The sequence below is a fragment of the Copadichromis virginalis genome, linkage group LG1, assembly GCF_057382275.1.
Source record: "Copadichromis virginalis isolate Kocher_CV1m ecotype Utaka linkage group LG1, C_Virginalis_male_GT1.1, whole genome shotgun sequence".
In the NCBI taxonomy this organism is placed as follows: domain Eukaryota; kingdom Metazoa; phylum Chordata; class Actinopteri; order Cichliformes; family Cichlidae; genus Copadichromis; species Copadichromis virginalis.
This window is the reverse complement of record NC_140618.1, coordinates 42,131,245-42,275,100: the sequence shown is the minus strand read 5'-3', so window position 1 is coordinate 42,275,100 and position 143,856 is coordinate 42,131,245. Positions and strand designations below refer to the sequence as shown.

General features: G+C 41.0%; 7 protein-coding genes across 10 annotated transcripts; 5 read left to right on the top strand and 2 right to left on the bottom strand.

Annotated features, from left to right (window-relative positions):
* The first annotated feature begins 1,712 nt into the window (after positions 1 to 1,712).
* fgf3 (fibroblast growth factor 3) lies at positions 1,713 to 5,592 on the top strand. The gene is made up of 3 exons (XM_085456627.1): positions 1,713 to 2,485; positions 2,974 to 3,077; positions 3,431 to 5,592. The coding sequence occupies exons 1-3, from the start codon at positions 2,242 to 2,244 to the stop codon at positions 3,797 to 3,799; spliced, it is 717 nt and encodes a 238-aa protein (XP_085312753.1). The 5' UTR covers positions 1,713 to 2,241; the 3' UTR covers positions 3,800 to 5,592.
* Positions 5,593 to 9,266: 3,674 nt separating this feature from the next.
* Positions 9,267 to 12,882, top strand: fgf4 (fibroblast growth factor 4). The gene is made up of 3 exons (XM_085456505.1): positions 9,267 to 9,567; positions 10,574 to 10,677; positions 12,612 to 12,882. Exons 1-3 carry the CDS (start codon positions 9,282 to 9,284, stop codon positions 12,801 to 12,803), a joined length of 582 nt encoding a protein of 193 aa, XP_085312631.1. The 5' UTR covers positions 9,267 to 9,281; the 3' UTR covers positions 12,804 to 12,882.
* A 22,802-nt stretch (positions 12,883 to 35,684) lies between these two features.
* On the top strand, positions 35,685 to 40,985 carry fgf19 (fibroblast growth factor 19). The gene is made up of 3 exons (XM_085463828.1): positions 35,685 to 35,916; positions 36,017 to 36,120; positions 38,798 to 40,985. The coding sequence occupies exons 1-3, from the start codon at positions 35,700 to 35,702 to the stop codon at positions 39,110 to 39,112; spliced, it is 636 nt and encodes a 211-aa protein (XP_085319954.1). The 5' UTR covers positions 35,685 to 35,699; the 3' UTR covers positions 39,113 to 40,985.
* Positions 40,986 to 43,428: 2,443 nt separating this feature from the next.
* LOC146719349 (apoptosis regulator BAX) lies at positions 43,429 to 53,100 on the bottom strand. 2 transcript variants are annotated; one of them, XM_085463812.1, is made up of 7 exons: positions 52,740 to 53,100; positions 52,577 to 52,650; positions 51,736 to 51,784; positions 45,762 to 45,923; positions 44,513 to 44,645; positions 43,979 to 44,083; positions 43,429 to 43,882 (listed from the first exon to the last, which is right to left on the bottom strand). In XM_085463812.1, the coding sequence occupies exons 1-7, from the start codon at positions 53,033 to 53,035 to the stop codon at positions 43,784 to 43,786; spliced, it is 918 nt and encodes a 305-aa protein (XP_085319938.1). In that variant the 5' UTR covers positions 53,036 to 53,100; the 3' UTR covers positions 43,429 to 43,783. The 2 variants fall into 2 exon arrangements, with proteins under 2 accessions (XP_085319938.1, XP_085319929.1); XM_085463803.1 differs by lacking the exon at positions 52,740 to 53,100 and having other exon boundaries at positions 52,577 to 52,738.
* A 24,419-nt stretch (positions 53,101 to 77,519) lies between these two features.
* On the top strand, positions 77,520 to 131,078 carry ano1a (anoctamin 1, calcium activated chloride channel a). 3 transcript variants are annotated; one of them, XM_085463794.1, is made up of 25 exons: positions 77,520 to 77,601; positions 82,957 to 83,105; positions 91,485 to 91,814; positions 102,046 to 102,144; positions 102,690 to 102,841; positions 107,983 to 108,037; positions 108,298 to 108,349; positions 109,087 to 109,142; positions 109,741 to 109,782; positions 111,977 to 112,041; positions 112,286 to 112,420; positions 113,008 to 113,168; positions 113,802 to 113,887; positions 117,315 to 117,386; positions 118,178 to 118,252; positions 121,393 to 121,594; positions 122,844 to 122,955; positions 123,180 to 123,237; positions 123,509 to 123,609; positions 124,289 to 124,431; positions 124,864 to 125,016; positions 125,994 to 126,046; positions 127,523 to 127,707; positions 127,888 to 127,993; positions 129,419 to 131,078. In XM_085463794.1, the coding sequence occupies exons 2-25, from the start codon at positions 83,019 to 83,021 to the stop codon at positions 129,653 to 129,655; spliced, it is 2,817 nt and encodes a 938-aa protein (XP_085319920.1). In that variant the 5' UTR covers positions 77,520 to 77,601; positions 82,957 to 83,018; the 3' UTR covers positions 129,656 to 131,078. The 3 variants fall into 3 exon arrangements, with proteins under 3 accessions (XP_085319920.1, XP_085319901.1, XP_085319911.1); XM_085463775.1 differs by lacking the exon at positions 77,520 to 77,601 and adding an exon at positions 79,003 to 79,446; XM_085463785.1 differs by lacking the exon at positions 77,520 to 77,601 and adding an exon at positions 80,024 to 80,072.
* Positions 131,079 to 131,829: 751 nt separating this feature from the next.
* Positions 131,830 to 135,123, top strand: fadd (Fas (tnfrsf6)-associated via death domain). The gene is made up of 2 exons (XM_085463751.1): positions 131,830 to 132,417; positions 134,416 to 135,123. Exons 1-2 carry the CDS (start codon positions 132,120 to 132,122, stop codon positions 134,676 to 134,678), a joined length of 561 nt encoding a protein of 186 aa, XP_085319877.1. The 5' UTR covers positions 131,830 to 132,119; the 3' UTR covers positions 134,679 to 135,123.
* LOC146719346 (hatching enzyme 1.2-like) lies at positions 135,022 to 142,169 on the bottom strand. The gene is made up of 9 exons (XM_085463764.1): positions 142,098 to 142,169; positions 141,804 to 141,807; positions 141,510 to 141,587; positions 140,534 to 140,689; positions 138,933 to 139,053; positions 137,959 to 138,137; positions 136,982 to 137,063; positions 136,551 to 136,675; positions 135,022 to 135,181 (listed from the first exon to the last, which is right to left on the bottom strand). Coding segments are annotated over exons 1-9 (807 nt in total). The 5' UTR covers positions 142,158 to 142,169; the 3' UTR covers positions 135,022 to 135,179.
* Between the last annotated feature and the right edge of the window lie 1,687 nt (positions 142,170 to 143,856).

Sequence of the window (143,856 nt, the reverse complement as noted above, 5' to 3'; positions counted from 1 at the left end):
AAAGTTGGATCTGTAGTTTATGCTTCATCCTCGTTTTCCTTTCTCTCCCATACCTTTCTGCAGGTATGTACGGATTCATCAGCTGCTGCTGGCTCCATCAGCCTGCCAGGCATTTACTGCTCTATTGTTTGCTTCTTTTTTTCACTTCTTTCTTGTCATCCCAGCTGCTGGACTCTGGGCCTTTCTGTTTCTCTTCCCCACTGTCACTGTGGAGGATTTACTGGAGTTCTCTTGGGATGTAAAGCACCTCTGTATGGGTTTTGCTGTGACAGGCAGCACACCAACATCTCACAGCAAAAAGATTTGGCCCTGTAGTCAGCGGACTCCTGTCTTTGTAAGAATGGGCAAAACGTATGACCTCCTTTTATTTATTTTGCACTGATGTATTTCACTTTGAGCTCAATATGAGGGCTTCATATGTATATTTGATTTACTGAAATAGGTTTTGAGTAACTTTGTGAATCAACTTGCTGATGGACATATACAAGTTTTGGCCTGCTTTTTGACAAAATGATGGTATTCAAACTAGAGCACCGATGTCCCAGGTACTAACTCTGCTCGAATGCATGTGTACACAAAATCTAACTGAAGAATACAGCTCAGATTTAGCTGAATCATAACTGACACTTTAACCTAAAAACAACAACACACACTTCTTTAAATGTGAAGAAGAAATTGTGTATGTGGCTCACAAATTGCAAGCATTTGCCCTGCTTATTGCTGAGATGCTTTGTGGGCGGTGTGCAGGGGAGCATAATTAAAATAGTTTCTGAGAGAAACAGCACACCACATCTAAGGTTCCACCCTCTTCCAGCATTTAACCACATCAAGAGCGTCTCACTTAGAAACGGCCACCAGAACAACCTCTGATACACACGGCCTGGCTGATGTTTTGGTGTGTTGTCTGACTCCTGAGGGGTCTTTGGAGGCATAAATTGCACACATTTGTAATTAAAAGAGTTAGCTTTTCTGATCATCAGAGTAAATAAAGTGACACGGGCAGCTAGCTGGGTGATGTATGGGAGGGGAAGACAAATTAACGTCTGCTCTCTGGGGGATTCTCAGCAGAGGCCTTCATAGCAGCAGTGGAGCAGTGCCAAAGGGCAGAGAGATTTGTAGATGATGGTGCTAATTACCAGAATGAAAACCATAATGTGACCAAGATGGAAGCAATTTAGGCAGTAGTCATTTAGCCTGCTGCTCTTCCGCCCACCGGCTGCTGCCTAGCCAGGGCTGGGGCATTAGGATGGGAAAAGTCTGGGCCAATCCACTGCCTGGGTAAACAATGAAAAACTAACGCACAGCAGAGAGCTTCTGTGGTGTAAAGAGCAAATGGAGAGAGGCCCGTGACACAATGTCCATTTGTCTTTCTTAATCTATGCTTCCAGGTCAAGAGGAGTGTATAAATGCTGAGCGCATAGTCGACTGGAAATGTTTAATTCCCCGTCATCCTACTCGGGAGTGTCTTTGTGGGATGTCTGAAGGTGCTGGTTCAAGCTGAACACGCTTGAGATTCACCTCAGCTTGCCATGATACATGCTTGGCAAGCACCTGTTAAACCGGGAAGAACAAGGACACGCAGATGTGGACCACCCAAAAGCTGAAAAGGCTAACATTTCTTTTGCTTCAGAATGCGGCTGATAAAGTCGTTTCTGGGGGGACCCAACTGAATCTTACAGCGTGAGAAATTAGATGAAGCCTGTGGTTGTTCAGGATGTCAGAATTCAAAAGCTGAATGCTTTCCGCTTTTGTTTTTAAGGTGAGGACCGGGTTTAGCGGCAGTCTTATTCCTCACCTGTTGCGGTGGCTGGCCGAGCATATCTATATAATTTGGGATGTCTAATTGCTCTTTTAGGACGTTTATGCTCTTGCCACTGTGTAATTTTATCCACGCCGCTGTCTCTCACTTCACACAGGGCCGATACCTTTTTGTCTGCCCTTTTCCTTTGTATCAATTGGTTGGAGTTCAGCCTATTGTCGCCACAAGCTTCTTTTATATCTGCGCTCACTCTGAGCAGAGGCGCTCAGTCGGGTCCACGGGAGGGCTTTTCAGCTGCAGAGGCGAGGATTCCACCTCGGAGGCGGGTGTGCTGTCAGAGCTGCCTGTGGTGCTCGGATGCGCGCAGGGCTGAAGCTCTTCGGCTGTGTTAAGACCCCTTAAATCACTTTAATGGGACCCCGAGTGTTGGGCAGGAATTCTGCTGTTTTTTGCTACAGTTGTCGCTTCCCGGCCATGCCACAATGCTGGTGATAGCTCTGCTGCTGTTGCTGAGCCTGTGGGACCCGGTTAGTCCACGGCCCCGCTGCGCTTCGGGTCCGGCTTGCGACCCCCGGCATCGGAGAGACGCCGGGGGGCGCGGAGGAGTGTATGAACACCTCGGAGGAGCGCCGAGACACAGGAAACTTTACTGCGCTACCAAATATCATCTGCAGATCCATCCTAACGGCAAAATAGATGGCTCGCTGGATGAAAACAACCCGCTCAGTGAGTACTGAAGTTTGAAAGGAAGAGAGGTGTAAGCGGAGAGCTGTGACACTTTGTGTGTGCGTGAGAGAAAGAAAGAACCCATGTCATTACAGCCAGCCATGTGTGTGTATAATGTATATATATGCACCGATTGCGTGTAATATATACACGCAATCGGTGCAGTGATTCCAGGAACAGCGTCCGAGATCTCGCGCGCGCGCACACACACACACACACACATATATATATATGTGTGTGTGCGTGTGCGTGGGGAGCGGTGAACTGAATGAGCAAGTTAAGCAAGAAAAAACTAGTTTGTTCATATGTTTGAGAGTAAAATGAAACTTTTTTCATTTTAATTCGTTTTTTTCTAAATAACGGAGAATATAAATGAATACATTTACACACATTTATACAGAAATATGGTGACATTTAAGAGAGAGAAATGTTCTATTAAACATGTCCAACACAGAAATACAAAAATGTTACTGTTGTGTGTATCACAGGCATCATGGAAATCACAGCAGTGGACGTTGGTGTTGTGGCCATAAAGGGGCTCTTCTCTGGGAGATATCTGGCCATGAATGATAAAGGACGGCTGTATGCATCGGTGTGTTCAGCACACACACACGCACTCACGCATCTGACATGTTGGGAATGGGTCACAGCTAGTGGAGAACACATAACACAACAAAACATGCCTTAATTATGCCATTAATTCAGCTCAATTCATTTTTATTTCTATAGCACTAAATCACTGCAACAATCAGGCAGACAGCACAGGGCCTGACACATGAGCAGCCTCTGTCCTTTGCCCTGCTTTAGTGTCACATTGTCATGTTTAGCTACTGAAAAGTAAGTGACCGTAAACTTAGTCTGCGCCACCAAAGAGGAGTGAATTTCACCGCTCCTGTTTCCAGAAAGACTAACGTGCTTCGTTCTCACATCCATTCTCCTCTCTAGGAAGTGTTCAACAAAGAGTGTGAGTTTGTGGAGCGAATCCACGAGCTGGGGTACAACACCTACGCCTCCCGCCACCACTCCACGGAGCACCCTGCTGCACCGGGAGGCGGCGGCAGCAGCAAGCGCCGGGCCAGCGCCAAGAGACAGTGGTACGTTTCCATCAACGGCAAAGGGCGGCCACGGCGAGGCTTTAAAACCCGAAGCACGGACAAAGCCTCGCTCTTTCTGCCTAGGGTGCTTGGTAACAAAGACCATGAAATGGTGAAGCGGCTGAGGGAGAGTCCGGGGCCGCATCACCATGCCCATCACCACAGCCGCCGCGCTGAGCGCCGGAGACGCCGGCATCGCGCTGGGAAAGGCTGGGCCTGACAGCCACACGTGTCGGCAGACAGTTGGAGGACAGTCTGTGATTTGCCCAAACACGGACCTTAATCCTGCCACATACTGTAGCTTGACAGCAATGGAGGATGTGGATGAATGATTTGGGTTCTTCCTCTGGATCAGTGGAAGTTTTTGTTCACAGAAGACTTGAAGTGCTGTGGCTCAGACTAAATGCTCCAGCTTGAGGAGACTCGCACACCGCCAGCCTTAGAATTAGCTGTTTACTGACTCCATGCGTCTTCAAACTTGTAAGCAAAGGTGTTCGTAAGTTCACCATCAACTTCACACAGAAGAAAAACCTTTGAAACGTGGTTGTGTTTTTGTAAATACTATTGGCATGTACAGCAGCTTTAGAGCTTTCATTTATCAAAAGCTGAGATAACAAAGACAAAGTCGTATTTTGCTGAAGCGCTACCAAACAAAAAGGACACTGAAGAGCAGACATCACAGAGAGGGGCACTTTTCACAGTATGACGCAAAGATCAAATCAGACTAACTGTGCTCACTAGCTGTATGACGTTCTTACAATGTGATGGTCTACTGTTTAGAAAGTGAAATATTTTACTAAATCTATGGATATTTATTTGGTTCCTGTGTTGTAAGTTATTGATATAACTATTTCTGCATTATAGCCATTGTGCTGTTGTTTCTTAGTGTCCACTGATTCCAACATAAAACACAAGGTACCGATCCAGCAGTTCTATCATCTGTTCATCAGAAATGTGTTTGTGCCTGAATCTGATGCAGCTGATGCAGCTGTGGACACCATGCAAATGTTTTGGGATTTATTTTAGTTTTTTATTGCTTCAAAAATTTTATTTATATAAGATGTCCTATTTTTATATGTGGAAAACCTAAAAAGCAAAATGTTTGGTTTTATTGGCCACAGATCTTTGAAGGCAGCAATGTCTGAAATGCACAGTAGGAACTTCTGACAGGTGGTGTAAAACAGCAGGATATTAGCCCAGACCCAAGCTAACGTTGTTTTGGAGGATTCTCTTTGAAATTAAAGCTCAGATTTGTATTTCATTTTTAGCTGTACACACGGCAGTCTGTCCGTCCCTCTCTCCCCGCTGCAGTATCCGCACGCTACCATAACAGGAACAAGTACAGCAAACTTTTATTTCAAGGATTATTTCAGATTTTCAGGTTTTATCACACTTGACTCACATCTGTCGGTAGCTACCTATAAAGCCTTGTCATTCTATACCTGTAGGCACGGAAGGTTTCCTGGCCAGGACAATACCTCCTCCCAGGGGGGCTTGGAAGCAATGCCGCCTGAGACATTTGGCCTTTTTTAAGACCAAAAGCTGCATAGCTGATAAGCAAGGCTGGCCCTTCTCAGAGCAGAAACTGTGTCATAGAAAGTGCAACACCTTGCTGTGGTTTGTCATAAACTCTAACATTACTCATCAGGAATGTTGGGCTTCAGTGAGGTCAGGGCCTATTGTGGCCCCTGCCCCTCCCTGAATACTTTTAACAAACGTTATCTCCTCAGCCTCCTCTGATGTGTCCTTTCCATCCATGTAAATCTGTGTTCTCCTACTAAACTTTATCAGACAGCCTACAGCAGTTGTGTTTATTTGCAACGTCTACGGGCATGATGGGGGGAATGGATAAGTATTTACACAATAGCTAGATGATTTTAAGCCCATCTTTTTAGATGGGCATGTTCACTAAATCTGGAAATTATGGGACACAGTTCCTCCTTCTAGGTGTAAATAATGTGTTTCGTTCAGAAATGATATATGATTAGTTATTACAGTAAAAACAACAAAAATAAACACTGTTTAAGATGATTACTCTGCCCACTGCCAATGCACACACTTTTTATGAGAATGATGGAAAATTGTTATCCCATCATCATAATGATCCGCTCACTAAGATGTGATTCTGATTTTGCCTTTAAGTCAGATAATGGCTTTGAGCAATCAGTCCCTTTTTATTAATAACAACACATTTTATAATAATAATAATAATGATGGATTGGATTTATATAGCGCTTTTCAAGGCACCCAAAGCGCTTTACAATGCCACTATTCATTCACTCTCACATTCACACACTGGTGGAGGCAGCTACAGTTGTAGCCACAGCTGCTCTGGGGCAGACTGACAGAAGCCAGGCTGCCATATCGCGCCATCGGCCCCTCTGGCCATCACCAGTAGGCATTTTAGTTTATTTTTGTATTTATTTTGGAGCATTTCAAAACACCCAGGGACACAAAAGAAACCCCGAGTCAAGTAAAAACTAGAAGACAATGGCTACTTCACACAAGTGCTGAATCTTGTCTTAAAGAGTATTCTGGTGGCCAGAAAGGCGTGTATTGGTAAAACCGCACTATAAACGTATGTTAAGCATGGCCCTCTGCCCATTAAAGGAACATTTGCTAAAAGCCGAGCTTCAGACATGTGAGCTTGCATCCAATGCTCTTACTTTGGAAAGGCAGTTGGATGCCCTCTATAGGCAGCTCACTGTCCAGTCAGTTTGGAATTTTTACAAAGCACATGCTGGTCAAAGGATTATTATCTTAAAAACTACAAGATTTACAAAATAATATTTTTCCTTCATTTACCTCATTTATCATTCATGAAAGGAATGTAAAGTTCACAACGCACCACTTAATAGATCCAGGCCAACATCCAGCTGTACTGCTCCAACAACATCAGAAGAAATACCTCCTTCCCAGTCTGGATACACACAACAAGACGCTGGATACACAACCATTTTTCACCTTTTCACATGCTGTACATATGACATGATTCCAGGTTCATATCTGGATGGTTTTTATACACTAGTTTTTTGATTCTTTACATCTGTTTTAAACTTGGCGATACAAGCTGATAACTATGAACGCAGACTGAGGATGAAGGAAACAAGATAGGTCACATGGATTCAGGTTTTCAGGGTAAAACAACATTTAGAAGATGAACTCGCTTTGTACAGTTTTAGAAATGATTTGTTACCAAGTTATCGAGGGTGCTCTCAGATCACTAGAAACATACTTTCATACTTTTTTTCTGGATCATAAAGATGCTATGCACGGGCTGCTACGTGGTAAATAAACAAGAGAGCAAATGAATCATGTTGGATGCTGAGACATTTTAAGCTCTGAACTGCAGCTGTCACCCAGTGAAATCTAAAACGTGTTTCACGTAGTATAATTCACTGCATACATGTAACCAAAAACCACAATAATGTCAGTACAGCATAAACAGAAAATATAGTCAAGCATAACTTACAAACTGCAACATGGCTGAAAAGAAACATGTCAGCCTGCTTTTATTTTAGTCTGATAAAAGGACATTACAGAACCATGGACAGCGACAGCAAGAGACCTGCTGTGTGAACGCTTCACATGAATGTCTTCATTCAAAAGCCGATGCTGAGGTCCATCACATCTCAGCCCACGTAGGTGCTATCGGTGCACCAGCTACCTGAAAGGCTCAGTGCCTTGGTGTAATTTGTTTGTTGAATAATTATAACGATAGCCAAATGTCTCATCTTATTGCCTTACATGCATTTCTCTACAGTCCAGCAGCTTTAAAGAAGGTTTGTAATATTTTCATTTTCCATATTTTCAAAAGAAGAAAAAATGAATAAAAAAGGTCCAAAATCCATACTGATATTGTGGAATTCCATCTGTTGTCCTATAAGCCTGTCAGCCTATGAACCTCCAATGTCCTAAAGGACAGACACTCTTATGAGTTTGTTGGAGGTCGGTACAGGATCAGGAAGCTTTCCTATAGGTTCTGCAGCTCATCAGTCAATGTTTTTAGCAGCCTACTTGTGCATCACCAGCTAATCAGCTGAATGACTTTAGGACAAGTCCACCAGTTGCTCTGAAGGTAGCTTTGGTGGTCCAGCAGTCTAAACCTTGACCTGCTTTCCTGAAGCACTGAAATAAGCCCATGACTGCTGATACTTGAGGATTCATCCCAGCATTCCATCAGTTGTGTATGCTGGCCTTCATGCTTTTCAACTAACCAAAGGTTTTATGGACTACTTGCTATTCTTGCATAATTTTGGGTCAGTGGAAAGTGAATTTTTCTGCCAGGCAGGGCGAAAAGGGGAAGACCACACAGAAGGTTTATGAATGTAGTGAAGGAAGACATGCAGAGGGTTGGTGTGACAGAGGAGGGTCCACAGGAATGAGGTGAGATGGAGGCAGATGATCCACTGCGGTGATCCCGGAAGGGAGCGGTAAAAAATGAAAAGAGGAAGAAAAATTGCATTGGAGATCGATACCCAACCGAGTGCCTAAGATCTGCCTGCATTCATGGAGCGATTTTGCTGCACACAAAGAAACAAGGCTGGTCCAGAGATCAAAGGGCTCTGGGCCGAAAGATGTGGAAGATCTTCAAGTACTCCAACAGAGTACCATAATGAGATCCGTAATGGGACACAGCAGAGCGTGGAAATGTTAACACTCTGCATAAATGTAACAAGAATCATCACACTTATGAAATACTGAAACAAAAGAAGAGCAATGCACTGAAAGAGTGTCAAGGATGTCAGATCAGAGAAATTGTGCCATGATGTCAGCTGGTGAGTTCTAAAAAGAAGTGAAACAAAAGCAAAAATCGACTCTTTAAGGTTGGCGGTTTGAACTCAACGAACAGAGCTGAATAAAATCCTTACACACAGCCTCAAGGCTTTTTAGGAAAACTGTAAACTTCTTGGAAGTATTTCCTGACCTTTCCTTATCCAATTCAGGGACAACACTCCACACAGTCCATCACAAGGCTGCTCATGCTCACGTGAACAGTCCATCCAGTCCAACTTCACTGACGTTTTCATAATATCCATTTAATTCTGAACACAGACGCTGTGGTGCATGGATTAATAACGAACCACACAGGCGCTTCCAGTCAAATAAAGACTTGGTCAACAATGACAGCATACTTATCATACTACAGACTGTATTTATTCGTACCATTGTTTTCTATAAGGGTCCGGGACATGATTTCCTAGTAGCAGTCTTAAGTTGGCGCTCTTTTTTCCACTCGGTTGAACTGGACCTGTGTTGTTTTCCTGTTATTGTTCATTTATAGAACTGTCTCCTGTGTGTTAACTTGGCGGTTTCCTATTTTACATCCTCCCATACATAAATTATGATATTCTGCTGCTGATAATGAAAGGCTCGCACAAAGAGGTTTTTTGGTCATTATTGAGCTTTTATTGCTTTATTTTCCAAAGATTGTGCGCGGAGATAACGAGGCCATTATTGGAAGTGAATAAAGCCCTGCTTTCGGTGCGGCTGACTGTGAAGAAGTACTTTGTGGATTTTTACTAAGTGTGGAGCAGTGATGTAATGTGTATGCAGGTATAAATATAGAGGTCTGGCTTTGCCGAGTCCATGCAGATCAATGTCGCTCCCGGGCGCTGCTGCCTGCTTCGCTCTGCTTCTCGCTCTTCTCTCTTCACTGGAGAGTCGAACACTGGGAAGCTGCTCTCACAGACGGAGCCGGGATGGGCTCTCTGACCGCCCTGCGGACCGTCCTGGTGCTTGGCCTGGTTGGCAGACTGGCAGGATGCGCTCCCGGCCTGAACGGCACGGCGGACCGCTGGGAAGCCCTTTACTCCCGGTCCCTCGCTCGAATCCAGGGGGAGAAGCGGGAGGAGAGCGGCCGGGACAGCGACTACCTCCTGGGCATTAAGAGGTTGAGGCGGCTCTATTGCAACGTGGGGATCGGTTTTCACATCCAGGTGTTACCAGATGGCAGAATAACGGGAGTACACAACGAACATCGTTACAGTAAGTTTGCGATTGATACTTTATTTCCTCACTGCTCTGACTCTGTGTTTGAACACGAAAAGCAAAGACAACTCCAGAGAAACGACTGAAGAAGTTCTTAGAACAGGAAGCAGTCACCTCAGCTGACTTATGATTGATCGCATTTTCTCTAACTGCGAATAAAACGGGGCCACACACCTGATCCGTCAGACCCGCGCACGTGTATAGTCTGACCCACGCCACAGTACCAACATCTGGAGCGTAGGATTGTGCTGCTGTGACCTAAAGGCTGGAACTAAAGTTAGGTCCAGCCTGCGGGCCGTTGCTCGTGCAACTTAAAATCATTTGCAGACACGAAGAATGACTAACTTCTGTTTACTCGCGGGGACAAGACAGTGAAAGCTTGTTTTTATGTGTGTGACTATTCTAAGACGAGGCGTAAAACCTCAGGGATATACATTACATGTACACTGCATATATTTACAGAAAACCCAAGCGAGGACTGGAAACCTCTGACACACTCTTTAAAATGATACATGGAACTAAAAGACGCAGTCGGTCAGCAGCCTGTCAAGGCCTGCTGAGGAAACGCATCAGCTGGCGTCCGATTAGCCTTCGCGTGTTTCTGATACCTTTTCAGATATGAGCTGTTCAGCGCTGGGTGTTCCAGGGTAGTGAGCCAAGCTCCAAACACTTCTTGCCTCACTGTCATTTCTCAAGGTGAAAATATTCAGTTATGTTCAAAAATGTCAGAGCTGGATTTCATTCAGCCTGACATGACATCACATATATTTAAAGGGAGTGTATTTGTTAGTGTTTTAACTTATATTAAGATCAGGGGCGCCACAATGTGCCAGGTGTTTTCTCTGGAATTCAAACATGTGTTTACCGAAATTTCAAATGTCAGTCTGACCATCCAGCTCACTTCCTTACACAAGCAGTAATGTCGGTGTGAGCGCGCGCGCGGGGTAGCACGCGGGGTATCACACCGGCGTGTTGTAGTAAGTGTGCTGCTTTTTGTCTTCAGGTCTCCTGCAGATCTCTCCGGTGGAGAGAGGAGTGGTGACCTTGCTGGGCATTCGCAGCGGACTCTTTGTGGCCATGAACCGACGGGGAAAGCTGTACGGATCTGTGAGTGCACAACGAAAACTCTGATTATATCTCTCACACACACACACACACACACACACACACACACACACACACACACACACACACACACACACACACACACACACACACACACACACACACACAATCATGCAGCTCTGATGTCCGGCTTTATGAAGCGATTCTGAAGTCATGAATCCAAGCTGCTGTATACACGTACCCAGTTCATTCTGGCCAGGATTAAAAAGTCTAATAATTGTTTAATTGAAAAATTGTATTGAAATCAGTGTCAGATAAGCAATAAAATATAATTTATTCAAATAATCAATTAATAACAATGTAATTGGTTAAAATATTGGAATCGGCACACATGCAGTTAACAGCCTTTCTTCAAGTCGCCTGCACTGGAGGGATGGAGGCATTGTTATTTTCAAAAAGCTCTATCCATCCATCCATCCATCCATCCATCCATCCATCCATCCATCCATCTATTAAGTAGATGCAGGACAAGTAGACCCAGATTATGCCAATGCAATGCATGACAGAGCCACGGGGTACCTTAACTGTAGGATTCATAGGCTAAGGTGGGTTTTTTTTATCTTTTAATTTGTCATATTTATCCTACAACATCACTTGCTTAGTTTGGTGAGACAGAAGTAGTATGAAATATGTTGATAAAGAAAAGATTAAAATAAAACCTGGCTTACTGTTTACTGGTACAGTCACTGTTTACAGACTGTTCACATACAACAGGGAATAAGTATAAAAGGGGTGATGCTCAAGGTTTACAGTAACCCAATAAATACACCTTGGGTGCAGAGATGGTTTTTATAGCTTTAAATAAAAATAAATTATAATTATTTGTTAACATTTATAATTAGCAACGTGCAGCATAGCTGCTCTTAAAAACCCATTTTAATGCCAAATATTAAAAAACTGTATTCTAGATACATTTTCATGAAAACATTTATCGTATTAGTGTAAAAGTCCAATGAACTGTTTGATTCTGACTTTTATCCAACACACACAGCTCACCCAGCTCCGGCTTCTATTGCTGATGGTGCTTTCTCAATAAAAGCCATGACCAGTTCCAGTTAATGTTTTCAATATTGTTCCAAAAGGAGGTACCAGACTGTCAGCTGATAGTATTTCTGATGATTTTGTTGGATGCTTTGCAGCTGATGAAGGTGCATTCACGGTCAGCATAAACGGTGTTTGGATGGTGTGTTTACCTGTGGGACTAGCTAAATGTTTAAATGCACCAATTCATCAAAAAAAAAAAAAGTCATTGTTTTGTCTTGATACTGTAGGAACTTGAAAGAGACATAAATTTTGAGTATAAAGGTAACAAACCATCCGGACTAAGGATGGTTCCTTTACCAAGCCAGCTGTTGTTAAAAAACGTCTTATTTTGTTTTTTATTATCATTGTTGTTCCAGGTAAAATATTTAGATAGTAAAATGATGGGTTTGTACAATGACCAGCCCAATAACGTTTGTGAGGGGAATGTAAGATATAGTGAAATAAAAGCTAGTCCTCCACCTGAGTTAAATAGATGAAGTGTTATAGCATTTCAAAGTGGTTTTTTAACATATAAGTTTAAATAAGAATTGAAAAACTCAATGGCATGATTAAAACTAACTCTCCACTGCAGAGGTTATGTAGCGCCTTATCATTCTCAATCCAGTGAGCAAAAATGAACCAATCAGACCCTGGCGTCCCGAGTCCTGTAGCACTCACATCATTCATCATTTCACAATGTTTTTTTTTTGTCTAAAATCTGCCTGAGATAGCTCCTGCACAATAACAGCCTTGCAGTCAGAAAGAAATCAATTGTTTGATAATGATCAGAATGAACAATGCAAACTGAAACACCCTCAGAAATGTCCCCACATCTTTGTTTTGTGTCTGCCTTCAAACAATCAGCATTTCCAATAATCTCTCTTCTTTTTCAGTTACATTACAACAACGAGTGTAAGTTCAGAGAGACGCTCCTTGCCAACAACTACAATGCTTACGAGTCAGTTGCCTACCCAAGGATGTTCATCGGCCTGAGTAAGAACGGCAAAACAAAACGAGGAAACAGAGTGTCACCCGCCATGACAGTGACACATTTCTTGCCAAGAATCTACTGGCCTCATAAATAGACTTCACCTCAATTTTGAGATTCGGGAAGAACTCCAACATGAGATGCACTTTCACTCCAAGTTTTATGCAAGTGTATCATATTTGATTTTCTGCTATGTATATATTCATTTTTTATATATCTGTGCCTGAAAGCTATTTTCTATTTAGGAAGTCTTTTTCACTGTTGGTAGGAGATGTAAAATGTGTTATTTATGCTGCTCTTGTCATTGGAAGATTTGCTTTTAATTAATTTATTAATTTATTTATTTTTCTGACACAGGAAAAGGGAACAGCAAAATACAACATTTAGAGCTTTAATATGTTCTTTTTTCTGTCTAAGCTTGAAAAAAAAAACGAGTTTCTTTGGTGTGAGAAACAGCACTGATTGCTTAATGCTCCAACTCTTTGTGTGAGGCACTGGACCCTAATTGAAACAGTATCATATTACTAAAGGAAGAGAGAGGATGGAAAGAGGGGAGAGTCTAAGACCCTATCAACCACTTCTGGTCTGTTTATAGCTCTGCCAGCGGGATGAACTCTGAACTTTTGTGCTGTCAGTCTCAGTGAGATCTATAAGTCGCAAAGAGAGAGAGGGATCCTCTTTGATGTCATGTTAGTAGATAATATGGAGGTTTAAAGGCAAAGTGAAAAAGCTGAAATTGAAGTGGGATTCATGATACTGCATTTGTGTCTGTTTGGGCATCTGGTTACGCAGAGTGAAGGATTTTGGGTATGCAACCAAAGCATGCATGCACATAGACCAAAGGGGATGACACTGTGCATAGGTTGAAAGCTAACTGGTTGAGTAGTGTGCCTGAACAGCAAAGGAAGCAGCAGTGAAGTTCACCACATAGTTGCCTGAAAAGCAAGGGCAGTGCCTGAATAAACTCTTTTCAACACCAAGGTCCTTTACTGCATTTTTATGCAGACTTGCCGATCTTCTTTTAAGCACATGCGTTTGCTCTTGCCCTGGTGCGTAACAGCACCAATGCAAAAGAACACTTTAAGGTCTCTTCACCACTCTGGGAACTCTGAGAAGAGGTCACAGTAGGACTATTGTTTATCTGATGTAGTTGTCTGATAGATATGTAAAAGGGAAGTAAGGAGTGGCTCTGATAGGTTTAGGACAGTGAAGGACAGTGTCAGTCTCTTGTCTCCACTAATACTGTATGTCAAGACTATCCTACTTTTATAAATGAAAAATAACTCAGGTAAAAAAAAAAAAAAGTACTTTCCAGTAATTGTCACTTACAGTTACTGTGTAAAAGTATTTCTTTAAAATCATTTTTCTTCCACATTTATTTTATGTATGATGATGTAAAACTTTACAGTCTTTTTTAAAGTTTGATAGTAATATTGATGCCAATCTACTGTTAGTAAATACACCACTTAAAAAATGAAAGGAACACTTCAGCTGTCAATAGGAAAAAAAAGCATGCTGATATGGACTGGGTAATGTGTTAGGAATGAAAGGATGCCCGATTGTTTGATAAAAATGAAAATTATGAACATACAGAGGTCTGCATTCCCTAAAAATCAAAGTGAAAAACAAAAGATCCAGCACGCTAGTCCGTTTTGACGAAATGTTATTGCAGCAACCTAAAACGGTACTCAGTAGTTTGCATGGCTCCCATGTGCGTGTATGCATGCCTGACAATGTGCTACTAATAACAGATTAAAGATCTCCACCGAGATCTGGATCAGGACATCACTGAGCTCATGGGCAGCCTGAGGTGCAACCTGGTGACATTGGATGGACTGAAACAAAACGTCCTAGAGGAGTTCTATTGGATTTAGGTCAGGCGAGCGTGGGAACCAGTCGGTGGCATCAATTCCTTCATCCTCCATGAACTGCCTGCATACTCTCACCACATACAGCCGTGCTGTCATACACCAGGAGGAACCCAGACCCACTGCACCAGTGTAGGGTCTGACAATGTGTCCAAAGATTTCCTTCTGATACCTAATGGCAGTCAGGCCTGTTCTTTGCTCCATGGATATGCCTCCCCAAACCATCCATGGTCCTGGACAGTGAGCATGGGGCCTACCAGTAGATTTCTCATTGTGTGTCAAAGACATTCACACCAGTGGCCTGCTGAAAGGTCAATTTGTAGCCTTGGCAGTGCTCATCCTGTTCCTCCTTGCACAAAGGAGCAGATACCGGTACTGCTAACGGGATAAACCTTCCAGTCATTCTTGTTTTGGGGGTTGTCTCATTGTTGCCCCTCTAGTGCACCTGTCGTTAATTTTATTAACACCAAAGCAGCTGAATCTGATTAACACCTCCCTCTGCTACTTGACTGGCCAGATCAACGTCCCAGATGTTTAATTAACTTGATGTTATACTTGGATTAAAAAGTGCTCCTTTCATTTTTTTAAGCAGAACTAAACTAGCTGCACTAAGTGAGCTAGTTCAGCTTAGTCAGTGACAGTCAGTCGCGGGCCTACTAGCTAGCTAGCTAGCTTAGTGCAACAACTGAACTAGCTGCACTAAGCTAGCTAGTTCAGCTTACTGCAGCTAGCTAGCTAGCTTAGTGGAGCAATTGAACTAGCTAGTTCAGCTTAGCTTAAAGTCAGCAAATTTCATCAACCAGCACGCCTGATGCTCCCTGACCAACATATGTGCTGTTGGTTTAATTTATGTTATCCTGGGATAATGGCATCAGGTGAACCACAAATAGGCCAACAATGTTGTACACCTTAGCTTATTAAAGTAATCTAAACAAAGATACAAGAGTACAAGTGAGATTAAGAGGTAGTGAGGTTGGTTTTCTGGTGCATTTCACCAGCTGTTATTTCCACATGCAGTGCTAATAAAAGAAAAAAAAATTCTCTCCATCCATCCATTTTGGAGAAAATGCTCTGAAAAACTCCGTCGCTATTCTGGAACAATCTCTACTTCCTTTAAGTGAATTTGTCTTTTATTTTCCTCTGTATCAACGACCACTTTCAGGTGTTGATTTAATTTCCTGTAGCATTAGCTGTCCCGCCTGGCTCAGTTTTGTGTCTATTTTTGCCAAACCCTGTCCTTCTTGCATTTGTCTCTGTCTCTCTATGTCCCTGTAGTTGACTGCAGCTCAGCACTGTTGGTCATGTTGTCCTAGTTGCTCCTTGTCACGTTCCAGCTATCTTTACCCTGTGATTTACTTTTAGAAAGGATAATCATGGAAGAAATATTTACAGACAGCTGTTGGACTGTACTATATGCTAGGGCCAGTAACCCTATATTTTTCTTTATATATTTTGTAAATATAACCTCTGAGTAACTGAAGGTGCTGGTATTCCTTTCAGGGGGGAGGGTCAGATTTAGAGCAACTGAGTGGTGTGGTGGATACTGCCTGAAGCCAAAAGGTGCTTTTAATTTGTTCACTTTTATGCAGTCATTGAACAACGTCACCAAACATCATTAACCAAGTTTAACAAACACAGAGGAGAAAGGCGAAAGGCGACCTCTTCTTACTTGCTTTAGTTTTTCTTCTCTTGCCTGTTTTCTCATTCAGCCTCTTTGTTGAGAGCTTTGAAATCTCAGTTTCAACATTCCACATACGATGGCGCATACTGTAGCCAACTGATTGCTGTTTCAGATTGAACCATTTTCATCACTGGGTTACGGAGCCTTCAGTAGAAGTTACGCTTGATTAGCACATGGTAGAGTCACACTGAATGCACACGCTAACTACTGCAAATAGTTCAGGCAAATATTATGCAAACTGTGTCTGTTGTGGCTTTATGTCCTGATCTCTGGAAACAGGCATTAATCCCAAGACTGACCGAAGCACTGCAGCATCGCTGTGATTTACACTTCAAAAGAAGTGTATAGAAACTACCAAGCCACTCTCTGCTTGTCCTCAAACATATGTTACAGTGTGATGTTTGGACATCCATTTGGATGTCAAAGTTGGACAGCAGTGATTTAAACAAGTATACTGCTGTGCCTGTTGCTCTCAGCTAGGTTAAGTATTCTCCAGTATCACTGATTTGCATGGCAGGCATTATATGTACAGTAAAATACCTTTCTGCCTTGTGTCTCTAACCTAGGGCCATCCCTCTGTCCCACCTGCTCATTTGATTATCCAAGCAACAGCAGTGCAGCCTGCAGCTAGTACAAAGTGAGCAAATACTTTTTCACAGCACTGTAAACTCTGGTTAAAGTAAGCAAATTGCTCACAGCAGGTTGAATATAAATGCGGACATGTGGCCTGTCTCAGACTGAGGCATTACAGAAAGATGCATTGATTTTATTTATGGTCGAAAGCAACCGAACCCCCACATTTCTTTGCACGTTACTGTTAAAGTAGCTTTTATTTTTATTCTTATTTTATCAATGTGGCTCAATCCATTCAGATGTAACTAATTATGCTTTTGGGACTGGATTTCTTTGTTCAAACTGGTTTATCATGAAGTACAAAACTGGTGATCTGTGATTGTGTGCTGCTTCTGGGCCACTGTTCAGAAAAAAATGATGACATGATCCTGTACTACGTTTGATTCTGAGTCAACCTACTTTTATCCGATGTCCTGTGGTTTTATACAGGACTTAATAAAGTATACTACAGTATGTGCTGTACACATGGTTAAAGTCCACCGTAAGGGGAAACCCGATCCCCTAAATGTAAAGTTTATGATTGTCTGTACTGTATAATAAGCTTTGATCAATCTGACATTCACATATAAAAATGCAGTATGTATATATGACATGGCATTACACGCGTGTGTGGGGCAAGTACATAAAACATAACATTTTGTCTCCTCTCTGCAGTAGTTTGTGGCTCATCTTGTTTAATTTTCATGGCCTCTGTGCTCATTTGTTTTGGTTTCTCTTTCCCCTCACACACCCTAACTGCTCACAGCAGATAACCACCACTAGCCCAGTTCTCCTGAAATTGTCTTCCTGTTAAAAAGGAGTTCATTTTCTCCCGCACTGCCATGTTCTAGGTCAGGGATGATCAACAGATCGTTGTAGCTCCATCAATAATAACACAGTACCTTTATCACACAATGTAAAGGAAGTGGAGATATGATTGGGTGGTAACGCTGAATTAAACTGCAGACCTCGGTAAAATACAGGAATTAATTTCTACTTTCCAGGCAATTTCTGCCTTTTTGTTAATATTATCGAAATCCTATTTGTTTCTAGAGGTGTTAAAAGCTCTACACCAGGGTGTCAAACTGATTTTAAATCGCAGACCCACAGCCCACTTTGATCTTAAGCAGGCGGGAGCAGTGAAACTCTCCTTTCTGTCAGTGTAAAGAAGTTACATATTTAACTGTGACAAAGGAAGAAATCTGTCAGCACGACCCTTTGGACGTAAATTGTAAGAAATAAATGTGTAAAATTACAGAAAAAGTCCTGGTAGCTCATTATCCATACTGTCCAGTTTGTTTGTTTTTCTTAGTCATAAAAAACAGACATTTCTATAGCAGAAAGTGAAAAACAGAAACGTTTCGGTTTTTCATAATGTTACAGAGGGTCGTTTTGTAATTTGGGGTAAATGTTTGACAGTTGATATTTCTTCGGTATTGCATAGCTGAAATTAGGCTTTCTTGTCAGAGGTCATTTTGGGGAAAAAAATTAAAAAATGAAAATAAAGAAACAGGCCGACAACAGTAGACTGGTGTGTAATAAGTTGAGTTTTGGTCCAAGAGTAACGAAACCCGCAGTTTCACAATCTGTAAGATGTCGGCTTTCAGCGTTTGACAGTATGTCCGTGTACGTGCCCTCAGGTGAACGATCCATGCTTCGTGGAATTTTTTTTACCTGCTCTTTAATCATTTGTAGTTTTAGCCGTTAGTGGTTCTTGAAATTGTTTTGTGGTCTTATAAGAGTTTTGGACGTTTCTGTGGATACCACACAATTCTATGTTTTTACTAACAGATCTGGCGGTACATTACGTAAACCACATGTTCTCCCTTTCAGGCATTGGGGATCAACAGGATAACTGTTTATTACCGTGAGGTTTTTATGAGTAGGAAAAACTGTAAAACTTGTGAAAATACAGGTAAAAGTCCAACATTTCTGCTTGTGCCTGTTTGTGGTGAGCACCAGATCAAACAAGTTAAGAACTATAAATGGGTTCAAGTGCACATTCAGGCCTGTGAGACTCACTCACACTGAGCCATGGTTCTGTGCTACATGTAGACATTTCTGTATCTCTGCCAGTCAAAGACACTTTGGATATAGTTTATTGTATGTAATATTCAATACTGAACTTACATACATCGGGTTTAAGGCCTGGACAAGTTTTGAAACCTTTTGTCCTCCACAATGGCAAATGGCTGAAAAATAAAACTGTGATTGGCTGCATGGTGTGCCACACCTGCCTGCATGGATTCTCAGAAGGGCTGAAGATTCGGCTCCCACATACCGATGGGCCATTAACAACTGACATATGAAACTACCCCGGATGTTTGACACCCCTGCTCTACACTATATGGCCCTACTGAAATATAGAAACTCACTTTTTCCAGTGATCATCTAAAAAAGGCCAGTTGAGATTAGAGATGGACCGATCCGATATTACGTATCGGTATCGGTCCGATACTGACCTAAATTACTGGATCGGATATCAGAGAGAAATAAAAAATGTAATCCGATCCATTAAATATCACGAAAGCACCTCACAAAACTTGCGACACGGCGTAATTCGCCTCATAACCATAGCACATCGAAGCAGTATGCATCACGTGATAGAGCGGCTGTGACGTGCCAGGTCTGGATAGCATTTGGAGCTTCGCTACCAACCCGGCATTTCATCTCTGACAGAGTTATCCCGAGAGAAGTAAAGCAAGTGTGTAAGTCCATCTCTGAATGTTTGTAAAGCATTCCCATGTTAAGCTTAACAAGCGATATATGGAGCGACTGCCTCTCTCTCTGTCCTGCTGCTACTTCAATCATGAAACTGATCAATGATCAGCTGATCGTCTCTCTGGTTTGTTTTTGGCCCACTTTGCACCAGAAAGAGGAAACCAGCAGCTGAACAACAGCAGCACGTTTAAGCTTGATCAGCTGTTGTTAGAATTTATTTAATATTACTTTCTACTCGAGGATCTTTTTCTACGTAGCTGACGCTGGTAACTGTGCAGGGGCGGAGCTAGCAAAGTTTAGCCAGGGGGGCCGATAGGGCATTAACAGGGAAAAGGGGGCACAAAGACATACTTTTCTTTCTTATTCTCATTTAAAATGTCTAGCTTTTAATAAATAATTATCTGAATCTTACACCCAAAGTTTTAATCTTATGTAAAATGTATAGAAGTCAATTACTGTATATAGTAACTGTTAAGTCTAATATACCCTAGTAAGCTATAGTACTTTTTCCTTTGGGAAGGTACCATCTGTGCAGTCTGCAGCTCTGTTGAAGAAAGATGTTGAATCTATTTAATATTTCTTGAAAAATAATTGATTTCTGTGCATTTTTTTTCACACTGCATCAAATTAAGGTTGATTACGTCGATTAAGCATCATGAGGTGGAGCGTGAGGGGTGGTTCCCTATTTTTTATTTATTTATTTTTGTTGTTGCTGGGAGTTGGAACCTTATTAGTTAGGTTGCTTAATATTTACTCTTTAAAATACCAGAATAGGGAGGATGGAGCAGGTTTAAGTTTATTAGATTGATCAGTATTGCTGAACTATGAAATTATTTTTTTTTTGTATACAGGTATAACAGAATAGCTTTAGTGTTGTTGTTGTTTTAAACTTGAGTATGAACTTATACAAAATGCAGAACAGTTTTGTTGATTAAAAAACACTATATCGGATTCATATCGGTATCGGCAGATATCCAAATTTATGATATCGGTATCGGACATAAAAAAGTGGTATCGGTCCATCTCTAGTTGAGATCTAAGAAGTGATGGAGACAGTCTCAGTCACGCTCCTTACACACATTTAATATAGACCAATCAGGCATAGCATTAAGGCCTCTAACAGGCTTCATCATAGCATCTATATTAGTAGGTGGGATTCATTAGGGAGCAAGTGAGCATTTTGTCCTCAAAGTTGATGTATTATAAACAAAAAAAATGGGCAAGCGTAAAGATTTGAGCAAGTTTGACAAAAGGCCAAACTGTGATGTCTAGACCAGCGGTCCCCAACCTTTTTTGCACCACAGACCGGTTTAATGTCAGACAATATTTTCACAGACCAGCCTTTAACGTGTCACAGATAAATACAACAAAATAAAATGATACGACCAAGACAAAAACTGTGGTATTTTGTAAATATAATAATAAACGTGAATTCACTGTGTAATTGTGTAACTTTATTAGCAGCGTCCTCCTGAAATGCACCCACAACATTCAGCGTAACGTCCTCCTCTCTGCCCCACAATGCTCTCTGGTCGCTATGGTAACATGTAAATATTTCTTTCAAAATAAGACACACAACTGTAACACGGGAAAAGACCCAGGGAAACCGAGTTAATAATAAAAACCCTGAAAACCATAAATTTCACACCCGAGCCTCAACTCTCGCGGCCCGGTACCAATGGCTCAGGGGTTGGGGACCGCTGGTCTAGACTACTGGATCCCGCAACTGCAGTCTGCAGTGGTTAGTATCTATCAAAAGTGGTCCAAGGATGGAACGGTGGTCAACCAGGAACAGGGTCACGGATGGCCAAGGCTCGATAATGCACGTGGGCAATGAAGACTGGCCCTTGTGGTCCGATCCAATAGATGAGCTAGTATAGCTAGCTCCTGTGTTTCTAGTGTAGCTCAAATTGCTGAAAACAGTTCATTTCGGTTCTGACAGAAAGGTGTCAGAATACACAGTGTATCACAGTCTATTGCAATTGGGGCTAAAGAGCTGCAGACCAGTCAGGGTGTTCATGCTAACCTCTGTCAGACCTCTATCCAAGGTGGCCCTGTCGGATAAAGCACATTTTCTTTTACATCACATGGATGGCCAGGGTGGGTGTGTGCCTGGCACCATGATACACTATGGTAAAATATAGTGTGTGCAGTGTGATACAGTGTGAGTGGTACTAGCTGGGCAATTGGAGGGAAATTGATGGCCCTATTTAAAGCCAGTCTCTACCAGATGCAGCAGAGAGGAGAGGTGAGCTGCGTTACCAGATCCATGGTCTGTTGAGTTTTGTTAATTGAGTTGATTTGGGGGAAAGTTCTGTTAAGTTACACATTAAATTAAGTTCACTGTAAATAAATTGCTCACCTCTGGAAATCTGAAATGTCTGTGTAGTCTGCTTCCCTACCACCTTCCTTGACGTTCGAGTCTGACTACTTCACAAATGGTGGCAGCAGTGGCTCCAGGCCAGTAGGTAGCAGCAATGCAGAAAGGAGCTAGACCAAAAAAGCACCAAGTGCCAATGGACTCTGCAAGTGAGGAGCCTCCAGTGTTCAATCAGCTAGAGGAAGTAGAGCAAGGTATTGAACCGCATAACCTTGCTGAACTTTCTAACCTCCTGCGTGGTTTTATGAGGCAACAAAGTGACAGAGAGGCCCGATGGGAACTGGAGAAGCAGCGGCAGGAAGATCGCTGGTGGAAAATTCAGCACCAGTTCACTCAGCTCCAAGTGCAATCAGAACGTCGAGAGCACCAGCTGCTGTTGGAAGGTGCAACAGCTGACACAGAGACGCATTTGAGGCCTACTGCGGAGCATCCAACAATGCCTCAGCTACAATCTAGCGTCATGGAGGCCACAACAGCAACTCAGTCTGCCTCCTTAACAAGACCACCAGCTTGGAAAGGGCCTAAAATGCAGCCTTATAACGAGGACAAAGACATTGAGCATTACCTAACAACTTTTGAGAGGATTGCAAGCGGGTGCCAGTGGCCACACGAGGATTGGGCACTACATCTTGCTCCACTTCTCACTGGTAAGGCACGAGCTGCTTTTGTAGCCATGGACATTGATGAGATTATGGACAATGTAAAGGTGAAGAAAGCTGTTCTTGAAAAGTTTGAAATATGTGCAGAGACTTACAGACTCAGATTTCCCTCCACTACGTTGGGCGATGGCGAGACACCTAAAGAGTTAAGGACACGCTTGAAAGAACTGTATGATAAGTGGATAGTTCCAAAAGACAAGTCCAAAGATGAAATTGGTGGTGTCATTGTTTTAGAGCAGTTCCTGAGAGTTCTCAATCCTGAACTGCGCACGTGGATAAAGGAGCATAACCCAACCACGTCTAAGCAAGCAGCAGAGCTGGCTGACGCTTTTCTTGCAGCCCGTCGGCCACTAAAGAGCTATGCAAGTCCCAAACAATTAGCCCCAGTAATAGTAGGTAGGACGGAGAGTGGGAACAGTCAAAAAACTAGGAATTTCAGGCAGGGCTCCCATAATTCCACTAGTAGTCGGGCTAGGGAAACCAAGCAACGTGGGCCTTTAGTGTGTCACTCTTGTGGTCAAACAGGTCACTTTAGGGCAGATTGTCCAAGTCAGACTGTTAGTAAAACATATATGTGTTTTTCTTCAAGGGGTGTCGAAGGTCAGGAAGATGAAGTTGAGTCTTTAGCGCCCTCTTCTCAGCATGAGCGCACCACATGCGTTTTTATTGAGGAAAAGCCATGTGTGGCTCTTCTGGATTCAGGAAGTAGCCGTACCTTGGTTAGGCAGGAATGTCTTCCCAGGGATGCTACGTTTTGCGGCAAGGTAAAAGTTTGGTGTGTTCACGGTAATGATGTGGATTACCCAATTGCCAACATTAATATTCAGATTGACGGCAAGCTGTATTTAGTTTCAGTGGGAGTTATGAGTAAACTGCCATATCAGGTTTGTTGGACCGTGATCTTCCCATTTTGCGAGGTCTGATAGTCAGGGGAGAGGAAATCAACCCAAGTGTTGCAGCTGAGTCCATGGTAGAAGTCACCAGGTCAAAACATAAGCATCACGCAGAAGAAGGTTTAGGTTGGGGTGAATTTCCATTCGCTAACAGTGATGTTCCTGATTTTGAAGGATCAAGTCAGGGTCACATAAGAAAGAGCAGAGCCCAGAGGCGACAGGGTAAGGTGAGGGGGACAAAGTTCACTGAACCAGTTCCAGTGACACAATGTGACGAATTACCAGTCGTACCTGGTGAAATAGCTCAGCTTCAAAGAGAGGATCCATCTTTAGCTCCCCTGTTTCAAAAAGTGTCACAAACGCAACAGAGGTCACTGAGAGAGGCAGAGAGCTATTTTTCCTAAAGGGTGAGCTATTATATCGCCGCAGTAGGGTTGGAGACCAGTTGGTTGTGCCTAAGAGTTTAAGATCCACAGTAGTGCAGTTGGCCCACTCAGTCCCTTGGGCAGGACACCTGGGTCAAGCCAAAACCTTCTCTCGTATGTCAACTAGATTTTACTGGCCACAGCAGTTTACAGACACTGTGCAAGTCTTGTCCCGAGTGTCAGTTAACAACACCAGGAAGGAAAGGTGAGAGGGCTCCCCTGATCCCTATGCCAGTTGTAGACATCCCATTCTCCCGTGTTGCGATGGACATCATAGGCCCATTAGAGAGGAGCAGCGCAGGGCACAGGTGTATTTTGGTAGTGTGTGAATACGCTACAAGATATCCTGAGGCTTTCCCCTTATTTAAGGTTAAAGCTCGTCAGATTGCCAACTGCTTAATACAAATGTTCTTGAGGGTAGGCCTCCCAAAAAAAATCATTACTGACCAAGGGTCCAACTTTACATCTAACTTCATGAGAGAAGTCTATAGATTGCTGGTGATCAAAGGTATCAAGACAACTCCCTACCACCCACAAACAGATGGCCTTGTTGAACGTTTCACAAAATCCCTTAAAGCTATGTTGAGGAAGTTTGTGAAAGATACAGGAGCGGATTGGGACCAGTGTCTTCCTTTCTTGCTCTTTGCCTATAGAGAGGTACCTCAAGCTTCAACAGGGTTTTCTCCTTTCCAGCTCTTGTATGGCCACGCTGTCCGGGGTCCCATTGATGTGTTGAAAGAGGCTTGGGAGGCTCCAAATCCCAGAAAACAATGCAATGTTCTTTCATATGTACTGAAAATGAGAGATAAGCTTGAGGAGCTCCAAGAGCTGGCCAATCCGGTTGTTCAGGCTGACGTCACTAGCCGTGTCTGGACCTAAACTCCGCTGCAGGTCCATATATCAAACGATCACTATGGCATTACTGAGAGTTGAAAAACTGTCTAAAGTCTTTCATCTTTAATAAAATGATCAGCGTTCTGCTCTACCAGGTGTAACAATTGAGTTTAACATCCAGGCATCCATGAAAACGGAATTTATGACATTTAACGGAGTTAGAAGTTAGCAGGGAGTTAGCTCGCTAGCTTCTATCTAAATACAATATAGCATGTCCTGACTGCGGGGTTTTGGAAACAAATTAAAATGTACAGCTCTGTTATCACTTCCAGCATAAATGAAGACAGAAAACTAAACAGCAGGGACGTTTGTAGGGTTACTGAAGTTTGGCTAGCTGGTATATAATGATGTGCTACGTGACCGCTAGCGACACAGCTATGTTAGCATAATATAAACAAGCTAACTTTTTTTCCACTCGATAAAAGTTAACGTGAGTGTTCTCGGTGGTCAGGAACAAATGTAATTGCATGGCAGGATGCTGTAAAAGGACCAAACTTCAGCCAGGAGAACAACTGAGATAATCCATCCACAATACGAGGTTAGTCATTCATATACTGCTGCATGGGCTGGGCTGTAGTTACATCCTAAGGTTTTAAAAACTGAGCTTAAATAAATGATTAGCGGTAATAAAAGCCGAGGGAGGTCAACAGGGATCACTGACTGTTTTAGGAGCTTTTTGAGATCAAATAGAAGAAAATACAAAACATTAAACATGTTAACAACACAAAAGCCATATTAAACGCAGACTACTTTAGGCCCGGAAGTAGGATTCGTCATGTCATCACTGAACAACCGGATACTCATCTGGTTGGTGTCCAACAACGTCAGAAGCAGAGTTATGACAAAGCAGCTCGTAGGAGGATTTTTCAAGAGGGACAAAAGGTTTTGCTGCTTCTTCCATCATCTGAGAACAGTCTCCTTGCCAAGTGGCAGGGACCGTATATGATCAGTAGGAAAGTGGGTCCAGTTACCTATGAACTGTACATGCCTGAGCGTCGCAAGAAGCATCAAATATTTCATGTAAATTTGTTGAAAGAATGGTTTGATTGGCCAGCGCCTTCGCTAGAGTGTTGGGCTCGTGCCGTGGTCGAAGAGGAGGAACCACGGGAGCTGTTCTTTCCTTCTTTAGCAGGTCAACAGCCAGTTCCTGATTTGAGTCATCTTATTTCAAAAAAAACAGAAAGAGTTGAAAGCAATTATGCCTGCTGATCTTTTTTAGCACCAAACCAGGTTGCACCAATCTCATCCAACATGAGATACGACACTGTCCCAATCAAAAACCTATTAGAGGCACCACCTCATGGGTTCCTGCAAAGCTGATGCCAGCATTAAAACAAGAGGTGGAAGACATGCTTGACATGGGAGTCATTGAGCCATCTAGAGGTGAGTGGTGTAGTCCAGTGGTGCTAGTGCCAAAGAAAAATGACTCTAAACAGAGATTTTGTGTGGATTTCTCTAAACTCAATGCTGTTTCTGCTTTTGATGCTTATCCGATGCCAAGAGTAGAAGAACTGATTGAGCCTACTCACCTCCTACAACCAAACGGAAAGTGAAATCGTTTTTGGGTCTGGCGGGGTGGTATCGCCGCTTCATTCCCAACTTCTCTGCCAGAGCTGCGGTCCTTAGTGACCTTACTCGTAAATCCAGCCCCACAAAAGTTAAACGGACTGCCAAGTGTGATGCTGCTTTTGTTGATCTTAAACACTGTTTGTGTAGTGAACCTGTTTTGCAGTGCCCGGATTTTACCCAGCCATTCACTTTGCAGACGGATGCTTCCGGAGAAGGACTTGGAGCAGTGTTGCTGCAGGGTGAGGGTGAGGATAAACGACCAGTGGTGTATATAAGCCGTAAGCTCTTTCCTAGGGAAATGAAATATTCCACTATTGAGAAAGAGGCACTGGCAATAAAATGGGCTCTGGATACATTGAAGTACTATCTCATGGGTGATGAGTTTGTTTTGGAAACTGACCATCGTGCATTACAATGATGAACAGAATGAAAGACTCTAATGCCAGAATCACTAGACGGTATCTGTCCCTACAGCCATTTCGCTTTAGGATCCAGTATAGACCAGGGCACAAGAATGTGGTGGCCGATTTTCTGTCGCGTTCCATGGAGAAGTGAGTGCCTTGGGGGGGGGGTGACAAAGCAGAGGAGCAGTTGCAATGCTCTCCATTTGTCCCATATGTGTTTACCTTTTTTTGCACATTGTACACATTATTCTGTTTCTATGTATTTGCTATGATTTGCTATTTGTCAAGTAACATTGCTTCACTCACTGTCCCGGGTTTGTTTGTGTAAGCGTTTTGTTGCCAGCAAATCAAACATTCTGCAAATTGAGCTAAATACTCAGTTACATGTTTCTTTATATTTTATTATGTTACACATTAAGTCATTTGTTCATACTTACTTTGTTTGTCTTTTCAGTCTTCATGAGGGTCAGGTGTGGGGAACCGCCCAGCCTGCATTTCCTCATTTTAAAGTCCTGCTGATGTCATATGTGACATCAGCAGGTCAAACCAAGTGGAGGGGTTTCTTTTTCCATAGAGATGCTTCCTTTTGTTTGTGTTAAGTTTTAGAGAGATTTGTTGAATGTTTTTCCTTTCATTAATACTGCCATTTAGTTGTGTAAATGTGCATATTAGAAGTGTGTAGAGCATAGGTGTCAAACTATGGCCCGCGGGCCAAATTTGGCCCGCAGCCTACTTACAGCCATACCAAATTACTATTAGAGCTGGCCTACTGGTATTATACAGCTAATATATATATATTGTTTAGTATTAAGCTTTGTTTGTTCCATATTCAGTTTTTCAGCAAAACTTGTTTGAGTCCATAAGAAAAGATTCATTCTTATATCTGGAGGAATAAATATATTTCAATAAATATTAATGTTAGCCCGCGACTTTGTTCCAGTTTTGAATTTTGGCCCACTGTGTATTTGAGTTTGACACCCCTGGTGTAGAGGTTTTGTGTTTTTAGATCATCTGTGTAGAGTTTTAGATCCCTCAGTTTGAGTGAGTGGTACTAGCTGGGCAATTGGAGAGAAATTGATGGCCCTATTTAAAGCCAGTCTCTCTGACCCAGTCACTCTATGACCCAAACAAAGAATTAAAACTGTCTGCAGATGCTTCCTCCTATGGCCTGGGAGCAGTCCTATTTCAAAAAGAAGGAGAGCAATGGAGACCTGTTGCATATGCATCTCGTTCTTTAACGGAAACAGAACAGAGGTATGCACAGGTGGAGAAGGAGGCGCTTGGACTAACATGGGGTTGTGAAAGATTCAAAGATTTTCTCATCGGGAGACACTTCTCCTTAGAGACTGACCACAAGCCACTCGTCAGCCTGCTAGGACAGCAAGCTCTAACCGAGCTTCCACCCAGAATCCAACGGTTCCGCCTAAGGCTCATGAGGTACAGTTACACCATCTCACACACTCCAGGCAAAGCACTCCTCACAGCAGATGCGCTGTCACGTGCACCCGTTAACCAAGACCCCGATTCTAAGGGTACAGCTGAACTACTGGATGACACGAATATATATGTGGATGAAATAGTCAAATGCATGCCTGCTACCTCGACATACGTCACACAGTTAAAGGAACAGCTTAAAACCGACAGCATATGCTCAGATGTCATGGCTTTTTGTCAGAGCAGCTGGCCAGAATACAGCCATCTCATAGGCCCAATTAAAGCATATTGGCCACACAGACACACCTTAACGGTACACGACAATCTGCTACTGAAAGGCACCAGACTAGTGATCCCTACTGCTATGCGCCACTCTGTCCTCATTGCCCTACACGAGGGACATCAGGGAATGTCGAGATGCAGAGGGAGAGCCAGGGAGACAGTATGGTGGCCTGGTCTGAGTGGGCAAATAAATGAACTTGTGAAAAGCTGCACCATATGCATCAAAGAGCGTACCAACCCAGTGCAACCTTTAATGCCAAGCCAACTCCCTGAGAGACCATGGCAAAAAGTTGGAGCAGACCTTTTTACGTTTAACAACAGCAACTATGTGCTTCTGGTGGACTACTACTCTAAATTTGTGGAAATAGCCAAACTTACTCCCACAAGATCGGAGGATGTTATAGTGCATCTAAAATCAATCTTTTCCAGACATGGGATTCCAGAGTTTCTCTGCAGTGACAATGGACCTCAGTTTTCAAGCCAACAGTTCAAAGACTTTGCAGCAGCTTATAGGTTCAGACATGTAACAAGCAGTCCAAGATTTGCACAAAGCAATGGTGAGGCTGAACGTCATGTCCAAACTGTGCAAAGTCTGCTAAAGAAAGCAAAAGACCCATATCTTGCACTTCTAGCTTACAGAGCAACCCCATTGGCTAATGGATATAGCCCTGCGCAACTACTAATGGGACGAAGACTGCGCACGTCAGTTCCCCAGCTTCCTTCTTTGCTCAATCCCAGCCTGCCCAGCAAGGCTACAGTGTTGACAAAAGCGAGAGAGAGAGTGATGAAGGACAGTGTTGCGTACAACAGGAGACATCGTGTGACAGAACTTCCTCCACTCTCACCGGGACAACCAGTGTGGATTACAGACGCTAGGCGTGAAGGGACTGTCATCTCCTCTCACTCCACACCCCGCTCATACATTGTTGAGACCCCTTCAGGAGCCATCAGGAGAAATAGGCATCACCTCCAGCCATTGCCAGATGCCACACCAAAGTTACAAACCCCAATTACGCCTCTCAGTCCAACAGAGAACGCCCTGCCTGCTTCAAACCTATCGGCGACTACAACTCTGACTCCTAAGACAGAAGACCCAGGTCCTGTCAGAACTAGGGCTGGCAGGGTTGTCAAAAAACCACAAAGACTGGACTTGTGAAAATAAAAAAAACAAAGAAGAAAAACATGGGTTTAAAAGTAAAGGAAAAAAAGGTTGAAGAGAAAGAAAAGTTTCTATGAAAGGTTCTAAGAAAAAAAAAGTACAGTTTTCATATATGCAGTAAATGTTCTTGTAAGTTTGATGTTTTCAGCGAAAGGAGGATGTGGTGTAATCTGTTTGAGCATAACCTGTTTTATTGTGAAAGGGGGTTCTGAAACAGGAAGTAGACAATAAAGGTCGGAGTTTGAGTGCTCTACAAGGGGTCGCTTGAATCCTTGCCTAAAACCACGACACCAGATGCAGCAGAGAGGAGAGGTGAGCTGCGTTACCAGATCCATGGTCTGTTGAGGTTTGTTAATTGAGTTGATTTGGGGGGAAGTTTGTTAAGTTACACATTAAATTAACTGTAAATAAATTGCTCACCTCTGGAAATCTGAAATGTCTGTGTAGTCTGCTTCCCTACCACCTTCCTTGACGTTCGAGTCTGACTACTTCACGAGGCCAAAGTTTAATAGTAAAAACACAAACTATGCGCTCAAGTGCATAAAACGATACATTTTATTGCAAGAGTGCTTGGTACTGTAAACTTTACACTCGTAACTCTGGAAGCTACCATCCAAATGCAAAGGCAGAGATGGGTTCAGTTGTAGGAAATCCTGCAAGACAAAGTTTACAACTTTTCTATCGCATTTTCTCGTCAAGAGAAATACACACGGGAAATTGGCTTCAAGACCTCTAAATGATCTGAAGCAGAGAATCAGCATCATAGAAAAACAGACAACACATGAATGAACAGAAAAGACAAACTGATGTCAGTAACTGATGAGGGTTGGGGTGTCATTGTATAATGTCATATTTTGGAGAATTCAGTGTTCTCGTGTGCATTGAAATGAAAACCTGCATTAGCCTGGATGTATTCCACCATAATCCTCAATCCCAGTGCTATAGTATGTGTTTAATACGGCATCCTAATATATGTATAGCAGCGTATTTTGTGCTCTGCAGCTATATAAAGGGTGAGTTTTACAGCCTGTAAGAAAAGATTAAGGAGCCTTCAATTAATTTATTAGATTCAAACTTGAGAGGCTACAATTCTTACCAACAAGGTGGTCCATGCTGAACCTGAAGTGTTAAAGTACAGCTGAGCCACTACTGATAAATTCAAACCACACATGCTCAGATGACAGACTCATTGTCACGGTTCTGGGTCCGTTGGACCCAGTATTTTGAGTTCATTATGTTTTGGTACTTTTGCATCATGGATTTTCCTTTATGTTTCTCTGGTACTTGGTGTTTCAGTTATCTTGGTGTTTTTCTATATTATGATTTATGATCTGATACTGTTGTGATTATGATTATCATTTAGTAGCCTTTGGTCAGTGTCAAGTCTCTCTCTGTCTAGTCTGTGTCTTAGTAAAGTGTGTTTTGTTTCCTGTTTTACTTTGAAGGTTCTTGTTCCTGTCTGATGTTAGTATGTGCAGCTTTGTTCCCCCTGTCTCGTTAGCCCTGATCTCTCCCAGCTGTGTCTCCCTCCTGTTGCCGATTCCCCCGTTACTACCCTGTGTATATAAGCCCTGTGTTTTCCCATGCTCGGTGTCGCGTCGTACCATCAGATTGTGCCTGTGTGTCCTTGGTCTCAGTGTTCCATCATCACTTCATGTTTGTTTTCCTGCCAGCAATAAAGCTGAGGTTTTTGAGTTTCAATTCTGTGTTCGAGTCCTGCATTTGGATCCTCATCTCTGCCTGCCCGCACACAGAGCCCTGACACTCATACTCCATGTGGTTAATTTAAAACACCCACCACAAACATGAGGCTTCTTTCGGAGTGCAAAACCATTCTTGTCCAGCTGTGTCCCATACGGCGAGCTTAGCTTTATTTCCATCGATTGCAAGTCCACACCTATCGTGGCAGACTGCTCTGGGTCGAAAGTATCGTTTGTGAAACTCAGGAGCAGACTGGACTTTCCAAAGCCAGTTTTAGGGTTTTCAATATGTCTTCATCCGTATTTGTTTTGAAGTTAGTTTAACTCTGACTCTGAACTGAAAAAGCGTTTAGAGATATTTTTTACGTGTTTTAGGGCAACACGCCACCCAAAGAGTGAGGCCTCTGCCCAAAGGCCTCCAAGGTCTCAATCCAACTGAACATCTGTGCGATATGCTGGACAAACAAGTCTGATCTATGGAGGCCCCACATCGCAACTTACTTGACTTGTAGAATCTGTTGCTAACATCTTGGTGCCGGATACCACAGCATATCTTCAAGGGTCTAATGGAGGCCGTGTCTCGACAGGTTAGGGGTGTTTTGGCAGCAAGAGGAGGACCAACACAATATTAGGCAGGTCTGATTGCCAAATTTGTGATACATGAAGGAAATAAAGACACTTAACAGGGTTAATTACAGCTTTTAATTATCCACTAGTAAGCTTAGTAGTAAGCCTTACATGCAGCTTTTGCTCTGGATTAAAATGTTGTCTTCAGCTGAGCTCTTTTTTTTTTCTTTTCTTTTTTTCTTTTGGAACATCCAAAAATACGATATGTCAAGCCTTACAGTGTCAGTGTTACATATGTGGTGATAATGGATAATGCAGCTAATCAGTTAGTTACAGTTGTTAGTCTCCAGTTGTTACAAGGAGAGTGCACAGCTGACTGGATATTAGTCTTTTTCTCCAATTGATCTTTTAAGTTAACTTCAGTCACAGTAACATTCAGTCTTAAATATGATCAACCTCTCTCTAATAATCAGCTATCTACCACAGGCCTTCAAGCTGGCTGTAGTTGAGCCACACTGTTTAAAAAAACATCTTAAAAAACCGTCTGACTGGAAAATCGGCTGCTGTGTGTGTTGAGCCAGGAGAAAAATATAACTGTGCATGCAATAAAAGCAAAACGGAAACACGGTGTGTTGGGTCCTTTACACAGCTGTTGATGGTTTAGCTTTGATTCAAGAGTTCGATGCATTTCTTACAGGTAATAAAATGTACTTTTTGTAAAGCAGATTAAGATCCAATCCTGTTCCACTCATGTAGCAGTGTAAGTGAAAAGGCACTAAAACATTTTTACTGACTCAGCGCTACTTTGAATACATGTATGAGAAGATACAAGATTATGACTGCACATGTTGCTTGTGCATGTATTCAAAGTCATAATCTAATCAACTTCACTTCCAGTTTTGAATGAGATGAGTAGAATTGTCTATTATGCATTTTCTCTCTGAAGAGGATTTTCTGTCCCTTTCTATTTTGAAAGTGTGGATGTGTTTGGCCAGAGCTCCTTGGGGTGCAGACATGGCTTATCGTCCTGAGGTTTCTTTCAGCAAAACAAGCAGCACCATCAGTAGCCATACTTCTCCAATGTCCCCCAGTCAACCCACTACATTACTCTGTAATGTAAAGCCGCTTTCCATTGCCTGTTAACAAGCAAACCAATATTCACCAACAATTTTTTCCTTTAAAAGCTAACATTCTAGGGAACATTTAGGGAACTTAGTGGATCCGTTGAATGGGTTTTTCTTTTCTTTTCTTTTTTATGCCACAGAAATACACACAGATTTATGCCAGGACAGTAATCAGAATACTGCTGAGAACCTTTTCAGGCCTGGGAGCACTGCAAATCTGTTCGAATTAGTTCACTTTAAACCAGTTTAATTTATTTAAATCACAGAAATACTCATCAGAAGAAGATTTATATAGCAAAAGACGTTTATTTAAAGAAAAAGGAAGATGATTCCCTAAGAACCAGATCGGGTTACCAACTGTTTGACAGGAATGATCAGGGCTGAGGTGGAAAAGACAAAAGAAAAGTATAAAGAGACGACAAATGCACACAAAAAGTAGAAACTGAAGGAGAAGGAAGACACTCATTTACATGCAGCAATGGCATATAAATGCACTGAGAGAGAAAGGTACTGATACTGTCGAGCATATCGTTATACTTTGGTGCATTTTGGCACTTTGCTTTGATAGATGCTTTCTTATAAACAGTTTTTCTATTTAGACTTTTGTTGTTGTTTTCATTTCACTTAGCACAGTTTATTTATTTCATAACTCAATTGACCATAAATAACCCTGTGATGCTAAATCGAATAAGTGATGTAGTAAATGGCAGTTAATCATGATGATAAATTGTTTATGGTTTTAATGGAATACTTGCCCATATCAGCAATGAAGGCACATCTTGAAAAACAGCAGCATAAATCACACGTTTGTTTTCACTGACAAAATTTAAAGGCCTCGCACCACCCACACAATCACAAGGTCTGTACTCAGACACTCCATAATGTTAAAATTGGAATGATAACAATGCAAACGTTTTTGTGACTTCCTGAGTGCATAAATCCCAGTGTCCCCTGCATGCTTTAAAGAGAAGAGTTCATATTCTAGTCTGCCATCTAGTGACAGAAGCTGTGTAGACAGATTCAGTGATAGAGATAGAGCCTGCCTGCATAGATGTGCAGTTCATGTTATGTTATCTTATTAACTAGGCAACAAATAGACAGGAAATAGATGGTATTTGGATAAATGAGGATGTAATATTGTTATTGTAATGATATTTAAAATTCAGCAATCATTGGCTCATGAAGTAAGCTTGATAACATTTCAGACTCTTCAGGCCTGTCTTCAGTAATGCTCAAAGCTTCTGAAAAATGTTGATGTTAAAAATGATTTCTTTATCCACAATCATCAAAGTGTTTACCTTTCCTGTTTTTTATATGGCAACCAGAGCAAGTGGAAATACTGCATAATCAGAAGTAAGAAGAGACTCCATGAAAAAATAAATTCTTGTTGCAAATGTCAAACAGCAAGTTAAGAATATGAAAGAGAGAAGAGCTTCTACAGGACAATGATCCCAGTAAAACCTTAAAATGCAGCAACTATTCCTACAAACACAAATTAAAATCTTTAGAGTTACTGGAAATCTGCAGGGATCTTAAAAATGGTGCAAGACTGAGACTCTGCAGGCCAAGGAGGTCACTGAACACTAACAGAGGCTGAAACTTTTGCATACCTTTACATTTTAAATGAATTTTACATTTTTGATCAGCTGGAAAAACTGCCATAGCCCAAACGGACATTAACACAATCTGCAGTCAGAAGGAATTAATTTGCAAAGGTTATGGAGGTTTGTCAGATCTGGGCCTCGGGTTTCATTTTAGTGAATGGTGATATTTACTCTGATTACAGTTTAACTTTTATGTAAATGCAACACAGAACAGCGGAAGCACCGGCCAGAATGTGATAAGAGCGGAAAGAAGTCTGTTATTTTAGTGTAGAGTGACCCAGTCTCACAACTTTGCATGGATTCTGACCAATGTGTAGACTTTACCCTATCCTCAAATAATGTGCAATATGACAGTTTATGTAATGTAATTATGCAACACATCATTAATATAATAGATACCGAGGCTATAGGTGTGAGCCGAGATTTCCTTGGATTATGATGGCTTATGGTATTTATGATATTGTGTATATTACTGCGGAGGTTTTTATAGTAAAAGTAAGAAAAGAGTTTTTTTTCCTGATTTTTTTGTTTAAAAAATGAAATGCAGTCTTAATCCACAGTGCTGTGTTGCATTTGTATATGTCCTTCACATTTTGAGTGTGAAATACTTCGTATTCATTCAGCAGCGACTGTGAACGACAATATTGGCGATTAATTTACAACATGCAACAGCTAAACCTGAAGTCTCCTACAGTGTTTTTCTCTTACTACAGTGATCTCCTTTTACGTGCTGTTCTTAACATCATATATTGTTCATAAAGAAAAACCTATATGACTGTATTTACAGTCTGCACGACAGTCCGTATATGACGGCACATTCAGCTGATCTTTGACTCTAACATGACTTGGGCTCGGCTGGGGCCAGCGGCGAGCCATGATTCAGTTGGATGTTGTGCAGGGGTGTGTTGTGGTTTGTTTCTGGGAAAAGGGGTTATCTGCAGCTGATAAGAGCCACGTTTAAAAGGCTGCGCAGGAAGAGGTCCACTTACTTCACTACCAGCTGGAGGGAGCCACAACATGCGAATCATGCTGCTGCTCCTCATCGTATCCACGGTCAATGTGCTGTTTGGTGTTGGAATGGTTTGCATGCCCCTGTCAGACAACGGGCCCCACATCGCCCACGGCTGGGCCCAGGTGGTGCGGCTCAGGCACCTTTACGCCACCAGGCCAGGAATGCACCTGCTGATCAGTGAGGGTGGACAGATCCGTGGTTCTGCTGTCCAGACTCTGCACAGTAAGTGGAACACTTTGAAGCGCAGAGTCAAAAGGCTGCAAACTGCAGTGTTTGTTACTAACTGCAGTGTGCTTCGCCGTGGGGAACATTTCCATTTTAGGCCTAATGGAGATTCGTCCAGTGGGTCCAGGCCGTGTTGCCATCAGAGGGGTGGCAACCGCAAGGTTTCTCTGCATAGAAGACGACGGCACACTGTACTCATCGGTGAGCATAATAATAATACTAACAAAAGGAGAAGAATACATGTTTTTATTTATATCACTTATCAAAACGAGATACAAAATTCTTTCCAAAATCACACAAAAAAGACTAAAATACAATGTAGAAGGACAAGAAATAACTTTAGCATATCTAATTAAGTGACACATGCAGTTCATTAAAAACACGACAAATGTCACACACTTGTGTTGTGTGCAGATTGAGTGATGCTGATATCAAACAGTAAAGCATACATGTGTAGTAAAAGTGACACATGCAATGTTTAAGCTCAGAGTGTAAATAGAACAAACAAAATAGAAAAATGGCAACATAAACAAATGAAAAAACTAATTATTACTGAATATTATTACTAATATCTGTCAGTTATTACATGTTTTTACAGTTAAGAATACAATTTTTAAAAAATGTTATCAATTAATTCAGTCATTGTTTCAGTTCCAAATGATAAAAGTTGTGAGGGAGGGGGGTGTTTTCGTGGTAGCTAACATTTTTTCTAAATGTTACATCTCACGATGGAGTCATGAGCAGCTTCTTCCTCCTCACCTTTCAGCGAGTCCTAGAGCCCAAACAGATTCAGAAAGCAGCTCCAAGCAAAAGTAAATGCTCGTTTTGGAAATGTCTGTGAAATCCCAGCACTGTATTACCAAGCAAACTACCCAACATGAAAGTAAGAATATGTGACCCCACACATAGACCAAGTTTATATTCATGCTGCTTGTGTACTTTCCTGTGAAACATAACATTTTCACTCTGTGCAGTCCTGTACGACTTTAAGTGCATGCCCTGATTGTAGAGCCACCTTCAGCAGCAATGTTCATCAGGAGGACTTTATTCCCTCACATTACTGTGGAGGAATTTTGGACCACAATGATGTGCAAGTCGCTTTGGTTCATTTGTTTATGCACAGCTCTCTTAAACCTACACCACAGCAGGTTGGTTGGGTGGAGTTCTGCACTTTGGCTGGGCCACTGCAACATCTTAATTCATTTTTTTCAGCCATTCTGTTGTAAATGTATTGCTATGATGGGGATCATTGTTCTGCTGAATGACCCATTTTCAGCCAATCGTTCGGCTCAGCTTACTTTGGTGTACAGAAGAATACACGGTTGACTCAGTGACTGTAAGGTGCCCAATGATCAGCGCTCCAGCACAGTGCTCACAGTTGCTTTGAGATATTTGTGTTCATATACTGTGCTCGGTTTTCTCCAAACTCGTGCTGTACATCATGGCCAGACATCTCTACATGGACTGTGTTCCAGATGTTTTGTGGTTTGTTTGTTGTTGCCGTCATGTTCTTTTCAGAGAGAAGAAGCAACTTGTTCAGTCTTTTTCTAAATTTGCTGTGATGAATTTTAACGTCTAACATACAAACTGAGGCCTATCGAGTTAGAGATGCAGGTCTCGGGTCTTTTGGCAGTTTATCTGAGCATTGCACAGTCTGACCTTGGGGCTAATTTACTGGATCATCCACACCTGGGAAGACTGAGACACGTTAACACAGACCTGCAAAGTGCCTAAAGTCCTGCGTTTGTGGAGCACCTGGCTGCTGCTTCTCCTCTTAATTCCTATGGAAGCAGTACAGGTGCATTTAAGCTTTCACAGGATTGCACAGCCATGTGAATATTCCTGATCCTTTCTGCCTGTGACGCAACTATGTTATATTTATGTACTGCAGCAGCTATAATAGTTACAATACCAACTGCAGTTGCATCTCATCCAGCAATTGCTAATACGCTTTACCTCACACAGACAATCACAGTGAAACCATGATGACCTCAGGTCGTCTAAAAAGGAGCTTTTCTCCGCAGTGTCGTGTTTTCTTCTCTTCATATGAGGAGACACACATGACAAGTAAAATAGAGGCGAAATAAGCTTCTTCTTCATCTTTGTGCTCTTTGTAAAATAGCAAAAACCTGTTGGAAAAAAGTTTTAACTGATTAATCTGATTGATTAATAATCAATCTTTCTCTATTTCATAATCTGCACAGTTCGACTGAAATGCGATTATTACTGGTTTAAACTTTATATTCTGATACAGCACTTTTACTTCAATAAATACTTTAGTTTCACTTGGTGTCAAGCTGACATTTGAACTCTAAGTGGGGAACTGTTATTCCATAAAGAAAGTAGAAGTACGTTTTAACTGCAAACTTCTTCAGCGGCTATTCTAGAAAGGTTTCTGTAGACACAAGTGACGCAAGGTCTGCCGTGCTTGTGATATGTTGTTAATCGTCTCCATATTCACTGCAAGCAGCAGAGTCATTCATTCAAATAGTCGACCAGTTCATCAACCTTTGTTCAGTGTGGTGCAGGGCAGGATGTGTTTGCAAAGTGGAAAAAGCTGAATGAAAAGACCCAGCAGCACCAACAACAACCTTGGCCTCTGGCTGGGTATCTTTGGTCAAAGCAAACAGCCATCGAAGAACTTGCAGTGCCATTTACGTATGTTTTGTGTGTGTGTGTGTGTTTTTGTTAATAGTCCCTGTTAACCCTTACCCCTCTTTGTACAACATGTATATAGGATCAGCAAACAAATGCATTTTGAGTGGAAACAAATGCCAAAAAGCCATATTGTTTTTACTTATTTCAAATAAAGGATACAATAAAGTATATTGTAGAATGTGGAGAGTGATGCATGTGAATGTAATGTGAACTTTTCCAGCATGCCTGCAGCAGAGAGGACTGCATCTTCAGAGAGCAGATCTTGCCAGATGGGTACAACATCTATATCTCTGACAGACATGGAGTCCTGCTCAGTCTGGGAAACCACCGGCAAAGACTGCAGGGCTTAGACCGAGGAGATCCAGCCCTGGCCCAGTTCCTCCCCAGGATCAGCACTCTGAATCAAATCCCTTCCCCTGGGGCAAAAATCGGTGACCACATGAAAGAAGCAAAAACAGAAGAACCTGTGGACACAATAGATTCATTTGGAAAGTTCTCTCAGATCATTGACAGCCCCAGCTTCCATAAGAGATGAGCCTGCAGCTCTAAGACACCTGCTAATGCATGTGCCAAGGCGTGTCTGTGCATTATTCTCCGAGTGTTGTAAAACCAGCGACTCGGTGCAGCATTCCTGTACCGGGGAAAGTACCTGCCCACACTGTTAAGTCCAAAAGACTCCAAGTGACCCAAAAGACTACAAGAGCAGATCCAACGGAGTGGAGGACAGGTGTAGTGTGCTCTCCAGGACACTGGTACGACAAGGTGAGGGTGCTCACTGACCACAGGCAAACAAAAAGCAACACAAACACATGCAGGAAAAGGAATTAGTCAGGCTGACTGAGAAGGAGCGCCGTAAATGCTGTAACACTAAAGAAAGAGTCCGACGTATTCCTGAAATATGAAGCAGGATTTAGGCGTAGTGAGGTAACCTCTGCTTTAGCCTTGGGTTTTACTGTCAACGAGGTGCTCTTTTCACATCGCCACAGTAAATTATGCTCTGGAGCAGATAGTGTTCAACATAAGCAATCAACAGATACAAAACCTTGGTGCAGGCAATGAGAGGGTTTCTGGTTTGTGAACACTTTTAAAGACTTTTCCTGAAAACCATCAATGGATTTTTTTTTACCCTCTTATGTATACAGGATGTAGCAGTGATGCTGATAAGTTGACACACAACTGGATTTTTTTATTTAATTATTTAATTTCATCCTAATTTAATTTTTCCCAGCTTTTTACAGACCACTCAGAATGCTTAACGCTATATGGTAAATGGTCTGTATTTGTATAGCGCTTTGCTAGTCCCTAAGGTCCCCAAAGCGCTTCACACTACATTCAGTCATTCACACACAGGTGATGGCAGCTACATTGTAGCCACAGCTGCCCTGGGGCGCACTGACAGAGGCTGCCGGCACCACCGGGCCCTCTGACCACCACCAGTAGGCAAACATGGGGTTAGTATCTTTGGCGTGCAGCCAGGAGGCAGCCTGGGATCGAACCACCGACCTTCTGATTAGTGGCTGACCTGCTCTGCCACCTGAGCTACAGCCACCCTATAAACTAAACACTTCTTAATACAACCTTTTTAATATTGCTTAGCCTGATGTTAGTAGTGGGGTAAGTTCAGTCACAGATACAGACTGAACTTACCCCATACAGATGTACAGATGGGGATAATATGGATATGTTGAACTGGCCTCTGTAGGAAAGAAGGCAAGTGGTGACTGAGGGTAGACTATCTGTCTGAACTGAAGATGATGTGTGGAATAAGATCAGCACAAAGGAGGAGGCAGTACCTGTTTGGACATCATGTTTCCACACTGAGCTCTGTCCGGTAATGTCTGAAGAACTTCACGACTACAGTATAAAGTGTAGTTTGTACTGTAAAACTACAGCAAGTGCTTTAGTTGTTAAATATCAGTGTCATTCCTGTTTAATCGTTGTACCTTCATATTTACTTAATATTCCTGTTACATGTAAGGATGTAGGAGTGGCTCATCCAGCGGTTTGCACCTTAAGCTCGACACTGTACACCAGTTTGTCACAGACACTTTCATCAGTGTGACAGTATGTGTGTGCGATAGATTGCTGTATAAAGCCCAGCACAGCTCCAGCACTCTAAGCCTGCCTTGCCTGGATTACAGGTGCTGATGGCCAAATGAAGCTTTGAAGCTTGTGTTGAAATACGGTTCATTACTCGAAGCATTTCAACACAGTCCTCTCTGCTGACATCTGGTGGCCAAAATATGAAGAGCAGCTTGAAGCTACAAAATAAAACGAGCTGCTTCATTATGACTCTGCAGAGTGGAGTTCTGTCTGATATTGGGCCGCCGTTGTGTTGCTTTGAACATGTATTATTTGGGGTAAAAAAAATTGTTATGTTTATTTGTTTAATAAATAGTTTTCACTCACGTTTGCAGTTTGGTCTTTTTACACAATATTCGAAGGGAAAAAGAAAAAGGCACAAAATGTTCTGATAAATTTGTGGGTCTTTTCTTATTTGTTTGTTTGTTTTGTACTGCCTGAACACTGACGTGGCCCTCCAATGAGATGACATCCCAGCAGTGGCCCACAGCTCATTTCAGTTTGAAACCCCCGACAGTTCAGATTAGCAGTAAAATGTTTACTACATTGATTTTCTTTCTTTTGTAAAACTAAATAATTCAAAGATAATGAACGGTGTAAATAAAAGCTTGATGAGGTAAGCCATCTACCACTGCTACAGTTTGTTTGCTTTACAATGAACTCCCAGATGTCCCAGACACTTCGGATTTCCTAATTAAAAGTGGCACTGTACAACTATTTCCAACAAAACCTTTCTCCATCTACTTCAGTTAGTGTTTTGCTGCCCCTTTCCCCCCGTTTCAAATTAAGAAACCAGCTGCAGAGGTTTGTTATTTCAGTATTTTGTGAAACCTTCAGAAAAACTGTTGTCATTGCTCCTTTCCATTCTTGTGAAGACACTGGGCTCTTAGCACATCACAAGTTACCGACAATCCGTGTACATGCTGAAAACTGTTCGCCAAAGCGTTTCCAGATGCTAAATGTTCCCTTTCTGTGCACCGCTTCAGTCCTTGTATTGAACTTTTAAAGATCTTACCCCATATTCACAAAGTTTCATGGTACAATGACTTATTCCTAGTGACAAAATTCTGAGACAATTCTTATATTATGTTTTTCCCCTCAAACGTTGCCAAAGGCTTAAAAAGAAAATGTTTGAAATGGAGACAACGTGTAGTGTAATTGGAGCAGTTAATTCATTTTTATTTTGAGCTTAGAAGAAGCATGTTTTGTCACAGAACACAGGTCCACACCAGGTCGTCTTAGGAATTTTGAGTCATTTTCTCCAGAAAGAGACAACGGCTCAGACGATTCATAGAAATGCTGCCAGACATGGCTTACAACTAATTTGCATCTGCAGTCTCTCGGGAGGCTAAATTATCTTGCTGGAGGTCATCACGTACAGTCTATTTTTTTTGGGCAATATCCCACAGATGTTGGAAAATGTAGCTTTTCTTCTCATCTGGAGTGGATAATAATAACCTGCAGCTATTCCAGCAGCATGTGTGTTTAGCAGAAGAGTTTGGGTGCTGAACTGGGCTGCCTGCAGTCGACTCGACCTTTCCCCAGCTGAGAACATCTGGAGAACATCCTCAGTTCCCAGACCTTACCTGCCGATATTAAAGAATAGGATGCTACACAGTGGGAAACTTATCCATGGCCCAAATCTTTTGAGAGATGTTGCTGCCATCGAATTCAAAATGAGCTCATATTTTTCTTGAAATAGTTCCCAGTTTAAACGTTTTCTATGTTCATTTGTGAATTAAATATGGGTTTATGAGATTTGCAGACCCCAAACTTAAGATAACCTCTTCCTATTTACTTTCAAATAGAGCTGCCAATTGTTAAGTGGGTCGAATGAACAAGACATGACAGAACACACACAGACTGAGTTATTACTAATTGTTCATTTTGGATTTAATGCTGGAAATGCATTTCAAAAGATGTTGTCTTTATTTATTATTTTTTTCAAAAACAACAGTCTGAGAAAAACTTCAGGAACTCGAGAAGATGAGTCCTTGAGTCTCCCTGATACAGAATCGACCCGGATACTTTGTCTTTTGTGATGCTCATTTTGAACTTGACCATGTCTACGTGGAGCTGCTACCACATAATTAGCTGTGTTAGTGGCTGGTGCCTGTAGATCTTTGATCATTAATGGTGCTGTACAGGTGTGTAAAATACTCATGACAGAGATGATATAAAGCTACACGGTCTCGCCTCCTCTTTGTGCCCTGGAGGATGGAACGTCTGTGTTTCACTTTTTCTTTGGTCCAACTAGAGATGATGGTTTTTCATTATTAGTGAATTCAGGAGCAGCAGCATTTCTGCGTTTCCCCCAACATGTTTGTAAACAACATTTCAGGTCTTTTGTTGCCCTTCTTTTTTATTTAAATTTGCATAGAAAACAAACAAACACTAAATATTTATGATTTCTTTTTACAGTTTTAATTAAATAGGGTTTACATTTATTCCAAACCATTGCACTTTGTTAAAACATTGTTTTCTTGATAAAAGCTTATTTAACCAACACATTTCCCCTTTGTAATTTCAAATTATTTGTTGAAACAGTTCAGTGAAGAAGTCTTTCAGAAAAACTCACTTTGAGGATTCTTGTCCAGTTTTTAAAATCCATAAAAGGAACATTTGCATTTTTTTACAGTGTGATTTGACGTCCTTTGATACTAGAAACCTAAACAAGTATATAAAAAGACTTTAAAGAGACAAGACTGTCTGAGACAGAATACAACATAATTCAAATTTCAGACACCAGCTACGGTGAAACTATGGCTTAATTAAGATAATTATGTTGTTGTAAACTCCCTCAGGTGTGGTTCAGGTAAGATCAGGTGCAACAGCAGCATCGGCTGACAGCTGAGAGTCTCCAGTGTTAGATACAGCAGCTCAGAAATCCACGGCAGCCACTGATCACCTGCTAGTGAAGAAAGGCTGAGATGCTCACTGGACATCTGGCAGCAAAAGCGCTTTTGTTCTTTGAAACCTGAGAAAAGAGAAGATCCGTCCCTGTAAGCACAGTACTTTACCTCCTCTTGTTAATGAGATGGAGGCTGAGGAGTGACTGATTTCCTAACAAGCCGTCTGTATCCAGATGAAGGCACTGCAGTCTTGGTTGTGAGGTCCGATGTTTTTATCGTACTTTCCGGTAGTAAACAAAGGCTACCACCAATACTACTGATGCTACCATGGCTGCTGTCCTCCATCGAGAGAAACCACGGATCACCCCCTCCTGCAAGATCAACAGATCAATATTAGGAGCTGTTGATGTACCTGAGGCGTCCAAACAGAAGACCGCAATGAGCTTTATGAACGTTTACTCACTTACCCAGCCCCCTTGTGCCACAAGCCAGCTGTAGACCTGCTCCCTGATGACCTGGAGGACCCAGCTGATGATCATTTGGATGTTCTCTAAGTGATTGGCGGTAATAGCCTTTAAAGGAGAAACAGATATGGAACAAAGCCATTAACATAAGTCGTAGGAACCCTGCTGTCAAATGTGCATGAGACCCTCCTGCAGGCATTGTTAGCCCTGTATGCACACTTACTACAAGTCTGTATTTCTTTAATTAATGTGAGGAATTTTGACAGAATGCTGAACGTACTGGAACCTCAGTGAGGAAACATTACTTACAGTGCAGAGATTCCACCAGAAGAGCTGTTAAGCCCAGTGGCTGCAACACGTTTGTGCCACAGCAATTGCGGCCCTTTTGTGGGGGCTTTTTCTCACACCCATTATGTTTGTACGTTTGGTGGGTGTGAGAAAAAGCCACGCTGGGGAATTCCTTTCCTATATCCAGCATGAGGAGAAAGATTCTGACAGGCAGGGATCACAGAATACCAGCTGTGGCAGATGGTGTACCTTGTGTATAAGTTTACAGGCCAGATGGAAGAGAGCCACTACTCGACCCCAGTTGATGCCATCAGCAAAGATGTTTCTTGCAACTGCCATGAAGACATCTTGAACGCAGTTCCCCTGAACCTGGTTTATCAGTCTGATGGGAGGAAATGGACACATTCAAATATGAGAATGATTTGGCTGAACTGATTTACTGACCCAAATTCTTCTTGCTAGTACTGTTCATAGTTCAGATCTGCTCGCTCAGCAGTTTAATCGTATACCGACTTGTCATGCAAGTGCAACACAAATAATCTGAGTTTCCACAAAAGCGCTACTCCTCAGCCTCCTGGTATCATTTTGAAAACCTCAGGTGACATCTTTGTCTTTAATGTGTCCACAAGATTTTCAGAAGACATGACCTCTGACCCCGAGGTTGAGGTCACTGAGATCCGAACTCGACAGAGGTTTTTAGTAGCTGCACCCATTAGATTAATGGCAAAATTCTTAAGTTATCGCATTCACAAACTTGAGCACCCATGCTGTCCGTTCACCCAGCACGGTGACCACAATGCCACATCGGCCTTTTACAGCTGAGGAGTTAAAGCAGGGGTGGGGAACTCCAGGCCTCGAGGGCCGGTGTCCTGCAGGTTTTAGATCTCACCCTGGGTCAGCACACCTGAATCACATGATTAGTTCATTACCAGGCCTCTGGAGAACTTCAAGACATTTAAATCAGCTGTGATGGATTAAGGACACATCTAAAACCTGCAGGACACCAGCCCTCGAGGCCTGGAGTTCCCCACCCCTGGGTTAAAGAAAGTGACTCAATATTTTAATTCACTGCTAGAGAGCAGCAGTAGGTGGAGCCAATTCTCCAGTCAGTACCACTGTGCTACGAGATAGCATCATGGAAAGAGCCATGGTCAAGCTCAAGAAATGACACGTTCCAGTTTGTGTTTTTCCCAGATTTTCATCGTTACACTGGAAGTATAGAGTGAACTTTAACTGACATGAGTTAGGACATCGCACCGGGATATTAGGAGATGGGTGATGAAATCCTGCATTTTAATGTCACCAGTCACATTCAAAGGTTTGCCTTATATTTACATAATATGTAAACAATTGCTTTAAACACATTGAACTTTGAAAAGATGAAAAGAAAGTGAGGTTTTGCATTGTAAATCTGCCAATAGTTGTGTCAGCATGATGTGGAAAGAGCATATTGGTAATTGGTATTCAAAGAATCTGCTGAAACAGCTGATGCAGTCACCTCTGAAGCTCAGCATTGCGGTTTAAACTGTCGGCTATCTTGCGCAGCTGTTCTACCACTTCTTTGACTTGTGGATCCTGTTGTTCATCTGGCCTTCCTCCCAAATCCTCAGAAGTCACGTGTCGACTGGGCTCCTCTGTGTTTATATGTGCAATCACATACCTGTAGCAGACAAAAAAAACACCCACAATTTTATTATACAAAGATTCTCCTCAGTAAACTTCAAACAACACCAAATCACAGCAGCGGTCACCTCAAGGCGCTTTATATTGTAGGACCCTGCAATAATACAGAAAAAACAGAAAACCCCAACAATCAGAAGATCCACTATGAGCAAGCAAAAAAAAAAAAAAATCCCTTTTAACATGGAGAACCCTCCAGCAGAACCAGGCTCAGGGAGGGGCAGCTATCTATTAGGGGGACTGCATCACAGGAAGTAGAGCAGGTCATTTACCAGAGGTGTGACCAAGTCATTGTTTTGCAAGTCTCAAGTAAGTCTCAAGTCTTTATCCTCAAGTCGAGTCTCAAGTAAATGGTAAATGGCCTGTATTTATATAGCGCTTTACTAGTCCCTAAGGACCCCAAAGCGCTTTACATATCCAGTCATCCACCCATTCACTCACACATTCACACACTGGTGATGGCAGCTACATTGTAGCCACAGCCACCCTGGGGCGCACTGACAGAGGCGAGGCTGCCGGACACTGGCGCCACCGGGCCCTCTGACCACCACCAGTAGGCAACGGGTGAAGTGTCTTGCCCAAGGACACAACGACCGAGACTGTCCGAGCCGGGGCTCGAACCGGCAACCTTCCGATTACGAGGCGAACTCCCAACTCTTGAGCCACGATCGCCCCATGTCACTGGTGTAAAAGTCCGAGTCAAGTCACAAGTCTGAAACTTTGAATTTCAAGTCCTTTCGAGTCTTTAAACAAAAAAAAAGAAAAAAGCATGTTGCAGTTATGCTAAATGTAAATATTAGACCATGTGATTTTTAATTCTGTGTTTTTCTCAACACATGTCGAAATAGTGAACTTAGAAAATATACACAAATTGTGAAATTGCACCTCTTTAAAATGCAGCTCAATTAAACCTAGCTCCAAGAATAATTTTCACCGACAGTTCTGAGATAAGCTGCATGTTATTCTTGGATGCCCTTGTAGGGCCGGCTTTAAAATCACATGACAAAAATATCATACACATTAAAGTTAGTTGACATCACAAAGTTAGATGAAGTCATGATCTCATCGTAGCAAGAGAGAACCTACCGTTCTTTATGCAACTTCAACTGTCGGACAAAGTTGGAAGTTGTTCCATCTCTGTCTGTGATTCTCTTCTTGCATGTTTTGCATATTGCATTTCGTTTTTTTGTTGACTACTTCATAGTTTATGTACCTGAAAAAAAATAACTCCTTACAGCATTTTTTTTTCTTTTCTTTTTAAAAAAAAATCTGGTTAATTTGATTGGCTGTGCTACAGCTCACGCACACATACGTACGGAGTGTGGTTTGAATAAATGAATTGAATTAACGGTGCACACTTTCTATATAATATGCGTGTTAAATTTTATATTTGGGGTTAGGGCTGCTCGATTATGGCAAAAATGATAATCACGATTATTTTCACTGAAGTTGAGATCTCGATTATTTGACGATATTTATTTAACAATAACAATGTGTTGAATAATGACTTTAAAGTTTGTCAAAAAATAATATAAAATAGTGTGCAAATACTGATAACAGTGCAAATGTTTGCAATATAAAAAATAAATGAAAAATGTAAACATCTGTGTTTAGTGAACTTCGCAGTGTTGCTCTGTGGTGCAGCTACACTGTAGCAAAGTTTACCCACTGTGTCTACTTGATCCACGTCTGACTGAACCCATAATGTTTCCACACCACTGAAGGTTTTTTACCTCTCTTTTCAACCAACAGCAGTCACTCTCCTCTCCATATAACTTCTGCTGAGCTTTCCGAGCTTCCCTCGGGTCCTCTAATCAGCGGTCCCCAACCCCCGGGCCTCGGACCGGTATCGGTCCGTGAGTCGTTTGGTACCGGGCCGCGAGCGTTGAGGCTCAGGTGTGAAATGTATGGTTTTCAGGGTTTTTATCGGTTTTCAGCGTTATTTTGTTATCGTTTACTCGGTTTTCCTGGGTCTTTTCACGTGTGTCATGAATAAATTTTCTTTTTTTCGGTACCGGTACTAGTTTTATTTTGTTGTATGTATCCGCGACACCTTAAAGGCCGGTCCGTGAAAATATTGTCGGGCATAAACCGTCCGTGGCGCAAAAAAGGTTGGAGATCGCTGCTCTTAATTGTTGTGACGTATGTTCGAAATGCAGAGAGGTGCGCTCGATTTCCCACACGGAGCAGCGCGAGAGTAAAGCACGAGGGAGGGGCTAATAATCAGCTCAGTCATTTTTAATGATCGTTGAAAGCCCAGATCGTAATCGTGATTAAAATTCGATTAATTGAGCAGCCCTATTTGTGGTGAAATATCAAGTCTTTTGGGAGTTTGCATGTTCTCCCCGTGTTTGCGTGGGTTCTCTCCGGGTACTCCGGCTTCCTCCCACTGTCCAAAGACATGCAGTTAGTGGGGATAGGTTAATTGGTTAATCCAAATTGCCCATAGGTGTGAATGTGTGAGTGAATGTGAGCGCGAATGGTTGTCTGTCCCTGTGTGTTGGCCCTGCGACAGACTGGCGACCTGTCCAGGGTGTACCCCGCCTCTCGCCCTATGACAGCTGGGATAGGCTCCAGCGCCCCCCGCGACCCTGAAAAGGATAAGCGGACACGAATGGATGGATGGATGGATATCAAGTCTTTCCAAGTAAACCGGTTCAAGTCCAATTCAAGTCCCAGGTCATTGGTGTAAAAGTCCAAGTCAAGTCACAAGTCTTAGAACATTTTTTCAAGTCAAGTCTAAAGTCATAAAATTAATGACTCGAGTCCAAATCATGTGACCTCAGTCATTTACTAATCAGATGGTTGGTGGTTCAATCCTTGGCTGTTCCACTCTGCGTACAAATATCCTTGGGCAAGACACCTAACCCCAAGTTGTTGTTAGAAAGCACGTCAGCATTATAAAAAGTGCTTGTATGAATCACTGAGTGCTCAGGTGGAAAAGAAAAGCCAATTCGTTTGTCATCTAGCATCTGCTGTGACCAGCTGGACATGCAGATTTATATAGAGAAAGTACCATGATCATTTTTTTTTTAAAGTTTTGTCTGCAAAATAAACTACAAGCTCGATGTAAAACCTACCTATGATCAGTGTTGTGATTTTAGTTCAGACCAAACAACTCTGCTACATTGTCAGCCCAGTACCCAGTACTCTGCAGTCTATTTACACGTACAGTGCACATCCTGAAAAGGTAATGCTGATTTGAGCAGGCAAAGACGCACGGACTTCAAAGGAGTATAACAGGAATGACTGCTCGCCCACTGGGTCCCTAGCTGTCTTGCAACCTAATAGACTCCAGTTTGTGCATGTAAATGGAGAGTCCTCTTCACACACTGAGGTTAATTATGGAGTTCCACAGGGTTCAGTGCTAGGACCAATTCTGTTTACATTATACATGCTTCCCTTAGGCAGCATCATTAGAAGACATAGCATACATTTACACTGCTATGCAGATGACACCCAGCTCTATCTGTCCATGAAGCCAGATAACACACACCAATGAGTTAAACTGCAGGAATGTCTTAAAGACATAAAGACCTGGATGACCTGTAATTTCCTGATTCTAAATTCAGATAAAACTGAAGCTATTGTACTCGACCCTAAAAATCATAGAAATATGGTATCTAACCAAATGCTTATTCTGGGCTCCAATAACACTGTAAGGAATCTTGGAGTTGTTTTTGACCAGCACATGTCCTTCAATGCACATATTTTAAGAAGTACGAAGAACTGCTTTCTTCTATTCATGCAAAATTTGTTTTACATGGGTTCTCTCCAGGTACTCCGGCTTCCTCCCACAGTCCAAAGACATGCAGTTAATGGGATTGGGTTAATTCAGGGGTAGGGAACTCCAGGCCTCGAAAGCCGGTGTCCTGCAGGTTTTAGGTGGGTCCTTGATCCAACACAGCTGATTTAAATGGATAAATGACCTCCTCAAACTATCTTAAAGTTCTCCAGAGGTCTGGTAATGAACTAATCATTTTATTCAGGTGTACCCCTGGGTTAATTGGCAATTCTAAATTGCCCATAGATGTAAATGTGAGTGTAAATGGTTGTCTCTCTCTATGCATTGGTGTTAGACAGACTGGCAACCTGTCCAGTGTGTACCCTGCCTCTCATCTTATGGTAGCTGGGATAGGCTCCAGTAGGGCTCGGCCATATCACATCGTTCACGGCAATACCGGTATAATGTTGGGCAACGATAAGAAAATCAAATATTGCGATAGAATATGGGTAAAACGCGCATGTGCAGTGCCTTTGTTTTCATATGCACATGGCGGAAAAAGCACGGCGGCGACGCAGAATGAGAAGAGCGAAAGCGGATCGTTGAATGAAACAGATGAACCAGAACTGGTTTGTAAAAATGCTGCAACTTCACTGGTGTGGAACTGGTTTAGCTTTCGTCCGTCAGATACACAACAAAGCACTATTTTTGGTAGCGCATGCTAGCGGGCCGTCGTTATTACCGTGTTGTTTGGAAAATACGGCGCACTTAAAATCAATCCTTTGATTTTTCTGAAAGTCGACAGAGCCCCTTATAATCCCGTGTGCCTTATGTATGAACTCTGGTTGTGTTTACTGACCTCGAAACGATTTTATGTGCACGGCGCTCGAAAATCTGTCAAATGTTTTACTACGACTCTGCTAAGCTACGAAGCCGCACCGCTTGATGGATTGTTGGAGCATTACGGCTATCGTAGGCGGAGCCTTGCGGAGTGATACGTACTGTGCTTCAACATGATATTACCGTATTGTGTGTATAACCTCTTTTTAAGTTTTGTGGATGTTATACTTGGTTATGCTGAGGATATGTCGGCCAGTTTCCACTGGAAATACCTTTTGGTTAAACTGTCAGCAAGGAATTTGCATTTGCACTGTTACATGTTTATATAAACTTTAATGCACATAAAAAACAGCTGCTTGTTTAAGTGAAAATACATTGATTTTTTTTCTGCACTAATAAAGTTGTGGAGTTGTAAAGTATTTTGTCTAGTGTCAATTATATCGTCAGTTATATCATTATCACAAATTTTCAAATGTATATCATGATAAATATTTTTGGTCATATCGCCCTGCTCTAGGCTCCAGCCCCCTGCAACCCTGACAACAATAGGCAATCTCTGGCACTCTTCCACAGTGCCTGACCTGTCTTCCTCTCCCATCACCCCCAACTGTTTGCCGGAGAAGGCTGCCCCTCCCTGAGCCTTAATCTGCCAGAGGTTTCTTCGTGGTTAAAAAGGCCGTTTTACCTTCCCACTGTCACCAAACCACTAGTTCACAGGTGGTTATCTCTGTGTTATTGTAGAGTCTTTACCTTACAATATAAAGCACCTTGAGGCAACTGTTGTTGTGATTTGGCGCTGTATAAAGACATTGAATTAAATTGAATTGCAAGAGAGTTAATGGAGACTTAAGACTACATCTTTCACCATCTACAGCTCTGTGATTGCAGCCATTCCCCTTCTGCCTGTGAATAGTACTCATGGATACTGATCAATGGAGATGTCAGTTTGCTTAATAGCTATCCTGAAACTGAGCTCATGGCCCACAGTTAGTCAGTCGTGCTAGTTTCAGCCATTGTTCAAATGCACTGTTTATCACGTTGGGCAAACCTGCAGTCAGCTGAGAGTGAACATTTCACTTGGAAGAGTGATGAAATGCTTCTCACACTGAAAACACTACATCCAGATGAACAGAATCAACTTTCTGTATCCATCCTCAGTTTAAAATGTAAGATTTTTATGGTCAAACACATGGGTATGACCGTACCCAACAGCAATGCTGAGACTCACCCTCTAAAGACAACCGCACCTTCTTCGAGGATGGAATCATCAACGACATCTGGAAGAGCAAGCAGATAATTAATAGACTATTTACTCATATTTTTATTCAAGGTGGGGGAGGGGCATAAAACAAAACCTTTACAATCAGTAGCAAAGCAATGCCAACAGTACAAAACACAATGAAGTTTTTAAAAACTGCCAACCAACTTATGTCATCATTACTTGACAAAGACTGAATCAAAGAACATGGTGGTTTGTTTCTTAAGAGGTACTTTGAGCTTGCTTTCACTTTCGCCAAGATCCCTGTTTCCAGCTGTAATGTGTCCTGTGGAACAGCTGTTTGCGACAAAGCAGTGAAGAATCGCAGAATTCTGGTTAAAGCAGATATAAAGAAAACATTATTCACGTTCACTCCACCAGCCCACAGTCTCTAATAGTCGCATTATCAGTTAACTACATTAAAGTTGGGCTGTTAAACTTTGTCTTCGTGTGACGTCACGACGACGTCATGAGTGGCCATAATTATCAGAGGTGTAGCATAGTCCACACAGGCTTCCTGGTGAAAACTAGCAGGCCGACAGCGGCCTGTTGAGGCTGTAAAGCACACACTGTGTCGGGGCAAGTCCCGCATGGAGTCGGTACAGCCGCTGTTCTCCGGGCTGAGCTGAACCAGACTCGGGTTTAGTGACAGCAACCAAGGTGATCTCCAACACACCAGCCCCTCTAACTACTAAAAGTAGTTCGAAGCAATTCTTTCATCCTAACTTTTTATTCCGGTTCGGACTCGTTATACTTTTGCCTCCGTTTAGCTTTTAACTTCAGCGGCTGAACCAAAAATGTCTCCACCTACCGTCTCCACCCGCGGCGCCCCTCGGCTCCTGCTCCGGATTCTGCCCCCCTCGGCCGTCAGCCATGGAGCCAAACCTCGTGTCCGCGCGGAGATGGACGAGATTTGAGATATTTGAATGTTCAACGCTAACTTGACCTCGTACAACCAAGAAAGTCACGGTTACCTAGTCTGTGGAAACCCGCCTTTCAACAGAAGCACACGGAAGTGATACGGAAGTATCGTAGCGACGGGACCAGCAGTCCGTAGACACGCCTCACAGAAATCCCACAGATGGAGATACTCGCCCAGAAACCTGCCCACAGAGGAGTATTTATCTGTTTTACTTTGTGTTCTTCCACAGTTCAGATACTCCGTACGAACCATCATTGTCAAAGCAGGACACTTGCCCCAAGGCCCGCTTGAAGTGATGTTAGTGATGGCGTTTTGTTTTTTTACTACCGCGGTCAAGTGAGCCGTCATTTGTGCGCCGCGATGAAGCCAGCCGCTTCTGATCCACCCTATAAATTATCTTGCGCTTCAACACCAGCCTTTATGTCAGCGCATGCTCTCGTTCGTTCCTGATCGCGCGCGCGCACAAATGCACGCTCACACTCACACGCCAGCGCACGCGTTGCACTGGGACAGCCTGGTTGCATCATATTCACAAATTCATTACAAATCACCCTTGATAGTTGACATTAAACTTTTAACAGATTTTTTCTCTTATCTGGGCCAAGCTTCGTCCCAAACTGCTTTCATGCTCCCAAGAAATCAAAGGACAAGTCTCCTCAAATTCAAAAGCTTCAGAGGAATGTGATGATGTCCTGTGAGAAATCTATTAAAAATCATCTGTGATAGCTGAATTCCTCACAGATTCCTTTTCTTGGACACCCACACTAGTTTCATCAGTTTTTCACGCACAGTTTCATCTCAATCCACTGCATAATTCTGGGGAAATTAAAGGTCTTTTATGGTCAAATTCAACATGCTCAATCGATTATATCACATAAAGAATAATAACAAAAAAATCCTCTGTGATTGTTGACATGAAAATGTCATTTGACTCCTCTTCGTTACCTTTTCTGCATGCGTGTCAACCTTCATCACAAAATGCTGCATGATTCCAGAGAAATTAAAGGACATTTCTACTCACATTCAACAAGGTTATTTTAATAAACAAAACCTTACAAAAAAAGTCATCTTGACATAGTTGATAGTTGACATGAAAGTCTCCACAAATGCATCATCTCTGCACTCACACAAAATATCTGCAAAGTTTTGGATCCAACTACTGCTATATTTCTCTTTTTTGCCTTTACTGGATAGTGAAGTCAAGACAGACAGGAAAGTGGTGTTGAGTACCCCAGTATAACATGGATTGGCTGTCTGTTTAAAGAGTCCAAATCTCTGATTGGTTTTAGCCGGCAAACAGTGCAGAGCTTAGATTAAGCCGACGTATGAGAGGACTCGCCCAGTTGTAACCCTTCCCTGCCTCAAAAGCTCTCTGGGGCTGCCCTCTCTGATGCAAACTGAAATGTAGGTAGTTTTGCAGCATCTTCCCTGTAGCTCAGTGCACTTGGTAACTGTAGATTATTTGGTTAAATGATCACTCTGCACCATTTGTCTCATATGAGCTACCGTACCTGTGTTGGCTAATCCAGTACGTGGGGGGTTACGTTTTTGGCATTGGCCATTATGTGTACATGTGCTTGGATGGATTAAAGTTCGCAGTGGAATAATATCTGGAGTTGTCACTGAATCATAGCACCTCATGAGACTGCTACAGTAACTAACTGGGCTAAATTTAGTGGCTTGGAAAACAGCCCTAAGGGTCTGTTAGTTTTAACGGGCCAGAGTAACCTGTAAGAGGTATTTGTACTGTAGAGAATTAATAGCGTTTCGAGTTTTGTGGGTTCATAATTTCCTTTGGTTTTATGTAGTTATTCACGTTCTAGTTCTGCGGTGTTTCATCATTTGAATATAATGTTTTCCAGCACATCTGACAATTTCATGTCAACAATTTCAGATGATTTTTAATTTTTTCATGTGATGATATAATCGATCGAGCATGTTGAAAATTGACCAGAAAAGTCCTTTAATTTCTGTGCACACATACAGTGTGGGTGTCCAAGAAGAGGAATCTGTTGAGAAATTCATGTCAACTATCACAGATGATTTTAATACATTTGTAACATGATGTTATCACATTCCTTTAAAGTTTTGTAAATTTGAGCAGAATTGTCCTTTAATTTCTTGCGAGTATGAAAGTAGTTTGAGATGAAACTTGGCCCAGACGTAGAGTCGGTGGGCCAGAGGAGGAATGTGTTAAAAGTATGACCTCAACTATCAAGGATGATTGTTAATGAATTTTTGAATACAATGCCATTGTATTGCATCAAACATGAGCAAAAGCCATATATTATTTTTTCTGGAATATTGCAGTCAATAGAGATGAAACGTTGCCCAGAGCTACAGTAAGTGGACTAGAGGAGAAATATTTTGAAAGTTTGACATCAACTATCAAGGATGATTTTTAATGAATATTTGAATACTATTGTATTGCATGGACTGTATCAAAAAGTTGATTCAGTTCATCTGGACGCAGTGTTTTCAGTGGGAGAAAAGTTTCAAAACTCATCCAAGTGAATTCTTCAGGCTGAAGTGACAAAATGTTTCTCCCATTGAAGACGCTACGTCCAGATGAACAGAATCAACTTTTTGGGATTTCCCTGCCTGGATGATTGAGCATGCATCGAGGCATAACGTCACAGTGTAAATCTTTGTAAATTAAAGCTTCGCAAAATAAGAAAAACTTGAGCTGAAATCTAGCTGAAATACACACAAGCTTGTTGAAATCATTTATAATTATCATTTGGCAAATTTATGCTATGTGGATCAAATATATTTGACCCACAGAATATATTTAAAAAGGGTTAAAGACTATACCTTCTCAGATAGCATTGTGTTATTGTTAGAGCCAATCTATAGAGAAATATTTTTGATACTGTTTCAGTTATTATGTTACATGTTTAATTTTGTATGATATGTTGTTAGAGAATAAATGCTGCGCGTTTAATTTGTGTCGGGTAAGAAAACATTACAGCGCATGTGTGGTAGCAGAACGCTCTGGGTAGCAGGTTAGAGTGAGCCAGGACGGCAATGGAAATGTGCGCTGTAGCAGCAAATAGTTTTTTGACCGTGACATCTTTTGTTTGTATGTACGAGTCCGAAATAAATCTGAACAGCTCACATTAAGAAGTGGAAGAATTATTTTTTCGAAGCTTGGGACAGAAATTTGCCACTACAGTTATTTACATGTAATTCAATATCTTAATATGTATTTAATTCTATTTCTGAGCAGTTTGATATGAAAACTCTACCTTATAACTAAAAACAAAAGAGTTGTTCATTCAACAGGGCACAATGCTTTCAGGCAAGCTAACAGACAGTTAAACACAAAACTGTGCACTTGTCCATCTTTGTGAGTCACTAAAAACGTCACAGTCCTGGGCCCATTTGTGGCTGGATTATTCTGTGAAGGTCTGTCAGACCGTGGAGCTGCAGGTGAGAAGTAGGACCCAAATGCAGGACTCCTATAATGAACAGTGAATTTATTTACAAAGTGCACGATGAATAACTCTTTACAAGTCCCAGGCACTCTTATAATGTAAGACAGACCCACGGGCAGGACAAACCGCGAGAACCCGGGTTAATCCAAAACACCCAGGACCATGACAGTAGCCTAAAGACCTGGAAAAGACAATAATAGTACCAATAATAGTAACATTTTTAGTATTTTGTTACAATAATAGTAACAAATCACATGAATACTACATTCATGTAGTTGTAAAAAGCATGATAATATATTAAGTAATCCAAAGTATTCAGAATACGTTACTCTCATTGAGTAACGTATCGGAATACATTACAAAATGTATTTTGGGGCATGTAATCTGTAATCTGTAGTGGAATACATTTTAAAAGTAACCTTCCCAACACTGCCTGCAAGCTCCACATGATGGCGATGTTGAAACGTTTTCTAGCACTCATATTTATTCAGAGGGATGGAACAGCGAGTCAGCGAGTAACATGTGGAGTTGTGTAATGAAGTGTTGAGCCCTCACTCATCACCACACCCAGCACTACCGTGTACTACAAAACTAAAACCAGTCAGTCAGGTTTTTTATCAGCCACATCCGAGTGAACGGCCTGAGTAAAACAGTGTGTATCCTGAGGAGCTGGTAGTTTCCCATTCTATAAGCTATTAGCGTCACAGTAAAAAACATACTTGCAAGATAAAACAGGCCCCTGCAAATGTGACAACAGTTCATGTATAACGTGAGTCTACTGCAAACACAAAAGTCCTCTTTTCAAAACTTTCTGCACTAAAAAGATGGAAAAAAAAGACTCACAGAGGGACAGAACAAATGTAAAGAGTAAAGGTGTGTATATATGAATGAGGCATTGGAACCACATCAAGCTGAAAAGATAGCAGTAGAAACATTTTCTTTTTTCTATTTTGAAAATAGATCTGGAGTTTAATGAATAGAATTGATTACATGACTAAAAGTACTAAATGTTTAGCTTCATTTGACATTTCAAACTTAAAACTCTAATCTGGGCACTCTAATGGTTCTTTTCAGTAGTCTTTCAGTTGCAAGAATATGCATACATCTAGAATTTGTGAAAAGATCTCCCTACTGTCAGTAATGAAAATGTACAAAGTAGTTACACAGAAAGCAGTCATTATACTAGTGTGCACTCTTGTAGACATCAGAGTTAATATTTTCCACAAACTTAACCATGGCTATATTTTCTAAGATGATGATTGGTATTGGCCAGATTTAGCTCTGAGCTATGGGCAATGACTCTTGATGTAGCTGATGTATGTCCTGTATGGCATATCAACAAAGTGTGCATTTCATTTGTTTGTAAACTTCAGCACTATGCATCAAATTCAATTTTATGTATATTATTCCCCCCAAAAATCATGCTTACTCTAGTGCTGCACTAAATGTTTAACTTTAACATTAAACCGTTTAACATTTAACCTTATTGTTCGGTGGCCCTAAAAGTTCAAATGTAGTGCAACTTAGGATAATGCAGCAAAAGCACACAAACCACAAGAGCTGGGCTGTGTCCCAATCCAGCGACCGCATGCTTCGGAGTACGTGCAGTACGCGCACTGAGTACGCGGAAGTGAGAGGCTTGTGAAATGGGACGGTCTACCCATATGGAAAAGAAATAGTAAAAACTTATGTGATTTAGTCGTGAAAGTGGCCACTTTCTCATTACTTTCATATATTTAGTAAGTATCCAAAACATACAAGTTTCATTATAGAATTTTTCAAGGGATCTTATCTCTGTTTTCACTCTTGTATGCTTTTCATACAAGTTTCACACAAGACAGATACAAACTTTATAAGATTTATATATATCTTTTCCATATGGGTAGCCTTCGTCGCGCTGCTCAGGTTGCCTAGCAACCATGATACTAACCGCGAGAAATGTTACATACAGCTTTGTGTGACAGAAATGAAGGAGAAAATGGTTTTTTGGTCATTCATTTTTTTATGACATCACTTTGATTACTTGAGTATCTGAGGCTGAGACCACAGGACTGTAAACATGATTGTTGGGCTTCATTTCTGTGCTGAACACTCATTTAAGATTAGTTAGGAAATAACAATTAGCTCATGTTGTTCATGAGACTAAAATCATCTCACTCTGGTAATGTAAATATAATATGGCCAATATTATAGTTATTGTCAGATTATTATGATATATATACAGGGTGGGCCATTTATATGGATACACCGTAATAAAATGGGAATGGTTGGTGATATTAAAGTCCTGTTCGACATGTCAATGGCTGTGAACAAAGAGAAACTTGTAAATAACTCATGAAAGAATAAAGTTATGTTGAAACCAAGCACACCATTGTTTTTCTTGTGACATTACCAATAAGTTTGATGTGTCACATGGCCCTCTTCCTACTGAAAAAACAAAAGTTGTATCCAAGATGGCCGACTTCTAAATGGCCACCATGGTCACCACCCATCTTGAGGAGTTTGCCCCTCACATATACTAATGTGCCACAAACAGGACTTTAATACCACCAACCATTCCCATGTTATTACGGTTTATCCATATAAATGCCCCACCCTGTACATTACAGGATATATTACAGCAGTGAGCTTGAACTCTGTGTCAAAGGTTCAAGTTGCATTTATTTATATTTCCTATCACCTTAAATCTTCACTCAAAGACAAGTATCTTTGACAGTGTATCTATAGATGCATTACATATAAGAGACAAATATTGTTCTTTTAATATGCTGGCATTGCTAAATGTGGCTCAATGCTTACATATATGTGTAAAAAGCAAATGTAGGAGCTGTGATAACTGTGTCTGATAGAATGAAGAGTCGACTGATATGTGAAATATTCCTTTATTGGGTGAGAAAATCAGACCATGTCATAACTGCTGTAAGTCACACAGAATAGATATCAGAGCCTTAAACAGGCTGACTTCTGCTAAATGGGTCAAACTGGGCAGAAAGTCTACAAACACATAACATCCTTATAGAATATGATGTAACACTATAGATCAACTTAGCTCAGAATATATAAAGCATATAAACAATTACAGCAATATGATGCAACAAACACAGCAGCTACTGATCCAAAATACTCAAAGCTTCATAGAACTGAAACCAACATTTATTTTAGCTCCATTCTGCTGCTGATACAGACTTTAGGTTTCTGAACATTAAACTTGTTGCTGCCTTTCATAGTGTGTAACTTGAAGGCCCTGAGTACTTTCTCCCACACTGGAAACACTGGGATGATAACATTATTTTAACATTACCTAATAAGACTGATTCAGCACAGACAGTTATGTTAAACTTTCCTAGCCGTCCTTCACAAACAGGGAACAGTCTGTCTATTCTCTCCATCTGTCAGCTGCTGCTGGCTCTTCCTCCTCCTCTTCCTCACACACTGCTGAGTTTGTCCTGGTGGATCATCAGGGCTGCAAAGCCTCACAGATGATGTGCAGCAGTGGGTCCCTCAGTCTGTCCTCACTCTGGACACTTGCAGTCGTCACACATGGAAATCAAATCTGTGATAAGCTGCAGGATTCAAACACAAGTGTAACTTATAAACACATGTTCATACTTTTATTCCACAATCAGAGAGAAAGAAACAGAGAGAGAGTGCAGGACAGACAGACAGGTGACAGTCTCAGGTGTACACACTGCTACACAACAGCACCAGAGAAGCAGGATTTAGTGTTTGTGTTATTACGAGTGTAAACAAGAAGAGTTCCAGATGGTACAGTGGACACATGTGTGACTGCTGTGATTAAAGCATCTTTCTTTCAGCTTAACGAGTGAACCGTCAGCTCGTTCAAACACACGTTAAAGTCCGTTTGGCTCGACACCACCGAGCAGAGGCAGCAATATAACACAGCTCACATTAACAGTGCAGTGAATCCTGCTTGTGCCGTGATATTCAGGACTGCAAACCGAGCAGCGTCACTGACTTTCAGCTTGTTGTGTTTGTGGATATATGACTGACTTTAATTATCCACAAAATCATCACAATCTCTGTGAGATTAAGCTCAGCTATTGAACGGCGTATATTTTGAAGTAAAGGCTTTAAAACCAAGTTAGTACAAACGTCACTAATGTCACATAACTTTGCCAACATGTGGCCAACAGGAATGTTTTAATGTTCTTCATTATTAAACATTTGCAGATAAATAAGTGACATAATATTCAGTACTTACTTTTGACAGTTCACTCTTCCGCCGCTCCCCTTCTGCCCGGCTAAATTATCCACACCCACCGCCGCGCTATGCATTCTGGGATATGTTGGGCCACAAAGTCTACACCGCCACATCCTTAAAATTCAGGGGAATGAAGGACGCATTTGAGGGCTTCAAATTGATGTAATCGGCCTTAAAATGCAGCCTTTAAGGCTGCAGACCCTGAATTGGGATACAGCCCTCGTCACCTCTGCAGCTATTGCTTCCCCCAAAACAGACCTTCCCAAAGTGTGGGGCAAGGCCATTGCAGGGGGGGCGCGGTATGAAAAGGGAAAAAATGCTTGGACACTGCTAGCACGGGGCGCCCACACAAACGCAAAGCAGGAGATGAAGCGTCGCTGAATATGTTTCCAAACCAACTTCATTCTAAGACAAAGACTAGAAAATATGCTGAAGCAAATCTGCCCTTTGGCTTCACCTGCACAGGTGCTGAGGTAGGTCTCCCTGCAGGGTTGGTTTCCCCTGCATCAGGAGCAGCGCTGGGCTGTTTAAATCACAGACAAACAGGATCCCACAGCTGTTTATGTTTTTGAACCCATGTTGCACAGAGAGGCATTTTTTGAAAAATGTATTGATAACAATGTTGAACATTATTACACAGGAAAAAACAACTACATGTAAAATAATGACACCGTGACGCCTCTGCCTTTGTAAACAGAGGGACAGTAACTGTGTGTAAAACCTGCAGACAGTCAGATTAACAGTATTTCGTCTCTATCATTCTGCAATTCATCTCATGTAAACAATAACGTGGCCACAGCGTGACGTGAAAAAGGCGCATACCTTTGACGCTGCGTGACCAACTCTGTATTCCTCGTCCACACGGAAACGCAAAAAAGGAGTTTTAAAAAATCTCCGTTTTCGGAGATTCGAAACATCGTTTACGTGGACGAAACAGCTGCGTGTTCAAAATCACCCGTGTAGGTGCGGACGCAGCATAAACGAGTTAGTAGTTTATTTTATTACTACCTGTAATTTATTGCTGATTACTTGTATTTGCTTAACTGTTTACTAAATGTTTGAGGTGTGAAATAAACCACAATGGAGCAAAATATGGGCGCGTGTGGTTGGAGGATGTGTTTGTGTGCGCGTGGGGGGGGCTGCGAACATTTTTCTTGTAAAACAAAGGGGAAGGGGGGCCTAGCAAAAAAATCTTGGGAACTATGGGATCAGAACGATGCCACCTTGAAATGAAACCGAAAAAAAATTATTGTAACTAAAATAAATGTACTGAAAAATCTTGTATTGACACTGTAAAAAAACATGGTTAGTGAAAAAAAATTAATTGAAACTGTAATTTTTTTGTTTTCGCTTACAATTTCTTTTTTCAGTTTCAATCCATTTTTCGGTTTCAAACCATTTTTCAGTTTCACTCTGCTGGTATGGGCTCAAAATGTGGTCATAAATAGTTTGTACTTGTAAATCAGGATTTGTATGTGTAAAAATAATTTGTGTGTGCGTAAAAAAGATTTGTGTGTGGACTTAGCCAAAAAAAAACGTGAATCTCTGCAAGTTACAAGTACGAATTTTGACCCTATTTTTCTTCCTTTCATCATGTTAATCACAAATGTAACAATCCAATCAGAGAACAGATGGGTTTGGCTGTCGGAGGGGAGCTTTTTTGAACTGCAGGTCCTTGAAGGGTCATACAGTTTCAGTTAGAAATACCATTATTACTTTAGGATTAGTTTAATACAAAGTCACGGCTGACCCGGGACCATTGCTGTGAGTCACAGTGCGCAGCATAAAAGTCTGGACACAGGATGTGCTGCTAATGCTAACTGCTAACTAAAAGCAAAGGATCCAGAATTTGTTGCTGGCTGCTGGGCTCTGTGGGGTTTTGCAGCAGCTCTACCTGTGCTAGATGCACCTGCCCCTTGTCGTTTCTATCTCTGACTTTATGTCCTCTACAAGAGTTTCTGTGTTCTTTGCTAGTTCTTCAAATGTTCAATAAAAACGTGTATGCTAATTCATAACGAAGAAAGCTTTGTAGTGAAGACTGTCATTTTCAAAACACTGGACCGGCTAGGTGTTGCAAGTTTGGGATGCTTCGCGCACACTTTGCAACTTGTGGTGAATGAGGGACTGCTTGCACAACGTGGTGTATGTGATGCTGTGACAGTGGGCAGAAAAATAGTGGGTCACTTCAAACACTCACCACAGGCATATTCGCATTTGGAGGACATTCAAATGGAGCTGAACATGTCACCCAAACGTCTGATACAAGATGTGCGAACAAGATGGAATAGCACATATTATATGATCAAGACCCTCACAGAACAGAAGCGAGCCTTGTGTGCATATTCTGCAGAGTATGATCTGCCTGCCACACTTAGTGCACAGCAGTGGGGGTTACTGGAAAAGGTCCTGAGAGCTTTAGCTCCCTTTGAGGAGTTAACAAAGGAGGTAAGCGCATCATCCTCATCTGCATCTGATGTCATCCCTATTGTCTGCGTCCTTAAGCGCGTGCTCTCCCGAGAAAATGAGGCCGACGAAGGAATAAAGAAAATGAAAGGCACTCTTCTGTGCCTTCTATTCTATTCTATTCTATTCTATTCTATTCTATTCTATTCTAAAGCATAATTAATCCCGCAGAAAATGTAGAAAACATTTTCTCCGTAATATGGTGGTTCTGAGAGGTTGCAAACAAATTACTTTGAATAGAATAGAATAGAATTCAACTTTATTGTCATTGCACATGCACAGGTACAGGGCAACGAAATGCAGTTTGCATCCATCCAGAAGTGCTTTAGTAATATAGATATATTACAATATATATTAGCAATATATATTGAATCGCTACCTTATCGTGGTGGAGGGGTTTGTGTGTCACAGGGATCCCAGGGGCTATGTTGTCTGGGGGCTTTTGCCCCCTGGTAGGGTCTCCCATGGCAAATTGGCCCTGGGTGAGGGACCAGACAAAGAGCGATTCATAAGACCCTTATGAAAAGGACATCGAGGGAACAGTTTACCCTGCCCGGGATAGGGTTACTGGGGCCCCGCCCTGGAGCCAGGCCCGGGGAGGGTGCCCGAGGGCGAGCGTCTGGTGGCCGGGCCTTAGTCCATGGGGCCCGGCTGGGCACAGCCCGAAGAGGAGACATGGGCCCATCCTCCCGCAGGCCCACCACCCGCAGGAGGCGCCATAGGGGTCGGGTGCATTGTGTGCCGGGTGGCGGCCAGGAGCGGAGGCCCTGGCGGACTGACCCCCGGCTGCCAAGACTGGCAATAGGGACATGGAATGTCACCTCTCTGGTGGGGAAGGAGCCTGAGTTAGTGCGTGAGGTTGAGAGATACCGGCTAGATATAGTCGGGCTCACCTCTATGCATGGCTTGGGCTGGTGAGAGGCGGCGGGCTGGGGTGGGTATGCTAATATCCCCTCGGCTTGCTGCCGGTACGTTGGGGTTTTTCCCGGTGGACGAGAGGGTTTCTTCCCTGCGCCTTAGGGTCGGGGAACGGGTCCTGACTGTCATCTGCGCTTATGCGCCGAGTGGCAGTTCAGAGTACCCAGCCTTCTTAGAGTCCCTGGGGGGGGGGGTGCTGGAGGGTGCTCCACCTGGAGACTCTGTTGTCCTGCTGGGAGACTTCAATGCTCACGTGGGTAACGACAGCGAGACCTGGAGGGGCGTGATTGGGAGGAACGGCCTCCCTGATCTGAACCTGAGCGGTGCTCTGTTATTGGACTTCTGTGCTAATCACAGTTTGGCCATAACGAACACCCTGTTCGAACATAAGAGTGTCCATAAGTGCACGTGGCACCAGGATGCTCTAGGCCGTAGGTCGATGATCGATTTTGTAATCGTATCAGCAGACCTGCGACCATATGTTCTGGACACTCGGGTAAAGAGAGGGGCTGAGCTGTCAACTGATCACTACCCGGTGGTGAGTTGGATCAGGTGGCGGGGGAAGACGCTGGACAGACCTGGTGCACCTAAACGCGTAGTGAGGGTGTGCTGGGAACGTCTAGCAGAGGCCCCAGTCCGCGAGATCTTCAACGCACACCTCCGGCAGAGCTTCAACAGCATTCCGAGGGAGACTGGGGACATTGAGTCCAAATGGACCATGTTCAGCATCTCCTGCTGCATTGAGCTGCGGCCGCAAGGTGGTTGGTGCCTGCCGTGGTGGTAATCCTCGAACCAAATGGTGGACACCAGAGGTGAAGGGAGCCACCAGGCTGAAGAAGGAGTCCTATCGGGCTTGGTTAGCCTGTGGGACTCCGGAGGCAGCCGACAGGTATCGACAGGCCAAGCGGAATGCGGCTCGGGCAGTGGCTGAAGCAAAAACTCGGGTGTGGGAGGAGTTCGGAGAGGCCATGGAAAAAGACTTTCGGGCTGCCTCGAAGAGATTCTGGCAAACCGTCAGACGTCTCAGGAGGGGAAAGCGGTGCTCTACCTGCACTGTGTATAGTGCTGGTGGAGCGCTGCTGACGTCGACTGAGAAAATTGTCGGGCGGTGGAAGGAATACTTCGAGGACCTCCTTAATCCCACTGACACGTCTTCCGAGGAGGAAGCAGAGTCTGGGGATGAGGGGAATGACCCGCCAATTTCCGGGGGCGAGGTCACTGAGGCAGTTAAACAACTCCTTGGTGGCAGAGCCCCTGGTGTTGATGAGGTCCGCCCCGAGTTCCTTAAGGCTCTGGACGTTGTAGGGCTGTCCTGGTTGACACGCCTCTGCAATGTTGCGTGGAGATCAGGGGCAGTACCTGTGGACTGGCAGACCGGGGTGGTGGTCCCCATCTTCAAGAAAGGGGACCGGAGGGTGTGTTCCAACTACAGGGGGATCACACTCCTCAGCCTCCCTGGGAAAGTCTATGCCAGGGTGCTGGAAAGGAGAGTTCGTCCGTTAGTCGAACCTCGGATACAGGAGGAACAATGCGGTTTTCGTCCTGGTCGCGGAACACTGGACCAGCTCTTTATCCTCTCCAGGATACTTGAGGGTGCATGGGAGTTTGCCCAACCAGTCTACATGTGTTTTGTGGACTTGGAGAAGGCATTCGACCGTGTCCCTCGGGGTGTCCTGTGGGAGGTGTTGCGGGAATATGGGGTGTCTGGCCCATTGCTACGGGCCATTCGATCCCTATACAACCGTTGCAAGAGTTTGGTTCGCATTGCTGGCAATAAGTCGGACTCGTTCCCGGTGGGTGATGGGCTCCGCCAGGGCTGCCCTTTGTCTCCGGTTCTGTTCATAATTTTTATGGACAGGATTTCTAGGCGCAGCCAAGTGGCGGAGGGCTTTCGCTTTGGTGGCCTCAGAATCTCATCTCTGATTTTTGCAGATGATGTGGTTCTGTTGGCTTCATCGGGTGAGGGCCTCCAGCTCGCACTGGAGCAGTTCGCAGCCGAGTGTGAAGCAGCGGGAATGAGGATCAGCACCTCCAAATCTGAGGCCATGGTTCTCAGCCGAAAAAGGGTGGAGTGCCCACTCCGGGTCGGGGATGAGTTCCTGCCCCAAGTGGAGGAGTTCAAGTATCTCGGGGTCTTGTTCGCGAGTGATGGGAGAAGGGAGCCGGAGATCGACAGACGGATTGGGGCTGCAGCTGCAGTAATGCGGACACTGCACCGGTCCGTCGTGGTGAAGAGGGAGCTGAGTGTAAAAGCGAAGCTCTCAATTTACCGGTCGATCTACGTCCCTACCCTCACCTATGGCCACGAGCTGTGGGTAGTGACCGAAAGAACGAGATCGCGGATACAAGCGGCAGAAATGAGCTTCCTCCGAAGGGTGGCTGGCCTCTCCCTTAGAGATAGGGTGAGAAGTTCGGCCATCCGGGAGGGGCTCAGAGTAGAGCAGCTGCTGCTCCACATCGAAAGGAGCCAGCTGAGGTGGTTCGGGCATCTGACAAGGATGCCTCCTGGGCGCCTCCTGGGTGAGGTGTTCCAGGCATGTCCCACCGGGAGGAGGCCCCGGGGCAGACCCAGGACACGCTGGAGAGATTATATCTCTCGGCTGGCCTGGGAACGCCTTGGTATTCCCCCGGATAAGCTGGAGGAGGTGGCTGGGGAGAGGGAGGTCTGGGCCTCTTTGCTTAGGCTGCTGCCCCCGCGACCCGGCCCCGGACAAAGCGGATGAAAATGGATGGATGGATGGATTAGCAATAATATAGATATGTGAGTATATTACAGAAATGGGTCTATTATGGTATGTTATAATGTACACGGTATGAAGTATGTTGTGAATATTCTATAACTATAAGTATGTACAGGCTGTAGTGAGTACAAGCTATGTACAGGCTATGAACAGGATATAAATATGAAAAACTATACAGAATCTGAGATATACAGCTATACAGAAATGTGAACTATGCAGGTTGTAAACAGTTGTAGGATTAAAAATTATCGTATGTACAGAATGATTATTTACACAGAACTATACAGTAGTGCAGTTAAGATAAGTGAGATATGTGGATAATTCTACAGAGGCTGTATAAAGTGCTGGTGGTTGTGTCAACCTGAAATTCCAAAGAATTGAGTGTACAGCACTACCAATAAAAAAGCCCCTCTAATGGAGCAGATCATAGGCCACAGTCTGGATATAAGATTTGGTCTTAAACTTAGTGTCTTCAGAATAATGTTTTATATGTTATTTCAGCTATACTTGAAATACTCCAGCACTAAAAACTGACCGAAGTAACATGAAGCACAAAGTGACTCAACGGGATCATTGCTAGTTTCTGTTACACTGCCTGCTATCCCCCTGAGAGCTAACAGAGCTGTTTTGTGCTTGTCATTGTTGAGCAAACAGCTTTTAGATGTGCTAATTTCACTTTCACTGTGCATTACTCTGAGTCAGTAATAAAATCACAGTAACAAGTTCCAATATCTTATTAAGATGACTGAAGACAAAATATCTGAAATGAATGAAAGTTAATGCTCTCCAATAAAAACAGCTTGTTTTGTTTGTTAGATTGAAAGGCACACACTTAGGCCTGTATGAAAGTGTGGATGAGACGAGCTGTAGAAAGCACAGTAGAAAAGCTCTACACGAGGACAATTTCATTTACCATTTACACACACACACAAACCTACATACAGAATGTTTGCAAGTTGTACCCCAGCACTACTGACTGCCTCTATCTGCATAAGACTGAGAAAATATCCCAACATCAGCGTGTGCTGTGAACGGGTTTAAACTAACAGGCCATTTTAATTTCAGCCTTGTCATGACAGGAAGTTTATCTGTGTGTTTGTATGTGTGTGTGTGTGAGAGAGAGTGACAGAGTGAGGGGGGAGAGAGAAAGAAATAGAGAGTGTGTTTGGAGGAGTCTGGGGAACAGCGGTGGAGAGAATGATGATGGGAAATAGTTAATAGAGCTATTTCTGCAGAGGATGGTGGTGTGAGGAGGGCTTCTTGACCTTAGTCCTGTTCACACTGATGCTAAATATGGCAGCAAAGAATTAATATAAGTTGTGACTGCATGTTATTGCAAAAAGAAAAATGCAAGATCAAGACACAAAGAAGACAAAAATTTAAGCTAGATGTCCGTTACACTGACGTCACACATAATTCTCTGACAAGCATCTCATAACTTAAATAAATCCCGTAGGGAACCACCACCATACAGGGGAAGTGTCCGAACTCTTCTTTTCTTTTGTGTGTTTAGTTCCACACAGTGTGATTAAAGTCAGAGAGGAAATTGTACAGTTCTAATATCAACTAGTGCGTGCCACATGTCATCTGCAGTCAATGTTGTCTGATATCGGTGACAACAAAAAAGGAAGCCTGGAGTTGTCCGTTCATGTATTTTCCACAGCAGGAAGAACACATACAGTGTAGACACACATGTAATAGCCTCCCTTTCTCTTTTTCTTTAAATTGCAAACATTTTTGTATGCTAAAGATAAAGTGTCATAATCACAATTATGCTCTGCCTATCAACAATACTGATCCGATACCGATGCTCTGTACAAAAACTTATATTTCATTGTATTTCATAATACAATATACAATTGTATTATGTAATTGTAATAATAATATAGCTTCATAATCCTTACAGGACATCAGACTACTTGTTCCCATTGCTTAATAACACAGTATAATCATATAGAAATAAAAAACCTGAAGTTGTGCACTATCTGAGCATGTTGCCTGCCTGCAGCACTTTCCAGATTTACTTTCCTGGATGATTGAGAATGCATCGAGACCTGCAGCACTAAAGGACGAGAGACGTCTGTCTCGCCCCAGCAGCACCCGTCCCTCTCCTCCTCTTCAGTTCGTCTCAACATAAGCTCATCATACTCTGTGATATGATTTACTCTGAGGTGTTTGACGAGGTCAGTGGTGTTGCCACAACACCTCACTGTCTTTCCACATGTATCACAAACCGCGTCTGGGCTGTTTGTGGAGGTAAAATATGACCGCACATGACTCTGTTTACGCTCAGCCATTGTTGTGAGTGCCCACGCCAGGGGCTGCGACACATTTATGTCTATGAAAGGCGTAAGAGGAAGTAGTTCCTTCAAATTTAGACGATCCCAATGATGTAGTTTCTTTCCACTGTGTTCCCGTTAATGAAAAACTACAAATTTACCCCAGAGTACTAAAATATCGATATTTTAATGTGAGAATCAATTCTAGAACATAAATTGCTGGTATCGGAGGAACTGAGATTTCAATATCGATCCGCACACCACTACTGGAACCTGTGGATTATTTTCGCTGGTGACTGTACGAAGTTTTGTTTCCTCACCAGGATTTTTGTCTCCCTTTTTCTCCGGATTGCCTCGTTTGGTTTGTTTCCCTTTTGGAGGTTTTTGGCAAACAGTACTAAGTAAGTTCTCCAACTCTCGGTAAAGTCTCTTTTATAGTTTTCTCGGTTTCGGGCAAGACCCTCCTAATTCTCCTGTTCCTCTCTCCTCAGATCGAGTGCCAGTGTGCATTTCCTCACCCGCATGTCCCGGCTCCGCGTTCACATTTTATTGTATATACACTGTCCCTGAAAATGCATCCCCTTCACTGTAAATAAATTGTTTCACCGCAACTCTGTGCCTCCGTGCGTTCTGCCCGGTATGTTTCATGACATTTAGAGTCATTTAAATCACTTTTCCCCACTCTAATGCTCGTTTTCAACTTCAGCACATTGTCTTATCCAGGTCTGCATGCCTAACTCTACAGTTGCTGTATATATTTTTGTTAATGGCAGCTGAATGCTTAACAGGCGTACCTAATATAATGGCTTGTCAACACAACGTTAAAGCTTACTGTTCCACAGCCTAGTAAAGGAGACATTAAAATCACTTCTGTTTGTCACAGAAAAAAGTATTTTTAATGTGACAGATTGAACAGGCATTCTTGGTGTGTTCTGGTAGCTGCCATTGCAACAGTGTAAAATGGTCAATGAAACAAACTGACACTGACAGACAACCTGCTGGTCACAAGAGCAGCGCCCTGTATGGACAGAAACAATGAAAATAGACTTAGCAGCAAATTTAAATGAAGCATAAAAACATTTTTTAAATCACCAAGCGCAAGCGCAGATGGACACCTACAGACCAGTGCGCTCTAAAAACGAAAACTGATATTTACTTAACATTTTTGAGGCAACGCCTTTACACTTAAAAATATTGAGTAGATTGGAAACCAGTCAAATCTGTTCAATATACTTGATCAATTGCATAACTAAAGCTTGAACTAAAGCTTGAACATATTAAGTTGAAATGAATAATTGTAGTTGTTACAGAAACATGAAAAAATTGAGTAAATAACACTGACATGCTTGGTCATGTAACTGAAATATAGATGTCAGTTAATCCAAACTTTTGTTCCATTTGCTTAATATTGTAAACTGAACGTGATCAAAATTGTACTAATAAATAGTATTTGTATGTCGCTTTACTCAGTCCCTATGGACCCCAAAGTGCTTTACACTACATCCAGTCATCCACCCACTCACACACACACTGGTGACGGCAGCGACGTTACAGCCACAGCTGCCCTGGGGGGCACTGACAGAGCAGGCCAGGCGACTGAGACTGTGCCGGGGCTCGAACCGGCAACCTTCCGATTACAAGAGTACCTGCCAACTCCTGAGCCACGATCGCCCCCTGACATTCAAACATGAATGTTATTGTATTTCACTGGTAGTTTAAGGCTAAAAAACCAAACTAATATGTAGTTGTGTGTTTCATAATACATGCATGAAAAACGACCACATCTTAAACATTTTTCCAAATAAAAATTTTATTCTCATAAACATGGCGATAACTTGAAATAAACAAGCACTAAAAAGACAAGAGCCTCTCCCCTTTTAGCTCAAAGCCTCACATACTTGCAGGATGAATGTCAAACCAGGAGAGCAAACACAAACGCTCAGAGTATTTAAAAAACAAAATGAACAAAACAAGGAAAAAGGCTCATGGTACTCAATTACTCTACGTTATCGTGTTTTACTTGTTTATGATTTTAGTCCAAGATACTGATGAGTATAGATACCTATTTCTCAAATATTTTGATTCAATTTTAAACAAAACTATTAAGCACATGCAAAGAAGGTATTCTGTGAAGCACATACTGAATTTTTTGTCTGAGATAACAACCTTAATTTAACACAAACATATATGTTAACATTTTAGACATTTATTTCAACTTATCAAACTCAAATAATTACTAAAGGGATAAGATTTTATCAGGCTCGTCTAACTTATATTTATAGTGATATTTACTAAGCCTCTGAAATACTTAGACTCTTTCAATGATGAGGATGTAACATCCTGGACAAGCAGGAACGCTGGTTTGAGGGCGGAGTCAAGGAGGCCATTTACGTGAAAAGGGAAAGACCATCTCTGAATGGAGGAGGGGCCTAAGGGTACATCTGTCACCATCTTACACTGCTGTGATTGCAGCCATTCCCCAACTCTCTGTGAATGGGACTCATGGCCATTGGTCAGTGGTTGCTGATCAGTGGTCATGACAATTTGCATATTAATGATCAAAAAACTCCCATCACAGCCCATTCTTCACCAGTGGTGGTCGTTTCAGTCGTTATACAAATGTACTGTTTATAACACAGGGGTTCAAACTTGCGGCCTGGGGGCCACTTGCGGCCCACGTCACCCCTACTTACGGCCTGTATATTTACGTAAAGAAATTAGTGCTGTCAGTGTTAATCTCATTAAAATGACGTTAACGCCATAATCGCATTAACGCAGCAAATCTCTGTTAGCGAGTTAACACGGATCGCCCTGCGCGTGGGGCACGGCGTCAACACGTTAGCACCTTAGCACCGTCCAGCCCCAACCATGGGATGATCCGCGTTAACTCGCTAACGGAGATTTGCCACGTTAACAACATTTTTTTCAGATTAACGCTGACAGCACTAAAATAAATATAATGCAATTTGGCCCTTGAAGTTGTGAAGTTGTGCTAATGTGGTAGTGGTTCTGGTAGTTCAATGAAAGGCTTCAGTCAGTTAAGAGTGAGGAAAACACAAAAGATCTGCACTCACATTTGCAGTTTTGTCTAAAAAACAAACAAAACGTTACATTTTTGGATATATTTCTGGGTGTTTTCTTGTTTGTTTGATTTTTTTTGTACTACTTGAACAACACTAAAGTGGCTCTCCACTGAGGTGACAGTGGCAACAGTGGCCAACAGCTCATTTATGCTTGATACCCCAGGTTTATAAGGTTGGGGAAACCTGCAGTCAGCCGACTCTGGATGAGTGACGAAATGTTTCTCCCACTGAAAACGTTACGTCCAGATGAAGCTTTTGGGATCAGCTCTGAAAGTGAGCCACAGCTGATCAGAATCCAGCTAAAAAGACAAGGGGAAAGTAACCGTAAATGGGCTTAGCCCTGGGTCTGTGGCCCAGTGTGTGTTTTCTAGTTTAATTAAAATGAGTTGAATTTGTGTTATATTTCTAGCTCTTAGGTTCTTGTTCATGTAATCTGTATAACACAGATTAACACATATTCTGGCTCTCTTGGTCTGTGTTCTCCCAGCCTGTCGTGTCTCTCGCCCTCTCCGTCTCCTCAGTCTGATTGTTCCCATGTCTCTCTCCCCCAAGTCCCAGTGTCAAGATTTTATCTTTTAGTCTGCATCTCAGTGTGTTTCTTGTTTTATTTTGAAAGCCTCTCGTCCTGTGTTCAGTTTTGCTTCCTCCCTGCCCAATTGTGTCTGATTACTTCAAGATGTGTCTGTGAAGGTTCCCAGTCATCCAGGTCATTGTCTAAGAAGCTTGGAAAGAAAAGTGTCTGAATTTCTTTAAGTTTCCTTTAGAGATGGACCGATCCGATATTATGTATCGGTATCGGTCCGATACTGACCTAAATTACTGGATCGGATATCGGAGAAAAATAAAAAATGTAATCCGATCCATTAAATATCACGAAAGCACCTCACAAAACTTGCAACACGCCGTAACTCACCTCAGAACGTTAGCACGTCGGAGCAGTATGCATCACGTGATAGAGCGGCTGTGGCATGCGGGACCTGTCGGTGGTCTGGATAGCATGTGGAGCTTCGCTAGCAACCCGGCATTTCATCTCCGACAAAGTTATCCCCGAGAGAAGTAAAGCAAGTGTGTAAGTCCATCTCTGAATGTAAAGCATTCCTGCGTTAAGCTTAACAAGCGATATATGGAGCGACTGCCTCTTCTTGCTGCTACTTCAATCATGAAACTGCTTAACGATCAGCTGATCGGCTTTTCTGTCGCGAGTCCGTCTCTCTTCTTTGTTTTTGGCCCACTTTGCACCAGAAAGAGGAAACCAGCGGCTGAACAACAGCAGCACGTTTAAGCTTGATAAGCTGTTGTTAGAATGTATTTAATATTACTTTCTACTCCAGGATCTTTTTCTACAGCTGACGCTGGTAACTGTGCAGGGGCGGAGCTAGCAAAGTTTAGCCAGGGGGGCCGATAGGGCATTAACAGGGAAAAGGGGGCACAAAAACATACTTTTCTTTCTTATTCTCATTTAAAATGTCGAGCTTTTAATAAATAATTATCTGAAACCCAAAGTTTTAATTTGATGTAAAATGAATAGAAGTCAATTACTGCATATAGTAACTATTAAGTCTATTATAACCTAGTAAGCTATAGTACTTTTTCCTTTGGGAAGGTACCATCTGTGCAGTCTGCAATTTTGTTGAAGAAAGATGTTGAATCTATTTAATATTTCTTGAAAAATAATTGATTTCTGTGCATTTTTTTTCACACTGCATCAAATTAAGGTTGATTACGTCGATTAAGCATCATGAGGTGGAGCGTGAGGGGTGGTTCCCTATTTTTTATTTTTTTATTTTTGTTGTTGCTGGGAGTTGGAACCCTATTAGTTAGGTTGCTTAATATTTATGCTAAGTACTCTTTAAAATACCAGAATAGGGAGGATGGTGTAGGTTTAAGTTTATTAGATTGATCAGTATTGCTGAACTATGAAATATTTTTTTTGCATACAGGTATAACAGAATAGCTTTAGTGTAGTTGTTGTTTTAAACTTGAGTATGAACTTATACAAAATGCAGCAAGATATTTAAAAAACAGTTTTGTTGATTAAAAAACACTATATCGGATTCATATCGGTATCGGCAGATATCCAAATTTATGATATCGGTATCAGTATCGGACATAAAAAAGTGGTATCGTGCCATCTCTAGTTTCCTTAACCTCCTAGGACCTGATGTCCACATATGTGGACATCAGATTTTGGGTTGTCTACACCAAAATACAGTGGAACCCCGACTTACGAAATTAATTCGTTCAAGACGGTCTGTCGTAAGTCAAAATTTTCGTAAGTCGAAGCACCTTTTTCCATCGCCTTTTGAGTGAGGCGATGCTGGCTGAAGACGAAGTTCTTGGTGGAGGTGGCGGAGGTTGAAGAAAGCATACGTATGCATGCATACATACATACGTACATGTGCATGTACATAACATGGAATTTCATTTCATTTTTTCTAATTTTCTATTTTTTCTATTTCGTTACGCGGGCATTTTGCCGTACCTCGGGCAGACATATTGCTTTTAAGTGCCTTCGTAACTTTCATTTTTCGTTAAACGGGGTCTTCGTAAGCCGGGGTTCCACTGTGTTGTAAAGACCCACGTTTTAGCACATCCCAGCACACCCACTCACTTCACCAGATGCACCTTGTTTACTTCTCTCCCCTTTGATTGGGTGTGGTGCTTGTCCTTAATTGCACTCACCTGTCACACATTATATAAGGACTGCATTCACTTTTGGCTCACTCTTTCTTCACTCCCACACGGGGCGGCAGCAGAGGTGAGGTTCTGTTTGGGGGTTTTTATTTTATGTATTGTTTAAGGTAATGAGTAACTTAAATCTGTTTTCTTTCAGCATTGGCAGTCCATGTGTGTCTTTCCTTCCTTCTTTGCTTTATTGATTTGGAGAATAAAAGGAGAACCCTGTGAATGATTAGATGACTGCTTATTCTTATTCTAATCGGATGAGCTCATGATGCTGATTACTTAAACCCTGAGCCTTCCTTCCTTCCTAACACGCTGTATTACGTTTTGCTCTACAAGGGCCTGATATCCACTTACGAGGACATTAAACTGCCACTGTTCTATTGAAATTTTAAACAAAGATCCTCATATGTGGATCTCATTTTTCTCAGAAACAAATTATGTAAAAAAAAAAATCTGGTAATTCTGTTTTTACATTCATCAGGTGCCAATCAGTCCAAATATCAAAGAGAAATTTAGATGAATGTCATGGAAGAGTTTGGGTGTTAGGCGGTTAAAGATATTTCCCCTCTCATCTGAGAAGCTTTTTCAGTTCTGAAGAACTGAAACGTCTTCAAGGAAACTAAAGAAGCCCAGACACTTTTCTTTTCACGCTCCTTAGATTTCAAGATGTTTTCCCTCCTGTTTCCTGTTCTCTCGTGATCCTGTGTTTTGAAGTCCTCTGTTGTCGTGTTGTCCCTTATTGCTGTGTGTCCCTTATTGCTACTCCCTGCTCCTAGTTTCTAGTTCCCAGTTTCTTAGTTTACTGTTCCTAGGTTCTAGTTTAGGTTTCGTTTTGTTTGTATTGTTTGAATTTTTCATAGCAATAAAGCTCCTTCTTTTTGTTTATCCCTTTGTGTTATGAGTCCTGATTTTGGGACCAATTTCACACATGACAAGACAAAAGGAAGTACCAAAATAAAACAGAAAGCAACTAAAAATAATAGGGACTTGGCATCAACGCACTGTAGAAACTAGCCCAATACCAGCATGAGTAAACTGAAAACAAAATGACAGTTCTAACAGAACCCAGAAATGCTAAAATAATCATGAAAACAATAACAAAACTCCATTTACAATAATAACGAGAACTAATTGTCATAGCAACAAAACTAATTTCGAATGGTCAATAATAACCATCCATCCATCCATTCGCTTCCGCTTATCCTTTTTCAGGGTCGCGGGGGGCGCTGGAGCCTATCCCAGCTGTCATAGGGCGAGAGGCGGGGTACACCCTGGACAGGTCGCCAGTCTGTCGCAGGGCCAACACACAGGGACAGGGACAATAATAACCAGAAACCCCAAAATAAGCCAACAAAAACAGACATATTTAACATACATGGACTACACACTGGGGGATGGTTGAATGAAGAAACTCTGCAACCATCCACCATGACTGCAGTGGTGTCTCCCCAGAGAAGTCTTAAGAAAAACTTGGGTGTGGGCTCTTTAAAGCAACACCCAGGGCAACGAAAGTCTTTTTATTATTGAGAAACACAGTAGGTAGACTAAGCTCATTAAAATGCACACCTCTTTTCCCTTCTAGCATAGCCTGTTCTGAAATTACCACTGTGAAGGCTTGAGTTTCAGCACCAGTGTCCATACTGACAGTCATGATGAAAATGTGGCAAATTCTTTGCAAACAGCAGTCCCTGGTTTGATTTGAAGCAGCTGTTGTAGGGTTAAAAGCACAGATGCTATAGTCTGACATCAGGCTATACCCCACACAGGTCAGGTTTGATTGCTTTCACTGTTGCATTAAGGAACTGTGCATTCACCAACAGTGTATACATGAATTTGCATGCATATGTGCATTTAGTTCTGCTCTACAGATGAAAGAGCTTCCTCTTGACAGCGAGTAGATGTAAAATTCCACACCACCACATCTGCTCCTCCCACTGCAGCTCTTTGCAAATAGTAAACTGAATGTGCTTTTATTTTGTAGGGGCAAAAGTTTACAGTTCAACCATTCATAAGGTGTTTCTGTAATTATTGCAACTGCTGTTACTGCTGCTGCTTTTTCTACTTTTGCTGCTAATACTGCTACTACAACTGCATTTGTTGTTGTTCCCATTAAAGGAAGCAGGAGGTCGAAGGACTAAACGTAGAATAGATGGAAATACGACAGGATAAAGTGCATGGTTTAGAATGGCAAATAATATGATAATGCTTGTCCACACTGCTTAAGACAAAGCTATCTTTAGTGATGCACCACACCCGTTCTATAGTCAGTATGAGGTATTACGATCAGGATGGAGTAACAGGACACTATCTTTGCATGGTTTGGACCCACAGAAAAGGATCTAGATCACTTGTTCTAGACCAGCAATGCACAAGACATGCATTCATTTTTTAGTGGATTTTTTACTACTAGCTCTTCCTTTTCTAAACAGGAAACCTCTGCACACAAAGTTGCACTTTGAATAGGGAAATACACATGCTGCTGAAACATTTGGTAGGAAAACATTTAAGAAGGGTTCCCGATTGTTGTTCGTTTTTCTCTGCAACGCATTGTACATTGCCTGGTTGCTGTCAACAAAACAAGACAGTTTCCTACATATATGCAGTTTGTCTGTTCTTTAAAAAATTTGCTCTGTCCTTAAACATGACTTCAGAGGATGTGTGTGTGTGTTTCGGAACTGGAAAACTACCAGGAGTCTACTGCAAGTCTGAACATGCCTGTATGGGAATGACTGTTTCTGAGTTGCCTCCCTGTCTGCATTTGTGATATTGCCTTGCCTCTGTCCATCCATCCTTAATAAAGAAATTCATGCTATCACATCTATCAGCCTGACAGTCACAGCATGCATGTTTTATTTGCTTTTGGATATGTACTCTGTGGGCTTCGCACCATTCAGTCCCATGCTTGTACAGTGCCACATCACACAACCCACCAATTACTTAATTGTTGTGGGAGGAGAGTCTTTACCTGAGAAGACCAGAGGCACTTCCTCCTCCACCCTCTCTGTACAGGTGAGAGGGAAGTATTAGCTTGTCAGTACTTGCATTTACCTTCTACTAAACTTTGCTCTGCAACTCCGGAAAAACAGGTAAATATTCATTACTATCAACGAGACAGTTTTCCTTTAAACTGGTAGGAAAGTTGCACTTGCTGTCTCCTGCTTTCTTTATGCTTTTTGCAGAATGCAGCTCAGCCTGTTTGTTTTTATGTCATTTGTCTATATGGTGTGTGATAGCTGATCTCTCTCTCTTTGATTGACTTTAAAAACATGCATTTATTGTCTGTTTTGCGTCAAACGACGCGATACGCGTTTGCCTATGCGCGTTCATTTAAATCTTCGAGAGTCGTGTTTGTGCTGGCCCGCGGAAGGAGACGCGCTTACAGTTGTTTGCTTCATGAATTACAAAATGGATCGGTCGCGGTTCATTCGCGTCGTTTCCAGTCTCCGAGAGTTTAGACCTCAATATTCGCGATTAACTCTCCAGAAGGTGTCACAGTGTGACAGTCACACTGAAGGCTGGCGAGCATTCCCCCTGTGGGCACGGAGAGCACTGCAGTCTAACATGGAGAGAAGAAGCATTTCTTTCTGGTCTGGGTAGAAAATGTCCTAAACTGACAGAGTTCTTTAGAGCAGACCGATATCTCAGACTGCGGCGGCGTTTATAGACGTCCATAGCTGCTTTCTGCGGGCTTGGATCAGTCTGTTCCTGATTGCCACTTTACGCTCACCTCGCACCCACTGGAAAAGACCCCAGCTCGAGTAGGCGGCACCAGTTGACTCAGTGATGCTCAGGCTCGACAAAAATGCGGCATTCACATCTGACAGGAAATCATAAGCTCTACAGTTGAAGCAATTCCTGAGCTCCCATTGCATTCCTTTACTAATTTGCTAGTGCACATTTTAAATATTTGTCATCACAGCTGTTTGTACAGCAGATCTCTAACCTTACATCCACCAAAATGGAGGGCTGTGGGACAAGGTCGGGTTTCTATGTCCACATGCTGTCTTTTAATGTAATGACAGCATGGATGTAACTTGACCTCTGCACAAGAATTCCAATGTGCATGGACTGTTGGTCCTGTGCGCAAAATGCAAATAGAAATCTTGAATCTCACCTGCTTAGCTGTCTTATAAATGACCGTCTCACTGCCATAAATCAATGTTCATATTTAATTAGTACTTGTCTTGTGCTTTTAAATGAACAGTCATGTTTTGTACACGCCCTCTCAGCTTGTAAATGACATGTAAATGTCCTCCTCCTCTCCCCTCCTTGAGACTGGTTCTGCCCGAGGTTTCGTCCTCTTAAAAGGGAGTTTATCCTTCCCACTGTTGCCAAACAGCTTGCTCATAGGGGGTCATATGATTGTTGATTATTATATATATTACTGCTACTAATAATGTATGTTAATGAAGCTTTTCCTTTTCGGAGATATTTACGATTCCCAACCGCGAGTGAAACGTTTCCCTGTTTTTATCATGGAAATGAATGCAACATGCTTGTGGGGCTTTTTTTCAGCACGATCTTTCGCTGAGCGCCCGCGCGTTAATGCTGTGCTGTTTGTATCCAAAAGACGTGTTCGCACACACGGGCATGGTCATTTTGACACATTTCATGTAGACGGGGCTAATTAAATTCTGAAGGACCTCCACTTTTCATCGCAGTCACACAGTCGCGTCTCTGGTGCAGTTTCTTTGGAAACAGTTGCTTTTAGTCTCCGAGCTGTCCAAAGGATCGGTAGGTGGCAGCTCTCCGTCCAGCGTTTCCATGCAACAGCGCGGGCGGCTGTGAGGAATAGATGATGCAGCAGAGGGCCATGTTTCTGTAGATTTGGTAGGGTATCTGTGGAACCCTGAGCGCCTTCATATTTCCGATGGACCGTCAGAGGAAGCGGGCGGATAGCTTGGACCAAAATGATAGCGCATTGGAGCTCGGTAAGAGGTTTAACATTTTCGCTGGAATGAGTTTGATGATGATGAAATAAAGCTCTATTTTTGTCATCCGGGGAAGACCTTTAAGCCATTTCAGTAGCTTTCGCTGTATTGTGGCTGTAGCTGGGCACATAGGCGCACTGATACAGAGTCGATGGGGCTGTAGTGCTGCGCCATAGTCTCTAATCATGTTGCTACATTAAGATGCTGATGGCTTTGAGTGCCGTAGACTTGATGCCCATTTAACTTGCACGCAGGCCTGCTAGTACCGAAGTGAACTCCTATTACTTTACCAGCCTTGACCTTTAAACGGCTAGTTCAGATTTTGTAGTAGAGCTAATAAACAACGTGCCATTTTCATTTGAATGGCTTCTCTGATTTAGCCCGCAGGTCCTCTGGGGCTAAATCACAGAATGCTGAATACTTGCTTTGCATGTTTCTACGGACCAGAGCGTGACCACATACACAACGTTGCGTTGACACAGTGTCCTACTTTGTCTTGGTCCCTGTTAGCTCCTGAGAAAACTGCCTGGATCTTCAGCTACTGAAGGCTGCACTGGGCTCACCTGTTGATCTTTCCTTTTGTCTGTGAGGTCGGGTAGAGTGCTGTGGCATGTCACAGCTTATTGGTAGGTTCAATTAGGTTGTGTGAAATCTGTGAACCAGAACAGACCGCATCAAAAAGTTTAATGTCAATCTCGAGGAGCACATTGTTTTCATCCTCACTGAATGAGATGTTCTCAAAAATGTAGATTTCAACACTGTTTTGTGCAGTAAATGGATGTAATGTAACAAATGTATTTCCACATATTAACATAAAAATATGCATTTAATTTTAACATTTTAATTATAGAAATTTCCAAAGAAAGCTGTTGATGTGAAGCTGCACGCGTGTGGTATACACTGCTCAGGAATTCCTGATGTAGCACACAATGACCAATCCACCATGCCATACAAGCAACACCAGGTTCACCTCTGGCATTTCAGGCTCCTGAGTATAAACAGGCAATATTTGTTCTCTTATGGTTACTGCACACATTACTCGAGGTGTGTCTGTGTGGGCAGGCCAGGTAAGGTCAAGGAAAGTTAAAAAAAAAAAAGTTAAATCCTTAATAAAACAAACAAATTTTGAACTAACTGGGTTTTGAAGTACGCGTGTTTTATACAGAATTGTAGAAAGGTGGTCATTTTGAAATGGCTCGGCATTCTGCCACTTATATCTTATTGTATCAGTATTAGTAAATTTTCGCTAATAGAAACTGACAAAGAGGGAAAACTCCCTAATACGTACGTCCATAGCAAAGAGTATGTCCTCGCTCTTTGCCGTAAATGGACACAACCTCTTAAGACACGAGGTTCTTTATATTTCTGTCAGAGAGAGTACTTCAGAATACTTTTAGATGAGGTACATCACTAGGGTTTTCAGTCATTTTCAGAGTTGTGCGTCCACATTGAAACGTCTGAAAATGCTCACGTTCCAGTCCTGCGCATGCGTGAAACCAAGAAGATTCGGCCTGCCTCATTTCCGTCTGCCGTTAATTTACTTTCCAGCTCGTTAAAACGTCGTGGCAAAATGTCAAGGAAAAGCACCGAGTTTTTTTTTAAATGGACCAACAATGAGCTGGAGTTGTTGCTGCGAGTAACACAAAAGTACAAAGTTGCAAAAGCGAGTGAGAGTTAAAGAATTTGAAGAAAAGCTCTCTGGAGCACATGCAGACTGATGTTAATCTTTAATAGGGCTGTCAAACCTGAGAGCAAACAAAACAACTGCTGTATAATGCCCTCCGCTATCTTAGTTTGATTGGTCACATGACTGCACCATATGACTAACATGTGTCATCGTTTTGGAAAGTTTGCACTTTCGCTGTCCACACTGCGACGCGAAAGCACCGTTTTCAAAATGCTGCGTTTTCCATCAGTGAAAACGCAGCATGGACGGGAGGCCAAAACGGAGAGAAAAAGATGCGTTTCCAAATGAAAACGCATTATTGTGGACATAGCCATAAATAGTCTCTGGTTTCCGAAAACTTTGACTCCAGCTCCATGTTTAACACAGCACTGTGAGAGTGGCAACCCTCTTCTTGAATTTCAAGTTCTTTCTTCAAAAAGCCAAACATGGGGTGCATATATCTGTGATGTGCTCATAATAATGAAATAAAAATACATCATAGATTAAAAACATCGATCGAATTACCGGTGTTCTTTTGAAATGTATATAGATTTGTATAAGCACGTTGGTGGGCTACAGAGAGCCCTTTATGAACGTGGTAAAGAACTGAACACTAGTATATTCAACTGAATATTACTTATTGATCAACAGACTGCTCTGCATATCATATTTAAAAACATTATACATGTATTCATAATTACCATTGCTCATTAAAGAGAAAAACATATTTTTCTTATCATCTTTTTGTTCTAGTAGACTCAGAGAATTTATAAGAGACGGCTGGTGTGTAGAATACTGTTGAATAAATATTAAGAACCTTTTCTGGAATAGGCCTGGTATCACTGTTTTGGATATCCAAAGACAGTGTCAGCATCACCCATGGGAGTGGCTGTTGCTCAGGAGGTAAAGCAAGTCATCTACTGATTGGAAGGTCAGTGGTTCGACCCTGGCTCCTCGAGGCTGTATGGCAAGATACTAACCCCAAGTTGCTCTCTGATGCATCTATCGGAGTGTAAATGTGTATGAATGTTAGCTAGGAAGCACTAAGAAATTTATAAGAAAGTGCTTGGGTGAATGTGGCATGTTGGATTGAGTGCTTTGAGTGCTCTGGGAGAGTAGAAAACCGCTATATTAGAATCAGTCCACTTACCATTAGATATCACCTAAATGGGGGATAAACAGAGGATATAACTCAGTGAGACGTGTCTGTCTGTAGGGGGGTTTCAGGGCTTTAGCTTTGATGAATCCTCAATACCAAATACTCGAAGATTGCACCTTAAAAAAAATCTTAAGTGTATTTTATAGCACAGTAACTTTCAAAGCTTTACACAATTGAGACAATTGATTCTAAATGCACTCCAGGATGCTTCGTTCCGTTATCAGGGATATAGCAAGGCAACCAAGCAGATGTCAGGGTCTGCTGATGAGCCACCGTGACAGGTTGGATTATTTGAATGCTTCTCAGTGTAAATGATATGAGCAGTTTCTTGGGAAAGTGGTTTCATTTCAAAAGATGGTGTCAACACTGCTGATTATCACATTATGTTCATTTTCAACAGTTTTAGTGAAATATCAGAGAATAGAGGTCAAAATCAGCGGTGTGCAATACCACAACCTGCGGTGAGACAACAAAGGCAAGATTTCCTGAGACAGTTTGAAAAATCTACAAAATTCAGTAACTTGAATTAGTGGTACTAATAGAGCTGCGCCATTGTATTCTTATTGTTTACTGAGGCAGATTTAACAGGACTTTCTTTTTCAGGATTCATCAAAAGTGAAATGTTCAGCAGAAACATGATTTGTATTTTAAAAAGCTCTAAATGCATTTCTGATTTCCTCCTCAGATTCTAGCCCCCTATCATCTTGTGAGCACTCAAGCAGCCTGCAGCAGACGCATCCTACAATTATGAGTGCTGATTATGAGCCGGTCTGTAGTGAGGAGAAGAACCTGGACGTGGATTTTGTCACCAGGGCAAAGAACAATGAGTCTATAGTAGGTATCTGCTATAAAGGTTTCCACAGGTCTCAGAAATACATAGAAACTGTATGATGTGAAGGGGGTGGCTGCAGGAATGTGTTTGCAACTGCTATGCAATTGCAAATTTATAGCACCCTATCCCGTAAATGCAGGGAGGTGTAACACGCAGTGAGTGAAAAGAGGTGACTGAAGAAGAAATACTCAGTGCATCACGGGAATCCCCGGCAGCCTGGAGCTATTGCAGCATAACTAAGGGAGGATTCAGGGTCACCTGATCCAGTCCTAACTATATGCTGTAGTAAAAACGAAAGTTTGAAGCCTAATCTTACAAGGAGAGCTAGTGTCTGTCTCTCCACAGAAAGGGCCCTGAAAGCTGAAGGCTCTGCCTCCCATTGTACTTCTAAATATTCTAGGAACCAGGAGTGAAGCGCTCTCAGACTATGAGGTCTTTGAGATAAGATGGGACTTCTCCTTTCAGCAAGACAAGGCCAAATCACACACTCAGGTTGTCAGCAGCAAAAGCTTGAATTAACTGTACCAAAGACTGATTGGAGTCGTTTGGACGTAGATGTTTGACCTGATGCATCATTTGCAATAATAATAATAATGAAGGGATGACTGATGTTTGCAGTAAATTGATAAAGAAAAAAAATCAATCATCAAAAATTTCCAAAGAACAGAAAACAAATGAAATAGAAAAAAAACAAATAAAAAAATCAGATGAAACTAAAACGGAACAAGTAGACACAAGAACAAAAATTTAAAAAGGCCTGGAACTCAAATTTTAATGCAATCGTAGCATCCCAGGCTCGACAGTTACTAGAGTCAATATCTTTTTCTTAATTCATGTCCATGAAATCAGTCGAGCTTTTTTTACTCCACCCAGTGTTACCAATTAATGCTACACAGACACTCTTCACAATAAAAGAGTCGAAAAATGTAGTCAGTATTATTATGCACTAAAATAAGATGCCTTGGAGCTTGATTATTATTTCTCACTGTCGAGTAGGGCTGCCACGATTAGTCGACTAGTCACGATTACATCGACTATCAAAATCGTCGACGACTGATTTAATAGTCGACGCGTCGTTTGAAGCTTTGCAAGATCCCAAAAGACGCAGGAATAAGTAGCAGGATTTAAGAGTGTAATAACGGACTGAAACAGAAGATGGCAGCACTGCATGTACAAGGATGCCAGCTGCCGTTAAACCCCGAAGAAGAAGAAGCTGTGTCCCAGAATTCATAGCGCAGCTCAGTTTCCAACAATGGCGGCAGCTAGTTAGTTTTAATATTATTCTTATTATTCTTTCTGGGTCACAAAATAAACGTTTAACATATTTTCAGGCGAGAATGTAGCTGTGTAAACCTCAAATATCTGCTCAGTTTATCAGGACACCACATATTTTCAAAAGCGCTCCGACGTTTTCGGAGACGTCTGTTACCCACTAGCTCGATAGCTAGCCGGGGGCTAGGCTAACTAGAGCCGTGAGAACACCGGACTCCCGGCAGATCATTTTCAAACCCACCTCCGTCTTTCGCTACTCAGGTTAAACATATATAAGTCACTTAGAGAACTTAAACATGTTATTGTTTGGCTTTTTTAGTATTTTATTTGTTCCTGAGTAAATCGGTTTGGCTGAGATTAAAGTTATAGTTTTTACACAGCTGAATAAACGTCAAGCAGACAGCTGATTATCAGAAGTGTGAGACGCTGGAGAATTTACTCCGGTGTCCTGTTATATTTTAGATAGCAAGGAGTTTATTAAACTTCACCGAAACAATCTGCAAATTTCATTAAAATGTAATAAACTATCATCTTGTCTTTATTGTTAGTTAGCACAGACCTTAAACACTTAAAGCTGTAAGCTAATGATAGTTATATAAGAGCAGATGCTGCTGGTGCAATAAGCTGTAGTTTTACATCCAATGGATGATGATCTGATTAGTCGACTAATCGCAAAAATAATCGGTGACTAGTCGACTATCAAAATAATTGTTTGTGGCGGCCCTATTGTCAAGATTCTCCTAGTTTTAAGTAGAGCTGGGCGATATAAGATTTTTTCATATCACGATATGTTTTTTTCATTTCAGGCGATAACGATATCTATCACGATATAAGCCAAATAACTATATTTGTAAGATTTAAATGTGCCGTTGCTCACAAGTAAAATGTGAAATAATCAGCAGCTTGTTTTTATTTAAATATTTATTTCCCATAATAAGTTCAACAGGGTAGATGTACTTAAGGAACATGAGACTTTTTCAGATAAATAAAGGCAAATATTGCAAACTACACAAAAGGCAGCCGCTAAAGCGTTTAAGTTTCAAAATAGAACAAACGAAACAGACTAAACTGTCAATTCCACTTAGAAACAAAATATTAATTCTAAAAATAAATCTTAGTTTGTTTTACAGAAGAACAGACAAAACTGACTAACTTTTGTCAATATCAAATAAACTGAGAACTAAAAGGAAATTCTCAATCTCTCCTTGTTGTATAGCTGAGCTTTTCAAACAGTTTTAACAGTTACTTTAGTCTGACAAAAGCCGAATGACGAATTAGCGCTTCCAGTCAGAGACTGAGGCTACGTCCACACGTACACGGGTATTTTTGAAAACACAGATTTTCCGTTTTCGTTTTAAAAAATAATCCCGTCCACACATAAAGGCAGAAATGAAGGAAAACGCTGCTATGAACATGCCAAAGCAGCAGGTGGCGCTAGATTCCTAACCGTGCAGAAATGTTGGCCAATCAGAAGTCTAGAAGCCTCGGTGGGAAAAAGTAAACAAAGCTGGAGCATAGAAGCAGAACCGAGTCGTATGTGTGGAGGGACAGTAACTGTGTGTATATGTAAGCATTTAAACACTGCAGAGAGTAGAATTAACAGTATTGTAGAAATTCATTTCACCGAAACAATAACGTGGCGCACAGTGTGACGTCAAAAAGTGCGCACACCTTTGACGCTGCGTTTTCTCCGTTTTTCTGGTCCACACGTAAATGCAAAAACTGAGTTTTCAAAAATCTTCGTTTTCAGTGACCAAAAACGCCGTTTACGTGTGGACGAAAGGTGCAAATGCATAGAAAAATCTGCGTTTTCAAGAATGCCCGGGTACGTGTGGACGTAGCGCATGCACCAGTTTATTGTATTTCCAGACTTGCTTTCGGCACATTTACAGTGCACGCTACTCTGTTATTTGTCAGACTTGAAATAGCCGAAATACCTTCACACTACGGAGCTTCTATGGCTCTTCCGTTCGACAATCTCTCCGGCGTTGGAACCATCATCTGTTTTCTCTTCGGTCACGCTCGGTTGATTTTTCTAGTCGGCACACTCATTTCCTCCATTACCCGGGCGGTACGGTGGCTGGCTGCTTCCCAAACAAATACACATGTGCGGCTTGGCACTTGTGCTGTACGTAACAAGTCACGTGACGTGACGCTGCGGCTGTGATTGGTTCGGCTCTGCGCTACGTAATTTGGATTGGCTGTTCTTTTTTTTTTTTTTTTTTAAAGAGGACAAGATCGGCGAGGTCTATCGCGATAGTTTAATTTTTCTATCGAGAAAAAGTTATATCGCGATACATATCGTTATCGTTCTATCGCCCAGCTCTAGTTTTAAGTTGAATCCTGTACACGTATTCATAAAATACATCTAAAAGTATTCTAGAGTCAAATATGAAGCATCGGTCTGACAGCTAAAGCTTGCCTGAAATTGGGTCCTCTACTGTAAGGTAAAGACTCTACAATAATCTTGAGATCCCTCCTGAAGTGCTTCAGGTGACCTCAGTAGGTCACATGATAGGTGATGGTAACAACCCATGGCTAATGTGACGACTCGCACCACCTCTCCACACCTGTGACTATCCAGCTTTTGTTTTTAGAACTGAAGAAGCCTCTTGGCTGAGACATGAAATGTTTTCACAAACTTAGAGCAGCCAGTGATTACCTCAACGGTCTAAAGAAAACAGATGGCAACTGGGCTTCTTTAAGTCAACAGTAGGCTCGCAACATATGTTACATTTCAGATGACCAACAGCCAGTTATTGCTAACCTATATGCAGAAGAGTCTGTCAGTGTCTGTGTACACAAGTCAGCAGAATAAAAAGGAAGGATTCAGCGTAATGCAGTGCTGTTTAACAGCTGCACTTCTATTCTCCTCTTCCACCTTTGAGTATGCTGAAGCCCTGGAGGAGAGGAGAACCACATTTCCTGGTGGCTTGGTGAGAAAAGAGATCCTTTTGGTCTGTGATGCATGGACTACTACGTCCTCATGGGCCCTCAGAGAAGCAACCTCTGACCTATGCAGCTATGACTACTTCCTTTTAAGAGGGGGTGAACCAGAGTGTGTGTGCTTAATCAGCGCGTGTGTGTGTGTGCTCCTGTAATGCTTCCTATCGCAGACACACACACACGATTGCTGCACAGTGGAGTGGCTGCACACTCCACTGTGCTCAAAAAAAAAATGCTCACAAAAGCTAAATCATTGTGAGTTTTATGATTCATTGTTGACCTACAGTTATGAAGAGAATTCACATGTATTCACCTGGATTTCGACATTTGACTAATCTGTGTAACCTAGTTCTATTCTACACTGTTTTATCTAGTAATATGCAAAAGTCTTGAGCCACCACTCTCTTTATACGTTGATAGAAAAATTGGAAATAGATGCACAGATTTATCGAAAAATGTGAAAATATACATGTAAATATAGTATATAAGGCAACACAGATTTTAACAAGCTTGAATTAAAATCAGGTATGACTACATTTATTCTTCAACGCAGCCTGAACTCTGAGGCAGTTTTCTTCTGATCTCTTTAAGCAGTCTTTGGGAATAGGACAGCCGTCTTGAAGGACTTCTTTGGGTGTTTCTGCCTTTGGTTCTGTTCTCTGTCAGGCGGGTCCCAGACTTCGCCTTTTTTTTTTTTTTTTTTTTTTTTGCTGACCATATTTGATTTAATGGTGTGTTTGTGATCATTGTCTTGCTGAAAAATTAAAAGTTCTCAGACAGATTTTCATGAAATTGTATTTTTATTTATATAGTACCAAACCACAACAACAGTTAGCTCAGGGTGCTTTATATTGTAAGATTTAAGACTTTAAGTATGCTTGAATAATTTTCCAACAGGACTGTCTGTTATCTACTTTACCCTCCCTTCTCAGTACTCACCACATCTATCAGTCTCCATCTTTGTTTGCATTTCCTCCTCCTCCCCCCACAGTGCATGTGTTATCGTCACTATTCACTTTAGCTAAAGTTATTAAGTTAGCTAAAGAGTTGGGATGCTGTGTAAGGCATAAATAAAGCTAAAATACAAAGGTTTGGACACCGTTTTGCATGTTTCCCTACTGTAGTCTCTGCAAGCATACAGAGGGGGTACTCTGAGAGGGTCCAAGATGACAACTTTGGAATTCTACTAGAAACAGTCGATCATATTTGTTTGTCGAAACTGAATCCAGAGCAAACTACGCTAAATTAGCGTTTTGAGCTAACAGCTACAATAAGCATAACAGTTACTGTACGGCTATCATTTGTTAACATGACGCTTGTTCTTATACATGTAATACATTTATTACCAACCTGAGAGTTTATCCGCTGGTCATTCGACATGACGAATGACTTCTGAAGTCTTAATTCAGCTCAAGACGCTGTAGATTCCCGTCAGTAACACTTTCGGTCCGCTAGTAAAACGTAGTTCTATTAATCTGCACTAATCACACTCTAACCGGATTTAAGTCCCAAAAAGCTGAACTGTAGAACTGAAACTGAATGGTGAGAAGTGAATCTGAAATTATTAAAGAGCTGAATTTTTAAAGGATAAAATGCAGTTTCAAAGCAAATGAATTCAATTTCAAAATATAAAATTCAATTTCAATTTAGTGATCGATTTAGTGATCATTTTCAAACCAATAAATTGAATTTCAAATTGGGCTAATTCAAATTCAGTTTTTAAAAACATTTATTCAAGTTACAATTCAGATTCGATCCGAGCAATTCAAATTTAACTTATTCAACTTCAGTTTCTGATGGCACAGATTTCTGCCCATACATTTTTCTGTGCTTCCACACAATGACCTTTCTAAAACATAGTGACTTACAGAATTTAAAATGGGAGGCTATAACTATCAAAAGTTCCTTCCACCTCTCCTGTTCACTCCATTGTTGATTTCACTCTTCTCGAGTTAAAACAGAAGTGAAGGAACTAATTTCATTGTTATTTTTAGTGTTAGACACGCGCACACAAACTTACTGCTTTAGCCCTTTTTATCAAGTTTTTGACTGGATGTCCTTACCGGGCAAAGTTATTCCAGGGTCCTTCATTGAGAACATATTAAATCAGGAATAAAATGCTTCTAATTGGTGGATTCAAATGGAGTTCTCTCTGGTCTGTCTCTGCTGGACTGCATTACATCAAAATTCAAATTTTAATGTGGCCGTGGCATAAAGACAATCACAGGGAAGAAGCACCATTCAAAATTTCTCCTCAACTTGCTGCTGTGTCTGCTTAATGCGCCTTATAATCTGGTGTGTCTTATGGCCCAAAAAATACAGTATCTTCTACCTTCATTTACTTCATTTATGTCCAAAGTCCAACTTTTTGTGCGATGGTTAGCATCTTCCTCTGCCTTTTGGGTGCTACTGCAGGTGCCTTCCCATATGGAAAAGAAATAGTAAAAACTTACATGATTTACTCATGAAAGTGGCCACTTTCTCATTACTTTCATATATTTAGTAAGTATCCAAAACATACAAGTTTCATTTATATAATTTTTCAAGGGATATTATATCTGTTTTTACTCTTGTATGCTTTTCATACAAGTTTCACACAAGACAGATACAAGCTTTATAAGATTTATAAATATCTTTTCCATTTGGGTTTGACGGTGCAAAACGTTTCGTCGACATTGTTGTTTGTTGGGGAGAAAACGTACAAACATAAAGTACAGCATTTCAGAGTCACACTGCTAGCGATCGAAGATTTATGTCAATTCAACAAGCTGAATGCATTCTGTACGGCACGGCACAATACTGATCGACAATGGTCTCCAGCCAATCAGGATGCAGAACACAATGCGCTGTTTAAAGAAAAAGAAAAGCGTGCAAAATTGCACAAACAAATCTGCAAAACAACGAGGCCGCGAAAGGTGAACCGCGTTACAGCGAAGTTTGGAGTCTTTAGTGAATAACTCCATGACTCTACAGGAAGTTGGCGACCTCTGTGCACTATGCGCCTCCGCTCTGTGATTTTACTTGGCCTACTATTTTGTGACTGAGTTGATGTCATTCCTAATTGCTTACACTTTGTTATAATACCATTAACAGTTGACTGTGTAAAGTTTTGTAGCGAGGAAACTCCATGACTAGACTTGCTGCACAAGTGGCATTCTGTCACTGTACCAAGCTGGAATTAACGGAGTACCAGCTGAGTGACCCATTCATTCACAAATGTTTGTAGATGCAGTCTGCATGCATGGTGAACACCTAAATTCAATTTGGGTGGAAGATGTTATAAATAAATTAGGGTGGCTCAACACTTTTGTAGAATACTATAGTTATTGTTAATATGAAGCATTTTAAAAGGTTAATTTGGTCTGTCCATTCAGGATATCCAGGTGCTTTTTGCAGCATAATTGAAGCTGCATTGTATCAGTTTTATATTACCGTATATTGAGCTAGTGTCAGAAAAACAAATGTGCAGATGCCATCCATTCTTGAAACCAAATGAATTATTTCAGTGACATTGCCTTTGACAAAGAATCATCTGTTGTGTGCTACATGTAAAAAAGCTTAACTTCACACAAGGCCTCTTCAAAGCTCATGTAGCTCGTGTGTAAACATGACTCCCAACAGCTACCTGTACTGTTTAGTATATCAACATTGGTCCTGTTTAAATAATAATATCAGTGAGGTTTTCAACATTGAAGGTTAAAACTGCTCAATGTGCCTGACTTGCATTAAAAATACAGAAGAGAAGAAAAATCATATCAAGAATGTCGTATATTTTTCCTCTGATTTTATTGCATACATAATCAGTGACGATCAATGATACTCCCTGTAAGTGTAAAGTAGTTTAAACAAGACTTTGCATTTAATCATCAGTTGTTATTATTCTCTGGTTCCCTTCCACAGTGGGCGATTTGTCTTCCTCCCCTCAGCCAGTTACAGCTCTATGGCCCTTCCTGTTCTGCTGCAGGTTTCCTGTTAAAAGGGAGGTTTTCTCTCCCACTGTCACTAAACCACTTGCTCAAGGGAGGAAGGGGGGTGTAATTGTTGGGGATTTTTTTTGTATTATTTTAGGGGCTTCACCTTACAGTATAAAATGCTTTGGTCCTATATAATGCTATATAAATACAATTTAATGGAAATGTTTTGAATCTCTGTCTTGCTTCCAGCCAATGAAGGATCTATGCTCAGACAAAGTGCTTGGCCTGTACTTCTCTGATGGGAAGCGACGTGTGGACTATGTTCTGACTTACCATATCCAAAAGTCTGGCAGCACACGAAGACAGTCATCGAAGTTTGGGGATAACAGCTTCATACGACGACTTCGGCGCAGCCTGAGCAAGAGAAGCAGCCGAGCTCCGCTACAACCAAAAGAAGACCCAGAGGTTGCCGCACAGGAGCATCAGACTGACTATCATGAGGATGACAAGCGCTTTAAACGGGATGAGTTTGAGGAAAACCTCCAGAAGACAGGGCTAGAACTGGAAAAGGATGAAGGGGTGAGAAGGGAGAGGGCTGGGGTGAGGGAAATTGTTTGATTAGGGTAATGTAATGATGACATTTTGATTTTAACATAATCCTGTTCGTTTTTGCTCAGGTTTATCCCTGCTCTCAGTTAATAACAGGACTGATTTGCTAACAAAAAGTCCTCTAAGCCGGTGGTCCCCAACCCACCACGGACTGGTTCATGTCCGACAGTATTTTCACAGACTGGCCTTTAAGGTGTCAGAGACAAATACAACAAAATAAAACCAGTATCGGTAACAAAAGAGAAGATTTATTCATAACACGTGGGAAAAGACCCAGGGAAACCGAGTTAACAATAAAAACCCTGAAAACCATAAATTTCACACCCGAGCCTCAACTTTCGCGGCCCGGTACTAAACGACTCATGGACCGATAGCGGTCCGTGGCTCGGGGGTTGGGGACCACTGCACTAAGCAGTATGTGCTGATTCTTGATCATCAGCTAATGGTGATGTTTCATTTCTTTTGCACTTCAGAAAACTATTAATCCCTAAGGAAATTCATACATGTGGTCAGCTGCTCCCGCACTCAATAAAAGGCAACAGTCACTCTATAATGAGTTGATCCAATAACGAATACAAAATATATTCATTAACAATAATTCAAAATAAGAACACACTTCCTCCTGAGGGTCCAAGTTCACCAACAATTGAGCCTTTTTGATTATTTTATTTAGTCTGTGAATGTTCTTTTTGAAACAGCACCCCCAGCACCACATAGAGAAGCATACTGGGAACCATCGACTGTTAAACTCACTCCAGCAGATGTTAAGATACAAGCCTCCATAGGGAGGTCCTTCCTGTAGAGAAGGTTGGTGTTAGGGGTGGGTTTTGATTATCGGTTTATCGATTAAAATCGATTCTGGCTTGGATAAGGTGATATCAATCGATTACAATCCTGAAATGATTTTTAATATAAATGTATTTTAGCCAAAATGCCAGAATCTCAGGTTAAACCTCACAAAATTTCAACAACCGCTAAGACAGTAATGAGAGCAGGAACACGGATTCTGCACAAAGACGTAAACACAAAGCGCCGACCCGCCGACAGATCAGAATCAGTGAGATGCAACTTTCTCACGGTCGGGGCTGAAAGCCGACAGCTCGCTGATTCTGATGTTTCGGCGGGTCGGCGCTTTGTGTTCACGCCCCTTTTTGCGCTGATTCTAAAGCTGTTAGTTTGATCTCTCTCCAAACAACATTGACTGAACCAGCAGCAAAAGAAGATCCAAACTGGGCTTCACATAAACATCGTTATGGATTCAGTCTGACTTTTACTGTTTTGCTTCCACCAGGATAAAACCACACTTCATGCACAGCTCTCTCGCTCTCTCTCGCTCTCTCTCTCTCTCGCTCGCTCTCTCTCTTCAAGAACAGTTTCCTGTCTAAAAATCTGTTTTCTGCATTATTCGCTTGCTTGTTACGCACAAGTCTACCGTTGTTTACAGGCTGTTGGCCGCTGTTTTTTCCCTTTTACTTACTTCCAAAAAGAAAGCCTCATTTCTGCTGTTCAATACTGAACAAATTTAAACTTTAAAATTATGCAAAATTGCAAAACGCTGTGTCTCTAATAAAACCTGTAACTTTGCTCTGCTTCACGTCAGCAGCATCAGGTAACGTTCATATGTTGATTAATGGTTTTCTTTTGTTTTTGATCTACTGCAGAATGTTTTTATAAAATCCCAGGCCAGGAAATCACCTTCATGTTTTTCTGTGTTTTATGCTCAGACATCGGCTCTGATGCTCACACCTTTGACAAAGTCCCACAAGTGTCAGCTTTCTTTTTATAGATATAAAATTATCTGAATTATAATATTTCTGACTGTCTGAGGCAAAAATTCCCCGATTCGAATTGAATCGAATTGTGGATCGAATCGATTCGGGACCTTGTGAATTGGAATTGAATCGATTCTACACAGCAAATTCAAAAGTGTTAAATGTTTTGGTGTTAATAGTCTTCTTGCAAAAGTAGAGTTAATTTTACTCTAAGTAGAGTCACATTCTTTTAATGTAACTCTGAGGTGTAAAATGATAGTAGTTAAAATCAAGTGTTAAAAATGAGTGTTTCTCTGTCAAATCTGGAGGTGTTACAATGGAAACATTAACTCTTGACCTCTGAACTCTGAACTCCTAGAGGGGCTATGACACCACTAGAGTAAATTCACAGACTCCGCCCCCAGCACGGCTCCAATCGAAGCTGAAGTGAAGCCGTTTCAGAACATTTTGCTCTACATATTTGAGTTGTTTGCCATGCTTGGTAAGTCATTTTTTTCAATTATTATTATGAGCTTTTACTTCTGTGGCTCTTTGGAGTTGAGACAAAGCTGTGTGAAAGGCATTAGCCATGTTGCTCGGTGATAGCATAATATTCTGTTTTAGCTAGCTGAAAGGTATTGTTTGCGGGCAAATGCCACAGCCTTGAAAAAAAGCTTGCATGTGAATTTTCAGTCAAACTTTTGGTCAAACACACCTAAAACAATGTGTAGAATGTGAAATGTTGGTATAATGGTGCTACTTGAAGCCTGAAAACGATCGCCCATAAAAAAACGAGCAAACAGCAGTAGCAGACGTCCTGACTGGATTCTACGTTAGCATAGATCCCTCCAGAGTTTTGTGCACACGGTTTAGGTAAAAATGAAAAAGGTTGAGGTTTTACATTTAGTTCAGTATTACCTGTTGCCTGTGTCCTTGTCTTTTGGGAAAATACTTTACACAAGTAATGGCTCAAAGAGGATTCCTTTTTTTTTTACTGTGCTGCAATTGATTACTGGATTATTTGTGCCATTAATTAGTGTCAACTAATTTTTATTCAATCTCTGCACAGGAAATGCTTGTGAAGATGGAATATGGGGGAGAGCAGAAGTGCGTTGAAGTTCCACAAAGTGATGAATGAAGGACATGCATATTGTATTGAAGAAATAAGTGATGAGAATGCTGTTATTTGCATTTACCATGTCAGACCTTTTGATAAACAAAATTCTAATGAAAGTGAGAACATGTACACTGTTTCATCTTTCAGAAAATGTTTTGAAATTGTGGTGCACAGTTCAGAATAAATGTTTTTCAAAAACCATTGCATCTTTTTAGTAAATGTTTATTTCCAAAAGAAATTTCTAGAAGTTCAGAACAGTAAAATTCCCGCTTTTTAGAATGAATTAGAAGATAACTCTTACGTAGTTAAACTAAAATACTCTTTGAGAGTTAATATATAAACTCTTAACACCAAGCGTTAAATTATCAACTCCAGACAGATTTGGTGTTTAACACTAAATCAGAGTTAACGTACCAACTCTCCAAAAAGAGTTAAATTAACACTCTCTGGTGTGGACCCATATAGACACTTTAATAGTGTTGAAATCAAATCCGACAGTGTTAATTTGGACATGCTGGATTTGCTGTGTAGAAATCAGTGATGATACCCAGCCCTAGTTGGTGTTTGGCTCACAGTCCAGTTTATTGTCTAGTAGGAACCCCAGATATTTAGAACGCAAGTATCCCTACAGATGAAGACACTCCAAATTGTCATTCCTGTGGCGTTCAAGAAGACGAGGACTTTGTTTTTGAAGCCCTTCAGTCTCAGATGCCATCCGATGGTTATGGGGCTGCAGCTACAGTAACTGCCTTAATCTGAGTCGAGGATTGTCCAGTGTCTTGGCGGACAGCCAATTGGATCCTCCGGCTCAGGACTGGTGACATTTTCCACTTGACTTTTTCGTTCCATAACCCTCAGGATCATTTAAGAAATTCCAAATGACTGTCTTCCCGCAACCCACCATCCCAACAGTGATGGCGTGTTGCAAGAGACCCTGCTTGTGCAGCTGAACAACGTTCAAGAGGGGAAAGTTTCTTTACCTGACAGAAAATGACAGTGAATCCAGATTTTTTTTGCACAGATTTACAGATTTGGCCTTTTAAAGGCATGAGGTCCTAAACTGTAAAACAGTAAAATATTTCAAAATAAATATTTTTCAAGGTAAAAGAGTGCAAATGCATTTATAAAAATAAAAGGAAGAAAGAAAGAAGGAAAATGAAAGGAAAATAAAATTAAAAAGATGTTTTTTCTACTGGGTTACACAGTCTCTCCTGCATTAAGTCCAGATGGGTGGGTGTTTGATGCTACAAAGCTGACTCGGAGCTGTAAAATCCTCCATGAGTATGGTAGGGAACAGATTGCATTATTTAATTGTAGTAATAATATAGCTTCATAGTGATTACACGACATCAGACTACTTGTTCTCATTGCTTAATAATGCAGAATAATCATATAGAAATAAAAAAAAAATCTGAAGTTGTGCGCTAATTGAGCATGTTGCCTGCCTGCAGCACTAAAGGACTCTGCGAGAGACGTCTGTCTAGCCCCAGCAGCACCTTCCCCGTCCTCCTCCTCAACATAAGCTCATCATATTCTGTGATATGATTTACTCTGACGTGTTTGATGAGGTCAGTGGTGTTGCCACAACACCTCACTGTCTTGACACATGTATCGCAAACCGCGTCTGGGCTGTTTGCGGAGGTAAAATACGTCCACACAGGACTCCGTTTACGCTCAGCCATTGTTGTGAGTGCGCACGCCAGGGGCTGGACACATTTACACAACTGTGTTTTGCATATGACTATGAAAGGCGGAAGAGGAAGTAGTTCCTTCCAATTTAGATGATCCAAATGATATAGTTTCTTTCCACTGCGTTCCTTTTAATGGGGAAAAACTACAAAATTACCCCAGAGTACTAAAATATCGATATTTTAATATGAGAATCAATTCTAGAACATAAATAACTGGTATCTGAAGAATCGATATTTCAATATCGATCCACACACCACTAGTCAACACACAAACAAAGACACAAAAATAATTGGTTGATGTTTACATTTTCTAAAGTATCAGCAGTGATTTAATAACTTTATGACCTCTGCGAAAATAATTTCCACATCATTTACTGTATATAATACAGCATTCAGGGCCTTTGTATCTTATCTTCTGTACCTTTACCACACGTTTGACTAGCTTTAGGTACTGTACAAATTCTACTGATTGAAATATACTGGACATTCAATGCTAAGATTCAGCATACCGTGTTCGGGGCTGGGATTGGATAAATTCATAAAACATCCAACTTTTATGTATTAATTTTCAAATTGCATTAATAAAGACAGGCATCATGTAAAAAATAAAACTGCACATTATCCTCGATCATCATTTATCTGCAGAATGAATGTGTGCACTCACGTATTCAAATAAATTAACTTAAATAGTGCCATCTCCAGTCTTAGCAGACACGAGAGAACTGACAGCTATCCGGTCGTTCAGTCTGACGTCACTAGCCGTGTCTGGGCCTAAACTCCGCTGCAGGTCCATACATCAAACGATCACTATGGCATTACTGAGAGTTGAAAAACTGTCTAAAGTCTTTCATCTTTAATAAAATGATCAGCGTTCTGCTCTACCAGGTGTAACAATTGAGTTTAACATCCAGGCATCCATGAAAACGGAATTTATGACATTTAACGGAGTTAGAAGTTAGCAGGAAGTTAGCTCGCTAGCTTCTATCTAAATACAATATAGCATGTCCTGACTGCGGGGTTTTGGAAACAAATTAAAACGTACAGCTCTGTTATCACTTCCAGCATAAATGAAGACAGAAAACTAAACAGCAGGGACGTTTGTAGGGTTACTGAAGTTTGGCTAGCTGGTATATAATGATGTGCTACGTGACCGCTAGCGACACAGCTATGTTAGCATAATATAAACACGCTAACTTTTTTTCCACTCGATAAAAGTTAACGTGAGTGTTCTCGGTGGTCAGGAACAAATGTAATCGCATGGCAGGATGCTGTAAAAGGACCAAACTTTCAGCCAGGAGAACAACTGAGATAATCCATCCACAGTGTTGGGGAGTAACGGAATACATGTACCGCCGTTACGTATTTAAAATACAAAATATGAGTAACTGTATTCCGTTACAGTTACCGTTTAAAAAGGTGGTATTCAGAATACAGTTACTTTGTTGAAATAAATGGATTACACTGCGGTACTTTCCTGTTTCATTTTGTCGCGGGTCAGGACTGTTTGGGTTTTGTTTGACAGCTACGATCTGTTGTTCCAGGCGGCAGCGTTACGGTTGCCATGGTTACAGGGCGACGCTCTCTCTCTCTCTCTCTCTCTCTCTCTCTCTCTCTCTGCGACTGTGTGTTTCCTGGGTGAGAGAGCGCCTTTTCGTTGTTGTTGTGCTAAGCTAACAGGCAGAATGCTACAAGCATAGCTCTAAAGAATGTAGCATCATGGGCAGTGTAGTCCGTGTTGCAGGGAGAATGGGCTGCCATACACATTATGGGTCTGTGAGCGCGAGGAGGGAGAAAAAGGGGAGTGGAAGCATGTAAATATAATAATAACCACTGCAGCCAAGAAGAGAGCCTGACGAGCCCAGTTGTAAGTAAGCTATTAAGACTCGACTGTACACCGTGTTCGTGTTTTCCTCCGAAAACAATAAGTTCTGTTGGAGCAGCCTTTCAACGCCTCTCTCTCTCTTTCGCAAGAAAAGTTGACCCACACAACAAAGTAAAGCTAGTTTTCGGCTACGAGCCGACAGGGACCCCGCCATATTAGTCAGATGTCCCTTTACTACGGTTCGGAGTCGCGGACCTTCAGTAACAGTAATAAATCACACAGCAATAGTACATTCACGTTGTTGTAAAAAGCATGATAATATATTAAGTAATCCAAAGTATTCAGAATACGTTACTCTCATTGAGTAACGTAACGTAATACGTTACAGAATACATTTTGGGGCATGTAATCTGTATTCTGTAATGGAATACATTTTAAAAGTAACCTTCCCAACACTGTCCATCCACAATACGAGGTTAGTCATTCATATACTGCTGCATGGGCTGGGCTGTAGTTACATCCTAAGGTTTTAAAAACTGAGCTTAAATAAATGATTAGCGGTAATAAAAGCCGAGGGAGGTCAACAGTGATCACTGACTGTTTTAGGAGCTTTTTGAGATTAAATAGAAGAAAATACAAAACATTAAACATGTTAACAACACAAAAGCCATATTAAACGCAGACTACTTTAGGCCCGGAAGCAGGATTCGTCATGTCATCACTTAATGACCGGATTATTTTAATCACCATGTCTCAGTTCTTTTAACTCTTTTAATGTAACTGGGCTCAGTGTTGGTTCAAGCCTTTATTCGTGGAAAGCCCATTAGCTTACAAAAACGGCTTGTACTAAAATATGAATACGTAATATTTGTGATGCTAACTAACATTAGTCATGTTAGCACCTTGACTTCAACAAGCGCACAGTTCTCATTTCACTGCAAAGACGCTTCATTCTTCATATATCCGTGTTGGACAGAGTCTAAATGCCGAAGCTGAAAGACCTTTGCACAAGCACACACACTTCTTAGCTTCGCTGTGCAAAACTATGTGCACAAACAGGAGTGTAAAAAAGGCAGGCAACAAGCCTGTCTGTCTAACCAATCAGAGACCTCCTTACATCACACTGTGTGGCTAATTTGCATTGCTCCGGGATTTCTGAAATGAGATCCAGTCTTTAAGTGATAACGTGATGAATTCTGCTTCCGGGCCCAAACTACTCTGTGTTTAATGAGCCTTTTATGTTTTTTTACATGTTTTAATGCTTTGTATCTTGTTCTATTTAATCTCAACAAGTTCCTAAAAACAGTCAGTGATCACTGTCGGCCTCTCTCTGGTTTTATTACCGCTAATCATTTTAAAGCTCAGTTTTTAAAACCTTATGACGTAACTACAGCCCAGCCCATGCAGCACTATATTAATAACTAACCTCGTACTGTGGATGGATTATCTCAGTTGTTCTCCCGATTGAAGTTTGGCCCATTTACAGCATCCTGCCCGAACCTTCGGGAACCCTCACGTTAACTTTTATTGAGTGGAAAAAAGTTATTGTTCATTCACCAGCTTCACTGTTTATATTATGCTAACATAGCTGTGTTGCTAGCAATCACGTAGCGACACAGCTATGTTAGCCAAACTTCAGTAACCCTACCTATGTCACAGCCGTTTAGTTTTCTGTCTGCATTTATGTTGGAAGTGATAGTAGAGCTGTACGTCTTAATTTGTTTCAGAAATCTCTCTGTCAGAACACGGTATATCATGTTTACGTGGAAACTAGCGAGCTAACTTCCTGCTGACTTCTAACTCCGTTAAATTTCATAAATTCGGTTTTCATGGATGCCTGGATGTTAAACTTAATTGTTACACCTGGTAAAGCAGCAACGCTGATCATTTTGTTACAGATGAAAGAATTTAAACTGTTTTTAACTCTCAGTGATGCCGCAGTGATCATGTGACTTGGGGACCTGCAGCTGAGTTTGGGCCCAGGCACGGCTAATGGCGTCAGACTTAAAGACCGGATAGCTAATCCAATAGTTATTAGTTAAAAAGTTAATTCACAGATTTGCTAATATAATAGCAAGTCTGTGAGCTAACAGGAAAGGGAAAAGGAAAGGCATTTTCAAATGAGGAGTGGAATCACCATTTTTAATGTGATAGTTGGAGAAGATTATATTTTTATAACTCTTTTTGAACAGTTTTATGTTTGGACGTTGCTTTAATTCCATATTCAGACTGTTCCACAGTTTCACTCCATGAACAGAAACACAAAACCTTTTTCTTGTAGTACGTACCTTCCCTGTTTTGAAGTTACAAAAACCCCTTAAATTATAACTTCTTTCAAAAAAACATACTCTGAATATTACCTGGCAGTTCTTTATTTTTTGCTTTGAATAGAATTTGTGCTGTCTGGAATTTTACTAGATCGACTGCAAAATAGTGAGTTTGTATGTTCCCTGTAACCTGCAATGTGGATGATTCGAATTGCTTTTTTTTGAAGAGTAAAAAGTGAATGTAATGTGGTTTTATAGTTATTGCCCCAGACCTCTGCACAATAGTTTAAGTATGGTGAAACCAGTGAACAGTATAGAATATGAAGTGATGTTCTGTCGAATATCAAGTATTTATTAATGGACTAATAATTCATTTTGAAATATTGATTTATAAATAGTGTTTTTATTTTTAATTAAATTGCTAAGTAATAAATTACTAATGTTTCAGTACATAAAATAATTAATAATGAATTTACAAATACATATCTTATTGCATAATTCATTATTCAAGCACAGAATCTCGATATGTGTGACTCTTGTGGTCCTCCATGCTCCCTGTGTTACTCCGGGTACACCAGCTTCCTCCCACAGCTAAAAGACATGCACTTAACTGGTGAATCCAAATATCCCCTAAGTGTGAGTCCAAATGGTTGTCTGTCTCTGGGTGGGAGCCCTGCGACAGACTGGCGACCTGTCCAGGGTGTACCCCGCCTCTTGCTGTATGGTAGCTGGCTCCAGCCCCCTGCGATCCTGATAAGGATAGGCTCTGGATAAGAGCCTCTCAAAGTTATTTATTAATTTTGTTTTTGTTTTATTAAAAACAAAATCACAAAGGTGTTCTTTTGTGATTTTGCTTCCATCCATTTTTGTAAAATTGTGTCATTAGAGGACATAGCATACATTTTCACTGCTATGCAGGTAATACTCTGCTTTATCTGTTCATAAAGCCATATACCACACCAGTTAGTTAAAACGTGGAAAATTCCTTAAAGACATAAATGAACAGTTTTATAGGGGTATGGGCTATCATGATAATGATCAAAATCAAAGCGTCCTCTGAACACTCTGTTTCCTGACTTTTGTAGCTGATGAAAAAAATATTTAAAAAAAAATACTCCAGGATGCTTCACCTCAGTCTGTGTAAATGGTTTGTGAATTTTGTTGAGATGCTAGGCTTAGATCTTGATGCCTAAAGGTCAAACTGGCTCAGAATTGCATAGGGGTATTTGCATCCTTTTATAATTGCTTATATCTGTACTTGTTATTCTTCACTGTGCATAAGTAATGGTGTATATATAAAAGTGATTTTAACTCTGCCCTTATGGATATAACTGAATTAAGTTTTACTTTAAATGATGAAAAAGGCTCTCTGCAGAAACACATAAGCATGTTTTTAACTTGATTCCTGCTAAGAAAACAGTAGAATGTGTATATATTATGTTTGTGCACTTTGCAATTTAGGATGTGCTCTTTTTTTGGAATTAATCCGTTAGAATTTTTAATGATGTTTTTTTTTTTTTTTTTTTAATATCCAAACCTCTGTTGTATTTCAGAGTACTATCCCTGGAGTTGGCTTCTTAAAGATCCATGCTCCTTGGAATGTTTTGTGTCGAGAGGCTGAATTCATGAAACTCAAAATGCCAACAAAGAAGGTACTCCACCAATTATTTCCCATTTCTAAAATATGAACTCAGTGTTGCTGCTGTGCTTTGACTTCAGAAGTGTTCAGATGCTGTCCTGTAGCACAATCCTTTGCACAAAATACAAAATATCAGCTGACTCAGTCCAAAAATATCATATCATATCATACAGTCCCCTATTTGTATTAGTTTGTGCTTTTCTTAAAGTGTTTTGAAAGTATCTCCAATAATGTAGTCCAGTTTATGATCGCTGTAGTACCCAAGTAAATTATTTTTAAATTTATTGACCATCAGCCTGTTTTTAATAAACTGACAGCAAAATGTATGTGAAAGAACACAGCAACAGAAAGAACTACAGCTCTCTACACCTCAACCTTTCAAGGCTCTTGAAGTGAATGGCTGGTAAACACAAAATGAAAAAGTATATATTACATTTTAGCTCTTGGAATGAAATCATTATTCAATCAAATTGCTACTTTTGGGTAGTTTTTGGATTGTTTGGTTTTGGTTTTTTTTTTTTCTTTTCTTTTCTTTTATTATTTGGATCTCCTCTGCAGGTTTATGAAGTGAAACAAGGCAGCAGTGTGGTGGAGAAGATCAGGATGTTCATTCACAAAGTTACAGCTCCTCTCCACCCTAAAGTCGATACCAGCCGAGCACAGTGTCAGAAACCCCTCTCTCACCCCTTCTCCAGAGAAAAACAGCACCTGTAAGTAAAATATCTGATTATAATTATAAAGACAATTGAAAAATAGTATATCTCAAACTTAGGCTTTTACACATGTTCTTAGGCATACACTATAGAACCCGTGTGTGTTGTCTCTGAGTTGTCCAGTTTGTTGACAACCACAAATTTGTAGCTTGTTACTAATTTCCAATTTCAACTCCAAAAGTTGATTCTGTTCATCTGGACGTTTTCAGTGGGAGAAACATTTCGTCACTCATCCAGGTGACTTCTTCAGTACATACTTCTTATAAACAGTACAGTAAATGTCCTGTTTATAAGATTGGGGAAACCTGCAGTCAGCTGAGACTGAAGAAGTCACTTTTTACTTTTAACTGCATTTTCACAAGTTTTACAAAAACCCACCCCGTGTTATTCACAATACAGCAAAGTAATTGATAATTTCTCTAATTTTACACATTTAATTCTTGTGGTTTAAGACCAAAGCGTCATGCTTTGATGCTTTGGTCTTAAACTACAGGGAGTGCAGAATTATTAGGCAAGTTGTATTTTTGAGGAATAATGTTATTATTGAACAACAACCATGTTCTCAATGAACCCAAAAAACTCATTAATATCAAAGCTGAATGTTTTTGGAAGTAGTTTTTAGTTTGTTTTTAGTTTTAGCTATTTTAGGGGGATATCTGTGTGTGCAGGTGACTATTACTGTGCATAATTATTAGGCAACTTAACAAAAAACAAATATATACCCATTTCAATGATTTATTTTTACCAGTGAAACCAATATAACATCTCCACATTCACAAATATACATTTCTGACATTCAAAAACAAAAACAAATCAGCGACCAATATAGCCACCTTTCTTTGCAAGGACACTCAAAAGCCTGCCATCCATGGATTCTGTCAGTGTTTTGATCTGTTCACCATCAACATTGCGTGCAGCAGCAACCACAGCCTCCCAGACACTGCAGTTAGAACAAGACGATGTTGTTGACCGGACCTCATACCACAGGCTGTACCCAGGGGGGTCTACACCAAGTCTGTATGGTTTACCAAAGATACATAAACAGGACGCACCTTTAAGACCGATTGTCTGTATGATTAACTCGGTCAAGCCCAAGACAAGGTCTAGAGTGTGGCCCTTGCGTGTTGGCCCAGACACAAATTGTGTGAAGTTTAAGGAATCAAGTACATTCAAGAAATCTTTGACCAGGGGTTTATCCTCACAACACAGATGAATATTAAAGTCCCCCACTATAAGAATCCTTTCATAGTGAGTGATAAAACATGTCAAGAAGTCTGAAAATTACGAAGTAAACAAGTCATTATATTTAGGTGGACGATAGATGACTATAATTAGAACCACAGGACAGCCTAAAGTCAGAAGTTGGGACTCAAATGAGGTAAAAACACCAGGACTTTGTTTTAAATGCAAACAGATACAGTCTTTGATGATAGAGGCTACCCCGCCTCCCCTCCCACACACCCTGGGGGAGCTGAAGAAGCTGGCATCGGTGGGGCAGAGTTCCAGCAAGGGTGCCACTTACCAACGCACAGCCATGTCTCAGTTAGGAGCATGGCATCCAGCTTATGAGTACCAAAGAAGTCCCGAAGAACATGAGTTCTATTTGATACGGATCTTGCGTTTAAGAGAGCTAATTTAACTCTCTGTCCATCCGTGGCAGCAGGCAGTATTTGTAGGTTGTTCATATTTGCTCCACCGCTCCTCGTATCCCTTCGGCATGGCGACCAATGAAGCAGCCTCGGGTGAGCGTGCTCCGATGACGTCGGGTAAATAGGAAGAAGGCAGCGCTGTTTGAGGCCAAAATAAAGTCCTAAACAGCCAGGGTCACCGATGGTAAGGACCCGCCGCATCCGAGTTCTGACCCGAACACGCTTCCCAGAGCGTGTGCCGCGCATTCGCACTGCCGTTTCAAAGGATTCCAGGGGGGATCACGGCGATGTAGTTCCCCCGGTACCGACGCCAGAGCGAGTCCTCCACATCGCTCGCTAACGCTGGAGAGCTTCAGTAGTGAGTCACGGATGTAAAGCAGCGTCTGTCGCTCATATACCAACAGGGAGTGAGTTTTTAAAACTAGCAGGGACACCACTAAGAACATAAAACGTAAACATTGCAGAACCGAGAGACGGCGTGCCAAGTAAGCTTGCTTACTGGTTTGAGTTTCCAAAAATTCAGTGACGATATATTCAACAGGGATTCAAACCTTACCCAGGGCACCACCCTAGAGCCAATTCATTTGAAAGCATGTAGGCCTTAACCCATAGGGCCTGGCTGGGCTCAGCTTATATAGGTAAAGACCTACAGATCCCGTATTTTGTGGATTAGTGTACAGTTGAAGGTCTTGGTGATCTAATATACAGCTCCTTTAGGCATATGGAGTGCCACCTCTCTGGTGTGGAAGGAGCCTGAGCTTATGGTTGAGAAACCTCAACCTCATTTCACAGCCTTTTTGCTGAGGAGGCAGCACAGACCTTTCATTATTTGGTAGCTGCTACTTGTTGTAGCACCAGTACATGATCTACATGGTGGACACCAGAGATGAAAAATGCTGTCAGGTGAAAGCAGTCCTGTTGAGCTTTGTTGGCTTTTGGGATCCTGGATACACCTGTTAGGTACCAACTGAAACAAAACCTTGGTGATTTCTGAAAGGCTTTTGTTTGGTTCAAAGTCATTCGGGCAGACCATCAGAAAATTTTGGAAAGGGAAAATTTTCCCTACCCACTGTTTACTGGATTGCTATTGACTTCAACTTAGGATGCATTCAGGCAGTAGCAGCAATTTGAGTTTTCCTAAACAGTACTGACATGTCTGCTGTAGAGAAGGTAGTCTGGAAACACAGGGTCAGCTGAGATCCCTGGGATGGTTAAAAACATGCTTTAAATGTTGGGGGTTATCCTAGTTATTGTCTGAATTGCTGTGGTGGTCCACCTATTAAAAAGGGGGAACAAATAGTGTGCTTTAACAATTCTCAGATTCCCTGAGGAGCTCTATTTGAGGATACTAGAGAAGAACGTCTCCCCGTTAGTCAAATCTTGAATTCAGAAGTTAAAATGTAGCTTTTGTCCCAGTAGTGGGACACTCAAGGCTATTCAAGGATACATGGAAGGTTGTCCAGCCAGTCTTCATCTGAGTTTTGCACTTCAAGAATGTATTCAAATGCATCCTTTGAGATGTACACTACAGGGAGCTTTGGTAATATGGGGTTCTGGGCTTAATGGTTTTGGCTATTTGGACCCTGTGCAACCATTGTGGAAACTTGGTTTTGTACTGCTGGCAAAGAGTAAGACTTCGCTGAGTGTACTGGACTCCAGTCTCTGTCACCAGTTTTAGTCATAATTTATGGATCAAATTTCTAGGCACAGCTAAGAGGTTGAGGATGTTGGATTCAATTTTCTCTGCATCTAATCCTAGCTTTTTCCAGTTGGTGTGATTCTGTTGGCTTTATGAAGCATTTAGGTTACTCTGGGGTTTCTGCAGCCAAAAGTAGAGCTACTAAGATGTGGATTGGAACTTCTGAGTCTGAGGCCATGGTTCTCAGTTGGAAAAGGTTGCAGTGCCACCTCCAGGTTGGGAATGAATTTCTGCCCCAAGTGAATACATTCAAGTATCTTCGTGGCTTTCTAGAAAGAGCCTAGAAACCCACTTTATACTCCGTAGCAAATAGCAGTAAGATAAGAAGCTATAAGGCTGTTTCTGAACAAGTCTTAAATAACAATTTTCAGTGCCTGCTGTACATTGAAACAGAGGCGATACAAAATGAAAATATAGGTTTTAGATTTATCAAGTGACCAAAAACTAATTTAAAAATATGCTAATTGTGTTTGATGTCAGTTGTGTGTTAATTTTAAACACCTTTAAAATGTGGATAATAAAGAAAGGAAGCTCGATGTATCCATTCAAAAACATTAAATAGTTGAATAAATGAGCAATGTTAGCTGACAGAGAGTGTTCTCCGAGGGAAACAAGAACATTACTATCAGTTTTAGAATTAAAAACCAGAGAGAAGATTACTGCAAATCTGGAATCAGAGAAAAATACATTCACAGGATAGACTTTGATATTTCATATTGTTTTTCTAAACTGAACTGAAGTTGGAACTGGCAACTTTACAACTTTATAACAGGAAAGCTGAAGCTTTCATCATGATCAGGTTCGCATAGTGATCAAATAAAGCTAGTCTACAGCAAACATTTATTTTATCAGCACAATGAAAGAGAAATCCCAGAATAAAAGATTTAGAATAACTTGACTAAATATAGGCTGCACAGGCTTTATGTTCTCTCTATAAGTGAATTTGCTTTTAAAGGCAGTAATAAGAGAACACTAATGTCTTACAGTCATCCTGCTGGGATGTATGGAGGAGAGAGTGGGCAGTGAGCCGCTATATTTGGAGCTCTGACTAACAGCTTGCAAGCGATATCCCTCCACATTTTCTCTGTTACTTAATGTTCGGCTCTGAAATCACTCTAACCTAAGCAACTTTCCTAGTTCTAGATTACAAAATGTATCTTACAAAGCATTTCTGGCTTCATTAGAAATGCTTTTGATTCCTACATATCTCCACAGTTGTCTTGAACTAAATGATGTAATTTCCAAAGAAATGTTACGTTTCTTGGTATGAAACAAGAACACCATTCAACCAATAAAACTGCAGCTGTAACATATTAATGCTGGCTGACAGAGCTGATGGAACTTATAAACAAGGCCAAACAACTACTATGAAAAACACAATTGCTGATTGACTGGAATGATTCAAAATGACCAACAGAATATCACCGAGAGGCTAATAAACATCACAGAACTGGAAAGAAGAACATGAGATGGGTGGGAGTGCCTGATCTGAAAAGAAACAGTTCATAATGAAATGATTAATAAATAATAATTAATAAATGAAAAAAAAGCCAAAAGCTTTATTTAAGTTGAGGGTTATCGAGGTAACATGGGGAATAGCTTTGTGGAATTCCTGTCTGATATTGGAATTATAACGGATTCACTCAGTTCAGACTTTCTGTATGTTTTTCTTTTCCTGCATCTATTATATAGACTACATAGTGAAAAAGAGCACATTTCACAAACATGCCACAAGTGTTTCTTTGCATCTGTAACTCATCTGTGTTGATTTCTTTTTTCTTTCTTATCAGATTTGATCTCTCTGACAAGAACAAGTTCTTTGACAGCAAGACTCGGAGCTCCATAGTAAGTATTTGTTTTAGTAGATGGATGGTTGAAGAGTTAATCCTGTATATATTGATACATGTCAAAATAAAGAAATAATTGTTTGGCTTATGATTATAAGGTTCTAATTCTGTACAACAAGAGAGTGGCTGGAATTGAACCAAAACACTTCATGAATCGGAGTTCCCTGCTTTGTTTTCTGTTAAATGTTCAGCTCCTCATCCTCAAAGAGACAAACTGCATTATTGCTACAGTTTTCTTTTTTGTTGTTTAACGGTCAGGTCTATGAGGTACTGAAGAGGACAAAATGCATCAAACCCAAATATCCCTTGGGTAAGAAATCTGCCTTTCTGATACTAGGAATGAATCAATGTGCAATTAATCCTAGTCTCTCTTTGATTAGGTCCACAGGCCGAGAGCGGTCTTGACACATGTAGAATTCCCCATCATGTCCATTTTAACCATATCAGTACAATAGCTGAAATATTAGATAATGAACGTCAATAATCCCACAGAGGATTTTTGACTGTGTGAGAAACAGAATTGTACTGAAAAAACTCCTTTATTCTAACACGAAAAAACAGCCTAACACAGTGAAACAATTTTTAAAGTCCACTTCTAGGTTTTAACAGCACCTGAAGAAAAATATTAAATTAAATTAAGAATATAAAATGTAGCTGACAGTCACATAACTCAGACGAAGGTCAGATTTGCACAACAAATGATAATAAAATTGTGACCACCAGCACTGTTATTATCAGCAAAAGTGGCAGTGATCTGCACAACTGTACAAAATACAGAAACTCTGTAGGACAGCAGCTTTGCACTAGCTTTTATTTATGAGCGATTTACTGAATATGTTGATGATCAGAGCCGACTGTGACATTATGCTCAAAAGCAACTCAAGGGCTTCAGATAACAAACTAATGGTTGATCATGCACTCTTTTCTGCATTTAATTATACAACATGGTGTGTGTGTGTGTGTGTGTGTGTGTGTGTGTGTGTGTGTGTGTGTGTGTGTGTGTGTGTGTTTCTGAATTATAATTCTGTTAAATGTGCCTTCATGCAGGGCTCACCAGTCTGCTAGCCAATGGTGTGTACACATCTGCTTATCCTCTCCATGATGTGAGTATCACACTTTTGGGCTCCCCCATGTTTGACTGAGAAGGCTGATGTTTATACACCACGATAATGATTATAGTTCAGTGGGTTTCCTAAAATCTACAATTACTAAGCTGCTTGTACACTATTATTTAAAAAGAAACAAAAAAACCAAAACATTGTTTACATTTACTCTCAGCTCTCTCTGTGATTTTATGTATTTTTATGTAGCTCAGTTTAAGACAGTAATATTTTTTAATTGTGATGCTGTAATTGGGGCGGCTGTAGCTCAGGTGGTAGAGCAGGTCACCTAATAACCAAAGGTTGGTGGTTTGATCCCAGTCTGCTGTGTGACTCGTGAATGTACAAGTTGTGTAAAGTGCTGTGTGTGTGTTTTTAGTTCATGGTGTATTGACTTTTATTTCCATGGTGTCTTTCTACTGTTTTATCTTATATCTGCTGTGATTTTGTTGTTTAGTTGCTTGTAAAATGTAAATAAAATGTATTATTGTTGTTATTTTTACCAATATTCCTTTTCTAAATCTTAACCTAAAGTCAACTAGGGAGGCTGTTATACAGTGGAAATGTGTATAATACTGAATATGAAACCTGTGTGTTACAGGGAGACATTGAAGGGGTGAGTGCAGAACCTAATGACAGGAAGGTAAGTAGAGAATACAAATACTTCTTTGTAACAGTATTACACCAAAACATAGTCTATTAAAAAAAATCTCACTTATATTCAACCTAAACTGACTGATGACAAAACTGTGACCTTACACCCTGTTTTTAACTGACAATGGAGTTTGGAAGCTATCGTGGAAGCTCAAGTGAAGTAGAAAAGCACTACGTAATAACTAATAACGAGTCCATTTAGCATTACAGATACTGAATTAACTATCATGTATCTGGATGCACGCTCAATCTTCCAGGTAAGGAAATCACAAAAGGTTGATTCTGTTCATCTGGACGTTTTCAGTGGGAGAAACGTGTCGTCACTCGTCCAGGTGACTTCTTCAGTCTCAGCTGACTGCAGGTTTCCTCTTCCTCTGATGGCCATGAGTCCCATTCACAGAGAGTTGGGGAATGGCTCCAATCACAGCATTGTAAGATGGTGACAGATGGACAATTAGACCCCCTGCTCGATTCAGAGATGGTCTCTCTCTTTTCACGTAAATGGCCTCCTTGACTCACCCTTAAACCAGCGTTCCTCCCTGTACAGGATGTGTACATTCTCATTGAAAGAGTGTCCACTGGCCTGTAGGTGTCACCCACATACCTGAATCAGTGACTTGGTCGTGTTCCTGGATAGGATAACATGGCCCTCTTTTCTACTTCTTCTATGTACAAGTTGGCCACGATGGGTGAAACTGGGAGCCCACGGCACACCTGCGTTTCTGTCTGTAGCACCGACCCTTGTATGTGAAATAGGTGGAATGAAGACACAGTTCAAACACACTTGATCGGTGCTGAGATCGGGGTCATCCTGTAATCTCTTACGCACTACGTCGACTGCTTCAGTGACTCGAACACAAGTAAGAGAGACATAACATCATACAACACCATGGTTTCATCTGCCTCCATAATGACATCTCTCAAAATCTGAAATGTTGTGGATGTGGTGCTCAGAGCTGCCCACCAGCGGGTTGAGGACTGAAGCCAGAAACTTGGAGATGTTACAGGTGACCGAGTGGATCATACAGACTGTTGGTCTTAAAGGTGCACCCTGTTTATGTAACTTTGGTAAACCTTTCAGACTTGGTGTAGCTTCCCTCTGGTTATATTAGTGATCAAAAACTGATCTCACAGCCATTGTTCATGTAGTGGGCTGGTTTCAGTCGTTGTGCAAATGTACTGTTTATAAGGTTGGGGAAACCTGCAGTCAGCTGAGGCTGAAGAAGTCATTTGGATGAGTGACGAAACGTTTCTCCCCCTGAAAACGTCCAGATGAACAGAATCAACCTTTTGGGCTAACTGTCATGTGCTGTCCCCCTGCTAGAATTAGGAAATGAGAATGTGCAGAGCTAATGCAGTCAACTGCTTTATAACTGCATCATATAGCAGTTGGGTGTGGGCATGACTACATATGTGAATGGTTGTCTGTTTCTGTGTCAGCCATGTAATAGACTGCTGATCCCCGAACCCCCAATAATGAATGGATGGATGATTATGAAATTAAAATCTGGAAACATTTCTTTTGGCACAATAAATGTTATTGCATTAGGACGTATAACGTGAAACTGATAAAAACTGATTCAATTCAGTTTTATTTATATAGCGCCAAATCACAACAAAAGTGGCCTCAAGGCGCTTCATAGATAAAAATTGATAAATCTGCAAAAAAATAGCCTCTAATTCTTTAAAAAAAGAAAAAAAAGAAAAAATATATATATATAAATAATAGGCAGCACGGTGGCACGGTGGTTAGCACTGTTGCCGCACAGCAAGAAGGTCCTGAGTTCAATTCCACCATCAGGCCGGGGTCTTTCTGTGTGGAGTTTGCATGTTCTCCCCGTGTTTGCGTGGGTTCCCTCCGGGTACTCCGGCTTCCTCCCACCGTCCAAAGACATGCAGCTTGTGGGGATAGGTTAATTGGATAATCCAAATTGCCACTAGGTGTGAATGTGAGTGCGAATGGTTGTCTGTCCCTGTGTGTTGGCCCTGCGACAGACTGGCGACCTGTCCAGGGTGTACCCCGCCTCTCGCCCTATGACAGCTGGGATAGGCTCCAGCGCCCCCCGCGACCCTGAAAAGGATAAGCGGAAGCGAATGGATGGATGGATGGATGGATGGATATAAATAATATATATATATTTGTAGCATGTGATATATTTATTGAGTCGTGCTTCTGTTCACAGCTCCTGTACGAACAGTGGGCAAGCTACAGTGTCTTCTACAAGTACCAGCCCATTGGACTTATCAGGTGAGATCCATATCTGGCATGAAATTGCTGACAGGAAATGCAGTTTGCAAAACCACAATTTATTTGTCCTCTGACTTTAAATTGAGGAAATTAATTTTAATCAGATAGGTCTTGTAATTATGACTTTAATAGTGGCATACATGACCTATTTACATGGAATTAAGCTCAACTATTAAGGAATCACAGTTAATTTTGCAGTGATGGATTTGACAGTGATGTGACCTCTGTATCTCCTCTCACCCAGGAAATATTTTGGGGAAAAGATTGGACTGTATTTTGCCTGGTTGGGAGTCTACACACAGATGCTGATCCCTGCTGCCATCATTGGAGTAATTGTATTTCTCTATGGCTGTGCTACTGTCGATGATAACATACCTAGGTACGCTGGACATATTTATTTATTTTTTATTGCCTTTATTGCAAGTGTCAGCTTGCTATGATTCCAATTTTGTCTAAAACTCACCGCAGGTAGGTAACATTTTTGTGATTTTATTTTATTTTATTTTATTTGTGACCTGTTGACATTTGCATCACAAATGGAGTGAACAAATTTCTCATTTTCATGTCTTAATAACAAGAAGAACGTAGCCAGGAGTACAAGAAAGCGTAGGTCTACAGTAAAGAGAGAGGTGGCAATGGAAAAGGCTTAGAGTGAGTTGTATGTGGAGCTAGAAGCTAAGAAACGAGAAAGGGACTTGTACCAAGCCAGAAAGGGTGTGCAACAGATTTTAGGTTTGACAAAAATGGAAATGTGCTAAGAAATGACGGAAATGTGTTGAGAAGATGAGCGAAGTACTAGAGGACTGTTGGTAAATCAGGAGGTGGAGAGGATTAGTAAGGAAGAAGTGAGAGTGGGATGAAGAGTGCATAGGAAGTATAGCAAGTTGGTCTCAGTAACAGACGGGAAGGTGTCTCCGGCTTTTGGCTTAGACTGATTCATATCTGAAATCTATTCTTTTTTGTTAGCATGGAAATTTGTGATCCCAGAAACAATATTACCATGTGTCCACTATGCGACCAAGCCTGCAGCTACTGGAAGCTGGTTACAGCATGTGGCACAGCCCGAGCCAGCCATCTGTTTGACAATGCAGCCACTGTGTTCTTCTCTGTCTTCATGGCTCTATGGGGTGAGTACAGATTGCTGTCCAAATATATAGGCAACAACCAGAAAATATGCAGACCACCAACAAATAAAGCTCGTGCAGCAAAGCATCGCTAAAACTGTACCAAATTCAAGACTGCATTGTCTGTAAAGGTTCTCAGTCATCCAGGTCATCGTAGTCTAAGGAGCTCGGAACAGAAGACTGTATTATTTTAAAGCTTTGATCTATGGAACCAGCACCTTTGTTTCAGTGTATTTTTAGTGCCAAATACTGCCAGACTTTATATTTCATATTTTATATTAAGAAATATGAAAGGTGCAATCATACAAGTGGAGTCATCAACTGTGAGCAATGTAACATCAGCACATCTTATTATGAACCCCTTATATGAATTAACAAAAAGCATTTGGAGGATTGTAAAATGTACATGATTTCCAAATCCTTTTATAAATCCATACTTTTTAAATAAAGGCACTGCTTGCTGTTGATTATGTACATTATGTAACAAAACTTGCATAACCTTATATGAACAGGTACAATAAAAGTATAAAATGTTCACACTCTCTATGGTTGCCATTTATATATACGGAAAATAGCAAGAAACATGTTGCAGCTGGTGTCCGAGCATGCGTTGAGTTTGTGTGTCTTATTATGTAGCTGTTCTCTTTATGGAGCACTGGAAGAGGCGGCAGATGAGACTCAACTATGTCTGGGACCTCACAGGGTTTGGAGAGGAGGAGGAGGTGAGATAACCCCACATGTGTTTTAATGCACAGAGCATAATTGTTACCTAGTGTTAATTAGTAAATAGTGATAATGAATAATAAGTTTGCACTTTTTGCACAAGTTCTTTTTCTGTGCAAATATTACTGTCCATCTTTTTAATGTTAATGTGCTAATTATATTTTTAGGACCACAATAACTACAAAACCTGCACAGTTTGTAGTATAAACGTGTGATGCAAGATGCTAGAAACACAAATGAAATAGAAACTTGAAGTTTGTTGTTGCAGTGCCATATGTTCCAGTTGATCTTTGCTCGTTTTACAAAGTGCTTTGGTCAAACATGAAAGCAGATGTTAAGGTTTAACAACACTCTTCTTCAAACAGAGACTAATATGGATATAAAGGATACAGGAATGCAGCTATCTTAAAAACACATTCCTACAGTAATAAGTAACATAATGGTTGAGATAAGATAAGGTTCCCACACAAACCTTTAGGAGTGAATGTCTTTTAAATCATAATGTACACAGTACAATTCAATACAATATCATATCGTCATTATATTACTCTTAAAAAACATGAAATGTTTTTAACTTGACACGTAAACTGATATCGCTTTTATGTTCTTATGTGTTTGGTTTACTTCACAGGGGGAACACAAGGTTTGACTTCTTTTTCACTAACTGTTACAGATCTGTTCTGACTTTTCTTCTCTTTTAAGGTGTCTAACAGTCTCCATGTGGTCTTTTTACCTGACTTTGTCTCTGTGGTTCAGTTGTGTTGCACATCTGGCTTGACTATCTTTTGAGGTTTGTTCTGAAGATGTGGTCTAGTTAATTAGTTGATCAATACAGCAGTCTTGGCATTTCTAGGACTCACAGCTCTGAAGTTGTCTGGCTTTTATCTTTTTTATCCATTTTTTTATTTTTGGTGGGAATAACTTAGAAATGACCACATTATGACATTCTGGTTTCTTCCTTGTCACCCTGCTATTACAGTGTTATTACGGAGCTGTATTTCCATATTATTACCCCCAGTTTTGGCGCTCTTATTATCCTATTACGGTAATTTCATGGTAATAATACTCAACTGTAACTACTGTTGCTACCATTATATTACCTGCATATTAAGTGGTTATTACTTTAGTAATTGCATAGTAACGAGTTAGAAATTACCATATTATTACTCTTGTTACCTACTATTACCCCTTTATTACTGAGCTGTAATAGCAAGTGCTACCAATTCTTGACTTTTAATCTTCTTGAAATAAAAATCTCAAATGCAATGAGGATTCAATACAGGCAGGATATTTTGGCGCCATGTTTGATGTGTATTTAAAATGGTTTAACAATTCATTGACTGAGACACGCCTTAGATGAAGGAGCAACTAAGAATGTTCTAGAGAAGCTGCTAGCTGACCTTTGAGTTCAGAGAGAGCAAATGCAGGTAGAAGTCTCTGAGAAGGAAATGGAGCCAAGCTATGAAACATAAAAAGCTTGTAAGCAGATGAATTAAGGTAAAGTAATTCAGTGTTATTCATGAGATGCTGTAGCCCAGCACAAGGTCCAGTGTAGTTGGCTTTTGACTGACTTTTCAAGATTAAATGTCTCGAACATGGTGATTAAAACGAGCAGTAAAGCTAGAAAAAGAAGAAAGAGAGCAAAGGTAATTATGTGTGGTTGTTATTACAAACGATAGCCATCCCACCCCCATATTTGAGTTGCTAGGCATGAGTAGTTAGGATGGCCTCTCTTTGTCAGCGGGATGTGGTATCCCATCCTTTGGCAGGACTCAGTGATGAAGAAAAATCAATGTTGTGAATAAAATACATCTTTGGGACCTCATTAAGTCAACAAAACCTAGTAGAAAAACTAGAATCGGTGATAAATACAGCTGAAGGTTGTGATGGCTTGCATAAAAAACTGAGTTAGTTACTGAAACAGAATTATTAGGGCAGAAATGTCCACGTACAGTAAGGCAGATGCAGAGTAAATGGTGGGGGTTCAGCACGACCTTGTGAAACATGCTGAGGAGGATTGACTTGTAGGATAGGTCGTGCAAGGTTCAGGAACGTTGCAATGCAAATGGCATCATCTGTGTAAGTGGTCCTACTGATCCAGGTCTGCAGGTTATGGGGTTCAGTTAAAGCACAGGCTTAGGTAGGTCCACATAATACAGAATTATGAACTTCAAAATGCTTTTAGATCACTTTTAGCTCCGGTGGTACCTCAGTGGACATGTAGGCTGGTAGAATAATCTTATGTCAAATACATGTATTTTCTCCAAAATGGATCAAATAAAAAATCTCAGTGGAAATATGGAAGCAAATACATTCTTCATGTCGTCTACTTTCTGTAGTTCATACGTCAGTGTTGAAATCGACACTGTGATAATGTAAAGCAGGTTCTGAGTTAATGTCTTGTTAAACATCTAGATGAGATGGTATAAAAAATGGTTACTTGAAAAAGTTCAAGCTATTTCTACTTGATCGGTCCACATGAAAAATAGCCGTGTTCAGCACAGACCAGTTCTTCTGCTTACTCAGCTGTACTGGACAACATTGTCATTTTTCCTATTTGGAAGCTTGCTCATGTGTGTTTCACTGAGCCTGTGTGTCTGTACATTAGTCTGACACATGTACCTTTAGGCCACTGTCTAACCGTCAGCTTTGTTTTCTAGTGATGCAGTTTCTCTTTACACACAGCTCCTCCTCCGCTGGGTACACATCCATTCAATTCTGGCTGCATATCACATTCCTTAAGATATAAACATGTATTTCTCACCATTAAAGGAACATTTCACCATCAGCTACACACGTCACTATTACACAACCATTTAATTTCATTTGTAAATTAAATGGTTAAGAGTTAAAATTTGGAAGGAAAGAATAAAAATTGGGAACCAATCTAATGTTTAAGAATACAGAGAAGAAAAATAACGGTATTAATCCTAAAGGAAAAATTATATGCATCATTAATCATCATCATGTGTCATTGTTTTAAACTTTATGTAATACTTGTTTGTTCGTATCTTTGGGGATTTTTGTTTTTTTTGGGGGGGTCCCAGAAATATAAGAAATCCCCAAAATACTGCCTTTTTAATAAAGGCAGTAAATTTCTAAATGAGCTAGAAATATGATGGATTGATGCTTTCCACCTTAAAATTCTGTAAATGCCAAAATAGGATAAACTACTGGTGTAGCTGGTGTATTTCTTTCATGGTGAGTTGATACATATCTTCCTTTTCTTGTGCAGAGTTGTACAGAAACCTAAACACCAAGTGCTTATTTTGCAAAACTTTTTGCCACAAGGCTGTTTAACTTATTCCTGTCTCCATTCTGAATTCCAAATGGGATCTTCTCTTGCAAGTTTAACGTCTTGCACATTTAGTACTAATCAACAAAAAGCACCATCAATAAAAGTAACAAGCAAATGTTCTCTTCCAGGACCACAATCGAGCTGAGTACGAGTTCCGGGTCATGCAAAAGAAAGTGAAACTGGAACATTCGGACTTGATGGTAAAATTAAGTCAATTTTTTTCTGACAAAATCTTTTCATGTTTCCAGTGCTTTATGAAAATATGGATATTGGATACATCACAATTTTATTTACATAGACAGTTGCTGATTTAAAATAGTGTTGGTTCAGTGGTTGCTGTCACGTCACCTTTTCCCAAAGTTCAAATTGATGCATGTTAGGTTAACTGGTTATTCTAAATTGCCATTGGATGTAGATATAAGCACATATGATAAAGCACTGTGTGCGAAATGGTCAATGTGGGTTTAATGTAAATCACTATGTAATATGTTGTGTTCTGCTATGTAATGACCTGCAAGCCACAGAGGTCACTACATAGTGATAACTTGCTTGGTTTAACTGGTTTTCTGAGTACAGCCTGATTTAATCTAATTGGTTGTTAATGATGTTGCTTTTGAATAAAGATAAGGCTCAAAGTGTAAGATATCCTGAGCCCCCCCAAAAATCCTTGCGTTATATCAAGGACACACCTTTTTCATCCTATAAACATGGAGTCATCTCAGCATCTTGACCCAATTTTAAGTCACTCAAATGTGACACTACAGCTGAGGGCAGAATTAACTCTGCTCCACTGGAGCCACTGATTTGTGTCTATGCTTGTTATATGTGCTTTGTGCAACTCCATGACCAGTGTATAAAGGGCTGCTACTGAAAGACAGAAATAAGGCAGTGGAAGGGGAATTGCACATCTGCATCAGGTCTTAATGCCCTTCATTGTGTGTGTGTGTGTGTGTGTGTGTGTGTGTGTGTGTGTGTGTGTGTGTGTGTATAGGATGAAAAGGTGAAGCTGACATGTACAGATAGGCTGCCTGCTTACCTGACTACTGTGGTCATGATGGGTTTTATGGTGAGTACCAGTAGTCTCCCACTGTGTTCACCAACATGTGTTTCTGAAGCATGAGTGATGATGTCATTGTCCCATATTATTTCTGTTTCTGGCAATACTACGTTGAAAGGTTTTTGTAAATGAGAAAGGCGAGAATATAATGTTACTGCATAAGTTTTAGGATTTGGACGACAATAATTAATTAATTAATATTAAATAATTAATTAAATAATTAAATAATTAATATTAAATTAAATTAATATTAAATAATTAATTAAATAATTAATCACAATCATTTTGTGATTAAGCAATCACAAAATGAATTCAGGCTCTTATTAATTGAAGTATTGACAATGTATTTATATTTGCCTACAAATACTTGAAGATAGGCACACTTCAATACATGGGTGATATTAAACCTGCTTCTTTGGTCCCCATGATAGAACAGAGAAAACCCGACTCAGTGGTCAAAACATTTATAATTGTTTATTCAATCATCAGAAGAGAGAGCCCTGCACAGCCCAAAGCCAGCTGCAGAATCTCTGACATTAGCAGCCAAACATGTGTCTCATATAGGTGTTATTTTGGTCCTTGTATGTACTAGTTCCGCTTTTCTGTCTGGTTTCATGTATTCCTATACCTCTGCAGCTCTACCCTAGACTACCTGTTTTTCAGTCTGGCTAAGCACTTGGTTTATCAAAAGTGGCCTTGCTTTACAAACCTTCATTATTAAAGTACATAAAAACAATATAATCAGAAAATAATCACTAAGAATATATTAATTACATGACAGTGACAAGTCAGTTTTTACAGAAAACAACTGTGAAAACTGTAATTTAGCAGAAAAACAAGTATTTCCTCATCTCACATCATAAATATGCAGTAGTTTCTGGGCAGGAACTATATTATGGAGGCGATTCATTGTTCATGCCTTTACATCTTTAATAGTCAGTGTTTATATGCTTGATGGATGTTTTATTAACTCCTCATTTTATCAACGTAAATGTGATAAATGCTGTTCTACCCTACCAACTTACAAGAAAAATGAATACCATAAAAATGTCCTGGCTGATGTGACCTTATAACAATAAAGCCAAGTCTAACTTTTTTTAAATACGTTTCACTGTTCAAACATAACTTTCAAAAGTGTTTCCTGTCCTTTAAAATACCTGGACCTTAGGCAAGGTTAAAAACATGACCTGAAACGCGTACTTTCAGTTTGAAAGTTTTATTTGTCACATACACAATCATACACAGTATGACATACAGGGAAATGCTTATTGTTTTGCAATCAGATTGACAGTGAACAAAAACAGTTATTGGTCATTATTTTGTTATTAAGTGCATGGAACGTGTCGAGAGCCCAGTCTTACATGTTTCCCACCCTCACTGACTGGTGAGGATCCACTGACAGTGGTCCTAGTTGGTGAAAAGAGCTGAGGGGATTATACTACTGAACTACGGAAACTTAAAATGTTATTATTGTAAAATGCATGAAGTTATACACTACTTACATGGTTAATGGCGTGATTTTTATATAGCACTTTATACAGCATGGCATGCAGACTGGAGCAGCCAGGGAGCTAACCACCAACCTTATGATTAGTAGATGACCTGCTCTGTCTAGTAGTGTGTTAGCATTCTCTTTTGCCAATCTCAAAGAAATTGTAGACATTTTACCTTTAGCACCACTTTCAGTCATTAATCCTTAAAGACAATATGAACTCCTCCTCATACCAGTGTCTTAAAAGTTGTTTTTTTTATACCACTTAACAAATGCAAGTACATTCCCATAACAAGGTCCTTAGAATTACAAGGTCATCAAACAACTTGGCTATGGAGCATACATTACCTTTGCAAAGCACTTTATAGGGTATTTATTATGTGATTATGTGGAATGAAATGAAGGCTGCGATTGAATATGCTGTTGTATGAAAATGTGGGTATTTAATAATAATAATTCATTGCATTTATATAGCGCTTTTCGAGACCCTCAAAGCGCTTAACAATGCCACTATTCATTCACTCTCACATTCACACACTGGTGGAGGCAGCTACAGGTGTAGCCACAGCTGCCCTGGGGCAGACTGACAGAAGCGAGGCTGCCATATCGCACCATCGGCCCCTCTGACCACCACCAGTAGGCGGCAGGTGAAGTGTCTCGCCCAAGGACACAACGACCTTCTGATTACAAGACAAACACCCAACTCTTGAGCCACGATCGCCCTAAATAAATGTGTCTTCTACAAAAAACTGGAATCAAAATACTGAACTTAAGCTGCTACTGAAATGTCATCAAGACCAATCTAAATGCTTCAATATGGTGGTTAGGTTAACTGGTGATTTTAATTTGCCCCTCAATATGTGTTAGATAAAGCATGCAGAATAATCCACTATGTGCTTAGAATAGAATAGAATTCAACTTTATTGTTATTGCACATGTCACAAGTACAAGGCAACGAAAAACGGTTTGCATCCATCCAGAAAGTGCTTTAGACATAATATAGATATATTACAGAATGGGTCTATTATAGGTATGTTACAATGTACACGGTATTAAGGTATGTTATGAATATGCTATAACTATATGTACAGGCTATGAACAGGATATAAATATAAAGCTATACAGAAATATGAACTATGCAAGTTATAAACAGAATGATTGTCTATACAGCATTTACAGTAGTGCAGTTAAGAAATATGTGGATAATTTCCACAGAGGTATATAAAGTGCTGGTGGTTGTGAGTGGTGGTTCAGTCCATGTTGTTATTGTGTGTATGAGGGTACAGTTGTCCATTTGTTTGTTTTTGTCCATTTTGTGTGTGTTCAGTTATAGGTGGTTGTGTGTGTGTTCAGTCCATGAGTTTAATGTGGGTCAGATGTCAGGAGGCAGAGCTTGAGAGAGCTGTAAGACTAGAAAAGGGCTCTCAAAAAGGCCTGTCCATTAAGTTGTCACTAGAGAGTTTTTGATGTAAGGGTCCTTGGAAAGGGACTTGATCCCCTAGAACGCAGAGCGAAGATCATTCTCTGGGAAGTTGGGTTTGTTTTGGTCTCACGGTGCTCACTGTGTGCCGCAGGTTCAGTAGCTGAAAACCAAGCTTTTTCCGTGTGGACGCATTTAACCAACACACTTATTAATTCTGCCTCTCTTGTATTTTAGATAATTGTGACGTTTGTTATAGTCTTTGGAGTCATCCTGTACCGGATTAGCATTAAGGCAGCGCTGCACATGAGCAGCCACCCTGTAGTTCGGTATAATATCCGAGCCACAGTCAAAACCACTGCTGCCATCATCAACCTCATCATCATCATCATCTTGGATGAAATCTATGGAGCCATTGCCCGCTGGCTCACTAGACTGGGTGAGGCACATTTTGTTGGATTGATGTTCTTACCAAATATTATTTTCTTCCTACTGTTTGTAGTAGTATTTGTATGCCACACAAAAGGACTTTAGAACACAAAGTGTCATAATAGGCTGTGTGCAGGAAAGGACCCAATCGCAGCACTCTCAAAGACAGGACTTAACTCAAAACGCAGCATCTGTTGCTGGAAAAACTCCTCATGAATAAAACTGAAACAAAACAAAACTCTGCACATAGGAACTGAGCCACTAAACCGGAGTACAAGCCAAAACACACAGCACACAGAGGGTAGCAACATTAACGACGTGACAGAGAGCAAAGAGAAACACAGGGCTTATGTACACAGAGGGATAATCAGGGAATGGGAAACAGGAGACACAGCTGGGAGAAATTAGGCCTAACGAGACAGGGGGAAGTAAAACCGAATACACTGACATAAGACATGGACCTTCAAAGTAAAACAGGAAACAAGAAACAAATAACAAAGACGCAGACGTGACACTGAACTAAATCTAGAACAATAATAATCAAAACAGCACAACTAAAGAATCAGAACATAAATCCTAATACAGAAAAAACACCAAAATATAAGAAACAGGAAATGCTGGGTCAAAATGAGCAAGAGCCATGACACAAAGCCTTTCTTTTTATCAGTCCTTTTTAATTTGATTATCTGAAGTAAGTTGTGGTGGCAGGAGGGTGTTCCTGGTACCCTTTTCTCCATTCATCCTGGGCAGAAACACCAATCCCCTTCCAGACCACATGAGAGATAATAAAGAGAATTATGGGTCTTCTCTTAGTTTGGTGTGCATGGTAAGTTTGCCCGTGCCCAAATCTAGCCATTATGGACATGCAACAATTACTCTGAGCTGCCTTAAAAGTTCTCTAAGCCCGAGCGCCACCTTAATGATATCTTTCTTTCAGACATTACCTTGAGCTTGTGGCCAAATGTGAGCGCTAGAATATCTTCAGCTCAACAGTCTAGAACAACAGCTGCATTAGTGCAGATGTCATTCCACCTTCTCATTGTTTGTTTAGACATCTTTAAATTTGCTTGGGGCTGCAACAGCCCCCACAAATGTGGAAACCATAGAAAGCCGAGGATGTCTCATCGACAGTACAGCATTAGTCCTATAGATTGCATAAATGGTGCTTGACGTAGCAATCTCAGACTAATGTCCCCGACATAGGACGAGAATGGCATCTTAGGAGAGTCTAACACTACATCGACTGTGCGCTTTTTCAGAGGTTCCAAAGACGGACAAGAGCTTTGAGGAACGCCTCATCTTCAAGACTTTTATCTTGAAGTTCGTCAATGCCTTCACACCCATTGTCTACTTGGCCTTTTTCAGGGGCAGGTAAAACAACAGTTTCTCACATAATTTAGTTTCAGATCATTTTAGTCAAACTAAACTGGACTGTAGGGAAATCAAGCACTATAATGTGTTACTGACAATGCACACACAGCTTTATCCAACTCACTGTTGTCTGCAGATGTTTTGCTGGAAGAAGGAAACATGATGATTCTGTAAAGTCAATGCTTTCTTTGTCAGACTTTGTGACTGTGGTTTTGTTTTTATAGGCTTGTTGGGAGGCCTGGAAACTACTTGTATGTTGTTGGGTCTTACAGGATGGAAGAGGTAATCCACTTTAAATATGCTCAAGAGAAGAGAGGGAGGGAATGGAGCCAGTTGTCTCTAGATAACAATTAACAGCTAGATTAGATGGTGCTTTATGACTAAGAGCACACAGTCACCTTTATTTTTAGTTTAACATTCTCATATAAAGATTAAGGGGAAAAAATCCTAGTAACTAATAGTAAGTTAAATTTTACATTTCTTTTCTCAAATGGTCTGTTTCGAATGTTTCACTATTGTCTGTTTCTACACTTGTTCACTGTCTCTCCTACAGTGTGCCCATGCAGGTTGCCTCATGGAGCTGTGCATTCAGTTGTGCATCACTATGCTAGGCAAACAGCTCATCCAGAACAACTTGTTTGAGATTGGCTTACCGTGAGTGCAAAACAGAGACTGCAGCAAGCTCAAAAACACACTTGAACACAGATTGAATGAGGGATCGGCATCAAATCAAATCAGTTTTATTGACACGTTACATGTGCTGATACACTGGTACAGCACACGTGAGGGAAATTCTTGTGTGCAAGCTTCACAAGCAACAGTGGTGTGCACAGATCCCACTGTGTGGGTTCAGTAAGTCACAGATCACATAATGCACACCCACTCAGTTATGTGTATGTCTGAGAATACTGCTCGTCTAGTTTTCATCTACATTTCCCTGGAAACCAGACAGCACCTTGCTGAACTGTAAGCCTGTAGTCTGCTCAGCCTCTCTGTGCACATACACTGTGACTGAGGTTTATGCCACATGTTTGGCTCTTCCAGCAGTGTTAGACATCCAAATTATCATCCCTAACAATTAAGAACTCAAGACTTTGAAGAATTTACCACTTATCGTAGTCGTAGTATTCAGAATAGAGTTCCTGTATTTGTCCAAATGTGGTTAATAATCTCCCAAATTTTAGGATACATAATCCATTAAGTTAAGGAGAAATCTACAACAACAACAAAAATCAAAGATGCGCATGCATTTGCACAATAACACTTTAGAAACTGAGTGATGCTTTTACAAATCTCATTGTGTAATTTCTTAATGGATTGTTGGGATTTGCAGGAAGCTGAAAAAAATGCTCCGCAGGAGGAAGTCAGAAATGGTTTCCATTCAAGAGCCAGTGCCGCATAAAACTCTGAAACGCTATGAGAAGGACCAGCTCCTGGGTCCATTTGTTGGCCTCAATCCAGAGTACATGGAAATGAGTAAATAAGTTTCATCACTTTTGTTAATCATGTTGTTAGCAAATAAATAAATTACCTGGTTTGCACTAAATGCATTTAAAGAGTAGTGGTGGACAAAGACGAGCAGAGCAAATAAAGTTTGTTTCTGACATACCTGATTAAGATCAAACTACAGTTACAAGAAACTCAGTAATAATTGTAACATTAGGAGGCAGCCAGAATCTCGTGACTTTAAACATGGCATGCTTAAACAGAAATAGGTTTTCACAACTGTCCACCGCTATCAAAATTGGCTTTCTTTTCATTTTTAAAGAAATTCTGAAGGAATTTTTTTTTCATGCTTATTTATAGATGTTAAAAATAGTTTTCTGTATTAATTTTCTTTCACCCAATCGAGGATGAGTCATTGCTAAATGCTGTTCTATTTGTCTGTTTTTTTCCCTTTTCCTTTAGTAATCCAGTTTGGGATGGTGACTCTGTTCGTGGCCTCCTTCCCTCTGGCGCCGCTCTTTGCTCTTCTGAATAACATAATTGAAATTCGTCTGGATGCTAAGAAGTTTGTTACCGAGCTTCGCAGGCCTATTGCAGCTAAAGCCAAAGACATTGGTTCGTTTCTTTTATCTCTATGTGAGATTAAACCCTCTTAAAATTGCAGTAACATCTGCTGTTAAGAAATGTGTTTTACTAATGTTACAAAAATATAAACCCAGTACAAAAAATCCACACAGACTGAAAACAGCACACAAAAGTAGCACATTGCAATTGCTAATAGTGCTCGTTTGTGTATTTTTCTTTTGCAGCCTTTAGTCAGTTTAATCAATGAACTAAATTAGCACTCTGTTATTCAGACTTCAAGAAACTATGCCCTAAGATGTCTTCAACAGCATTTCTTTCATTTGGGTGAAAAAAGAGGTGAATTTGCAGTACAGTGTCCCGACAAACTGAAACTAAATACATGTATCCTCACCCATCTGTCTTTGGAGGTGGCCCCCATCCCATGAACTTGTTTCTGTCAGTGGTTTCTTCCTGTTAAAGGGAGTTTCCCTTCCCATTGTTGTGCACTCAAACGGGATCATCTCATTGTTGAGGTTTCCTCTCTGTTATTGTAAGGTCTATAGCTTACAATATGAAAAGCCTGAAGGTGACTGTCCTCGTGGTTTGAGGCTATATGAATAAAATACATTTCAATTGATTTCAAATTAAATTTATGACTCTCACACTAGGCAGAACACATAAAAATAAGGACTGCTACATATGCCATTCTAGTAGGCTGCTGTAAGGAAAAAGACTCTGCTTACAGCTGAATTACACTACAGCAAACCTATTATGAAGCTAACATTGTGTAGAGTTATATGTTGCAAGACTGAAATCTCTGAAAGCTGGTTTTCTTCACGTAGAGAAGTTAAGTGACTCGATTAAGTAGCTTAATCTCAGAACCCGTCTGCAGTGGCATTTCCAATATGCAGAGAACACTCAGCACCAGTGAGTTGCAGTTGTACTAAATCACCCTGTGCAAACTCTAGTCGTGTGCATGTCGGAGCTGCTGTTTTCTCATGAATAACGGCTCTTCTGTCTTTCTGCAGGGATCTGGTACAACCTCTTGAGGGGCCTCAGCAAGGTAGCGGTCATTGTCAACGTAAGTCTTATCAGCAATCTGTATGGTTATACAATGCCAATATAAAAACAATGCCAAGGCTGTCCTGGAAAACGATTTTCACTCAGTTAGGACTACACTAGTACATTGTCTTGGTCCTCTTAGTACCATTGATGTTAAGTTAGACTCTTTTTCTCCAATTGATCTTTCTGAGTTAACTTCAATAATTACTTCCTCCAAACCATCAACGTGTCTTTTAGACCCCATTCCTACAAAACTGCTCAAAGAAGTCCTGCCATTAATTAATGCTTCGATCTTAAATATGATCAACCTATCTCTAATGATCGGCTATGTACCACAGGCCTTCAAGCTGGCTGTAGTTAAACCTTTACTCAAAAAGCATCTCTAGACCCAGCAGTCTTAGCTAATTATAGGCCAATCTCCAACCTTCCTTTATATCAAACATCCTTGAAAGAGTAGTTGTCAAACAGCTAACAGATCATCTGCAGAGGTTTATTTGAAGAGTTTCAGTCAGGTTTCAGAGCTCATCACAGCACAGAAACAGCTTTAGTGAAGGTTACAAATGATCTTCTTATGGCCTCTGACAGTGGACTCATCTCTGTGCTTGTCCTGCTAGACCTCAGTGCAGCGTTCGATACTGTCGACCATAATATCCTATTAGAGCGATTAGAACATGCTGTAGGTATTACAGGTACTGTGCTGCAGTGGTTTGTATCATATCTATCTAATAGACTCCAATTTGTGCATGTAAATGGAGAGTCCTCTTCACACACTGAGGTTAATTATGGAGTTCCACAGGGTTCAGTGCTAGGACCAATTCTGTTTACATTATACATGCTTCCCTTAGGCAGCATCATTAGAAGACATAGCATACATTTACACTGCTATGCAGATGACAACTTCATATATCCATAAAGATATGAAGACCTGGATGACCTCTAATTTTCTGCTTCTAAATTCAGATCCAACTGAGGTTATTGTACTCGGCCCTAAAAATCTTAGAAATATGGTGTCTAACCAGATTCTTAGTCTGGACAGCATTACCTTGGCCAGACAGACACTATCTCTACTTTCAAGATCAGGCTTCAAACTTTCCTTTTCGCTAAAGCATATAGTTAGGGCTGGACCAGGTGATCCTGAATCCTCCCTTAGTTATGCTGCAGTGGGTCTAGGCTGCTGAGAGATTCCCATGATGCACTGGGTGTTTCTTCTACAGTCACCTTTCTCACTCACTCTGTGTTTATACACATTTCTGCTTTCAGTTATTAGTTATTATTCATCTCTGGCTCTCTTCCACAGCATGTCTTTGTCTTGTCTTCCTCCCCTCACCCCGACCGGTCATGGCTCCTCCTGCCTGAGCTTGTTTTTTTTTGTTAAAAGAAAGTTCTTACGTCCCACTGTCACCAAAATGTTTTCTTATGAGGGTTCATATGATTGTTGCTGTTGTTTTGAGTTGGTGCTATATAAAGAAATTGAATTGAACTTTTTGTCTTCCAGGCCTTTGTCATCGCTTTCACCTCTGACTTCATCCCTCGGCTTGTCTACCAATACATGTACAGTCCTGACGGCACCTTGCATGGCTTTGTCAACCACACTCTGTCATACTTCAATGTCACTGACTTCGATCCAGGCACAGAACCTCTGCAGCCAATGCACCTGGGCTACAAGGTATCAGTATGCAGGTAAGCTTTTGCTTTCCTAGGGTCTGGAAACTGAGGCTGCTGAAGTCATCAGACGATATTCATATAATGAAGACTCAATATATCCAAACATATTCAAATTTCTCATTTATCTATTATAAAAGCACAACAACAGTTTGAATAAACTTTATGTAAAAAAGCTTTTGTGTTTTTTACTGCTAGATACAAGGACTACAGAGATCCTCCCTGGTCCAGTACGAAATATGAACTTTCCAAGGAATTCTGGGCCATTCTAGCAGCTCGTCTCGCCTTCGTTATTGTTTTTCAGGTTCGGAACAATGCACAGATAAGATCGCACAAAGCAAACAAACCATTTATGATTTCGTTTATTTCATGAAATAAGTCGTTGATAGAAATCGTCTGAACATAGCCTGTGACATCTCATTTGAAGGTACTCATTTTCCTAACCTGCTGTTTCACAGCCTTAAGTGCAGAGTACTCGTCAGTCATAAAACATTAGTATAAAAACAGGAAGTTGAGTTCTACAGTTGACTTATTGAGGTAGCTGTAATTCAGGAGTTAGAGCATATTATCTGCTAATCAGAAGGTCAATCCCTGGCTGCTCCAGTCTGCATGCCAAGACATGGCATCAGACAAGTTCCTCTCCAACGTGTCCATCAGTCTGAAATGTGTGAATGTTAGATAGAAAGCCATTAAGCATAGAAAAGGGTGTATGCAAACCTATATGAGTAAGTGTGAATGGGGGAATGAGACATGTTGTATAAAGCACGTTGAGTCCTCAGTAGTGTAGAAAAGCACTATATCAGGTCTTATTAGGTGATGAACCTGCTTCCAGGTCCGAACCACTCTGCATTTATTACGGCGTTTTTAACCTGTTTTCATGGATGCCTGCATGTTAAACTTCATAGTTACACCTGGTGGAGCAGCGACACTGATCATTTTATTAAAGATGAAAGAATTTACAGTTTTTAACTCAGTGATGCTGCAGTAGTCGTTTGACTTTGGGACCTGAAGCGAATATTTGGACCCGGAAACGTCTGATGACGTCAGACTTAAAGGACTGGATAAGAACCAGTCCATTTATTCCTTTAACCTCCTAAAACCCGAACTCTTCCACGGCAGCATTTTTAATTTCTCTTTGATATTTGGGCTGATTGGGGCCCGATGAATGTAAAAAGAATTACCTGATTTTTGTTTTGTTTTTTACCTGATTTTTGTTTCTAAGAAAAATGAGAGCCACGTATGAGGATATTCATTTAAATTTTGATAGAACTGTAGCAGCATAATGTCCTCGTAAGTGGATATCAGGCCCCTGTAGAGCAAAATTAAGTATTTTGGTCTAAATAACCCAAAATGTGATGTCCACATATGTGGACGCAGGTCCTAGGAGGTTAAAACGAATGTTGAGTCTACACAGAGCCATATGAATTATTATGTTCCTGCCATTTTCAGCGATCTTCTCTGAACTTGTTGAACTTATGCTTCTGTAGATTTGAGATTTCTGTAGAGCTCCACTCATATGCTGTCTTCCTCCTCTATCTAAAAGGAGGTAAATGATATAACTATTAGTTGATTTAGCACTCTTTGCTACTTCTGTTGCAGCTGACTTGGATTAATGGTTTATTTATTGCACATTTTATTCTTAATGTAAGAGAAGAAGAAGAAAGGTTCAATCACTAATGAGAATTGTTTTATAATGATCTGTGTTCTCTGTTGACTCTGCCCTTTGCAGAATGTGGTGATGCTTATGAGTGACTTTGTGGACTGGCTTATCCCAGACATTCCTAAGGACATCAGCCTCCAGATCCACAAGGAGAAGATCCTAATGGTGGAGCTCTTTATGAAAGAGGAGCAGGGGAAAAGGTTTGCAGCAAGAGACAACCAAGACAACTGCACAGTTCCTCTGTCAGCTAATCAGAGGCCACCACAGCCACGCTCACGCCCTGTTTCACAGGCAAACTGCTCCTAACCTGTTGGTTGGTGGGAAAAGAATCACAAATGGCAATAAGCAAAACAAAGTCTTACTGAGCTGTTAGAGCGGTCTGGTTGAGGTACAAGCTAACTGTGTAAAGTCCACATTAACAGTCAGTTTTGTAATATCAGCAAAGGTTTTGCTGCACTTGCATGTGACATTTTCCATCTTAGACCACTAACCATAAATCCTCAACTTATTTTACCAACTTCTTCTTTATTGGATGTAAACAAGGAAAGAAAAAGCCATTCAGCCTTCAGCCTCTCTCTTTAACCCATTCTCTACTCAGCAAATGGAACCTGTCGGCTTTACAGAGCCCAGAAGAAGTGATTCAAACTCTAAAACAATTTACAGCATTTCAGGTGCCATTTTATTTATTTGAAGATTTTGCCAAAGAAAAACATTTTCCACTACAGCCGCTCACACTTTGCAATTCAAGCTATTATTTTGCATAGCTAGCTATCAACTATGAGTAAGTAAATGTCCGGTGCATTTTCTTAATTACTAGTGTAGAGTTTGTGTGCTAATAAGGGAAAGGAAATATAGTAGTAAGTGTTTGCGGTGTGCGTGTTATTGTGTTTTTAAAATGTGGAGTGTCAACGAGACAAGAACTTTGCATTTTTTTAAGTTGTTGATGTCTCTGAAAAGTAGGACCAGTGTATCACATAAAGTCACCACAGGAACAGGTTTGAACCCGGTCAAAGCGTTACGAAGTTGTCTGCCTTAAATCACTCAACTCCTCAACAGATTTCCAGCATGAGATGATCATCTTTCTGTCGACAATGATCATTCACCATTTTTCATATATTTGTATTTAAAAACATTACCTTGCAACAATTTTTAAAGCTGCAATTCCAGCTTTTTAAGCACAAAGCATGAATAACGTTGTCTTTTATATTTATTCAATGAATTAGTTTCATGAATCCGTAGGTGACCATGGATCTACTAACTTTAGCTACTTTCTAAAAATGTTTTATTGTTGTCCCAATTTGAATTCATAGTTTTGTAAACAAGAAACTATAACTATTCTTATCACTAACGGTGTAACTTCTTTCTGAGCTGTGACAAAAACTGCACATTTTAATTTACCAAATAATTTTCCCATAGTAATCTCTGGCTTAGTTGGTTAGTAGTCAAAGTCATTAATAGAGCACATGTACGGGGTAGTAGTGCCTTTGTTAGCTTAATTTCTTTCCATCACAGCCTTTTATAACTTTGTAAAACCTGATGTCGTACATGAACACCCTCTTTGGATTGCCCTGATGAGATCATATTCTCCTGTTTTCAACACTAATGAAACAACAAATGTAACATCCTAGTATTTAAACTAATGTGTGTCAGTGCACATTCATGGCTGTCTTTGATAACTTGTCTGTTTATTATTTATATTTACTGCAAAATAAAGGGTGAATGTCCTCAAGTTGTTTTATGTGTTGAGTAATTTCACATCTTTTGCACAGTTGGAGTCAGGGTAGATTTGGAGTTTGTATTATTTGCTCAAGTTGTGACTGCACGAGTCAGCAGAGACAGTTTGTGTTAGATAATAGTTATATTTGTTTTTAGTGAGGTTTTTAGGGCAGGGATAGCTCAGTAGGGCAGGGATAGCTCAGTAGGTAGAGTGGTTGCCCCATGATCGGAAGGTCGGGGGTTCGATTCCCCTTAACAGCTACCCTGAGGTACCCCTGAGCAAGGTACCGTCCCTACACACTGCTCCCCGGGCGCCCAATGGCTGCCCACTGCTCCACTGAGTGAATGGGTTAAATGCAGAGAGCAATTTCCCCACGGGGCTCAATAAAGTACAATAATGTGTATCACTAATAAAGGTATGTTTAATAGCTTTATGATATATATATAAATAATTTGTGTGTGTGTGACTGAATTGTATCTGTAGGTACTTTGTTACTATAGCAGCCTTTTACAAAACACAGTTCGTTCCAACTTCTTTAGTTAAACCCATGAATATTGACTAACTACTAGTATATTATTTTATTTTCCAACTTAAAATCCTGTTTACATGCTACACTGTGTGCGCTTACTTTACATATGGGTGAAGTAGCTAAGATATGCTTTTTGGGGTCAATCTTGGGAGCACTGTCTGCCACAGCACAACGTTACCATGGCATTATTAAATAATAACTGTAACAACACGTGATTCTATCACAACTGTTTAATTCAAAGAAAAGTCTTTGGCGGTCTGAGCCGCTGGGATCAGCGGACCAGCTCCTGTGCGCCCTCGGATCTAGCATAACCGTAACACCGCTCAGCAGACGGGCATGCTTACGGCAAACCTCCCCCATCCCCGCAAACACACTCCTCGGTGTTGTACGTGTGCCGTGTTTCCATTGGTTATCGGTAAGCGGAAGTTTAACAACAGACACGCCGGATAGACGTAACTCACCGAAATGAAAGTGAAAGTCAGCCGCCCAGAGGCTGTGCTGTGTTTGTGCTCGATCCTGTCGACATGAGCGCCTTACAGTTTAACAGCGTTTTGTTGGAGATCTCTAACGCCATGTCTGCTGATCAGCTGAATGAAATGAAGTTCCTGGTTCTACAAGAGATCGGGAAAAGAAATCTGGAAAAGATCGGCAGCGGCCGGGAACTCTTTCAGCTTTTCAGGGAAAGAGGCAAACTGTCAGAAGATAACACGGCCTTTCTTTCAAAGCTTCTCAGAGAAATTAAGCGACAAGATCTCTCGGACAAGATAGACAACTTCAGTATTCAGCCTGAAGCTGACGATGGCCTGAGTGAGGAGGAGAAAGGTACGACATGAACGTGTTCGTGTGAGCACAGTCACAGTGTGGGGAGACAAGAGCAACGATAAGAACAGTAATAATAATGCACGTCTGCAGAGTATCGTGCTCCAAAGTATGGGCGCTGATTTATACAGAAAACGAGTGACTTTCACTTTAGACACCAGCATGTTTGATTGTATCAACCGCAGACTCGAGAAACACGGCTGGAGCCTTCCTCATTTAGTGCCAAACATTCAAATATTCTTTTTAGGCAATAAAACATGTCGTCTCACAAGCTTCATTTGAGGTTTATACAAAGAGTGCCAAAGGATGCGCTGGGTTCCTGTGACTGGGCAGAGTTAGCCATTTATTCTGTCTGAGCTTCCACCCATACTTAACACAGCTGACCACATCTGTGAAGTCGTCTGGTCATTGTCTGTCACAGTGCAGGATGAAAGCTGCTTTGTTTAGCAGTCACACACTTACTCCTGCCACCGATTGCAAAGAGAAAAAAGAGAAAATGAAAAGTTCTCAATCCTGAAATCTTTCGACCAAAAATGTTTTCAGAAGCCTGAGACACTGTTTTTGTGTCGTTCAGTATAAAATCACCCAAATGCCACAATAGTTTCCAGCTGACCTCAAAATCAAGTAATTGTTGTAATGTACAGTAACTTTAGCTTTTTGACGTATTTAACTACGTTTATGATGTAATTAATCTTTATTTTTTAATTAAGACGTGCCAAAATCTTGTGTTCTTATTAGTAAAAAAGGCCCTGGATGTACCAGGACAATGTTTATCACAAGACTCTGCAGACTCACGATTCAGGGACTTGTGGAACCGTGTTCAGCAGCAATAACGTGAACGAATGGTTTTCTGTTTGACTTTCAGTGTTTCACATAATTGTAGAGGAAGTCTTCCCCACTCTTCTTAACAAAGGTTATGGAGGCATTAATTTACTCTTAGCTGTCCTAACGTCACACCACAGTGTTAGTTAGTTAGGTCGAGGTCTGGACTTTGACTTTTTCAGTGTTTTTCTAACTACACTGACATTTTTCAGGCCTGTAGAGTGGGTTATGGTGTCTGTGATTTTGGGCTAGGACACACATAAATGATCAAAAAAGTTTTGGTTTTACAGCGTTTGTCACATCTGCTGATAATCAATTAATCACATGTGATGAGCAGCACCTGTCTGCCACATGCCCTCTTAATTTTTATGAAATTGGTAAGGATGCACTTGTGCTAAAGACGTTTATGACACTACTACCTCAGGTTGTAGAGAGAAAGAAAACCCTACCTCACGACCCTCTAAGCGAAAGCATGTAACGACAGTGGGAAGGAAAAAATCTGGAGCAGAACCAGGCTCAGGGAGGGGCGGGGCCATCTGCCATGAACAGTTGGGGGTGAGTGGAGAGAGAAGAGGGCACAGACACACCGCTTAAAAGATGCTCATGGGAGAGAGCCAGAGTTTTAACCCTCTCAGGCCCAATTAAGTTTTTTGTTGCTAATGCACAACCAAGTCCTGCAGTGGTACTTCTGAGTAAAGCAACTCATAAAATATGTCTGTGGGGTGATCAGGTTGTTAGTTCTTAACGGTTGCAAATCTGCAGCGTCTGCCTGGAGAGGGTTAAAAACCTGCTGGGGGGAGTTTTTCCTTCCCACTGTCGTCACGTGCTTTCTCTTAGAGGGTTGTGAGGTAGGGTTTTATCTCTACATACAACAAAGCAGATTTGCACTGTTGTATGTATAACCATAAATACATCAAGAATGTATTGTATTGTCTGCAGACTTATGCCGTCTGCAACAGTCATTGACTAGATAAGTGGAATTATAAGTAGGTCTTTACGCAGGGAGTTTTAGATAGGCTTGTTTCTAGTTGTCCCTGTTTGGGGCCACGTTTCATTGTTTCCTGGTAGGGTGTTTAGATGGCTGCCCTGGTTTCCAGAAAGTATCTTAAAGTTGAATCTTTACCCATATCAGAAAAATGTTTTATATTTAACCTGTTAATATGTTTTTCTCCTTTGCAGCAAAACTGAAAATTGCCACAGAGGTAATTGCCGAAAATCTTGGAAAGAGTTGGCGAAAACTAGGCCGCAAATTAGGTTTGAGTGAAACCAGGCTGGAGTCCATCTCTAACAGGCATCCAACAGATCTCGAGGAGACGGCAGTGGAGCTGCTCAAGGAGTGGAGGAAGAGTCAAGGAGCTGAAGCCCAAACAAAGATGCTGATAGATGCTTTGAGAGCTTGCCAGTTGAATATGACTGCTGATAAAGTAGAGGAAAGACTCTAGCAACCTAGAATACACTCTTAAATTGAAAATTGTTGCTCAAGGAAATGGCAAAGAAAAAGGTTAAAAGTCATGAAAGTAATTTGTCTGTCCTGTTATCGTTATTATTAGTTTGCTGTTTGGGTCTCCTGCTTTGTGAAAGCAATGTTGCTCTCAGTCTTTCAAGGTGACTAAATTGCTCGTGGTATTTGTTAATATGGCTCATATATAAAAGTGTTCAACTGCGTTCCAAAATTATGAAAGATATTTTTTATGTCACACTATTCATCCAAGATTTTGCTCTTGATTCACAATTTAGACGAAAAGGGAAATAATTAGGAAAAGAAGCTGATTTTGGAAAGTAAAATGAGATTTGTGTTGTTGTTCTTTTTATTCTTTGTCAACAGACAGCTTTGTATTTCAATGCTTTTGCTCGTCTAACCCAAAATATACCCCGAATCCAACTCTTTTCCCTCGTAGGCTTTGATGTCATCAAGGTGGCAGGTCCTCTGCCCAGGGTGCAGTTTCTGCAGACAAAAATGAATCTCATTAAGGGAACCTTTCTGTAAGAACCAAAATGGGACTGACAGATGATAACTGTGACACGGTGGGAAGGAAATATTCCCTTTAGCAGGAGGAAGGCTCGGGGACTTACCTGTTGGGAGTGAGGGGAAAGAGAAAAGCAGAAGCACACAAAATAAAAGGCATGAGAGCCAGCGTTTAAAAGGAACGAATAATAATTCAATAGAGAGTGAAATGAGAAAGAAGAAACAACGCCCTAACTATATGCTTCAGCAAAAAAGAAAGTTTTAAGCCTAGTCTAAAGAAACCAGAGGGTGTCTGTCTCCCAAATCCAACCTGGGCCGTTTCCACAGAGGAGAGGCTCTGCCTCCCATTCTACTTTTAAATATCCTAGGAACCAAAAGTAAGCCCGCAGTCTTTTCTCACTCTTTTCTGATTACAGTACTATGAAGTCTTTAAGATAGGATGGGCCCCGATTATGCAAGTAGCATTTTAAACCGAATCTGCAAAGGAATGTTTGTAAAGTTAGAGATGTTGCACAAAATTAAGCAGAAGTGTCCAACTTTTCAGCTTTTCAGGGAGTTTTTAGGAAATCCTGATAATAATGAATTACAGTCGTCCAGTCTAGAAGTAATAAATGCAGGAACTAGTTTTTCAGCTTTTTTTTATTTTAGAGATATTGCACAAATGGAAAGCAGTCCTACATATCTGTTTAATTTACACATTGAAGGACAAATCCTGGTTGAATATGATCTCACAGTGTTACTGTTGACGCCATCTAACGCAAATATCTGGTCAGACAGGATATTTCTTTGTGACTGCAGTTTAACAATGCCAGGATAATTAATAATAATAACTAAATGGTGTCTCATATTGTGTGGGATAGAAACAATTTCATGCTTAAAAACAACGAACCTTTGATTGGATGGTTCACCCTGATCTCCTTTCTGTGTGGCTCTCTGTGTAGCTACAGATGGTGCTAGCATATGAACATGAACTGATGCTAGTTTGGGTCACTTGCAGAAATCTGCATTTTCCTCTTTTGAGGAAATTCGGGGCAAACCTGCTGCAGGGCAGTTCAAAAAATCCATGCATGAGACTTATTTTCATTTTACATGATATCTACTTGACTTGGTCTGCTAAAGCTTTTTTTAATTTCACTTTAATGTTGGGATATATTTCTTACACAGAATGAAGACCCAGGTTCACCCCCAAAAACTAGAGCTGAAAGTGTAAGAGGAAGGGATTTCCATGCAAGAAAGGAGCTTTAAAGACCTCCAGACTTTGTCTTTTCAGACACAGTTTCTCATTTTAAAGTTAGCTGACTTTGCAGTACAGTATCACTTTGTGTGTTTGTTGTTGCAGTATACTTACAGCACTGGTAGAGTCTGTTCAACCTATCGATATCATTTTTGCTCATCTGAGTGGCCCCGCCCAACATTACATTGCTATTAGGAATGGGCACCATAGTGGGTTGGTTGTTCTTGGAGAAGGCGTACCTGAAAACAAGTTAAGTTCATTTTTCTGGTGATTTAGCTCCTCAGTGCATCATGTTCTAATCTTTGAAAGCATATTTGCACTGGTTTTACTCAACACACTTGTATAGGACGGTATGCACAGACAAGTTATGATTGTGCACAGGCTCTGCTCTGCTAGCAGTATGCTGCAGGGACAGTTGATGGTTTCTTCATGTGAAAATAATAGGAACACCCAAATTCCTAACTTGATACATAGTTTACTTGGACTTATGTGTAAAAAAAGTATAAAAGTAACATATGTAAATAAAAGTATGAATTTATTCTTACCTCTCATATTGCATGACAGAGTTGTAGTCATAAGGAGTTCCCTGGTTTAGAGTATCAATCTTATAGAAATTGTACACCATGTCTGTGAGAATAAGGAGATATGTTCATGATGTGTGGGAACTCAAATATCTAACAAATGCACATTTTTATATTATCATTCTAATAAAGCAGCCGTTGAACCTCATCCCATTTAGGGTTGTTGTCATGAACTAATTTTAAGCTAAAAACTAAAATTATGTCTTAAAAAGTAAATCAAATCAATAAAAAATGAACTCCACTAACAATAAAAAATAACTAAAGATTTAAAGTAATAAAAACATGGTTGAAAGGGCTGCACCCACTCTGGAGATAACTAAGAGGCTCTAAGCGGTAAATTGATCAGTAACTATATAGCACTTGTCTGATTTAATTAAATGCTCAAAGTGCCTTTTACTATGAGCCTCATTAGCCCATTTACGGTGGGCTACAGCCACGGTGGGGTGGCTGTAGCTCAGGTGGCAGAGCAGGTCAGCCACTAATCAGAAGGTCGCTGGTTCCGTCCTTCGGCAAGATACTAACCCCGTGTTTGCCTACTGGTGGTGGTCAGAGGGCCCGGTGGCGCCAGTGTCCGGCAGCCTCGGCTCTGTCAGTGCGCCCCAGGGTGGCTGTGGCTACAATGTAGCTGCCATCACCAGTGTGTGAATGACTGAATGTAGTGTAGCGCTTTGGGGTCCTTAGGGACTAGAAAAGCGCTATACAAATGCAGGCCATTTACACACACATTCATAAACAGCTTTATTCTAAAGTTGTATTCATCTTTGTTGACAGATTATGCTGTCATCTTTAGTTTTTTTTAAAATTTTATTTACTGAACTTTAGCTCAGTGCAATAAAACCTTAATCTCAACCTTAATTAGACTATTTCTTTCTCTAGAACTGCTTTGTGCTTTGAACTACTTTAACACAAAATCCAAATTAGCACAGAAAATGGTGACTGACCATCGAGGATGTTTTCCCAGTACACCCTGATGTAGTTGTCCCTGTCAGAGCGGGTCTGTTCGTGATTGAAGCCTAGGGCATGGAGTAATTCATGCTGGACAGTGCTGTGGTAAAGACAGCCCTGACGGCTTAGAGACACAGTTTGACCACCGCCCTGGCGACCCACATAGGAGTAGCAGCTGTTAAAACAGAAAAGTCCAGCAATATTTAGAAATCACAAAAGCCTTTTGTATATCTGTAAGGCAAGTGCTGCTTTACACACCTCATAGGACAACAATAATGTATTTGAACATATGATGAATTATGTTGAATCCTTATTGTTTAAACTGGCCAGTAGTCACTCATTGGCTACTTAAAATATTAGTGGTCCCTAAAACATTTGTAATCATCCATCCACTTCCGCTTCTCCTTTTCAGGGTCGCGGGGGGCGCTGGAGCCTATCCCAGCTGTCATAGGGCGAGGGGCGGGGTACACCCTGGACAGGTCGCCAGTCTGTCGCAGGGCCAACACACAGGGACAGACAACCATTCGCACTCACATTCACTCGCACATTCACACCTAGTGGCAATTTGGATTATCCAATTAACCTATCCCCACAAGCTGCATGTCTTTGGACGGTGGGAGGAAGCCGGAGTACCCGGAGAGAACCCACGCAAACACGGGGAGAACATGCAAACTCCACACAGAAAGACCCCGGCCTGATGGTGGAATTGAACTCAGGACCTTCTTGCTGTGCGGCAGCAGTGCTAACCACCGTGCCACCGTGCTGCCCCCATTTGTAATCACTTCCTTTGTAATACAGTGATTAAAGAGTGGGTTTTCTTTCATTATAAACTAATGAAAGGAGGAGTTGTGATACTTTTAAATTAAAACAGAAAACTTACAATCTCCAGGTAAATTTTTAATCCTACTAACTGCATGTGGCTCACCGAAGGTGGTAAGAATAAAAAAAATGGTCAGACTCGGAGCTTTACCCATTTCTGGACTCGATGCTCAGCCACTCATGATCGCCATCCTGGTAGGGTCTGAAACGAATGCAGGAAACTGAAGAGAAGGACTCTAGTCCACGAGTGATGATGGCAATCTCACGGGAAGCTGGTAAAACATGGAATTATGTAGTAAACAAAAAATGTGAAATAACTAAAAACAAAGGGTGGCTGTTTTGAAGAAATAGCCACCCTTTGTTTTGATTACTGCTTTGCACACTCTTGGCATTCTCTCGATGAGAGAGGTAGTCACATAAAATGATTTTCCAACAGTCTTGAAAGAGTTCCCAGAGATGCTGAGCACTTGTTGACCCTTTTGCCTTCACTTTGTGGTCCTCATCCCCAAACATCTCCATTGGGTTTAGCTCAGGTGACTGTGGAAGCCCGGCCATCTGACGCAGCACTCCATCACTCTCCTTCTTGGTCAAATAGCCCTCACACAGCCTGGAAGTGTGTTTGGGGTCATTGTCCTGTTGAAAAATAAATGATGGTCTAACTAAATGCAAACCAGATGGGATGGCATGTTGCTGCAGGGTGCTGTGGTAGCCATGCTGGTTCCCAACAGTGTCACCAGCAAAGTACCCCCACACCATCACACCACCTCATCCATGCTTCACGGTGGGAACCATGCATGTAGAGACCATCTGTTGACCCAAACAAATCTCTTCTGCTTGTTGCTTTTCCTTAGTCGTGCTTTCTTAGCAGCTATTTGACCATAATGGCCTGATTCGTGCAGTCTCCTTTGAACAGCTGATTAACTCTAACTAGAGGTGCTGTTAACTTGTGATTTCTGAGGCTGATGACTCTTGGTCTTCCTTTCCTGGGGTGGTCCTCGTGTGAGCCAGTTTCATCGTACCATTTGATGGTTTTTGCTACTGCACTTGGGGACACATTCAATCTTTTAGCAATTTTCCAGACTGACTGACCTTAGTTCTTAAAGTAATGATGGACTGTGGTTTCTCTTTCCTTAGCTGATTGGTTCTTACCATAATATGAATTCTAGCAGTTTAGCACAACACATCTGATGGTCCCAACCCCATTAAGAAGGCAAGAAATTCCACAAATGAACCCTGACAGGCTCACCTGTGAAGGGAAAACCGTTTCAGGTGACTACATCATAAAGCTCATCGAGATATGGCCAAGGGTTTGCAGCGCTGTCAACAAAGCAAAGGGTGGCTACTTTCAGCAATCTAAGATATAATAAATATTTAGTTATTTATCAACTTTTTCTTTGCTACATAATTTCGTATGTCTTGCTTCATATATTTGATGTCTTCAGTATGTATGTACAATGTAGAATGTAGTAAAAATGAAGAAAAAACGTTAAATGAGAAGGTGTGTCCAACCTTTTAACTGGTGCATATGTCAGGTTATTGATTCAGGAAAGTGCTTGTGGTATATTCATGTATTAATTCTTAAAATGAAGATTAGTTGGTATCAAAGGGCAGAGTCTGAAAGTCATTAGATTTAATACAAATAGAGATGTTATAATAACAAGTCAGTGTAAAGATGAATTGTTGTCCACCAGGCATAAACACTGTACATAACTTGGCATTGGCCTGTTCCATGATTAAGAAAACAATACTTACAGTAGTGATTGGCAATGTAGTATGGGACATAGACTTTCCCATCAGTCCACTTTCCCCACATACAGCCTCTGGAGGTGCAGGGGTCAGCATTTCTGTCAGCTTCAGACTTGATAGCAACGTCACCTCCGATTAATGTCGGCTCATCAATGTCAGGTGCTGTAAGAAAAACAGAGTCAGCTCCTTGTCTTCAACATGCAGAATAGCAGTGGTTTATTATAGGTGGCACTGCCGTCATCAGTCATGCAATTCATACATCAGTCATAACAACTGATGAAAGTTCATATTAGCAGAACTAGGCCACCTCTCATGACAAATGACAAAGACCAGATTCAAATGCAAATGTTTAGAAAAACCGATAAAATGCATTTTTACTGGAAAAATCACAACATTGTACGTGGCCCCAGTCTAGGGTGTAATTAAAATAGCCAGTCCAGAGCCATTTTGCTTGTCTATTATTAGCACTTGTGATCTGGATCATGTGTAGACCTGAAGCTGCTAAAAAAAGCTTTTTCCTTTAAAAGTCATGTAACATAAAAAGTACAAATTTTGGTCAGTGTTGTTTCCCAGAATAGCTACACATTTTGCATGGAAAGTTTAGTGGCTGTAATTTGCTTTGTATGAGGAAAGATTATGCACTCGGTGGCATAGCTGAGTTAGATTTGGATCTAGTTCTCCGTTGTTATTGGTTCAGTTTTTGTTTGTATGAAAATGAGCTGTAGCTGGATGCGCCTTAAATTTCTTGTTCAGGAGTATGTCTTCCTGTGCCTATTGTGATGACAACATAAGTTATAGCTATATATAGTACACAGTTTAATATTTGCTTGACCGATAATTCAGTGTGGAGTGAATTACCAGTTAAACAGGAAAAGACTATCAAACTACGTTAAATCCACGTTGCTAACATCCCCACTTCTGTACCACCAATGCTGCTGCAACAAATATGTGCAAGTAATTTTAAAACAGGTAACCAACTTACTGTAGTTTCTATTGGCTCTCTCCAGCAGCTGACCTACAGAGAGCTCTCTGGGTATGTCCTCGTCAGTGCTAGGAATCTCTGCATAAGATAATATATTCACAGTAGACATGATCATTTTGAACACCAGCTCAGTTACAGCTGGATAGCTTTTACTTCAAATGGACTGACTGTTGCTTAACTTTCTTTTAATTGATATCCAATAGCACAAAAAGTAGAATTTTAAAACCTGTAATAAATCTTCCCTTACTGGTGACTTTTGAATTATATCATAAAAAGCAATTATTTGTTTCTTACCTTCCTGTACTCAGCCACAGCAACATTACAAAGAACAGACAAAAGAGACATTAGTTTGTAACTGTAACTGAAAAGCAAAGGGACAACGGAAAATTAAAACAACTGAAATATGCATTTCATAATGAAATAAACACGACTAACAAAACTCTCATTATAAAACTGATACAACTCTTTGTACCAATTGTTTCTTTAATAGCATTTTTTATTTCAAATGTAATACTTTTTTGCATCAGGGGGAATTTGGCCTACACACAATTTAATTTAACACGCATGGTTGTCTCTGGAAGTTTCTACCTGAGCCCAGGAAGAGGATAGCAGCAGCAGAGTGACAAGACACCAACGGAAAACCAACATGGCTGCAAAAGATTTGTGATATAGACCACATTATTGTATGTTATCAAGCAGCATAGCTCATGCACATTAAAGTACGTAAAATGCAAAATTTCAAGGAAATCAGAAAATTAGCATGTGAACGATGGAGTTTGCGGTGATGACAGAAGACCTGTCTTACCTGAAACGCTGATGAGTGAGCGTCTTTCTGTCAAGTTTTATACTGTTCCCTGGCTCGCCAACGATAACAGGATGTGTCGAAAGGTGCAAACACAAGAGAAAGTGTTATCACTGCAGATGGAAAACTGTGAGTCATTGCAACTGGTGTGAAACTTTGCATCTGTCACAGGTTTAGTGTACACGCGTGTCATAAGAGCATGAAGTATTCAGATACATATATATACATCATACACACACACACATATGTATGTAGTGTTTTTCATTTTATGTCATAATGTAAGTTACTGTACTAACTAGAAAAAAAGAACATTTGAGAAAACGTTGTGGAGCATGCTAATATTCCTAAAGATACATTTTCTTCAAAAGTCTAATAACCCACAGTCTGTATTTACAGGGGTGCTGTAGCTCAGGTGGCAGAGCAGGTCAGCCACTAATCAGAAGGTCGCTGGTTCCATCCTTGGGCAAGATACTCACCCCGTGTTTGCCTACTGGTGGTGGTCAGAGGGCCCGGTGGCGCCAGTGTCCGGCAGCCTCGGCTCTGTCAGTGCGCCCCAGGGCAGCTGTGGCTACAATGTAGCTGCCATCACCAGTGTGTGAATGTGTGGATGACTGAATGTAGTGTAAAGCGCTTTGGGGTCCTTAGGGACTAGCAAAGCACTATACAAATGCAGGCCATTCATTAATGTTAATATTAAGGACCTCAATTAACAATATTCATTGAACCTGACAAGCTTTAATAAATCCTTATAGCATTTTCTCAACTTCTGATGTCTGCAGAATTTTTTAATTCTAGCCCATTCCTCGTGCCAAAAGCTGTCAGCTCAGTTTGTATTCTGTGCTGTGACTGTTTGTATAAAACGGCTGAATGTGAGTCAATTCAGGAAAATAAATTTAAAAAACAAGCAGAAAAGTGGACACCATGAGAGGCTTAACTGGTAGTTGGAATGTTGAACTTACAGGTGAAAAACATGGTTTACCAAGGATGCCATCACCACCCCTACAAACCTGCACAAAATACTTCCAGTGCTTTTGACCGTGTATGACAAAAATGCTGCAAAGAAATACTATTTTCTCAGCTTACATGCATGTAATACCGTTGAAGGTACTGCAGACACAAGTATTTCCACATAGAAATCACTCATAATTCAACTTTGTATTTATTTATCTTTTTGTGGTACAGAGAGCAGATTTCTCCCATATTAGCTTCTCTTCATCGGCTTCCTGTTAAATACAGATTTGAATTTAAAATGTTTCTCACTACTTACAAGTTTTTTGAATAATCAGACCAAATCTTATCTTACTTGCGGTTCCTGGACTATTTAAAAGTAGAATGGGAGGCAGAGCCTTCATCATTCAGGCCCCTCTTCTGTGGAAGCAGCTTCCAGGTTGGATTCAGGGGACAGAATAGCCTCTCTTCTTTTTCAACATTAATCTTAAATCTTTCCTTTTTGCTAAAGCATGTAGTCAGGGCTGGATCAGGTGACCCTGAATCTTCCCTTAGTTATGCTGCAATAGGTCTAGACCAGGGGTGCCCAATCCCGGT

Coding starts and splice junctions, on each gene's coding strand:
- fgf3 (XM_085456627.1), top strand. CDS start 2,242: ATGCTGGTGATAGCTCTGCTGCTGTTGCTGAGCCTGTGGGACCCGGTT. Junction 2,486..2,973: donor GGATGAAAACAACCCGCTCA/GTGAGTACTGAA, acceptor TGTGTATCACAG/GCATCATGGAAATCACAGCA. Junction 3,078..3,430: donor AAGGACGGCTGTATGCATCG/GTGTGTTCAGCA, acceptor TCTCCTCTCTAG/GAAGTGTTCAACAAAGAGTG.
- fgf4 (XM_085456505.1), top strand. CDS start 9,282: ATGGGCTCTCTGACCGCCCTGCGGACCGTCCTGGTGCTTGGCCTGGTT. Junction 9,568..10,573: donor ACACAACGAACATCGTTACA/GTAAGTTTGCGA, acceptor TTTTGTCTTCAG/GTCTCCTGCAGATCTCTCCG. Junction 10,678..12,611: donor GGGGAAAGCTGTACGGATCT/GTGAGTGCACAA, acceptor CTTCTTTTTCAG/TTACATTACAACAACGAGTG.
- fgf19 (XM_085463828.1), top strand. CDS start 35,700: ATGCGAATCATGCTGCTGCTCCTCATCGTATCCACGGTCAATGTGCTG. Junction 35,917..36,016: donor TGCTGTCCAGACTCTGCACA/GTAAGTGGAACA, acceptor TTTCCATTTTAG/GCCTAATGGAGATTCGTCCA. Junction 36,121..38,797: donor ACGGCACACTGTACTCATCG/GTGAGCATAATA, acceptor GAACTTTTCCAG/CATGCCTGCAGCAGAGAGGA.
- LOC146719349 (XM_085463812.1), bottom strand. CDS start 53,035: ATGACGGCTCACTTGACCGCGGTAGTAAAAAAACAAAACGCCATCACT. Junction 44,646..45,761: donor CGCAATGCTGAGCTTCAGAG/GTGACTGCATCA, acceptor TCCTCCCATCAG/ACTGATAAACCAGGTTCAGG. Junction 43,883..43,978: donor TTGTGGCACAAGGGGGCTGG/GTAAGTGAGTAA, acceptor TTGATCTTGCAG/GAGGGGGTGATCCGTGGTTT.
- ano1a (XM_085463775.1), top strand. CDS start 79,386: ATGGACCGTCAGAGGAAGCGGGCGGATAGCTTGGACCAAAATGATAGC. Junction 113,169..113,801: donor TGTCTTCATGGCTCTATGGG/GTGAGTACAGAT, acceptor CTTATTATGTAG/CTGTTCTCTTTATGGAGCAC. Junction 118,253..121,392: donor TGGTCATGATGGGTTTTATG/GTGAGTACCAGT, acceptor CTTGTATTTTAG/ATAATTGTGACGTTTGTTAT.
- fadd (XM_085463751.1), top strand. CDS start 132,120: ATGAGCGCCTTACAGTTTAACAGCGTTTTGTTGGAGATCTCTAACGCC. Junction 132,418..134,415: donor CCTGAGTGAGGAGGAGAAAG/GTACGACATGAA, acceptor TCTCCTTTGCAG/CAAAACTGAAAATTGCCACA.
- LOC146719346 (XM_085463764.1), bottom strand. CDS start 142,157: ATGTTGGTTTTCCGTTGGTGTCTTGTCACTCTGCTGCTGCTATCCTCT. Junction 140,690..141,509: donor GAGAGCCAATAGAAACTACA/GTAAGTTGGTTA, acceptor TTTTTCTTACAG/CACCTGACATTGATGAGCCG. Junction 139,054..140,533: donor CTACATTGCCAATCACTACT/GTAAGTATTGTT, acceptor ATGTTTTACCAG/CTTCCCGTGAGATTGCCATC.